The sequence below is a fragment of the Vulpes lagopus genome, chromosome 8 (genome assembly GCF_018345385.1).
Source record: "Vulpes lagopus strain Blue_001 chromosome 8, ASM1834538v1, whole genome shotgun sequence".
Classification (NCBI taxonomy): domain Eukaryota; kingdom Metazoa; phylum Chordata; class Mammalia; order Carnivora; family Canidae; genus Vulpes; species Vulpes lagopus.
The window spans coordinates 103,707,006-103,824,130 of NC_054831.1; the positions used below are offsets into that span (position 1 = coordinate 103,707,006).

General features: G+C 40.8%; 4 protein-coding genes, 1 non-coding gene and 1 pseudogene across 17 annotated transcripts; 3 read left to right on the plus strand and 3 right to left on the minus strand.

Moving 5' to 3' along the window:
- The first annotated feature begins 1,485 nt into the window (after nucleotides 1-1,485).
- CENPH (centromere protein H) lies at nucleotides 1,486-25,341 on the plus strand. The gene is made up of 9 exons (XM_041765046.1): nucleotides 1,486-1,729; nucleotides 11,370-11,425; nucleotides 15,451-15,499; nucleotides 15,879-15,953; nucleotides 17,803-17,859; nucleotides 21,051-21,114; nucleotides 21,434-21,485; nucleotides 22,136-22,299; nucleotides 25,132-25,341. The coding sequence occupies exons 1-9, from the start codon at nucleotides 1,587-1,589 to the stop codon at nucleotides 25,222-25,224; spliced, it is 753 nt and encodes a 250-aa protein (XP_041620980.1). The 5' UTR covers nucleotides 1,486-1,586; the 3' UTR covers nucleotides 25,225-25,341.
- A 3,761-nt stretch (nucleotides 25,342-29,102) lies between these two features.
- On the plus strand, nucleotides 29,103-37,445 carry MRPS36 (mitochondrial ribosomal protein S36). Its single transcript, XM_041768281.1, has 4 exons — nucleotides 29,103-29,249; nucleotides 34,647-34,710; nucleotides 36,225-36,412; nucleotides 37,183-37,445. The coding sequence occupies exons 1-4, from the start codon at nucleotides 29,208-29,210 to the stop codon at nucleotides 37,198-37,200; spliced, it is 312 nt and encodes a 103-aa protein (XP_041624215.1). The 5' UTR covers nucleotides 29,103-29,207; the 3' UTR covers nucleotides 37,201-37,445.
- Nucleotides 37,446-43,776: 6,331 nt separating this feature from the next.
- On the plus strand, nucleotides 43,777-82,515 carry CDK7 (cyclin dependent kinase 7). Of its 9 annotated transcripts, none has more exons than XM_041766134.1 (13): nucleotides 43,777-43,991; nucleotides 44,331-44,390; nucleotides 50,523-50,556; nucleotides 51,441-51,508; nucleotides 52,850-52,918; nucleotides 55,099-55,209; nucleotides 56,156-56,274; nucleotides 59,806-59,905; nucleotides 69,928-70,014; nucleotides 71,760-71,909; nucleotides 74,221-74,368; nucleotides 79,376-79,477; nucleotides 80,575-82,515. In XM_041766134.1, exons 1-13 carry the CDS (start codon nucleotides 43,926-43,928, stop codon nucleotides 80,895-80,897), a joined length of 1,437 nt encoding a protein of 478 aa, XP_041622068.1. In that variant the 5' UTR covers nucleotides 43,777-43,925; the 3' UTR covers nucleotides 80,898-82,515. The 9 variants fall into 9 exon arrangements, 8 of the variants coding, with proteins under 8 accessions (XP_041622068.1, XP_041622070.1, XP_041622073.1 ...); XR_005989400.1 differs by having other exon boundaries at nucleotides 43,780-43,991; nucleotides 79,376-79,800; nucleotides 80,492-80,717; XM_041766136.1 differs by having other exon boundaries at nucleotides 43,780-43,991; nucleotides 80,696-80,846.
- LOC121498281 lies at nucleotides 69,218-69,324 on the minus strand. The gene has a single exon (XR_005989678.1). It is a non-coding gene; the product is annotated as a U6 spliceosomal RNA (small nuclear RNA).
- On the minus strand, nucleotides 76,569-108,147 carry CCDC125 (coiled-coil domain containing 125). 5 transcript variants are annotated; one of them, XM_041766130.1, is made up of 12 exons: nucleotides 108,117-108,147; nucleotides 101,120-101,462; nucleotides 98,591-98,637; nucleotides 96,922-97,008; nucleotides 95,018-95,095; nucleotides 94,254-94,339; nucleotides 87,955-88,037; nucleotides 85,900-86,015; nucleotides 85,027-85,134; nucleotides 83,511-83,685; nucleotides 79,601-79,731; nucleotides 76,569-78,519 (listed from the first exon to the last, which is right to left on the minus strand). In XM_041766130.1, exons 2-12 carry the CDS (start codon nucleotides 101,421-101,423, stop codon nucleotides 78,217-78,219), a joined length of 1,518 nt encoding a protein of 505 aa, XP_041622064.1. In that variant the 5' UTR covers nucleotides 101,424-101,462; nucleotides 108,117-108,147; the 3' UTR covers nucleotides 76,569-78,216. The 5 variants fall into 5 exon arrangements, 4 of the variants coding, with proteins under 4 accessions (XP_041622064.1, XP_041622065.1, XP_041622066.1 ...); XM_041766131.1 differs by lacking the exon at nucleotides 108,117-108,147 and adding an exon at nucleotides 107,996-108,085; XM_041766132.1 differs by lacking the exon at nucleotides 108,117-108,147 and having other exon boundaries at nucleotides 83,511-83,670.
- Nucleotides 93,035-93,166, minus strand: LOC121498407 (annotated as a pseudogene).
- Nucleotides 108,148-117,125: the final 8,978 nt, after the last annotated feature.

Consider the following 117,125-nt stretch of genomic DNA (forward strand, 5'->3'; position numbering starts at 1 on the left):
TGAACATCACCTGGGCTTTTGTTACAAATAAAAATCACAATCAAAACTTGGGAGAGGCATGTATCAATCTTTTTTTTTTTTTTAATAAACATTTTAAACTCCAGGATAATTAAGTGTTCTATTAGTTTCAGGCGTCCAACAGTGACCCGCCAGTTCTCTACATTACCGTGCTCTTAGTCCCAGCCACCCAGCAGTCCCTTTTTGTTTTAATTTTTGTTTATTTATGATAGTCACACAGAGAGAGAGAGAGAGAGAGAGAGAGAGGCAGAGACACAGGCAGAGGGAGAAGCAGGCTCCATGCACCGGGAGCCCGACGTGGGATTCGATCCCGGGTCTCCAGGATCGCGCCCTGGGCCAAAGGCAGGCGCCAAACCGCTGCGCCACCCAGGGATCCCCCAGCAGTCCCTTTTAAGCAGCCCAGCCCATGACTGATTCCTGCCCAGATGGAGAACTACGTTGTCTCGGTACCAAATTTGGCCTTGGACACCTGACCGGCAACTGCTTAAAAGGATGAGATGGATGTGAGAGATTGGAAGACATCCAGGATAAAATTAAAAATTAGCATTGCCGTTTTTGTGCAAAACAATGAAACCCCATTTTTTCCGCAGGGGCTCGGGGATCGGAATGGCGAGCCTATCGCCTTATTTACGTCCGAGTCTTTGGAAGGGCGCGGGTTACCCTGATCCTGAAGAGGAAGGAAGGGGGGCGCGCACTCGCGAGGCGGCCGAGCAGAACTCGGGAAGCCGGCCCTGAAGGGGGAGGCGGCTCCGCGGGTCCGAGCTCTCAGTTCCCGGGCGGTGGCTGCGAAGCCGGAGCGACGGCCCTTCATGAAAACCTACAATCGGGGATTTACACGTCCTGCATTTTCTCTATGACCCGCTCACCACTCACCTAAAATAAAGCTTCACTGGGACACAGTCGACAAGCTGACGCCTGGGGCTCGGCTGCGAGTGCGAATCTCGCCGACGGCGACGTCCCACGCTGCGAACCTCGCCAATCCCGGGTCGGCGTTGCGAGCTCGGCTCCAGCGGCTGCTCCAGGCCACCCGCCGGGCACACCCGGGCCCAAGGCCACCAAGATGGCTCAAAACACCCGCCGTGGGGATCCCTGGGTGGCGCAGCGGTTTGGCGCCTGCCTTTGGCCCAGGGCGCGATCCTGGAGACCCGGAATCGAATCCCACGTCGGGCTCCCGGTGCATGGAGTCTGCTTCTCCCTCTGCCTGTGTCTCTGCCTCTCTCTCTGTCTCTGTGACTATCATAAATAAAAAAAATTTAAAAAAAAAAACACCCGCCGTCCCGCAGGGGCCCGGTCCCAGCGCCCGGCACGAACCACCATATTTGTCCGAGTTTTCCCTCCAGGCGGCTCGCGGGAGCCGCGGTGCGTCCCCAACGGCCGCAGCCGAAGCTTAAAACCTCGTCTTAACACCGGTCGTCAGGATGGGAGGAGTAACCACGGCGACCAGGGCCGGGGCGGAAGGGGCGGGCCGGAGGCCGGAAGGGGCGGGGCGAGGCGGAAAGGCTTTCCGGGCCACGACTCGGTGGCGGGAAACTCGAGCCGGCCGGCGGTTTCTCTTGGCGCCCGTCAGAATGGAGCAGCGGCCGGGAGAGCAGGCGGCTGGCGAGCCCGCGGACTGCGGCGCGGGAGGCGGGGAAGGCGGGGACGACGAGCCCCCGCAGGTCGCCGGCGCCCAGGCAGCGCGTCCCGAGGCCCGCCTGACCCTGCTGCTCAGGTGCTTCCCGCGGCCTCCGTGGCCCCGAGCGCGCCCTTTGCCCCCACCCCCGGGGCCCGAGGCCGTCGGATTCCGCCGCGGTGGCTTCGTGGCTGCGACCCTGCGTCGTCGAGGCTCCGTGGGCGCCGGCTCCATCCTCGCGGCGGAGGTTTGCTTCCCAGGACGGCCGGCGGGGCTCGGGGCTGCGCGGCGGCGAGCCTGCGGCCTAGTCCCCGCTCTGCTCGTCCACGCGCGCCGCGCGGTCCTGAGGCGCCCGTGAGAGCCCAACCGCCTGGGAGACCTCGCCCTGCCCTCGTGATTTACGGTCAACACCCTTTTCTATCCAGAAGTTTTTTTTGTTCTATTTCCTGCCAGGGGGGTGATGTTTATACTGTTCTACTAAGCCTGGTGTGGCCCCTCAAGCTCAGAAGACGTGTGTGTGTGTGTGTGTGTTTTTAAGATTTTATTTATTCATGAGACACAGGCAGTGGGAGAAGCCGGCTCCGTGCAGGGAGCCCGATGTGGGACTTGATCCCGTGACCCCGGGGTCACGCCCTGAGGCGAAGGCAGAAGCTCCACAGCTGAGCCCCCCCCCCCCCTCGCTCCGGGGCCCCAAGCTGAGAATAGTTTCTGTTTGTAAGGGTTTGGGATTGAAAAAAAAATTCCCGGGGGCATATTTACTAACGTGTGAAAACGATACAAAATTCAAATTTCAGTGCCCTTACAGAAAGGTTTTTTGAAACACAGCTTTCCTGCCACAGGGTCGGAGTTGACAGTGACCGTGTTAATCATATATTTTTGTTTTCCTCCTTTACAGAAAAAAAGGAGAGAGGAAAAAAAAAAGACTGTTCTAAATCACAGTAAGGGGATTTTTTTCCCCTCCCCGAAGCATTGTAACTGTATTTCAGCTTTACCGCTACTGTAAGAGGTCTTGGCTAATCAACCTCACAGTCTCACTTTTTTTTTTTTTTTTTTTTTTACAGTCTCACTTTAAAAGTTGTCTCCTACCTCCCGTATGATGTAAAATATTAAATATATAGGATCACCTTTCTTAAATCTCAGCTAAAAGGGAAAACTTTTTTAGAGTGTGTTTTAAAATGCCAGCCTACTTTCTTAACCTGTAAGGAATTGTTCTTTTCGTTTGTAATTTCAAACATGAGGATCTTACACCATGAAGCTTTAAAAATCCATCTCCTGCCACTTAGCTACTTACTTACATAGGTCTCAGAGTCACTGAGTAGTTTCAGAATTATGAAACTACATGCAAGCGGACAACAGCTAGTTAGCATTTTATCCATCAATTTTCTACTTGTTTTATTTATTCATGAGAGACACAGAAAGAGGCAGAGACCCAGGCAAAGGGAGAAGCAGGCTCCATGCAGGGAGCGGGATGGGGGTAACGACCTGGGCCCAAGGCAGACACTAAACCGCTGAGCCACCCAGACTGCCCATTTTCTTATTTTAATGTATGACTTTTTAATTAGGTACAATCGTAGGACAGCTAAGAAACCATATGAATGATGTATCCAAGGATTAGTATATTTGTTGTTTTTCTGTATCTCCTAAGAATGTTATAAACTTTTTAAACTTGTTACAGTTGGGATCCCTGGGTGGCGCAGCGGTTTGGCGCCTGCCTTTGGCCCAGGGCGCGATCCTGGAGACCCGGGATCGAATCCCACGTCAGGCTCCCGGTGCATGGAGCCTGCTTCTCCCTCTGCCTGTGTCTCTGCCTCTCTCTCTCTCTCTCTCTGTATGACTATCATAAATAAATAAATAATAAAAAAAAAATTAAACTTGTTACAGTTAAATGTTATAGTGTTTGCAGTTTTTACCAGTTTAATCTGTTTCTTTTTTTATGTAGCCCATATTTCTTCGTGTGTGGCATATTTTAAAAATCAGGATTTTAACTTTTCCTCATAATTGCTATTTTCCTACTGGAGTCCATGTTGCATCTTCCTCTGAGGCTTTTTTTTTTAAGAGATTTTTTTTTCTTTTTTCTTTTTTCTTTTTTTTTTTAAGATTTTATTTATTCATGAGACACAGAAAGAGGGAGGCAGGCTCCATGCAGGGAGCCGGATGTGGGACTGGGTCTCGGGTCTCCAGGATCACACCCCGGCCCGCAGGTGGCGCTAAACCGCTGAGACCCCCCAGGGTGCCCTAGAGATTTCATTTTTAAACAATCTCTACACTCACTCACTGTGAGGCCCCAACTCAGAGCCGGAACTGAGCCAGCCAGGAGCCCCATAAGTTTGGAGCATAGTTGACACAATGTTACATAAGTTTCAAGTGTACAACTTAGTGATTTGAAAAGTTTATACATTTTGCTATGTTCCTGCATCTCTCCTATTCCATCACTTTTACAACATCATGGATTGTATTCCTTATGCTCTTTTTATTCCAGTCACTTCGTTATTCCGTAACTGGAAGCCTTGTACCTCCCTCTTCCCTTACCCTGTTTTGCCTATATACCCCCCCCAACCCACCCCATCTTCTACCTCTCTGGCACCTATTAGTTCTCTGAATTTATAGTATTGATTCTACTTTTTGTTTACTTGTTTTTTAGATGCCATTTATATGTGGAATCATGGAATTTGCCTTTCTCTGATTTACTTAGCATAATACCTTCTAGGTCCATTGTGTTGTCTCAAATGACCCGACCTCATATTTTATGGTTGCATAATATTCCATGGTGTGTGTGTGTGTGTGTGTGTGTGTATACCCAACTCTCCTTATCCATTCCAACTACTGATGGGTATTTAGGTTGCTTCCATGTCTTGGTTATTGTAAATAATGCTGCAGTAAACATTAGGGTACATACATGTTTTCAAGTTAGTGTTTTTGTGTTCCTTGGTAAATGCCAAGTAGTGGAATTACTGGATCATAGAGTAGTTCTATTTTTAATTTTTCTTTTCTGTTTTTTTGTTAAAGATTTTATTTATTCATGAGAGACACAGAAAGAGAGGCAGAGACACAGGCAGAGGGAGAAGCAGGCTCCTCACAGAGAGTCTAATGCAGGACTCGATCCCAGGGCCCCAGGATCAAACTCTGAGCCAAAGGCAGATACTCAACCACTGAACCACTCAGGTGTCCCTGTTTTTACTTTTTTTTTTTTTTTTTTCTTAAAGGAAGAATTTCTTTTTTTTTTTTTTTTTTAATTTTTTATTTATTTATGATAGTCACAGAGAGAGAGAGGCAGAGACACAGGCAGAGGGAGAAGCGGGCTCCATGCACCGGGAGCCCGATGTGGGATTCGATCCCGGGTCTCCAGGATCGCGCCCTGGGCCAAAGGCAGGCGCCAAACCGCTGCGCCACCCAGGGATCCCTGTTTTTACTTTTTCAAGGAACCTCCAAACTGCTTTCCAGAATGGCTGTACTAATTTATATTCCCACCAATAGTGCAGGAGTTTTCCTTTTTACTCTGCGTCCTTGCCAATACTGTTTCTTGTCTTTTTATTTTAGCCATTCTGACAACTGTGAGTGATATCCCATTGTGGTTATAATGAGCATTTCCCTGTTCATTAGTCATGTTGAGCAGTATCTTTTCAGGTATTATTGGTCATCCATATGTTTTCTTTAGAAAAATGTCTATTCAGGGCAGCCCGGGTGGCCCAGCGGTTTAGCACCGCCTTCAGCTCGGGGTGTGATCCTGGTGACTGGGGATCCAGTCCTGCGTCGGGCTCCATGCATGGAGCCTGCTTCTCCCTCTGCCTGTGTCTCTGCTTCTCTGTCTCTGTGTCTCTCATGAATAAATCAATAAAATCCTTAAAAAAAAAAAGAAAAGAAAAATGTCTATTCAGGTCATCTGCCCATTTCTAAATCAGACTTTTTTTGATGTTGAGTTAGATAAGTTCTTTATATTTTTTGGATATTAACCTCTTATAAAGTAAATCAATTGCAAATATCTTCTCCCATTCAGTAGGTTGTCTTTTCGTTTTGTTCATGGTTCCCATTGCTGTGCTAAAACTTATTATGATGTAGTCCCAGCAGTTTATTTTTCCTTTGTTTTCCTTGTCTCAAGACACACACACACACACACACACACACACACACATACACACATATATTTTTTAAGATTTTATGTATTTATTCATGAGAGACAGAGAAAGAGGCAGACACAGGCAGAGGGAGAAGCAGGCTCCCTGTAGGAAGCCAGATGCAGGACTCGATCCCAGGACCCCAGGATCACAACCCAAGCCAAAGGCAGACACTCAATCACTGAGCCACCCAGGCATCCCCCCTATTGTATATTCTTACTTCCTTTATCATAGATTAATTGACCATATTAATGTGGGTTTATTTCTGGAGTCTCTGTTCTGTTCCGTTAATCCATTTGTCTATTTTTGTGCCTGTACCACAATGTTTTGATTTCTCCTGCTTTATAGTATATCTTGAAATACGGAATCTTGATAGTTCCAAGTTCATGCTTTGTTGTCAGGATTGCTTTGGCTATTTGGTATCTTCTGTGGTTCCATACAAATTTTATTTTGTTTTATAAGATTTTGTTTATTCCCATGAGAGAGTGCAAGAGAGCACAAGTGGGGATGAGGGGGAAGGGGAGAAGCAGAGGGAGAAGCAGACTCCTTGCTGTACAGGGAGCCCAACTTGGGGCTTCATCCCAGGACTCTGATAATGACCTGAGCCGAAGGCAGATGCTTAACTGACTGAACCACCCAGGTGCACCCCCACCCCCACCCTGCCACCGCATACAAATATTAGTGTTGATCGATGTAGTTTAGTGGAAAGTGGAAAGTGCTATTGGTATTTTGGTAGGGATTACTTTGAATCCGTAAATTGCTTTGGGTACTATGGATATTTTGGCATTATTCTTTTAATACATGAACCGGGACTATCTTCCCATTTGTGTCATCTTTATTTTCTTTCATCAGTGTTTTATAGTTTTCAGAGTACAGGTCTTTCACCTCTTTGGTCAAGTTTATTCCTAGGTATTTTATTTTATTTTATTTTATTTTATTTTATTTTATTTTATTTTATTTTATTTTATTTTTTTGGTGCAATTGTAATGGTGGTGGTTTTTAAAATTTCTCTTTCTGTGACCTTGTTAATAGATAGAAATGCTACTGATTTCTGTGTATGAATTTTGTACACTGCCACTTTACTGAATTCATTTATTACTTCTAGTATATTTTTTGGTTGAGTCGTTAGGATTTTCTGTGTATAGTATCATGCTGTCTGTAAATCATGACAGTTTAACTTCTTTACCAATATGGATGACTCTTATTTCTTGTCTTATTGCTGTGGAGAGGACTTCCAGTACTATGTTGAATAAAAGTGATGAGAGTGGAGGTGCCTAGGTGTGTCAGTCAGTTAAGCATCCAACTCTTGGTTTGGCTCAGGTCATATCAAGTCCTGTCAAGCTCTAAGCTGAGCAGGGCATCTGCTTGAGATTGTCTCTCTCTCTCCATCCACCCTCTAGCCTGTGCTTGTTCTCTCTCTCAAATTAATTCATTACTTTTTTTAAAAAAGTGGTGAGAACAGACATCTTTCTCTTGTTACTGACCTTAGAGGGAAAGCTCTCAGTTTTTCACCATTGAGTGTGATGTTAGCTGTGGGTTTTTTTTATATAAGGCCTTTATTGTGTTGAGGTATATTCCCTCTAACCCCATTTTGTTGAGAGCTTTTTTTTTTTTTTTTTACCATGAATGAATGTTGAATATTGTCAAGTGCTTTTTCTGCTCTATTGAGATGATCATATGATTTTTGTCCTTTATTTTGTAGGTGTGATATATGACATTGATTGATTGGCTAATATTGAATTACTCTTGTAGAATAAATCCCACCTGATCATGGTGAATGATTTTTTTAATGTGTTGTTGTATGTGGTTTGCTAATATTTTGTTGAGGATTTTTGCATCTTTGTTCACCAGGGATATATTGTAATTTTCTTTTTTTGTGGTGTCTTTGTCTGGTTTTGGTATCTAGGTAATGTGTCATAGAATGTATTTGGAAGTTTCCCTTTCTCTTCTTCTTTTTTTTTTTTTTTTTTTTTTGGATACTTTGAGAATAGGTATTAACTATTCTTTAAATGTCTGGTAGGATTCCTCTGTGAATCGCTGTAGTCCTAAATTTTTTGGGTTTTTTTTTTTTTTCTTCAAAGATTTATTTACGTATTTGAGAGAGAGAAAGAGAGCATGATTGGGAGGGGCAAAGGCAGAAGGAGAGAGAATCTCAGGCTGACTCCACACTGAGTGGAGAGCCCGATGTGGGGCTTGATCTCACAACCCTGAGATCAGGACTGGAGCCAAAACCAAGAGTTGGACACTTAACTGACTACACAAGCCAGGCACTCCTTTTGGTAGTTTTTGATTACCAATTCAATTTTCTTTCTTTTTTCTTTTTTTTTTTTTTTAAGATTTTCTTTATTTATTCATGAGCAACACAGAGAGAAAGAGAGGCAGAGACACAGGCAGAGGGAGAAGCAGGCTCCACACAGTGAGCCCGACATGGGACTCGATCCCCGGTCTCCAGGATCACATGCTGGGTTGCAGGCAGTGCTAAACTGCTGTGCCACTGGGGCTGCCCCCAATTCAATTTTCTTATATTGTAATTGACCTATTAAGGATTTTTAATTTCTTCCTGGTTCAGTTTTGGAAGATGTGTGTTTTGAGGAATTAGCTATTTCTTTTAGGTTGTCCATTATTTTGGCATATAATTTTTCATAGTATGCTCATAACCCTTTGTATTTCTGTGGTGTCGGTAGTTACTTCTCTTGATTCTGATTTTATTTATTTGGATCCTTTCTCTTTTTTTCTTGATGAGCCTGGCTAAGGGCTTATCAATTTTGTTTACCTTTTCAAAGAACTAGTTCTTTGGTTTCATTGATTTTTTTTTTTTTTATTGTCAATATGTCATTTACTTCTGCTCTGATCTGTATTATTTCTTTCTTCTACTCACTTTGGATTTTGTTTGTTCTTTTTCTTCTTTTGCTTTCTTTCTTTGTGATTGATGAATCTAGTGTTTTGTTTAGCTTCTTTCTCTTTATTTTTTGTGTTTCTATCATTGTGGTTACCATGAGTTTCATATATAAGATACAAATAAATAGCAGTCCATATTAATTTGGTGGTCATCCATAAGTTCAAACACATCCTAAAAAAAGCAAAAACAGTAAAAGGAAAAAAATCTCTTTTCCCCTTTTTTCCCCTTTTTACTGCCTTCTCCACAGTTTATGTATATGTTGTCTTATTTTACATCTTCTTATTCATCTTTTTTTATGTCTAATTTGGACATTTCTTTTCCACTAAAAAAGTCCCTTGTAACATTTCTTACAACACTGATTTAGTGGTGATAACTTCTTTAACTTTTGTTTGTCTAGGAAACTCAATCTCTCCTCAAATCTGAGTACCTTGTAGGTACTTGGTTGTAGTTTTTTTTTTTTTTCCTTTTAGCACTATGAATTTATCATGCCACTCCTTTCTGGCCTGCAAAGTTTCTGCTGAAAAATCAGCTGATATCTTCATGTTTTCCCTTCTAGGTACTTTATGTTTTTTCTCTTGCTGCTTTAAAAATTCTCCCTTTGGGATCCCTGGGTGGCGCAGCGGTTTGGCGCCTGCCTTTGGCCCAGAACGCAATCCTGGAGACCCGGGATCGAATCCCACATCGGGCTCCCGGGGCATGGAGCCTGCTTCTCCCTCTGCCTGTGTCTCTGCCTCTCTCTCTTTCTCTCTCTGTGACTATCATAAATAAATAAAAATTAGGGATCCCTGGGTGGCGCAGCGGTTTAGCGCCTGCCTTTGGCTCAGGGCTGATCCTGGAGGCCTGGGATCGAATCCCGCGTCGGGCTCCTGGTGCATGGAGCCTGCTTCTCCCTCTGCCTGTGTCTCTGCCTCTCTCTCTCTCTCTCTCTCTCTGTGTGTGTGTGTGTGTGACTATTGTAAATAAACAAAATTAAAAAAAATAAAATAAATAAAAATTTAAAAAAATTCTCCCTTTATTTTTAAACTTCGACATTTCAATTTTTATGTGCTATGGTCTGGAACTCCTTGGATTTACCTCGTTTGGAACTCTGTGCTTCTTGGACTTGGATATCTATTTCTTCTCCTAGGTTAGGGAAGTTTTCATCTATTATTCCTTTATATATATTCCTTTATCTATAACTTTTCTACACCTTTCTCTCTCTTCTTTTTCTGGATCCCATTAATGTAAATGTTTGCTTGATATTATCCAAAAGATTTCTTAATCTATTTACATTTTTGAAACTTTTTGAGTTCTGCTTGTATGCTGTCCATTACCCTGTCTTCCAGATCACTGATAGATTCTTCTGATCCTTTCATCTACTGTTGACTTTCGTGTGTGTGTGTGTGTGTGTGTGTATGTATGTGTGTTGGTTTCCAGTTATTGCATTCTTCAACTCTCATTGGTTTCTTTTAATATATTCTGTCTTGTTATTGAAGGTCTCACTGAGTTCTTCCACTCTTTTCTCCAGCCCAGTGAGTATCTTTAAAATCATTACTTTAAATTTTTTTTCAGGCTTACTGTTTACCTCTGACAAGATTGGGTGTGTTCAAGGTGGTATGGCCGTAGACTACTGTTTACCTCTGTTTCATTTAGTTCTTTGAGTTTTCTTGTTCTTTCTTTTGGAGCATATTCCTCTGTCTCCCCATTTTGCTTGAGTTTTTATGTTTGTTTCTATAGAGTAGGTAAACAGGTACTTCTCCTAAACTTGAAGGAGTCATCTTGTGTATGGTATCCCCTGTGCAGACTGCGTGTTTGGTGAGTTTTACTGGCTGACTAGAGCTGTGGCTGTATATGTTAGTTACTCTTTCAAAACATGGCATGTTTCCATCTCTCTCCCTGTTTTTCTGTTCTATCTTTGGTTATTCATCAGTGTTCAGTCAGCCCTTAGTTCTTCAGGAGGAATTGTGCAATTAATAGATGTAATTTGGTGTGTTCTGTGGAGAGGGACATAGTTTTCCTACATCACCATCTTCAACTGGAACACTCTATACCCACTTTAAATAAATTAGGTCGGGCAGCCAGGGTGGCTCAGCGATTTAGCACTGCCTTCAGCCCAGGGCCTGATCCTGGAGACCCAGGATTGAGTCCCATGTCGGGCTCCCTGTGTGGAGCCTGCTTCTCTCTCCCCTGTGTCTCTGCTTCCCTCTCTGTGTATCTCTCATGAATAAATAAAATTTTTTAAATAAATAAATAAATAAGGTTAAACTAGAAGACTTATTGCTGAGTTTACTTACACTCATTTTATTACACGAACTTCTGAAAAAGGTGAGTTGGTTTATCATATAGTAAAGAGTAAAACCTCTATAAATACATGACTTTTTAGGGCATCTGACTGGTTTAGTCAGTAGAGTGTGCAACTCTTGGTGTCAGGGTTTTGAGTTCAAGCCCCATGTTTGGGGTACAGTTTACTTAATTAAAAAAAAAAACGGATACCCTGGGTGGCTCAGTGGTTAAGCATCTGCCTTTGGTTCAGGGCATGATCCTGGAGTCCCTGGATCGAATCCCGCATCAGGCTCCCTCCATGGAGCCTGCTTCTCTCTCTGCCTGTGTCTCTGCCTCTGTGTGTGTGTGTCCCTCATGAATAAATAAATAAAATCTTAAAAAAAAAAAAAAAACCAACACACACACACACACACACACACACACATATATATATATGTATATATATGACTTTTCTTCTCTTTTCCAGGCTAAGAGCACAGACAAAACAACAACTCTTGGAATATAAATCAATGGTTGATGCAAGTAAGTATTTTCATTTTCAAATAAGTTTTTATGAGCGTGGTGATGAACAGTATTCTAGAGAAAAGAAAATCAACTTTACAAAAAGTTACTTATTTAGGGAATGGGAGTGTCAGCATAATGCTGTACTATACTATGTAAGAAACAAAAGACAGGCTTGCCCTGTCCCTTAGGAACTTGTTAGGAATTCAGGAAATAGAAACCCTAAATAATAATGCAAGACAGTTAGGTTCTGCTAATCAGATAATTGGGAAATTTCTGTGGGAAGGAATCCTAGAACTTGATTATGAACAGCTTGGAGATTAAATTAGATCAAATGATTGTTAAGCTAGTGATTTAAGATCTATACTTTGAGAAACACTGGAAGATAGGAATGAGAGGCAGATTAGCTTAAAGATATGAATGATAATTTTGATTTTAAACACTGAAAAAATTAAATTTTAAAAAAATTTTTACTGGGATCCCTGGGTGGCTCAGCGGTTTAGCGCCTGCCTTCCGCCCAGGGCATGATCCTGGAGTCCTGGGATCGAGTCCCATGTTGGGCTCCCTGCATGGAGCCTGCTTGTCCCTCTGCCTGTGTCTCTGCCTATCTCTCTCTCTCTCTCAATCTCTCTCCCATAAATAAATAAAATCTTTAAAAAAAATTTTTTTTTACTTATTTATTTGGGAGAAACCAAGAAAGAACAAGTATGAGGAGAGAGAGAGGGATACACAGACTCCCCACTGAGCAGGAAGTTTGATGCAGAGCTCTATCCCAAGACACTGGGATTGTGACCTGAGGTGAAAGCAGACTCTTAACTGACTGAGCCACCCCACCCCTGGAAAAATGTATATTTAACTTTTAAAATCCAGAAGCTTAGGGAGCAAGAGAGTAGTAAAATAATGGTTTAAGGCTCCTAAAGTAATAACTATTATTGTGACCTAATTTAATTTGTAAGCCCTTGGATCACAAAGAGAGGTTTTGTTGACTCTTTCTCTGTGAAATAGACTTAAAGAATAAATCCAAATAATACATTAGGTTGAAGCAAGAATTGTAGAAAACCCAAGGAGGCCACATAGATGATTTAGTCACTTCACCTGAATACATGTTTAACTTAGGAACTTTTTGGGCTCTGCTCAGATTCTTTTATAAGGCCATAGATCCAAAGGCAGTTCTAGTGTGTTGTCCATTTGATATTCCAGGCTTTCTAGTCTTTTTTATGCAAAACAACAACAAAAACCAGGACTATGAAATGGGCCTCCTGGCCTCTTTTCTTCTAGTATAACTAGTAATTTATGAAACTGGCATATGAATCAGGCCTTCCTGCCTCCATTTTTTTTTTTAAGATTATTTATTTATTTATTTATTTATTTATTTGAGAGAGAGAGAGGCAGAGACACAGGCAGAGGGAGAAGCAGGCTCCTTGCAGGGAGCCCGACAGCAGGACTCGATCCCGGGACTCCAGGATTGCGCCCTGGGCCAAAGGCAGGCGCTAAACCGCTGAGCCACCCAGGGATCCCTGCCTTCCTGCCTCCAAAGCCATGACCTTCCATTATATCAATAATGCTTTCATCAAAAATGACCAGTAGGTCACTGCCTTCACCTGGAGGAATTAATGGTTTTGTTTCCAAAATCCATGCTTTTTGTATTAAACTATGATGTTTCATCATAGATGAAAGGTAGGATATGGCCAAATTCTGTTGCTGGCATGGGAGCTCACATAATAAAAACAGGTAGAGTATCTTCTTAGAGGACAAGGTAGAGGGGGAAAGGTATTCAGAATTTGGACCATTGAGAAATTGCCTCTGTACATATTCCTGCATTCATTCAAATCATTTTTAAAGTATTCATTATGTCCTTGCTAGGGACACTTAACTAGGCATGGAGACGTAGTGTTGAATAAGCCAGAATTTGCCTTAGTGGAGCTTAAGTTCTATGTAGCAAAACAGGTAAGGAAAGAAACCTTGGAAGATCATTATTAAGTGTGGTAAATGTGATGAAGGAAGTAATGGTGTGACAAGGAGGGGTTCCTTTAAATATTTGATCACCAATGGTGTCTTTGAGATGACATGAGAGTAAAATCCAAGTGTTAAGAAATTCTCCACCTTCTCATATAGTCCTTGTTTTCCATCTTTATATCTTTTTAAAAGAATTATGACATCTGAAAACTTGAGGCTTTATAGCGCACACTGTAGAGTTTCTACAACTAAAGGAGATTATAGCTTCAGGGCAAGGAGTGAGGTTGTAGTCTTCGAAGAAAGATATCAAAAGTTTGGGCGCCCCCGTGGCGCAGAGGTTTAGCGCCTCCTGCAGCCCGGGGTGTGATCCTGGAGACCCCCGGGTTCGAGTCCCACCTCAGGGGACTGCATGGAGCCTGACATGGGACTGCTTCTCCCTCTGCCTGTGTCTCTGCCTCTGTCTCTCTCTCTCTGAATAAATAAATAAAGCTTAAAAAAATTTATTTTACCCTTAAAAGAATATGTTACTTTATTGCTTGAAGGATTTTTTTTTACAGCAAGTATATCCATTTTCAGAGTACAATTTGTTGAATTTTGACAAATGTATATATCAATGTAACCATTTCCATAATCAAGATATAGAATATTTCTGTTATACCTCCCTTGTTTGACTTCACATTCAGTCCCTACCCTTACCCCCAGCAACCACCATTATAATTTCTGTTATTATAGATTTGCTTTCTAGAGTTGTGCTATTTAGTACAGTAGCCATTAGTTACATGTGGCCTTTAACTGTAGAGTTAAATTAATTAAAATTAATATTTTAAATTCAGTTCTTTAGTTACTCTAGTTACATATCAAATACTCAATAGCCACATGTGTCTAGTGACTACCCTGTTGGCCAGCACAGATATTAAACATTTCTACCATCACAGAAATTTCTCTTGGACAACACTGTTCCAGAATTTGATGTAAATAGCATTGTATGATATGTATTTATGTGTGTGGTGTGTGTATCTGACAACTTTCTTTTAATAAGAGATTTAATTCATATAATATAAAATTCATTTTAAAATGTACAAGTTAAGGGGATCCCTGGGTGGCTCAGTGGTTTAGTGCCCACCTTTGGCCCAGGGCGCTGGAGTCCCGGGATCGAGTCCCACGTCGGGCTCCTGGCATGGAGCCTGCTTCTCCCTCCTCCTGTGTCTCTGCCTTTCTCTCTCTTTCTCTCTCTATCATAAATAAATAAAATAAGTAAATCTTTAAAAAAATTAAAAAACATAAAATGTACAAGTTAAGTAGGTTTTAGTATATTCACAGTATTGGTAATTATTACCACTATCCAATTCCAGAACAATCTCTCATGAATAAATGAAATATTTTAAAAAATAAAAGTCTTAGAGATATAGAAATTTTAAAAAATCTATCCTTAAATATTTTTGAAAGTAATTGTACATTGTAATTTTACCTTTTGATTTCCGATTGTTTCTAACATATAGACATACAGGTGATCTTTTTGACATTGCTCATGTTAATATTTTACTTCTTTTCTATTTCCATTATTCTGAAACTACCTTGTCCATATAGCAACTAGCTCCATGTGACCTTTGAACACTTGAAATGTGGTTAGTCCTTGAAAAGGACTATAAATGCAAAATACAGAAGAAAAGATTATAAAATATTTCATTAGTAATTTTAAATTAATTACATAAATAAAGATTGTATTTATTTATTCATGAGGGAGAGAGACAGAGACAGAGACACAGGCAGAGTTCGCGAAGCAAGCTCCATGCAGGGAACCCAATGTGGGACTCGACCCCAGGTCTCCAGAAATCAGGCCCTGGGCTGAAGGCGGTACTAAACCGCTAAGCCACCTAGGCTGCCCTAATTACATATTTTAGATCTATTGGTTTTATGAAATAAGTTACATTGAAATATTTTCACTTGCTTGATAATATGGAAATTAAAAATTAAAGTTTTGTTTACATTTGTAGCTTACTTATTTCCCCCTCCCTGTGGCTTACGTTATATATCTTTTGGACAGTACTTTTTTAAACTCTTACTAACTTCAAAAAATTATTTCTTTGTAGATGAAGAAAAAACTCCAGAACAACTCGTACAAGATAAGCATATTGAAGCGTATGTCATATTTTTGAATTTTGTTTTTTACTAACGTTTGATATTATTATCCATCTTATACCATTACCTTTCTTTATTTTTGCCTTTATTTTTCCAAGTAATTTTTCATGCATATACTGAGAAGTTGATATAGGGGATGTACTTAACATGTATCTGAGTGGTCACATTAGCTTCTGGCATTCCCCTTCACAAGATGACTAGTTAAGTATCTCAGAGGCATCTGTTTACCTAATCTATAAATGCATCAGGGTGGGGAGCCTGTAGAATAATTTTATCTGGATAGGGCCATTTTACTTTTTTCAAAGGTTTACTTTCTATATTTATGCTAACAGGGAATTTTTTTGATATTGCTGAAATTTTTTTGTTTATGCTTCGATAGTAAAATTGAAGACCTGGAAAAGGAAGTTGAAGAAGTGAAAACTGCTTTTGAAATGAAAAAGCTTGCATTAGACAGGTAATTATTACATTTTAGATATAAGCATTGTGAACTGAATGCAAAATGGGTATGATTTGAGGTGGAGGGAATATTTTAATTAGTCTAAATGACTCATCAAGTGAAATGATCATTAGGTAATGGGTAAATGAATTTTGTGGCCTGAGAGAAAAGTTATGTCATTCATTAATATCTTCATTTGAAGTAGTTACATAAGATTGACTTAATAAGAAAATATCAGTCAAGGAAATAGAAGGGTGAGTTTAAATTTCATCCAGTGTTTCAAAGGATTATATGGATTTGGTTATTACAGTAACTATTAATCAAGTAAAAGAATTGTCACCAAGTTTAAATATATATATTTTCCTATTTTTTTAGAAGATTTTATTTTTAAGTCCTCTCTTCACCCAACATGGAGCTTGAACTCACAACCCCAAGATCAAGAGTCTCATGCTCTACTGACGGAGCTAGCCAGGCACCCCTTAATATATTTTTAATACAGGTTTTGTATCTGTATTTTAAAATTCATTCAACAAATATTTGAGTGCTTACTATGTCTTAAGCTTTGTGGTAGGTGTTTGTATACATTCATTAATAAGACGTGATCTCTTAGATGTGTGATCTGAATTAATATCAATTAAGTGAATGACTTAAAATTACTTCCTTGTGTTTCTGGTCTTCCCAGATGAATTTCTTATACATTTAATTGAAAACTAGTTAAAGTCCTCTTTTTTTTTTTTTTTTTAAAGTGTTACTTATTTTTTTTTAAGACTTTATTTATTTATTCATGAGAGATGCAGAGAGAGAAAGAGAGGCAGAGACACAGGCAGAGGGAGAAGCAGGCCCCATGCAGGGAGCCCGACGCGGGACTCGATCCTGGGTCTCCAGGACCATGCCCTGGGCCGAAGGCTGTGCTAAACCGCTGAGCCACCCAGGCTGCCCTAGTTAAAGTCCTCTTGATTGCTTCTGGCAGTGAACATTTTTCCCTCTTCTCATAAGCTGGCTCATTATATAGATAATATGCATTTTTCATGAATTTGTTATAAGTAATCTCTGTGCCCTACCTGGGGCTTGAACTCACCACCTCTAAACCAAGTGTTGCATGCTGTAGAGACTGAGCCAGCCATGTGCCCTACATCACATTTTTAAAGATGACTTCAGAGTTATTAAGAGATCTCATTTTAATGAATTCATTTTTTGTGTGTGACAGAAAGGAAGAAGTGACTCTAACCTTTTCATTATTACTTATTAGCTATTTGGATTTAAAAGTAATTTATGCAGTTTGTTTTTATGTAGGTATCCTTTAAAGTTTACATTCAGGTATGGCTTTGTATTCCCCAACTCCATTTCAGGCCTGGGCTGATCTCTGTGGTGCCTTAATGCTTCCTCTCGGCCCTGCACAAAGGTGGATGGGTTGGAGAGCAAAGCTCAGGCTGATTTCAAGTCTAATCAGTCCCTCAGCCTAGCCGTGCACAACCACATCTTGTTATTTTTCCATTTCTGTGACTCTTACTTATCAAAGTATTTCCCATACAGTAGTGTTTAAAAACCTTCTTATGGTTTACATTACATTTAAAAAGAAATCAAAAGGGCGGCCCCGGTGGCTCAGCGGTTTAGCGCCTGCTTTCGGCCCAGGGCGTGATCCTGGAGTCCCCGGATTGAGTCCCACGTCGGGCTTCCTGCATGGAGCCTGCTTCTCCCTCTGCCTGTGTCTCTGCCTTTCTCTCTGTGTCTCTCATGAATAAATAAAGTCTTTTAAAAATAAACAAATAAATAAATCTTTAACTTGTCATGTTTACATTTTTTCTTTTCAATGAACCACAAGTGTTATCCATGTTTTATAATGCGAGCTTTTTTCCTTGCATTGTAGGATGCAGCTCTCGATTGCACTTCAAAAAAACCTGGAGAAAATTGACCCCAAGACTAGGTATGTTTTTTTTTTCTCTTTTGTCTTTTTTTCTGAATTTGTTAAAGCTGAGAATAAGATGGGAGATTTGCATAATGACTTGAGTTTTCTGGTATTTTTTTAATTTGCTGTCAGTGCTAAACACCTTTTTCTGGGGAATAAGAAAATTGACAGAATTTTAGTGGGTCATATTCAGCATTATAATTTTTACAGTCTGGCTAACCTTTTGTTTGGATTGCAACACTAAGAAGCAATGGAGATTTTTAGCCAGCTAGTTTGAGAAAAAATTTTTTTTTACTTTTTTAGTTTTATTTATTCATGAGAGACACAGAGACAGAGAGGCAGAGACACAGGCAGAGAGAGAAGCAAGCTCCATGCAGGGGGCCCGATGTGGGACTTGATCCCGGGTGTCCAGGATCAGGCCCTAGGCTGAAGGCGGTGCTAAACCGCTGAGCCACCCGGGCTGCCCTAGTTTGAAAATTTTGAAGGAAGATTTTGAAAGTTAACTTTTGTTCAGTATTTACTGTAAAACAGGAATAGGGCTGTCTCATTTATCCAATAACCCAGTGAGAGGAATGAGACAAGAAGTATATGCCTCGTTTTTCACTGGCAGAAATGAACTTGTATATGTTACAGTATTTGCCAAGGAATATAAAATTAAAACTCTGGCAGTCAAGGTTCTCTATAGTCTGGTCCTTTGTGTCTGGCCTCAGGGGTATTACCTCCTTACCTGTGCTCTTATTTCTCAAAGTTCTAAAAAAATCTTGTGATTAAAAGATTCCCTACCATTAGTATCATAAAAGTGCTAAGATGCATCTGGACACTTCCCCTTCCTGAGTATTTTAGTTCAGGCTGATAATGCATTCTGCCTATATTCCATTTAACTCCAGGATTACATAAAACCTAAAATCTGAATTTGAGACCTCTAACAATTGCTCCTCCGTAGAGGGTGAGCTTTAAACAATCTTGAGTTAAGGTCGCTGGGATAGCTCAATGGTTGAATGTCTGCCATTAGCTCGGGTCATGATCCCAGGGTCCTGGGATCAAGTCCCACATCAGGATCCCCATGGAAAGCCTGGTCTCCCTCTGCCTATGTCTCTGCCTCTCTCTCTCTCTCTCTAATGAAAAAGTAAATAAAATCTTTTTTTTTTTTTTTTAAGATTTTATTTATTTATTAGAGACACACAGAGAGAGAGGCAGAGACACAGCCAGAGGGAGAAGCAGGCCCCATGCAGGGAGCCCGACGTGGGACTCAATCCCGGGTCTCTAGGATCACACCCTGGGCTGAAGAGGGTGCTAAACCGCTGAGCCACCGGGCTGCCCAGTAAATAAAATCTTTTAAAAAATAAACAATCTTGAATTAAAGAGGTACAGGATTGACACCCAAAGAGAACAGAAAGGCCAAAAAGGCTGAGGTAGTGCCTTTAAGCAAGGTTTTTTTTTTAAGATTTTATTCGTTTATTCATGAGAGAGAAAGAGAGAGAGAGGCAGAGACATAGGCAGAGACATAGGCAGAGGGAGAAGCAGGCTCCATGCAGGGAGCCCGACGTGGGACTCGATTCCAGGATTCCAGATCACACCCTGGGCCTAAGGCAGGTGCCAAACCTCTGACCCACTCAGGGATCCCCTTTAAGCAAGTTTTTAAGTTTACAAACCAGTATAGCTGTAACTAGTAGAAAATGAGTTTAGCTTTCCCAGGTCTATGCAGAGATTCACATTTTCAGCCTCCTTAATAAACTTGTGCAGTGTTTCATGCCTGGCTGATTATCAGAAAGATTAGTATTTTTTTTTTAAAGATTTATTTATTTATTATAGACACAGAGAGAGAGAGGCAGAGACACAGGAGGAGGGAGAAGCAGGCTCCATGCAGGAGCTTGACACGGGACTCGATCCCAGGTCTCCAGGATCATGCCCTGGGCTGCAGGCAGCGCTAAACTGCTGCGCCACCGGGGCTGCCCCAGAATGATTAGTATTATCATGGTGATCACATTGCTGGTCCCATCCCAAACCTACTGACTCGGTCTCTGAAGACAAATGGGCATAGTCAGGGTCACCTGGTGATCCACATTTAACATCCTCCCAAGGGATGGTGGCACTTTGAAGTATAAGAGCCATTGTTCTTACCCAGTCTTATTTCACACTCTTTGGCTCCAGTTATACCAAACTAGTTGATGTAGGCAATCCAGGTAATTATTTCATGTGTTTAAGATCAAGGGTTTCCCTTGTTCTACTCTGTGCACAACTCTTTAAGTGGTTCATATTTATTACTGGTTATAATGAAGCCATATTATAGTTGTAGATTTATTTTTCTCTTTCATCAGATTCTTTCCTCTTGGTGTTTTACTTTGTTTTACGTTCCTGGTCCCTGGCATATGTCTAGCATGTAGTAGGTACTCAGAAATACTTGCTGAAGACGTGAGGGTAAAAAGCAGCTTGAATATTCAGTAAAACTATTATCTGTGGTGCTATAATGTTGAATACATGTCTTTATACATTTGTCAAACCCATAGAATGTACACCACCAAGAGTGAACCCTACTGTAAATTATGGGATTTGGATGATAATAATACGTTAAATGTAGATTCATCATTTGTGATGAATGGACCTTTCTGGTGGAGGATGATGATAATTGAGGCTGTGTGTGGTGGGGGTCAGGGGCATATGGGCTTACCTTCCATTCAGTTTTGGTGTGAACTTAAAATAGCTCTTAAAAATAAAGTCTTAGTAGATTTTTAGAAAGGTTCGTACGTGCCTAAATTTCAGATTTTTATTTTTCTAGGGAATTGCATCTCCTATTTTATTTTTGTTAATTTATTTTTTGCATCTAATTTAAATATTTATTTGAGAGAAAGCACGAGCACAGTGGGGAGGGGCAGAGGGAGAGAGAATCTTAAGCAGATTCTGGGCTGAGTGTAGAGCTCAATATGGGACTTGATCTCATGGTCCTGAGATCATGACCCAAGCTGAAACCAAGTCAGACACTTAACTGACTATGCCACCCAGGTGCCCCTGCATCTCTAATTTTAAACAGAAATTTACTTTACATCAAAGTTTTCTTGGTTTATTTTGTTAAAAGATAATTTTCTATTGAAGTATGTAATAAATTTCATGAAAGGAAATATATAATTGATTTGTTCATTCATGATAATATTTACTTTTTTAATTTTATAATTTTAATTAAAGTTAACAAGTCATTTTTTATTCCTTTTCAGTGTGCTCATGGATAACATGAAACATGTATTAAAACTAAACAAATTAATAATGAAATCACACCAGGTAACTGCACATTGGGTTGCTTATGCATTCTCATGATTTCAGTAACCTGTTGCTGGCAACTATATAGTATATAGTTATACGGGATTACCCAAAAGTTATTGGTATAATTGGAATTTATTGTTCTTAAGTTTTCTCTTTTTCATAACTCAAGTTGTTTGTGGCTATTGATCCACTTGTAATTTAAGCTACTGTCCTTTTTATTTTTTGGTATGGAAATAAAGAGATTAAAAATTGGAGGTTGGGAAAACATGAATTAATAGATAAAATTGAGTGATGTGTTACAGGTTTGTTCTTAGGTAATGTGCCTTCACTTTTTCAGGAATCTTGGGATTTGGAGGAAAAACTGCTTGATGTTAGAAAGAAGAGATTAGGTATGTAGAACAGTTTTGTTTTTGTTTTCTGTAGAAAACATTTTCACTTACTGTAGAGATTGATAAGGCCAGTTATCTCAGCCATTGAGAAATTTCTTAATTTTCAAATTTTCTTAAAATTTTGCACATGGCCTCTTTAAAAATAGTATATAAAATGTATTTTGCTTGATTCATTTTTATTGTTTTAGAACTTTAATTTTTTTTTTTTTTTTTAAATTTATTTATGATAGTCACACAGAGAGAGAGAGAGAGAGAGGCAGAGATACAGGCAGAGGGAGAAGCAGGCTCCATGCACCGGGAGCCTGACGTGGGATTCGATCCCGGGTCTCCAGGATCGCGCCCTGGGCCAAAGGCAGGCGCCAAACCGCTGCGCCACCCAGGGATCCCTGTTTTAGAACTTTAAATCACAAAATTAATATATTCTCAGGGGGAAAAATATCAAATAATACAGTAAAGTATAGTGTCAAAGTATTGGTATTTTTCACCAAGCAAGTCATTTTCAGATCAAAATGGAACTGCAACCTGAAATGATGCCTATTAAATATTTTCTGTTGACTGAAACAGTCAGGAGCTATTCTGCTTCACTATTTTTCCAGACTCTTGTTTGTAGGAGTTGTTATATATAGTATCTTTTTTTTTTAATCCAATAGAATTAAAACAAGCTTCAGAAAATAAACTATTAGAAATACAGACTGAAAAGAACAAACAGAAGGATGATTTGGCCAATGTGGAAAATTCAAACAAGATAAAGGCCATACAACGAAACCTGAAGATGGAGATACAAATTACTACAGTTATTCAACACGTGTTCCAGGTAACATTTAGATAAATTAGGAAAGGAGGTAAAGAACTTGTTAAAAATGATGGTTCTGGGCAGCCCCTGTGGCCCAGCGGTTTAGTGCCACCTTCAGCCCGGGGTGTGATCCTGGAGTCCCAGGATCGAGTCCCACATCGGGCTTCCTGCATGGAGCCTGCTTCTCCCTCTGCCTGTGTCTCTGCCTCTCTCTGTGTCTCTCATGAATAAATAAATAAAAATAAAATCTTAAAACTTTTTTTGTTAAAAAAAGATTGTTCTGTTACTTTCAGATTTGCTTTTAGTTAGTCTTTGATCCTGAAAAAAATCATGAATTCAATACTAGATAGTAGTCTGTTTACATATATTTAGAACTTATGTATATTTAATGTTCAAAGCTTTGACTTTTCATTCTGATTACATCTTAGGCATTTATAAGTGGGGTGATTTTTATCAGCTCTGTGGAGATAGGTGTAATGGTGGGGTGGAGAGCATTAGAACTTGAACTTGGAAGGTGAGGGAAAACATGGATGGAAGTGATGGGAATCTAGAATTATGATCCTACTGCAACTTAATAGTTGCAAATCTTGAACAAATTATTATTAAAGTTTTCTACATATCAGTTTCCCTGTTTAGAAAGAGAGCTTGTAAAAGCTAAAGAAGAGAATTCATGTTAATCTGTGTAGCATAATGTCTGGTCCAAGTAAATTCTCAATTAATGTTGGTAGTTAGTATATCACCTCTTAAACTTTATGTGTTCCTTTATTCTGAAGAATTCATTACTCTTTTGAATTATAAAATATCTCAAACTATAAAATACTTAAATTACTAGATTTCAATGATGAAGATATACAGTTAAAATTGCCTATTATCCGTGGAGCAAATACTATGTGTGAAGCATATCCTTGTAGAATATGAATTCTTATATCTGACTATAAGAAAATCTTCCTAAAGTCTTTTTTTTTTTTTTTTTAATTTAAGAGAAGTGAACATAACCGGGGGTAAGGGAGGGATAGCAGAAGTAGGGGGAAATAATCTCAAGCCAACTCCACACTGGGCATAGAGCTGTTGTGGGCTTGATCTCATGACCCTAAGATCTTGACCTGAGCCAAAACCAAGAGTTGGACACTTAACCAACTAAGCCACCCAGGTGCCCCTCTTCATCAGGTCTTAAATCTACTTTTTAATAGTAGTGGGTTACTAGGAGTAAGGAAATCTTAGACTAGCCTCCAGTGGAGGATTGCATTATAAGTACAGGATCACTTTAATTTTCTTTGGCATGTTGTTCCTACTGCTTTGGGACTTGTATTATTTTGTCTTTCTTAATTTTTATTCATATCCTCTTAGTGTTCATTTTGATTTAGTGAAATCATTACTTTGTTAAGCAGAGTATAGCTTTGGCTACATAAGGAGCTCCTGCCCCTAATGGGTTCAGTCATATTTGAATGCTTACTTCCTCTTGCTTTTGTAAATTTAATTAGATTTATATACACTAGCCCTATAGCAAGAATGTGCCATGTGTAGGCTAAAGGTTTAAATACTTTTATACATAAAAATACAATTCTAAAATCTATTTAAACAGAATTTGAATTAGTAACTTGGTATCAGGGGGATCCCTGCGTGGCCCAGCGGTTTAGCGCCTGCGTTTGGCCCAGGGCACGGTCCTGGAGTCCCGGGATCAAGTCCCACGTCAGGCTCCCGGCATGGAGGCTGCTTCTCCCTCTGCCTGTGTCTCTGCCTCCCTCTCTCTCTCTCTCTCTGTCTATCATGAATAAATAAATAAAATCTTAAAAAAAAAAAAGTAACTTGGTATCATTGAGCCATAGTTTTTTTTTTTTTAATAAATAGGGCATAACAGTATGTTTAAACCATTTTTCACTGTAGAAGGGCAAACTGACTGAACCATAGCTACAGTCTTTTTTCTTTAATCTAGAATACATTGCAAAAATCCTTACTATGTAAAAGCTATCTACAAAAACTGATGTAGCCAAAAAAAATATTTTAAACAATGTACATGTTCCCTAGCATTATGGGGATTAAGGTTAGGCCCTTATTGAAAGTGGAAATGAGGATACAAGGATGTATTTTTTATTTTTTTTTAAATAGATTTTATTTATTCATTTATTTGAGAAAAAAAGAGAGCATGCACAAGTGGGAGGAGGGGGCAGACAGAGAGGGAGAGGGAATCTAAAGCAGCAAACTCTTCACTGAGGGCGGGCTGAGGAGGGAAGGGGTGGTTCTGTCTCATACTGCAAGAATAGGACATGAGCCAAAACCAAGTCAGACCCTTAACTGAGCCGCCCACGTGCCCCAGGAATGTAAGTTTTTCATGGAGTAGATACCTACACCTAGTTTGGTAAAGATAAGTTTGATAAGATTAGTGAAAAAAGGGGCCCCTGGGTGGCTCAGTCAGTTAAGTGCCTTTGGCTCAGGTCATAATCCCAGGGTCATGGGATCATTGGGCTCTCTGCTCAGTGACGAGCCTGCTTCTCCCTCCTCTTCCCCCACGCAATGCACAGCATTGTGATTATAGGTAACAATATTATATCCTTCAAAATTGCTAAGAGACTAGATCTTAAATGCTCTCACCACAAAAAAGAAATAATTATGTGACACAATGGAGATGTGAGCTAATGCCATGGTCATCAAATCAACCCACTGTACACCTTCAACTTATATGAAGCTGTGTCAATTATATCTCTATTAAAAAAATACAGTGTGTGTGCACATGTGTGCTCTCTTGTTTTCTCAAAATCTTTTTAAAATTTTAGTGAAAGGATTTTTAAAAATCTTATTAAATTTTTAAACATACTTATAACTTTAAGATAATTTTTTTTTCTTTTTTTATTACAGAACCTCATATTAGGAAGTAAAGCCAATTGGGCAGAGGATCCTACCTTAAAGGAAACTGTTCTACAGCTTGAGAAGAATCTCGCCACAATCTAATAAGAATTGTGCTTTGACATTTTTGTTTCAGTCTTTGGTCTCATTTAAGTGGCATATTTCAAGCAAAAATCTTTTTATTGTTTTTGGAACTAGTATCATAAATCTTTTGTAGCTTAACACTATAACTTGGAATTTGTTCTTTTAAATATGATAAAGTGACTGGCATTCTCTAAAAAAATCTGAAAATCTTAGCCTTGCAAGGGTCCCAAAAGACATGAATGTGGACATTTTTTTCTACGACATTCCTGGCAGTTCCAACTCTCATTTGGAGTACTTTTTCTTTTCTTTTCTCTCCTTTTTTCTTTCTTTCCTTCTTTTTTTTTTTTTTTTTTTTGTAGTTTCAAGTTTTTATTTAAACTCCAGTTAACATACAGTGTAATATTAGTTTCAGGAGTAGAAGTCAGTGATTCATCACTATACAACACTCCAGTGCTAATCACAAGTGCTCTCCTTAATACCCATCACCCATTTAACCCGTCTCCCCATGCTCCATAATTTGGAATACTTCTGTGCGCTTTTGAAAAAAGTATCCACATCTTTGTTTTTTCCAACTATCAGTTGTATTTTATTGAAATCTCATTTTAGTTTCATCTCACCACAGATTATTTTTTCCCTCTCTTTTTTTAAAATATAGAGATATAATTGACATAGCTTCATATAAGTTGAAGGTATACAGTGGGTTGATTTGATGACCATGGCATTAGCTCACATATCCATTGTGCCACATGATTATTTTTTTGTGGTGAGAACATTCTCTTCAAAGTCTCTTAGCAACTTTGAAGTATGTAATATTGTCACAATGCTGTGCATTTGATCTTCAAAAACTTACTCATCTTCTAACTGCTGCATGTTTGTACTCTGTGGCCAACATCTCTGCAAGTCCCTCATATTCCATCCACATCTTTATTTATTTACTTTCCCATCTACATATTTTTTTAAGATTTTTATTTATTTATTCATGAGAGACACACACAGAGAGAGGCAGGTTCCATGCAGGGAGCCTGATGTGGGACTCGATTCTGGGACTCCAGGATCATGCCCTGGGCCAAAGCCAGGTGCTCCACCACTGAGCCACCCAGGTGCTCCACCACTGAGCCACCCAGGTGCCCCCCATCCACATTTTTAAACAGAAACCCAAATAAAGTACCTCAACCTTGAAAAATAAAAAAGATAAACCTATCCAAAGGGTTAATGCCTGTGGTTCTTGTAGAGTAATTGTGAATTTTTTATTTTGTATTTCTGTATTATGCTTTACTTTTAGAAGTTAAAAAGTAAATGTTACTTTGTCTTATGAAAAAAATAGAACTTGCTGGCTGGCTTAGGTGATCACGTGACTCTTGATCTTGGAGTTTTGAATTCAAGCCCCATGTTGGGTATACAGGTAACTAAAAATATATATAAGTAAATTAAAAAAAATAGAACTTGCCATCTTTTACAGCATCCCATTCCTTTTTGGAGAAAGTTCTGATTTGAGTTCTTTATTACTTTGGAACTGTTGATCTTTTTTATAGGCAACGTAGTGTTTTCAACATTGTTTTTCTTTAAGATTTTACTGATTTATTAGAGAGAGAGAGAGAGAATGAGTGGGAGGAGAGGGAGAGGGATAAGCAGACTTCTCAGTGCACATGGAGTCCAAAGCAGGGCTCTGTCCCCCCACCCATGAGATCATGACCCAAGCTGAAACCAAGAGTCCGAGGGTTAATCAACTGAGCCACCCAGGCAGGTGCCCCAACAAGTTATATATTTATTACGGAAAGGCATTCTGGAAAATACCTTCCTGATACAAAGATTCAGCATCATCTAAAAAACTGCATTTTCCTGAAATGATTTTAAAGTTTCTACTTGAGGGGTGCCTGGGTGGCTCATTAGGTTTAAGCATCTGCCTTCAGCTCAGGTAATGATCCCCGAGTCCCGGGATCAAGCCCCATATCTGCTTCTTCCTCTGCCCCTCACGTTGCTTGTGCTCTCCCTCTCTCTCAAATAAATAAAATCTTTTTTTAAAAAATAAAGTTTCTACTTGGGAAAGGTGTACATTATTTCCACGAAGGCTAATTTCACCAAGCCAAACATCACTGGGACAAGAAAGTATACTCCCACAACAGGGGAATGCTAGGTTTCAGAGTGGGGGGAAGAACATGGGTATCTGCTGAAAAGCATAAAGTCCACCACAGTATGAAGTCTTGGTCTTAAATATTAACTTCCTTTTTGCACATAGAAGACACACTTCCCAAAGGAAAGTTAACAGTCTCATTCAGTCATCACAGTTTCAAAGTTCAGGATCTCACGTTAGTCTTTCACATCAGGTCCAAATGTGGCTTTTCATGATCTGGAGATTAATGAACTGAAAAAGACAAATTCTGTTGTTTCATACAGCCAGCATACTATAGGGGGCAAGGTTAGCAATTCCGAAATACTGCTCGGCAGATGATAGGAGGCGCCCTTTCCGAGGCAGGGGGAACACTTTTTGATTCGTTCTTATACTGCTCACTGGAAGAAGGTGGGTTGTTTTTTTTAAGATTTTATTTATTCATGAGAGACAGAGAGGCAGAGACCCAGGCAGAGGGAGAAGGAGGCTCCCTGTGGGGAGTCAGATGTGGGACTCGATCCTCGATCCGGGGTCTGCAGGATCACGCCCTGGGCTGAGGGCGGCGCTAAACCGCTGAGCCACCCAGGCTGCCCTGGAAGAGGTTCTTTTGTGCTTTTTGACTCTGCGCTTTGCTAAATTCTCCCTTTCCATTATTGGCCTTGGCCATATCTGAAGAAGGCATTAGAGAGTATGTCCTGAGCAGCTTTCTCAGCTGGGCACCCAAATATTTTACATCTCAGTCCGTCTTAAATTCTGGGCCTGCGGTGCTTTTGTTAGTATATATTTTAAATGTGATTGGTGGTGAGCCTCATAGTTCCTTCGTTTGGTTGGTTCATCTATATCAGAGGCCAGCAAACTATGGCTTACCAGCTGGCTGTTTTTATAATTGAAGTTTTATTGGAACAAAGCTTTGCCCATAGATGTACATATTATCTATGGCTGCTTTCCATTAACACTAGCATATTTGAGTTGAACTGAGCATCAGAGATTATATGCACCGGCACCCTTTTTTTTTTTTTTTTTTTACAGTCACTGACTTAAACCAGATGACTTGTACAAAGTTTTTTATTAGGACTTGTCTCATTGCTTCCTAGTAGCTTATATAACTTTATATATAAAGATCTGTATTCTTTATTTTTTTACATCTGTATTCTTTATTTTTTGAAAAGCTTATTTATTCATGAGGGACTCCATTCCTGAACCCTAGGATCAAGACCCGAGCCAAAGGCAACCACTGAGCCACCTAGGCGTCTTCACACCTGTGTTCTTTAAACTAGAAGTTAGATCTGCTTTATTACATGTAATTTCAATTATTTTTTTGTAGTTCCAAATTTTTTTATCAAGAAAATTCACAAGTTGTCTTAGGTACTTTTTACTGAATCACAAGAGGCCATCATGCGTGGTGAGTTTTGCCTAAGGGTCTACAGCCAATGACAGAACAGAGGACATGGAACAAGAAGGGAGTCAAAGGCCAGGTTAATAGGGACATTAAGAACCATAATACAGGGCAGCCCCTGTGGCCTAGAGGTTTAGCGCCGCCTTCCGCCCAGGGTGTGACCCCGGGATGCCGGGATCGAGTCCCAAGTCCCTGCATGGAGCCTGCTTCTCCCTCTGCCTGTGTCTCTGCCTCTCTCTGTCTCAAAGTAAATAAATTATTTAAAAAAAAAAAAAAAAAAAAAAAAAGCTCTCCGGGGAAGGAACAGCTGACACAAAGTCAGCAGGGGCAGGTGGGGGGCAGGTAGGAGGGGCACGGGGCGGGGCCAGCTCCAGCGGAGGAGGAGCCCGCTCGCCCCGCCCCGTGACGTCACGGGAGGCCCGCCCCCCGCCGCCTGCCGCCCGGGGCTCCCGTTATCCCCGCGCGGAGCGAGCGCCCCGGAAGCCTCCCCAGCCTGGGGTCATGATGGGCAGCAAGATGGCGTCCGCCAGCCGGGTCGTTCAGGTAAGGAGACTGGGTCGCTTTTTCGCGCCGTGGGCGGTAGGGATGGTGGCGATTATAGCAATGGCGGAGGCGGAGGCTGAGCGGTGACCCCGGCCCCCCCCCCCCCGGGTTCTGTGTGGAAACTGGACCTGTGGCCGTCGGGTCGGGCAGGGAGCCGGGGCCTGGAGCTGAGGGTTCGAGCCGGGCTGCGGGAGCGCGGGGCCCGGAGCAGCCGGGGGGCCGGGACCCGTACCCGCCGGGGGGCCCGGAGCCGCCGGGGGGCCCGCAGTCTGCGGGCTGGGCCGCCCTGGCCGTGGTCCGGCCAATGGGCGCGTGACGCTGCCTGGACCGCCCCCGAGCAGCCAATGGGAAGGACGCGAACCCCGGGTCTGACCCGCGTCCCTTCAAGGTCTCGGGAATGGCCGGAGCCCTGGCCTGCCAGCCGCGTCCCCCGCGGCCTCGTCCTCAGGGATCCGAGCGTCCGGCTACCGGCTGGACGGGGGGACGGGGGGGCAGAGGTGTTACTTAAGTGCAGCTGTCACGTCTTAACGATGCAGGTGTTGGTTTCCCAAGCTTGCTTGCTTTCCCCGAGTTTACATCGGTAGCTAGACGAGCCCTTTAATCCCCACGCCGCTCACGGCCGCTCGCGGACTCCCGACCGCTTTCGTATTCGCTTCTGCAGCGGTGATTGGGCTTCAGGGGGCCAAGCGGGCGAGTAAAGGGACCCCACGTCCACATGCGCGGTGGTTTCGCACAATCTGCTTTCAGCTCTGAAAGCGTATTATTGTATGGTTTGACTTTGATGTGAGACGTGCATTTCCCTTTTGCACAAGCACATCTCTTAGGACTTGTTCTCAAAGCTGTTTGAGTCTGGAAGATAATCCCAGATCTCAGCCTTCAGCCCCTCTGCAAGGAATGATCCTCACTCATTCCAGTTGGTAGATATTGAGCCTTGACTGATTAAAGGTTCTGCGAGGACAGGGAAGACCTCTTACAAAGGGCTGGTATCCATTATGTATAACCGTACCTATCTGTAATATATAGCTCAACTTAAAAACGGGTTAAAGAGTTGAAATTGCACAACACAAGATAGACAAACGAGCGATAAGCCTGTGAAAAGACTTTCTACTTCATTACTTAAAATACAAATTAAAATCAGGAAGTACTACTGCATCTATCAAAGTTAAGCAAATTTTAAAAACTGCCCATACTAGGAGAGGACAGTGTGAAGAACCTAAAACTCTCATGCATTGCTGGTAGGAGTATAATTATCCTCTAGCCACTTTGGAAATCTGTTTTGTGAGTCTCTAGTAGTTAAACATATCTACCTTATGACCTAGGAGTTTTACTCACAGGTTTATTACCCAAGAGAAATAAATGCATATATCTACAAAAAGACTTCTATAAAAATGCCCAAATGCCAAGCATATATATTTGATATGTTTGGGTTGATCATAATCAGAAAGATGATTTATCATTTACAAAATCATTTTGGGGATCCCTGGGTGGCGCAGCGGTTTGGCGCCTGCCTTTGGCCCAGGGCGCGATCCTGGAGACCCGGGATCGAATCCCACATCAGGCTCCCGGTGCATGGAGCCTGCTTCTCCCTCCGCCTGTGTCTCTGCCTCTCTCTCTCTCTCTGTGACTATCATAAATAAATAAAAAATTAAAAAAAAAATTTAAAAAAAAATCATTTTGACTGCATGAGATATGGGAAGAAGATGGGTAGTTGGATTCATTCAGGATTTGAGATTTACAGGTAAGGTGAAGATAATCCTCCAGCAAGGAGGTTGAGAGTGCTGGTAAGAGGACATTGGGTTCAAAGCTAGGTAAGAAAGGGGGTAAAGTCAGGGTGGAACCAATTGACTGGAATAAGGAACAATCAAGGAACTGAAGGGTTTGGTGACGCTTACAATGGGAAGTAACAGAAAAGAGTTACACAGAGTTACGAGTTAAAAGGTTGTAGTTGAGGTTAGATTTTAGGTTAAGATTTTAGGAACAATGCAGCTCCGAACTTAGTGAAGAACTAAAAGAGCTTTTAAAAAGTAAATACTGGGGATCCCTGGGTGGCGCAAGGGTTTGGCGCCTGCCTTTGGCCCAGGGCGCGATCCCGGAGACCTGGGATCGAATCCCACATAGGGCTCCCGGTGCATGGAGCCTGCTTCTCCCTCTGCCTGTGTCTCTGCCTCTCTCTCTCTCTCTCTCTCTCTGTGATTATCATAAATAAATAAAAAATTAAAAAAAATACTGAAGTACAAGGAATGAAGAGGTAAATAGGCAACTCAAGTTTTGCTAAAGGAAATAGTGCATGAAAAGAGGAAAATGAAAAAAAATCACAGAACAATGAAGGAAAAGATTAAAAGGGTTCAGAGAAAGTAATAGAGGTAGAGAAAAACAGGAAGATGCAACTTTTGTATACTAAGTAGTCTCTGAAAAAGCAAATAGAACAAGTCTCAAACCCTAACCTAACCTAAAAGTTAATAAAACTTTCCTGATGTAAAAGAAGACTTAAACCTTTACCTTAAGCTTGAGAGAATTAACCAAGTGTGGTTGACCAATGGGTGTATTCTAGTAGATTCTTTAGATTTCTTTTTTAAAATTTACTTATTTATTTATTTTAAAGATTTTATTTATTCATGAGAGACAGAGAGAGAGAGAGAGAGAGAGAGAGAGAGAGAGAGAGGCAGAGACACAGGCAGAAGGAGAAGCAGGCTCCCTGTGGGCAGCCCAATGTGGAACTCGATCCCAGGACTCCAGGATCACGCCCTGAGTCAAAGGCAGTCGGTCAACTGCTGAGCCACCCAGACGTCCCTTACTTATTTATTTTAGAGAGAGAGAGAGAACACAAATGCATGGGGGTAGCAGGGCAGAAAGAGAGGGAGCCTGTCCCATGCAGGACTTGATCCCAGGGCCCTGAGGTCATGAGCTGACACCAAGAGTTAGTCGCCCAACTGACTTAGCCACCCAACGGTCCCTAGAATCTTTGGATTTTAAAGGAGAAAAATAAAAAAAAATTTCTTGGGTGATCAGGCAACAAGATCAAGCACTTAGAACAAAAGTTATCAGTTTTCAACAATAACAGCTCATAAAAGAGGACACGTGGATAACATATTTAAGGTAGTTAAGGAAAGAAAAGGTGAGGAGGGCACTTGTGTGGCTCGGTCGGTTAAGCGTCTGTCTTTGGCTTGGTCATGATCCTGGGGTCCTGGGATTGGCCTGAATTGGGCTCCCTACTCAGGAGGGAGTCTGCTTCTCCCTCTGCCCCTCCCCTCAGTCATGCTTCCACACTCATTCACACTCTCTCTCTCTGGAATAAATAAGTAAAACTTAGAAGAAGAGATAAACCACAGATATATCCAGCTACACTGACCTTCAAGTTGTAAAGGCCACAAATCCTTCTACACCTTTAATAACTCAGGGAATATTGCTCCCTGGTGCCCTTCCTACTAGATCTCCCAGAGAATGAGAGACAGCTGAGGAATACTTAGTTATACCTGGAGTTGTTTCAGTATAGGAAATGGATATGAACATTGAGAGTATGTGACTGCAACAACTAAGATTATATAATGGAGATACAGGTGAAAGGCTTGTTGGTAATATTATTCTGACTGTTTCGCTCTAATACCACTTTTAAAATGGAGGAATAAGGGGAAGAGTATACAAAAGGTAGAATATGGGACACTTGGGTAGTTCAGTGGTTGAGCATCCATCTTCGGCGTGATCCTGGATCCCAGGATCCCGAACCTGCTTCTCCCCTCCCTCTGCCTGTGTCCTGCAGTACCTGGTTTCCAAATTGCTACATTTACACAATTACCCATACCAACCTACTCAGTTAAGAAGTTAAAGATTTCTTAGTATTAGTATTATTATCATTGCTTTTAGACTGAAGTATAGAGTCTAAGCACTATGAAAGTTACTTGGATTCGCCTTTTTATTCCCTTAGTTATGTTACCAACTCATATACAGTTATAGTTGCTTCTATGTGTTTATAGAGTTTACTCTATTTTTTAAAATATTTTTTGTTTATTTATTCATGAGAGACATAGGCAGAGACACAGGCAGAGAGAGAAGCAGGCTGCATGCAGGGGGCCCGATGTGGGACTCCATCCCCAGGCCCGGGGTCATGACCTGAGCCGAAGGCAGACACCCAGCCGCTGAGCCACCCAGGCGTCCCTAGAGTTTTGTTTTTTAACATGAAAGACTTGAGTGTGCTCCTATGCTGTGGGAGACAACTCTATTCCAGCATTTTCTCACAGCAGCACAATTATGGTGGTACTTTCAGGCCAATCCCAACAAGCCTATTTACTTCTGTACTCATATAAAATACTTGTACTACGTATATCTAAATATTTTGCAGATAAACACACACTTCAATATACTAGTTACAGAGCAACTTAGAGATTACCTTAGGTGCATATAGTACTGTTTTTGAGTCTTAGCATTGTCTCAGAAAATTTCATATTTAAAGGTCCCTATAAGTTCCTCCCTATAGTTCCTCTGGAATTTTAGGGATAAAACATTAGTAGTCTGCAAATATCTGTTATAAATAGTATTCTAAAAATACATATTTCTGTGGGAATAGCCCTCAGACCAAAAGTGTTAACAAATGTTTAAATCTGTTTTACATGGGTTTGGAGATTATAGTGTTTTCTTATTTGTGCTTTTTTCCGTTTCTTCCAAATATCTGCTAGTTATTGACATAATAGGAAAACAACACTCAATACAAGTCAGGATGGGGCACCTGGGTGGCTCAGTAGTTGGGCGTCTGCTTTGGTTCAGCATATGACCCTGGGGTCATGGGATCAAGTCCCCTCAGGGAATCTACTTCTCCCTTTGCCTGTCTGTCTCTGCCTAATAAAATCTTTTTTAAAAAATACAAGTCAGGAAACTTCCAATTCTTACCAAGCAGCTCAGCAATATATGTTATATAACATAAAATGTATATCATCTTTTTAATAAGGCTGTTTTGAGGTCTGTTGGTAGTATAGTAAAATGTCTTATAATGTGTAAAGTCCAAAGTTATTATGAAGAGCAGATAAGATAAACGGATTAATAGTTCATAGACCAGTTTTCCTGGTTGGAGAAGAGTAAAATAGTAAGATTTAAAGTTGCTGTTAATGGGGCGCCTGAGTGATGGGCAGTTGAGAATCTGCCTTTGGCTCAGGGCATGATCCCAGGGTCCTGGGAACACGGGGAGTCTGCTTCTCCCTCTTCCTCTGCCCTCAACTCCCAAGCTTGTGCTCACTCTCTTGCTCTATCTCAAATAAATAAAATCTTTTAAAAAATAAGGTCGCTGTCAAATACTAAGTTTATTTTAACAAAGGTATCTATGAAGTTCAGTAGGTTGTTTCTTTTATAGTAAATGAGTCTATTTTAGTGCCTCATCTTTTTTTTCCATGTATTTTATTTTCCCTTTAGGTAGTCAAGCCACATACACCATTAATAAGGTTCCCTGACAGAAGAGACAATCCTAAACCTAATGGTAAGTTGTACTTCAGATTTAAAAATAAATAAATAAATATGTACAGGCATATTTATATATGAATATTCTATTACAGGCATTATTTCCCATTTTAAAATCAGGGAGAGACCATTGTAGCTTAGATCACAATAGTATGCTAGGTGGCATGCAAGTAGAAATTAACTTGCTACCTCCATTTAAAAAGGTGGTGACTCAACAGAACATGTCTCTGAATTTTTTATTTTTTCTTTTTTTAAGATTTTATTTATTTATTCCTGAGAGACATGGAGAGAGAGAGAGAGAGAGAGAGAGAGGCAGGCAGAGGGAGAAGCAGGCTCCATGCAGGGAGCCCAGTGCAGTACTCGATCCCAAGACTCCAGGATCATGCCCTGGGCGGAAGGCAGATGCTAAACCTCTGAGCCACCCAGGGATTCCCTTTTCTTCTGTCTTGTTTTTTCTTCTTCTTTCTTCTTTCTTCTTTCTTCTTCTTTTTTAAGATTTTATTTATTTATGAGAGAGAGAGAGAGTCAGGCAGAGGGAGAAGCAGGCTCCATGCAGGGAACTGGATACGGGACTTGATCCCAGGACTCCAGGATCACGCCCTGGGCAGAAGGCAGACGCTAAACCTCTGAGCCACCCAGGGATCCCCTTTTATTCTCTCTTTTCTTTTTTTAAGAAGATTTTATTTATGAGAGACACAGAGAGAGAGACAGAGACACAGGCAGAGGGAGAAGTAGGCTCCATGCAGGGAGCCCATCGTGGACCCGATCCTGGGTCTCCAGGATCATGCCCTGGGCCGAAGGCGGGGCTAAACTGCTGAGCCACCCAGGCTGCCCTCTTCTGTCTTTTAAAAGACTCTCCCGCGCTTAGGTTGAGAGAGAGATTGTGAGGAACAGTAGCCATTCCTGTATTTTTCTGCCAGCCGAACTTTTCTTTCATTCACTTATTTATTCATTCATTCAGTAGGTAAAGACTGCCTTAAACCTGAGCAATCCTTGCCTATAAAGTAATTGAAAATCTAAACCAGTCCTATTTTCCTCTTACCCCTCCCTTTTATCTGATCTTTTAGTTTATCCCTGTGTTTTTTTTAATTCCAGTATAGTTAGAGTGTCCAGTATAGTGATTTAACAATTCTATACATTACTCAGTGATCATTATGATTGTCCCTGTTTTTATTATAAGATATTTAATCATTAATTCAGGGAGGAGTTTAACAATTTTTTTTGAGTTTAATAATTTTTAACTGTAAATGCCACCATATGACAAAAGTTAAGTAATATAGATGACCCATATGGGTTAAACTCCATTATCTAGAAATTTTATTATTTTACAGACTTGTTCGATTTAGTAATTCATTCACTTAAAGCTACTTCGTTTTATGAAATTAAATATAGCTACCCAACTGTTACTCAGTAACACCTCTTAGAACTACACTTAGCATTTGAAGAATGACTTGCTTGTTCAATAATAGATAACTCAAAGTAGTATTTTAAGACACCTGAACAATTTATTTCTCTAATTACTTTTTTTTTCAGTATCAGAAGTTTTGAGATCAGCAGGACTACCATCTCATTCTTCTTCAATTTCACAGCATTCTAAGGGAAGTAAATCACCCGATTTGCTGATGCATCATGGTCCACCAGATACTGCAGAAATCATAAAAACATTACCTCAGAAATACAGAAGGAAACTTGTGTCTCAAGAAGAAATTGAATTTATCCAAGTACGTCATTGCTCTTTATCTTAGTACCTTGCAAAACACGTGAACATTTTTGGCTTTTGGAATTTCATAGGCTGATTTACTTGCTCTTTCCATCACCTTGTCATGGCGGGTCCATAGTTAAAACCAAGATAGTCAGGTTGGCCAAGACTATGAGAAATACACCACGTAACAAGCCCTCAGTAAAAGTGCATGAAGGAATATGTGTGTGGAAGTATAATATGGGAAGTAGCAATAGCTATAGCCACATGAAAAAAGCTCGGTAGAGTCCTTGGTAGTTTTCCAAGGCAAGGTGTGAAGGGCTGCTGAGACCAAGAAATTTGAGGACCATCAATCAGGGTCAACTTTTGAGTCCCTTCCGGATCAGAAATTGTTTTTCCTTTTTTTTTTTTTTTTAATTTTATTTATTTATTCATTAGAGACAGAGGCAGAGACACAGGCAGAGGGAGAAGGAGGCTCCATGCAGAGCCCGATGTGGGACTCGATCCTGGGACTCCAGGATCGCGCCCTGGGTGGAAGGGAGGCGCTGAACCACTGAACCACCCAGGGATCCCAGAAATTGTTTATAATATTGATAGGAGTGCTTAAGAGGAATGAAAAACTGAAATCGTTTTTTTTTTTTTATTTTTTTTATTTTTATTTTTTTTTGAAATCGTTTTTAAATACCTAAAGATCATTTGCTTAAAATTGAGTAAACTTGTATAGTGGCTGTGAAAGCATTTCTTCTGTAAAGTTAATACCTAATCTTTTTGCTTTGTTTTTTTCATTTTCAGCGTGGAGGTCCGGAATAATCACTGACAGTGTGGCTGCTGTTTGTCATCAGACAGAAGAATAGTCTTTACAATAAAGAACTTCCAAAATGGCACATGAGAAATTATACAGTAAACAACTTGAATAAATACTCTGTTAAAAAAAAAGAAAAAATATATAGAAAATTTAGATGGACACTTGAATCTCCTAATATATGTTATCTTGGTCAGTTTCTTCACAAGCTTACCTAATTGCTTATATACTTATTAAAGTATACATTTTTAAATGTTAGCCTATTAATTTACTCTCGATTATCAAGTATTACCAGTGTTGAGCTATTAAAAGCATACAATATGTAGTAAACTATCATAGGTTTCCCATAATTTCACTTTTGTTTGGGACATGGAAAGATTTACCATACAGATTGCAGCTTTGGGGGAATGATTTTTCCTGAAACTGGATAAGGATTAGTGAAAGAATGACTCCATTATTTGTTCTTTATTTTCTTAACATTTTTTCATTCACAAAGTTACTGGAGTATAACTAGTTTAAAAAGCATATCCTACACTAGATGATAAAAATACAGTTAAGGTAAAACAGGGAACTTTGTGGTATTAAAACTGGGAGTTAACACAAAAGATTATTTGTAACCTATATTCAGAAGAGAATACCAGAGTTTAAAATGGAAAATAAGAGATCAAAATGAATATAATCTAGGAAGAGATGTTTGATTAGAAATTGCAGCTTACTATGTTATTAAGGGTGTTAAGTCTTAAAAAAAAAAACAAGGGGGGGTGTTAAGTCTTACTATTTGATTTATTTTACTGTTTTGTCATGTATGCAAATTCTGAAAGCCACTCACTTTCTCAAACTTAATGTCTGAAAGCCTCTTAAAATCAACCTAAATATTTACCTTATTAAAGCTATTTATGGAACTTTAGGGGCTTACAGTGCCAAGCGTATGCATTATTGTGAAACTAAAGCATCACAAAGCTAAATAAATTTTCTTCCATACGTTGAATGATATCTAGAATATGCTTTAAAGAAGTCATCATAAATAAATAAATAAATAAATAAATAAATAAATAAATAAATAAATAAGAAGTCATCCCTAATAGTAAGGGTAGCTTGTGGGCATTAGAGTCAAATTGTTATTGAATATTACTCAGTTGCCTATGGATTAAACTTTACTTTTTTTTGTTATTTCATAGTTGATCTGCTTCTCTTATAAATTCTCTATTGTGGCCTAGTATAAATGTTGCCCAAGTCGAATACGAAATAGGTGTTTGGTGACTCAGCAAAACAATGTGACTCATTATTTTTCTGTTATTATTTTTAAAACTTATTTGGAAAATATTCTAAAAGATTAGCACTATTCTCTTTTTTCTCCTTTTTTTCACTTCACTAAAAGGAAGCCAAGGTCGATTTTTTTGCTTTCCCAAACAGAGTGGGTTCAAATAATGAAGAATGATTTGTGTGATACTGTGGGCCAGCAGTCAGAAACCCCATACTAGAACTGTCTGAAGGTCATCTTCATTACAGCTCCTACCATGAATGGTGCAATGAAAAACTATCACATTTACAGAATTTGTCAGCTTAAGTATGGCAAAAAGGCATCTTCAGTAGGAAATGAGGTGTCATAGGATGAGCTCCCAAAAAGGATAGATCAATAGCCAGTATTTTCACTTAGGAGTTAAGCACTTAAATGTACATAACCATGAGCAAATTGCTGAATTTGTTCAAGTTTCCGTTTTGCTCCCTAACAGTATATAATATAGGCAGGATCAATTATTGTGTATTATTCTGTAGCAAATCAAAACTTAATGACTGAAAACCCAAAATGTGGCTAAAACAATAATCACTTATTAGCTCATGATATCTCTGGGTCTGGAATTCTGGAGTAATTTGGCTGGACAGTTATGCTCAGTGTCTTTCAGAAGGTGCAATCGGACTCCAGCCAGGGCTGCAGTTACCGAGGGCCTGCTTGGAGCTAGATGCTCTACCTCCAGGGTGGCTCACTCACTAGACTGGCAAGTTGATATTGGCTGTTGGCAGGAGGCCCCAGTTCCTCCCCACATAGTCCTCCTCATGGGGCAGCCTGATTGAATTCATAGCTTGATGGCTGATTTCCCCCAGAGTGAGTCATCTAAGCATGCAAGGCTGAAAGAGCAGTGCCTTTTATGATATACCTAAGAGACGCACTGGGGCAGCCTGGGTGGCTCATTGGTTTAGAGCCGCCTTCAGTTCAGGGCGTGATCCTGGGGTCCTGGCATCTAGTCCCACGTCGAGCTCCCTGCGTGGAGCCTGCTTCTCCCTCTGCCTGGGTCTCTGCCTCTCTCTCTCTCTCTCTCTCTCTCTCTCTCTCATGAATAAATAAATACAATCTTAAAAAAAAAAAGTTACATGCACTCAATTCTGACATATTCCACAAGTCACACAGAACAGTCTGTTTCACTGTGGGAATAGACTACACAAGTGCCTTGACAGCAGAAGGGAAGACGCATTGGGCCATCTTGGAGGCTGGCTAGTGCTCATATGTGCAAGTGCTTTGTAAACTGGACAATGCTATACAGATGCTGAATGGCATTTTATACATACGGTGACCTAATGAACCCCGAATAACACCTAAATAACTATATTTGTTACCATACTTAAAATGTCCCCAAATAGGAACTTATTTAGCATAGTCTAATGCAGTGATTATGAGTTCATTTGCCATAATGCAGTTTGGAACCTCTAGCCATCACATTTATTTATTTAAAATTTTTTTAATTTTTATTTTTTTTTTAAAGATTTTTATTTATTTATTCATAGAGATGCAGAGAGAGAGAGAGAGGCAGAGACACAGGCAGAGGGAGAAGCAGGCTCCTTGCAGAGAGCCTGATGTGGAACTCGATCCCGGGTCTCCAGGATCACGCCCTGGGCTGCAGGCGGCGCTAAACCGCTGCGCCACTGGGGCTGCCCAAAATTTTTAATTTTAAAATAAATTTCTGTGGTTTTGTTTCGTTTAGTCTTGAGAGTCACAGAGAGAGGCAGAGACATAGGCTGAGGGGGAAGCAGGCTCCCTGTGAGGAGCTGGATGCAGGACTCGATCCCAGGACCCCAGGATCAGGCCCTGAGCCAGATTCTCAAGCACTGAATCCCCCAGGTTCCCCTAGGCATCACATTTAGCTCACTATTTAGCTTAGTAGAAATCATTTGGTAGGAATAATTACTACAAGTGAGGTTAGATTACCGTTTATAAAGTGATGCCTTTTCAGAAGGAACTTTGACCTAAGTTCTATGATAACGTGTATCATTAGGTACATCTAGGTACAGTTAAGAGAAATGAAAAAAAAAAGGAAATGATAAAGATGGTATGCTTTGTGTCATGTATGAGGATTTTGCCTATGAAAACGTCAACTCAATAAAGACCCAAGTGGTGGGCAGCCCCGGTGGCACAGCGGTTTGGCGCCGCCTGCAGCCCAGGGCGTGATCCTGGAGACTCTGGATCGAGTCCTGCGTCAGGCTCTCTGCATGGAGCCTGCTTCGTCTCTGCCTCTCATTCTCTCTCTGTGTCTCTATAAATAAATAAATAAAATCTTAAAAAGAAAAAAAAGAAAAAAAGACCCAAGTGGCAAAGAGTTGGAAGGTGACTAGTAATAGTTATGTGATAACAAACTTAGCACTGTAAACATTATTCTGGGGGTTTTGGAATTGTAAAGCAATTAAAGCCTTGTGGCAACCCAATCAGTAGTCCTATTACAAATGAGGAAACTAAAGTCAAAGATTTTGCTCAAGTAGTAAGTCCGGTGACTGAATGCTCGTGAGGCCAGTATGCAAATACAAGTAGTCTAGATACAGAGCAAGAACTTACTCTGTATTACCTTGACTAAATCATGAACCTTAATATTCTCCCTTCAACACCTCTAACAATGAATATTCTCAACTCTTAGAAACATCAGATGCCTCAGCTCAAAACCTTGCAATTATCATTTTTTCCTCCACAACCCATATCCAGTTTATCAACAAATCTTTTTTTTAAATGCCTTGCTTTGTCTTTTTTAAAATTTTTATTTATTTATGATAGTCACAGAGAGAGAGAGAGAGAGAGGGAGGGAGGCAGAGACATAGGCAGAGGGAGAAGCAGGCTCCATGCACTGGGAGCCCGACGTGGGATTCTATCCCGGGTCTCCAGGATCCCGCCCTGGGCCAAAGGCAGGCGCTAAACCGCTGCGCCACCCAGGGATCCCTTATCAGCAAATCTTATTGGCTAGAAGCCAAATTGATAAGACATATAGCCATCTGGATAACTGCAATAATTCTTTCGCTGGCCTTGCTTTTTCTTGCCTAAGTCTATATTGTGGTCTTACAAAACAGCCATAGTGAATTTTCTAAAACATTAAGTCAGATCATATCACTTTGCTAAAAAGTCTGCAGTGGCTTTTTCTTTTCTTTTTTTTTTTTTTTTTGCAGTGTCTTGTTTAGTGATGTCTTTTAACACTCAATTTTGTAAATTTAAATTTAATTAACATTTAATGTATTATTAGTTTCCGAGGTATAGGTTAGTGATTCATCAGTCTTATATATATCCAGTGCTCATTATATCATGTGCCCTCCTTAAGGTCCATCATCAGATACCTCATCTCCCCACCTCCCACCCCCTTCAGTGACCCCTCAGTTTGTGTCCTATGATTAAGAGTCTCTTATGGTTTGTCTCCCTCTCTGATTTCATCTTGTTTTATTTTTCCCTCCCTTCCCCTGTGATCATTATGTTTCTTAAATCCCACAAAAGTGAGATGATTATCTTTCTCTAATGGATTTATTTCACTTAACATAGTACCGTCTCGTTCTATCCATGTCACTGCGAATGGCAAGATTTTTTTGATGGCTGAGTAGTATTCCATGGCATATATACACCACATCTTTATCCATTCATCTGTCGATGGATAGCTGGGCTCTTTCAATAGCTCAGTTATTGTGGACATTGCTGCTATAAGCACTGGGGTGCAGGTGCTCCTTTGGATCCCTACATTTGTATCTCTGGGGTAAATACCTACTAGTGCAATGATGAGTCATAAGGTAGCTCTATTTTCAAGCTTTTGAGGACCCTCCATACTGTTTCCCAGAGTGGCTGTACCCAGTTTGTGTTCCCACCAGCAGTGTAAGAGAGTTTCCCTTTCTCTCCTCACCAACATCTGTCGCTTCCTGACTTGTTCATTTTAGTCATTCTGACTGGTGCGAGGCGGTATCTCATCAGGATTTTTATAGTTCCCTAATGCTGAGCGACATGGGGTATTTTTTCATGTGTCTGTTGGCCATCCATATGTCTTCTTTGGAGAAATGTCTGTTCGTGTCTTCTAATCTTTTTTTTTTTTTTAAGATTTTATTTATTTATTCATGAGAGACACAGAGAGAGAGGCAGACACACAGGCAGAGGGAGAAGCAGGCTCCTTGCAGGGAGCTTGATGTGAGACTTGATCCTGGGACCCCAGGATCATGCTCTGGGCCAAAGGCAGGCACCAAGCCGCTGAGCCACCCAGGCGCCCCTTCTGCTCATTTCTTGATTGGATTATTTGTTCTTTGGGTATTGGGTTTGATAAGTTCTTTACAGATTTTGGATACTAGTTGTTTATCTGATAAGACAATTGCCAATATCTTCTTCCATTCTGTGAGTTGTCTTTTGGTTTTCTCAACTGTTTTCCTTTGCTGTACAAGTTTTTCATCTTGACGAATTCCCAATAGTTCATTTTTGCCTGTTTCCCTTGCCTTTGGACACGTGTCTAGCAAGAAGTTGCTACTACCCAGGTCAAACACCCTATTTAAACTGCAAGCCCTTCCCAATCCCCTTTCCCCGCTTTCTCTCTGTAGCACTTCACTGTATCCATCATAACACATTTTATCTCCTTCCATTGGAAAGCATGGATCTTTGTCTTTTTCCCTGCTGATCTGTCAGTCTACAACAGAGCCTGGCACATAGTAAGCACTCAATACACATTCCATGAGTAAGTGCGTTAATGTGTTTAATGTGTTGATTTGCATGAAAACAGGAGAATCAAGTTTGAGTACTGCTCTTAGTTCGCACTCAATTGAGCACTTGGTATGTCTAAAGTTTCTGCGTGTCTCGAAACCAGTTATGTTCACAACCAGTTACGATGCGGCCTATTATTTCCATTTTACAGAGTGGAAAACGGATGGCCAGCAGTCTGTTCCACAGCACGAACTGCTTCGGTTGACCTGGATTTCGCTTCCTCGGGTCTGAACTGAGGTCTCCGGCCCAGCCCCTAACCACTGGTCTCTCCGTCTTCTAAGTAACTGGAGATTGTTGCAGCTCTAAGCGTCCATAGCAACCGCGGCGACGGAGGCCCCGGAGCAGGCTCCAGGAAGCCAGAGTTGGGATAGGTCAGGACTTCCGGTCTCGCACGCCTACTAAGCCCCGAGCCCAGAGCACCGTCTCACCACGCTGACCTGCCCGAGGCAGGGAGGAATCACCTGCGCTGAGAAGGTCTCAAGGTGACACAGCCACCTGCGCCAACGCTCCGCTCCCGGCACCAACCGGCTGCGACGGGACAGTGCGGCGACGGCCCCGAAAAGCCAACGGACCCTACGTCGCGCCGCTTCCGCCGGAACGCGCGGCGCGCCAGCCCAGACCGGAAGTGGGGGCGGAGCTACTAAAGCGCCGGCTCGCGCTCAGCGGAAGTGGCTGTTGGGGGCTTTAAGGTGGCTTTAAATTCCCGCTGTCTGGAAGGCTTTGCCCGGGTCGGTTGGGTTCGGCTTCGCGCGCCGGATGGCGGTGGACGTGAAGTCGCGAGCGAAGCGTTATGAGAAGCTGGACTTCCTCGGGGAGGGACAGGTGAGGCTCTCGGGCGGGGCTCGGGGGCCCTGGACCGACAGGACCCTCTGCGCGGCTTTTCGGGCGGGGGCGGGGGCGGGGGCGGGAGGCCTGGCCTGGCAGCCCCTTCGTGCGCGAGGCCGCCCCGCGGGCCCTGGAGCGGGGGCGGGCGGGGCGAGGCGAGGATCGGCCTGGGGCGCCCCGAGGGTCGGCCTCGTCCCTGCCCGCCGCCGCCGGGCCGCCCCTAGAGCCCTGCGGGGGCCGGTCCGAGCCTCCCGGTAGCTCAAAAGGCAAAAACACAGACACCCCCCCCAAAAAAAAGCCCCCAGGCGCTTAGATGAGTTCTGTTTTTCTCTCTAGTTTGCCACGGTTTACAAGGCCCGAGACAAGAACACCAACCAAATTGTCGCCATTAAGAAGGTGAGTGACCGTCTGTGGTTGGCGCTCGGGTCTCGGAAGGTCGCACGCGCCGTTGTGTGGGGCCCCGACCTCCCCAGGCGCCTGTGTCGGCCACGCTTGCGCCCGCTGCGCGCATCGGGATTTCCTTGGAAGGCCTGCGTGAGCGTTGACGTTGATGTGTGTTGTTTAAGAATGATTTCGTTTTATTTTTGAGATGTTATTTATTTATTCATGAGAGACACAGAGCGAGCGAGAGAGAGGCAGAGACCCAGGCAGAGGGAGAAGCAGGCCCCATGCGGGGAGCCCGACGTAGGACTCGATCGGTGACCCCGGGGTCACGCCCTGGCCGAATGCAGATGCTCAACCACTGAGCCACCCGGGAGTCCCTAAAAATATTAATTAAGTAGCTTTTTTTTTTTAACTTGCATTCATTCAAGAAACTTGGGTCATATGTCGCTAATGTGCCTACCTGTCAGATGCTTTCCCTTACCTGTTTTATGTTTTGTGCTTTTTTTTTTTTTCATGTAGCCCTCCACCTAGCCGTGTGACGTAGGTAAAGGGTGTTTATTTTGCACCGGAGGTAGCTGAGACTAAGAGAGAGCGAATAACTTGTCAGAATGACGCACATGCTAATTGCTCAAACTAGAATTTAAGTCCAGGCGTTCTGCTGCCAGGTTCTGGTTCTTTCCTCTGCTCCTGAAATCAGTGATCTTCTCGGAGAGAGCCGGTTTTTGTCACATCTCCAGGCCTCTTTGGTGGGTGGGGTAGGTGACTTCCGCCTCCTTATGTTTATTATTATGTTTATTATTCCACCTCTTGCTGTTTGAACCTGTTTCCCCTTCAAAATTCCTGACCCCTTTGAAGCCTATCCCCCTGATTCACCTGCACCTGACTCCTTGTTGTCCTCTCCATAATTATTCATGCTATTAATATCTTTTTACTTCTTTTTTTTTAAGATTTTATTTATTTATTCACGAGACAGAGAGGCAGAGACACAGGCAGAGGGAGAGGCAGGCTCCCTGTAGGGACCTGATGGGGACTCGCAGAACTTCAGGATCACGTCCTGAGCTGAAGGCAGTTGCTGAACCGCTGAGGCACCCGGGCTGCCCTCTTTTTACGTTTTCTGATGTCTCTCCTCTCATTTCCAACTTGAATTGTGTCATACAGCATTGTAGCTACTTCTGCGTAAAAGCCTGGTCTATTCTGACCCTTTCTGAAGTTAACTTTTCGATTCTAACTATGGTTCACTATATTAGCCACATTGACCCTTTTTGTCCCCTGACAAATTAAATTCAGTTCATTCCTGGGATCATTGGATTTGCTTGCCTTCTGGTGAGTATATATTTCTCTAAAATTTGGCAAGTTTTAGATCTCATTCGACCATCTCTCTCACATAGAGGCCTCCACTAGTTCTATAGGTGTGCCTCCCTACTTTCAGTTCCTTGTTATAGGTCTCCATTATCTTCATGACATTTATCAAAATTTGAAATTCTCTTACCTGTAAGCTTATTGTCTGTTTACTTCCACTCAAATTATACTTAGAACCATGTCCAGTACATTTGTAGATATATGTTAAAAATGTACTAACCTTGGGACGCCTGGTGGCTCAGTGGTTGAGCGTAGGCCTCGTTGGCCTTCGGCTCAGGTCATGATCCTGGGGTCTTGGGATTGAGTCCCGCACGGGGTTTCCTGCTCAGGGGGAACCTGCTTCTCCCTCTGCTGCTCTCCCTGCTTCTGCTGTCTCTGGCAAATAAATAAAACTAAAAATATGTGTTAACCTAAAAAAAAAGTGTATTAATCTGACTGATAAAATCTTTCCAGTGTTGTCATACTGAGTTCTGTAGTTGTCTGAAAGCCCTAAGGGAGTTTGTTTTATTTTGGGATTTTTTTTTTTTTGCTTGTTTTTTTTTTTTTTTTTTTTAATTTTTATTTATTTATGATAGTCACAGAGAGATAGAGAGAGAGGCAGAGACACAGGCAGAGGGAGAAGCAGGCTCCATGCACCGGGAGCCCGACGTGGGATTCGATCCCGGGTCTCCAGGATCGCGCCCTGGGCCAAAGGCAGGCGCCTAACCGCTGCGCCACCCAGGGATCCCTTTTTCGCTTGTTTTTAAAGTAAATTGGGATATAGAATTCATCTTGTTTCTTTTTGTAACATTTAAAAAAATGTTTTTATTTATTCATTTGAGGGGGGAGGGGCAGGGGGAGATGGAGAAGCAGGCTTGCCACTGAACAGGGAGCTATGCTAGGGTGATCCCAGCACCCTGGATCATGACCTGAGCCCAAGGCAGACATTTAACCAACTGAGTCACACAGGTGCCCTTCCTGTTTCTCTTTGATAGACTTTTACCCCTTGAAGGTTACTCAAAATGGAATCTTCTTTTATATTTAATTTTTATGTCAGATATGTCATCGTGGTTTTAATAAAAGTTAAAAGGCCTAGGCTTTTTAAGGTACTTGACTCTTAGCCCTGTCTTTCACTCCTTAGGGCAATCACTTACAACTCCTATAGTTTTCCTCTGGTATTTATTTATTTTTCATTAAATACTATGCTTATATCATTATTTCTTGAGTGCTCGCCTCTACTTCATTTTAGACATTATCTAGTTTTTTTTGTTGTAGTTTTATACTTGTTCATTTACTACTAACATTTAATGTTTAATTTTACAAGTAATGTATATTCTGTGTTCTTTCATCTATTGTATCTTAGGCTTTTATTTTTTTATTTTATTTTATTTTTTTTTTTGTATCTTAGGCTTTTAAAATACGTTTAGGGTAAGTGGAATATTTCATTTCTACTGAAATTAATTAATTAAAATTTTTTAAGGTTTTATTTATTTATTCATGAGAGAGACAGATCGAGAGACAGAGACACAGGCAGAGGGAGAAGCAGGTTCCATACAGAGAGCCTGATGTGGAACTCCATCCCAGGTCTCCAGGAGCACGTGCTGGGTCAAAGGCAAACGCTCAACCGCCGCCACCCAAGCGTCCCTCTACTGAAATTTATAAAAAAAATAAAATATCATTGATCTCTATCTCATCTCTTTAAAAAGATCATATGGAATTTATGCTGCCTGATTTATTTAACCAGTCTTCTATTGGTGGCCTTTTAGACTGTTTCTCTCAATAGCTAACTGACCCGCCATATATAAATATTCTTTTTCAGTTTGTTTTTCTGAATCAGTCTTATTTCTGAAATCTTCTATATGAAAACATGTAGATGTGGTTTATTTATGATCATCGGTGATTAGAATCCATCCTATAACTACGCTAAAATTTGTCCAAATTCTTGATACACCTTTAGGCTATTTTATTGTTATTTTTTATGTTTTCCCTTATTACAGTTCTACAGACATGCCTCTTCGTGTGAGTTTCTTTAGAGAATATATCCATATTTGAAACCAACTGTAAATTATTGCTGTTTTAGGGAATATTCAGCATCAGCCTCCTCATGTATTGTCAGATTGTTCTTAAAAGTGGTTGGACTAATCTCCCTCGACTTTCTTACTATGTTTGTATTGTCAGATTTTACAACATTTGTCAATTACCTGGATCAAAATTGGTATATGATTATTTCAGTTAATATTTCTCTGGATACCAGTTGGATTGATCGTCTTTTTTTAGATTTATTGGCTTATTAGATTTTTTTCTAACAGTTTTTCTGTTAGGGTGCTTGAATTTTTTCTTCCTATTTGGTGGAATTTTTTATTATATTCTGGACGTTGATCCTTTGTCAGAAATATGCACTGCAGGTATCATCTCCCAGTCTTTGGCTAGACTTTTAGTTTATTCATTCATTCATTCATTCATTCATTCATTCATTCATTCATGAGAGACACACAGAGAGGTACAGACACAGGCAGAGGGAGAAGCAGGCTCCATGCAGGGAGCCCGATGTGGGACTCAATCCCAGGACTCCAGGATCACACCCTGGGCTGAAGGCAGGTGCTAAACCGCTGAGCCACCCAGGGAATCCTGAAAATATCTACGTTTTAGAGATGCCTACTTAGGTACATGGGGATGAAATCTTAGGAAATCTGTGGTTTGTTATAAGAAAGGGAAAGATGAATAATGAAGTAAGTGTGGCAAAATACTGATATTTAATCCTAGTGGTGAAGTAGATGGCTTCATGAAACTAATATATTTTTATTGTGTTTAGAGAATTAAAAAAATTTTTAAATTGTTCTTAACCCCTTATATTTCTGTGCAAAGTTTAAAATCGATTTGTCAGGGATCCCTGGGTGGCGCAGCGGTTTGGCGCCTGCCTTTGGCCCAGGGCGCGATCCTGGAGCCCCAGGATCGAATCCCACGTCGGGTTCCCGGTGCATGGAGCCTGCTTCTCCCTCTGCCTGTGTCTCTGCCTCTCTCCCTCTCTCTCTGTGTGACTATCATAAATAAAGAAAAATTAAAAAAAAAAAATTAAAATCGATTTGTCAGTGTTCTTTAAAAAATGCTGTTGAGAGGAACGCCTGAGTGACTCCGTGGTTGAGCGTCTCAAGGCATGATCCGGGATCAAGTCCCGCTTTGGGCTCCTCACATGGAGCCTGCTTCTCTCTGTGTCTCTCGTGAATAAAAAAAAAAAAAAAGTGTTTGTAGTATATTGCTGGGAGATATCTGTAATTTATATCTTTTAATCTATTTTTATCATTACCAGGAATCTTATTTTTAAAATTTTAATTCCAGTATAGTTAACATATAGTGTTACATTAGTTCCAGGTCTACAGCACAGTGATTCAGCAATTCTGTACATTACTCAGTGCTCATCATGTGTAATCTTAATCCCCTTCACCTATTTTCCTTATCCACCTCTCCACCTGCCCTGATAGCCATCTGTTTGTTCTCTATGGTTAAGAGTCTGTTTCTTGGTTTGTCTCTTTTTTCTTTGTTGGTTTGTTTGGTTTTTTAAATTCCACATATGAATGTAATCATAGGCTATTTGTCTTTCTCTTATTTCACTTAGTGAAATAAGATCCATGTTGTTGTACCTGGTAAGATTTCATTCTTTTTTGTGACTGAGTAATATTCCTGTGTATGTGTGTGTGTATATATCTTTATCCGTTCATCTATTGATGGACACTTGTATTGCTTTCGTAGTTTGGCTTTTGTAAATAATGCTGCAATGAACATAGGGTGCATGTATCTTTTTGAGTTAGTGTTTTTATATTTTTTGGTAAATACACAGTAGGGGAATTACTGAAACCTGTGGTAATTACATTTTAATTTTTTGAGGAACCTCCATACTGTTTTTCACGGTGGCTACATCAGTTTGCATTTATCTGGGAGATATTTTTAAAGGTAGAATAGCTGTGTTTTTCCAGAAATAAATTTTGTTTTGGGTATTTTTGATTATGATTATATGTAGTCATTGTATAAAGCAGTGACTAAGAGACTGGTGTAAGCCTAAACCTATTAATGAAATTTCTTACGCTTTTTGTGTGTGTGTGTGTGTGGTTTTTATCTGTATTAATGGTGATGACAGTTTAGCCATTTTTTGTATCCATCATAATTTGCAATTTTTTTTCAATTTTTTTAAAAGATTTTATTTATTTACTTAGAGCTCAAGCAGGGAGAGTCTCAAAGAGGGAGAGGGAGAAGCAGACTTCCTGCTGAGCAGGGAGCCTGATGGGGCACTTGTTCTCAGGACCCTAGGATCATGACCTGAGCTGAAGGCAGACACTTAACCAACTAAGCCAGTCAGGTGCCCTTGTAATTTTGCTTTTTGAAAATGTGTTCCTTAGGAGCATATTATGGGGCATATTAAACATGTAATTTTATGTTTATAACATCACTTATGTCCTCCCAAGTAGGCTAACTTGAAAGGATATTGTTGTTAATGTGCCCTCAGTTACAGTTCTACATTTAATCTTGCAAAGATAAAGGAGATCTTTATTTTCTTAATTCAGTTATTTGAATGTGTAATTGAAAAAGTTAAGGGGCAAGGAATAGTAGGTACTTGGTCCTTTCTTATATTGTTAATTTTGCCTTTCAAATTCATGATTTCCACTCCCTCTTTGTTTACTGGTTACATATAAGTCGCTACATGTTTTTGCTGTGGTCACATTTCTGAAGCGTTTATATGTTTATATGTTATGCATTAAGTGTAAATAAGCTAACATATTTTTAATGTGTTGGTTCCTCCCCCCCTTTTGCCAGATTAAACTTGGACATAGATCAGAAGCTAAAGATGGTGAGTATTTAATATAATCTGACAGAGCAGGAAAAGTTTTTATTCTCACTAAGGAAATAAGCAGAGTATTGGAATTATGAGAGATTCTAGATGCGGGATGCTGGAAGAGTAAACTCAGGGTGGAGACTCAGGATAGAGACAGGATATTTGTGATACCCACCATTTGGATGTTAAGAGTATGTAAGTCATTCAAGTCATCTGAGTAAATGGAAGGCAACAAGGTTATAGTGGCTTGTCTTGCTGTTTTCATTACTCTTTAAGATGTTGTTGCAAGCAGTTTTTTATTTTTCTGGCCTTCTAATTTGAAAAATCAGGATACAACGTCATGGAAGTACAGAAAGCTCACACTGAAATAGATGATGAATGGAAGAAAACATGTTTTTACCCTTCTTCCAAAGCCTTGTGTGCTAAGTCTTGTTTAGTCATCAAGAACTAGTTTTTATAAAACAGAACCCATTGTCTCTCCATATATAATAGGCAGTACCAGAACTTATTTTTGAGTTCTATCCTTTGTATTGGGAAAGGTACTGTCTTACCACTATTTTGCTGTTAGCATCCAGGATCTGTTCCTAATATAATGCAAGAAAGAGGAAGCTATTGACTTATTCCTTTAATGTTACACACTGACACATTGTTATTCCAGCAGTCTTCTTAAGTGATATGCTACAAAATGAATAATTATCATGGTCATTGTTAAGCTATTTTCAAAATAAAGCAATATAAAAAAAAACCAAATGTCAAACAATTTGTCCAATAGTCTGTATTTTTCTATGGAGTACTCACTGCCATTTCCTGAAAGACTAACTTGTCCCAAAAAATATGCTTGTAAGGAGATTTGAGATTTCAGAATTATTTTTCACATTTTGCTTTGCTTTTTCATATAGGCATAAACAGAACAGCTTTAAGAGAGATAAAATTATTACAGGAGCTAAGCCATCCAAATATAATTGGTGTGAGTATGATATGAGTTGTTTCTGGGATCTGGGACCCTGCCATTTCTGAATGAGGTAGATATTGATTGAATGCTGAGCAAGATGAATTGTTTTAGGTGAGCCTTGCAAAAAAGCTTTACAGTTTATCAGGATAATATGTATTTCCTATTCTCTTTAGTCCTGTAGGCAGTTGTCTTAAAAGCATTAAATATTAAAACATTTAATATTGGCATATAGCCTAATTATGTCAAAAATCATTTTGAAGCCTAGAGAGCTTTAGCATGTATAAGACCTTGAGTAAGCTTCCCTATAACTCGGTGCCATAATTCTTACCTCATAGGGTTGTGACAAGACTAGTTGATTTTTTTTGTTTTGTTTTGTTTTTAAGATTTTATTTATTAGAGAGAGAGACAGAGATCACAAGCAGGGAGATAGAGGGAGAAGCAGACTCCCCACTAAGTGGGGAGCCTGATGCAGGACTGGGCATCCAGGATCATGACCTGAGCCAAAGGCGGATACTTAACCAACTGAACCACCCAGGCACCCCAGACTAGTTGATTGAATGCATATAAAGTACCTGGAAATAGAGCCTGACATAGAGAATGCATATATTGAATGATAGCTGCCATTGCTGTTTATAGGATTTTCTTAAAAACTGAGCACAGAATTGAAGATTGAAGTGAGATTTTCAATTATTTGTTTCTTAAACATAGCTCTCAAAATTTGGGGCACGAGCTTAAGTATTTAGTGACTTTTTAAAAATAGTAAAGTTGAGGCCTGCCTACGTGGCTTAATCGATTTGGTTTCTGACTTTGGCTTAGGTCATGATCTCCAACTCCCGGGATCTCCTGGGATCAAGCCTGGAGTCTGGCTCTCTGCTCAGCAGGGACTCTGCTTGTCCCTCTGCCTCTGCCCTTCCCCTTGCTGTGCTCTCTGTCTCTTAAATATTCTTCTTCTTCTTCTTCTTTTTTTTTTTTTAAGATTTTATTTATTTATTCATGAGAGACACGGAGAGAGAGGCAGAAACACAGGCAGAGGGAGAAGCAGGTTCCATGCAGGGAGCCCCTTGTGGGATTCATGGAACTTCAGGATCATGCCCTGAGCTGAAGGCAGACGCTCAACCGCTGAGCCACCCAGGCGTCCCTCTCTTAAATCTTAAAAAAAAAATAGTTTTACACCTCAAGTTACTAATTCCTAGCAAGAAAAAGGATAAATGTCAAATTTAATAAAATCAGATTTAACAGAGTATTATCAGCAGTCTTCATGCTTGTTTAAATTTTTAAAAATTAGTTGGTACAATATTTTCAAGTACTTTATAGAAAATCACATTATTTATTTATTTTTTGAATTTTGCTTTGCAGCTCCTTGATGCTTTTGGGCATAAATCTAATATTAGCCTTGTCTTTGATTTTATGGAAACTGATCTAGAGGTAAGATTAAGATTCCTAAGAGATTTTTTTTCTCTTTTTTATCAAAAGAGAACCTGTTTATTTCCTACTTTCGAAGGTACTGTTATTCAAAGGAATATTTAATTTTGTTGGAATGTGAACGTACTCCTAAGTAAAGGATCTTCTGAATCATTTAGCCGTATTCCCAGTGTTAGATACAGAGATTTGGATTTCAAAACATTTCTATCTACCAAGCTCCCTCTACCTTCTTGACATTATTTTTAGAGAAATGAGTATTAGGCCCTTGAGAATTTAGAGTTTCTTTTCCATATTATCACAGAATATCATCCTTTTGAAAGCCAAGTTTTTTGTTTTGTTTTTTTGAGAAAATGAGATCTTAGGCTTTTCCTTAATACTAATTAAGGAATCTCGAAAACTGACAACAACTGGAATTCTCATACACCGCTGGTGAGCATGCAGAATGGTACAGCCAATTTGGAAAATAGTTTGGCAGTTTCTTAAACAGTGAAATACACTGCTAAAGAATGATCTAGCAATATGACTGCTAGGTATTTAAGAGAAATAAAATATGTCTACCCAGAAATTAATTGGTACACAGATGTTCAGTTTTATTCATTATTGCCCAAACTTGAAACAATCCAAATATCTTTCATCTAGTGAATATAGAAACAAACTGTGGTACATCTTTAAAATGGAATACTGTTTGGGGATAAAAAGAAATAAATTGCTCATATATATATAACAGTAGAGAGGAATCTCATCACATAAATTGTGCTAAATGAAAGAACTCAGGCTCAGTCCAGTCTGTGTATTATATGATTCCATTTATTTGATGTTCTGGAAAAGGCAAGAACTAAAGAAACAGAAATCAGGTCAGTGGTGGTCAGAGTTGGGAGTAGAGGGAAGTATTGGGCATAGAGGGGCCTGGGGCGATTGGGGTATGGGTGAGAGTTAAAAGAACTCTATCTTGATTATGGTAATGGTTACACAACTGGATGTCTTTGTTAAAACTCATGGAACTGTGCACTAGAAAGGGCATATTTTGCCTAAATCTGATTTTTTTTTTTAGAAATGGGGTTCTCTTAATTTTTCTGTTACTTCATTATTAGTATATGGAAATGCAACAGATTTCTATGTATTGATTTGTGTCCTGCAACGTTACTGAATTCATTTATCAATTCTAGTAGTTTTTTGGTGGAGTCTTTAAGGTTTCTTATGTATAGTATCATGTCATCTGCAAATACCAAAAGTTTACTTCTTGCCAATTTGGATACCTTTTATCTAAATATTTCCTTTTTTTTTTTTTTTAAAGATTTTATTTATTTATTCATGAGAGACGCAGAGACACAAGGCAGAGGGAGAAGCAGGCTTCATGCAGGGAGTCCGATATGGGGCTCGATCCCGGGACTCCAGGATCATGCCCTAGGTCGAAGGCAGGTGCTAAATCACTGAGCCATTCGGACTGCCCCTCTAAATAGGATTTCTAAAAAAAGAAAATGATAACTTCTAGCTAACATATAAGTTTAGGAGTAAACTGGCTTTTCTTTTCTTCTTCTTCTTTTTTTTTTTTAATAAACTGGCTTTAAGCACAGTTCTCAATGCATGAGAACTCAGTTGTGCACTTTAACTCAGCTCTATTTTCTTTATCTTCCTTCATGGGCCTAATTTCTCAATATAGTGGCTTATATCCTTAGAGTTTAATAATCTGTAAGGAAAGAAGGTGCTTTGTTCCCTTGATTCTAGAAGTATTTGGCCTGTTTGATTAGCTTGGATCACATGTCCATCTCTAAAGCAGTCTTCTAGACAGCAGGCTTGAGTATGGTGGTTGGCTATACCTGGGTCATGTATCTGCCTCTAGAGGCCACAGGTAGTGGTCAGTCCTGTTTTAAACAGATGGTTTCCCAAAGGAATGTTGAATGCTATTATCAGAAGGGCTGTACATCCTGGGGCAAGCGAAACAACAGATGTTCACCATGTTAATGCGTTTTAAACAATGAAGTAGAAGAGAAAAAGCCCCAGCAGATACTTTCCCTAACTGGAAAATTCCGTATCTGGAAATTCTGACACTGCTTCCTAAGGAGAGTTAGGCAGTGTTTCTTCAGATTCTCCCATATGATGGATAAATTCATTATATGTCTGTGTGTGATTTTATATGATGTAATTTAATTGGAATAATTGTATTTTATATACTGGATTTACAGGTTATAATAAAGGATAATAGTCTTGTGCTGACCCCATCACACATCAAAGCCTACATGTTGATGACTCTTCAAGGGTTGGAATATTTACATCAACACTGGATTCTACATAGGGTAAGGTTTTTAACCAATTATGATTGATTTTTTACATTTTAGTCAAGTTTTATGTAACCAGTTATTACATAAATATTTGGTCTAAATACTTATATTATTAAAAATAAAGCCGGACCATTTTATCCCGTCTTCCTCTGGGTGTTCCCTTCAGTTATTCCACCAGGTGGTGCTAATGAGGACTGTAAAATACTATGTAAAATTTAGAAATGCAAGAGGCCCAGTTCTTCATTTTTTCCATAGATGAATAGCTAATTTGCTGTGTCACCTAACCAAGGTTATAGTTTTTTCAAGGTCAGTAGCTGATAACCAACAGAGTATTAGAATCTAGGTTTTTTGGCTTTAAGTCCAGTATTCTTTATGCTATACTGTTGTGACAGGAAAAAAAAATACAGTGAGAGACTGGGCTAAATTATACATTCCAAAAATATTTTTAGAACAGCAATATTTCAGTAACTCTAAAATTCTGTGAAGTAATGAAATAAAGTTTCTGAAATGGTTGAGTCAGTATTAGAAATATTTAGCTATTGAAACAAGGCTGACACTCTGTATAGATAGATATTTTTAGGCGCTCTATTTAGATAAATAGCTAAGAATATATAATTTATAGTCAGTAATTCTCGTACCTTAAACTTGGAATCCCTTTCAGGTTATTGCTAATATCTTTTTAGTATAGATTTTGAGGAATATGTTCCTCATTCTCTCTAAATGCATAATATTTTTATTTACTGAAGTTGATGTGTATTACTGTTACTAAATTAATAGCGGCAATTATTTATTGAATTCCTCGTTGTCATAGTAGGCTCGTTACAAAAGACACTAAATTTAATCCTCACAACAACCCTGTGAAGTAGGTAAACCCAAGGTCTCACTAAGTAATAAATGGTATATGGTATATGGTATTCTCTCCCTCCTGCTTACTTGTTTATTTAAAACCTCCATGATACAGGATCTAAAACCAAACAACTTGTTGCTAGATGAAAATGGTGTTCTAAAACTGGCAGATTTTGGCCTGGCCAAATCATTTGGGAGCCCCAATAGAGCTTATACACATCAGGTTGTAACCAGGTAAGAATCACTTAAAAAACTGAGAGTTTATATTTTGCAGGATTAGTTTTTGTTTTTTTTATTTTATTTTTATTTTTATTTTTTTTTTAGTTTTTGTTTTTTTAAAGTAAGCCCTAACATGGGGCTGAACTCAGGACCCTGAGATTTAGAGTCACATGCTCTACTCACTGAGCCAGTCAGGTGCCCCTATTGTATAGATATGAATCCCAAATGAGCATCATTTGGCTTCTCTGAAATATCCCAGTAGAGTTAGGAATTGTTGGTGGTGTTTTACTAAAAATATGACTATGTTATGTTTATTTAACCACAATGAAATAATTACAGGCATTTTTTCAGATGGAGTTGAACTAACTCAATTTTCAGGCATTTGTCTAATAACTTTTGGGACTAATTTATACTACTTCTACAGTTTAGTTAGGTAAGTTGGAACTATAGTGGCTATTCTTTTACATATTCACCTGATTTGGGAGACCTGTGTTTATTTTATAGGTCAGTCACTGATTTATTTCATTTTTTTTTTTTTTTAAATTTTTAATTTTTATTTACTTATGATAGTCACAGAGAGAGAGAGAGGCAGAGACACAGGCGGAGGGAGAAGCAGGCTCCATGCACCGGGAGCCCGATATGGGATTCGATCCCGGGTCTCCAGGATCGCGCCCTGGGCCAAAGGCAGGCGCCAAACCGCTGCGCCACCCAGGGATCCCTATTTCATGTTTTATTTCACTCTGTGTGAATGAAAATGGTCTAAATAGAGCAACCCTGTCGGGACCTCTCTCACCCCTGAGAACTTTTTCTGTATCCTCATTTAATAAAACTGTTACTGCTTTATTAAAAAAGAAGAAGAAGAAGAAAGAAAATTTTCTGAATAAAGCAGTGCATTGATATTTGGGTTTATCTTATTATTTCTACTTACGTTTTCTTTTATACTTTTTATGTATAAAAAATTAAAAAAATCACATGAAATAGATATGGACAGTAGGTTTTATAATTCTAGTCAGAATGTATTTTTTTTTTTTTTAAATTTTTTTTTTTTTTTATTTATGATAGTCACAGAGAGAGAGAGAGAGGCAGAGACACAGGCGGAGGGAGAAGCAGGCTCCATGCACCGGGAGCCCGATATGGGATTCGATCCCGGGTCTCCAGGATCGCGCCCTGGGCCAAAGGCAGGCGCCAAACCGCTGCGCCACCCAGGGATCCCGAATGTATTTTTTTTTTAAAGATTTTATTTATTTATTCATGAGAGATACACAGAGAGAGGCAGAGACATAAGCAGAGGGAGAAGCAGGCTCTGTGCAGGAAGCCCAAAGAGGGACCCAGTCCCCAGAACCCAGGATCATGCTCTGGGCCAAAGGCATGTAGGCCTCAACCACTGTGCCACCCAGGCATCCCCAAATGTCATTTATTTATTTCCAAGATTCTTTAAGGATCTGAGAAGATCTTTAAATATTCTGTTCTTTTTAATTACTTTGTCACCGGGGGCACCTAAGTGGCTCAGTCAGTTAAGTGTCTGATTCTTGATTTTGGCTCAGGTTGAGAGCTTAGGGTTGTGAGATCAAGCCCTGAGACCTGCTTTGGGCTCTATTCTCAGTGGGTAGACTGCTTAGGAGTCTCTCTCTCCCTCTGCCCTACCCCTTGAGGTCCCCCCCCTCTCTCTCTCTCTGCCCCTCTCCCTACTTGTGCATGCATGCATGTGTGCAAGCTTGCTGTCTCTCAAAAATAAATAAGTAAATCTCTCAAAAAAAAGATAAATAACTTGGCACTTTCAAAATAGATCTCATTGGGTGTCAATCACCTGAGCCTTAAGTAAGAAGTAAAGGATATAAGTGGTTATTGATGTACTTGCTGGAGAGATACAGCACATTATTTAGGAACTCTTGGAACTGAAGAAAATGGACCCACATATAAGTATTGTATACCAGTGCTTTATTTATTTTTTTCTTTTTTTAAAAGATTTTATTTATTTATTCATGAGAGAGAACAGAGAGAGAGAGGCAGAGTCACAGGCAGAGGGAGAAGCAGGCTCCATGCAGGGAGCCCAATGTGGGACTCGATCTCGGGTCTCCAGGATCATGCCCTGGGCCAAAGGCGCCGCTAAACCGCTAAGCCACCCCGGGCTGCCCTACCAGTGCTTTTCATATACCAGTTTCTGGTATATATATATATATTTTTTTTTTTATTTTTTTAATTTTTATTTATTTATGATAGTCACAGAGAGAGAGGGAGAGAGGCAGAGACACAGGCGGAGGGAGAAACAGGCTCCATGCACCGGGAGCCTGACGTGGGATTCGATCCCGGGTCTCCAGGATCGCGCCCTGGGCCAAAGGCAGGCGCCAAACCGCTGCGCCACCCAGGGATCCCTATATATATATATATATATGCTAGTAATAGGTCAAGTTAAAACTAAGACTGAAAATTGTTAAATTATGATTTGGACATCATTAATCACCTTGACAAGAGCAATTTTGGTGGAGTAGTAGGATTAAAGCCTAATTGAAAGTATTTTTTGTTCTTGTTTAAATTTAATTTTAATTTAAAAAATTTTTATCTTAAATAGACTTGCCACCCAATGTGGGGCTCGAACGCATGATGCCAAGATCAAGAGTCACATGCTCTATCAACTGAGCCAGCCACCCGCTGAAAGAGTTTAAAAAGATAATAGTAATTGGAGACAGTAAAAACAGGCAGCTTTTCAGAATAACCAGAGAATGTAGAGATAGCTGCTAGAGGAAGTTGGGCCTAAAGAAGTTTTTGTTTGCTACTTTAATTTTTTGGTTTATTTTTTAAGACTGAAGAAATAATGGTATGTTTGTACGTTAGTGGGAAAAGTCTAGTGAAGAAGCGAATTTCAGTATCTTTGGAAATAGGCAAGAGAGCATGGTACCTAGTGCCCCAAGTTGACATACTGGCATTACAACAGTCCAGGACAGTTCATCTGTAGTTACAGATGAGAAGGCAGATGGTATAAATACAAATGACCATAGGTGAGTCCATGGAATTGTTTTTAATTTTTCTTTCTTTCTATTACTTGGATTCTTTTTAGTAAAGCTGGAAATAAGGTCATTGGCTTAGAGGATGAATGGTGTTGTGAGTTTTTGGAGGAAGTAGGCATTAATCATCAAGGAATGGGAGAGTAAATGGACCAAGGATGTGTTTAATTTCTAGTATGGAATTGCTTGGTTTTATAGCTAGTTTATCTTGAGTTAATCTATCCCTAAAAGTGAAGTTGATCAGTAGGATGATGTTTTGCTTAGGAATTTTCTACAAGAAACACTTCAATAATTCCATTTTAAAATTACAGTTTTTTTGGGTGCCTAGGTGGCTGAGTCAGTTAAAGTGTCTGCCTTTGGCTCAGGTCATGATGCCAGGGTCCTGGGTTCAAGTCCCACATTGGACCCATGCTCTGTGGGGAGCCTTCTCCCTCTGCCTGCCACTCCTCCTGCTTGTGTTTTCTCTGTCAAATAAGTAAATAAAATCTTTTAAAAAAAAAATAAAAGTAAACATAAAATTACAATGTTGCTTTTTGTTCTTCAGATGGTATCGGGCCCCTGAGTTACTCTTTGGAGCTAGAATGTATGGTGTAGGTGTCGACATGTGGGCTGTTGGCTGTATATTAGCAGAGTTGCTTCTAAGGGTAAGTCTAGGACTGATGTATGTACTACAGTATTGTAATAGGTATTTGTGTAACTTGTGTAAGATTATCTTCCCATAGATAATTCTCAGAGAGGAGCACTGTTTTTCCAATAAAAAGCCAACAATAGATCAGTTTAAAAAAAAAAAAAATAAAGCTACCTCGGGGCACCTGGGTGGCTCAATTGGTTAAGTATCTGCCTTTGGCTCAGGTCATGATCCCAGGATCCTGGGATTGAGCCCTGCACTGGGCTCCCTGCTCAGCAGAGAGCCTGCTTCTCCCTCATCTGCTCTCCTTACTTGTGTGCGTGCTCTTTCTCTGTTGCTTGTGCGCGCGCGCTCTCTCACTCACTCTGTCAAATAAATTTTAAAAATATTAAAAAAAAAAAAAAAGCCACCTCCTCCATTGCAACTTTATTGGTTAATGTTAATGTGAAATGTGAAGATCTCTCATTTAGGACAGTAAAGATTTTATTATAGATCATTTCTGTAATCTGAAATATAACTATAATAAAACTCATCAGACTTACTAGCCATTGGCATTGTTGATTAAATCATTGTTAAAGTGGGGCACCTGGGTGGTTCAGTGGTTGAGCGTCTACCTTTGGCTCAGATCTTGATCCTGGGGTCCTGGGATTGAGTCCTGCATCAGGATCCCTGCAGGACTTCTCCCTCAGTGCTTCTCCCTCTGCCTGTATCTCTACCTCTCTCTGTGTGTCTCTCATGAATAAATTTAAAAAATGAAAAAAAAATCATTGTTAAAATTATGAGGAATTTGACAGGCAGCTCTAATTTTATTTTTTTTTAATTTATTTTTTAAATGTTTCCTGTTTTAAACTGTTCCTGTTTTAACAGGAAATGCTCTCCACACAATTCTGAGTCTGTGGTGAGATCTTGCCATCCAAACAGATAATAATTGAACGCAGCTTAGTTCAAAAGGTTTGCTTTTTATCAGCATTCAACCTTTTTTAAAGTGTTATTTTTCCTTCATAAATATTTTATAGCTTGAAAGACTACTTAAACTAGAAAACAGGAACAACAATAAATAAGCCAATATGAAACCAAAGTATTCAGTATAGTTTGAATCATTTTGGAAGCAAATTGATCTACATTCTTAACATCCTCTGGATTGTTAAATGAAAAGGAATACACAAATACTTATACTGGTGGATTGCATAAATCTGGTACTGTGTCCTTAAATAGCACAAATATACGTTTCAATTTATGATCTTTTTACATCCTTTTTCTTAAACATACTTAGAGGCAATGACTAACAGAAAATCTAAACTTGGGTATTGGGGATCCCTGGGTGGCTCAGTGGTTTAGCGCCTGCTTTTGGCCCAGGGTGTGAACCTGAGTTCCCGGGATCGAGTCCCACGTTGGGCTCCTTGTGTGGAGCCTGCTTCTCCCTCTGCCTATGTCTCTGCCTCCTCTCTCTCTCTCTCTCTCTCTCTCTCTCATGAATAAATAAATAAAATCTTTAAAAAAGGGCAGCCCCGGTGGCGCAGCGGTTTAGCGCCACCTGCAGCCCGGGGTTGGTTCCTGGGGACCCTGATCGAGTCCCACATCAGGCTCCCTGCATGGAGCCTGCTTCTCCCTCTGCCTCTCTCTCTCTCTCTCTCTCTCTCTCTCTCTCTCTCTCTCTCTGTGTGTGTGTGTGTGTCTATCAATAAATAATTTATATTAAAAAAAATCTTTAAAAAAATAATAAACTTGGGTATTATCTACTGAGCAACTGCCTTATATCTGGTCTACACAATTTTTTTTTAAAAGACTTTATTTATTTATTCATGAGAATACACAGAGAGGAGAGAGAGAGAGGCAGAGACACAGGCAAAGGGAGAAGCAGACTCCATGCAGGGAGCCCGACGTGGGACTCGATCCCAGGTCTCCAGGATCATGCCTTGAGCTGTAGGCAGCACTAAACTGCTGAGCCACCGGGGCTGCCCTGGTCTACACAATTTTAAAGATACCATTTTAGTTTGTAAACAAGAAGTCTATAGTTTAGGGAGGACAATTTATGCCTTAGAGTAAGGTCACCTGGGCATCTTTCAGACCCGTAGTAGAGCCTTCTTTAGAGATAATATGGTGATACAAAAGTTTGATCAACCAACATGTGCCTGCCTGCCTTTTATTTCATTTAAATGATCAGGATGCAGAACTAATGGCTTGACATATGGTTGATCTTCAGCACGCTGTCATTCCAGTACTTGATTTTGGCTGTATCAGCTCAGACTGCAGTTTCCATTATTTGGTTTGGCATAGGCTCCTTGATACACAAGGTGCTAGAGGCTAAAGTGTTCCAGTTATTTAAAAACTATATTGTTAAAAAATAAATAAATAGGGCAGCCCCGGTGGAGCAGCGGTTTAGCGCCGCCTGCAGCCCAGGGCGTGATCTGGAGACCCTGGATCGAGTCCCACGTCAGGCTCTCTGCATGGAGCCTGCTTCTCCCTCTGCCTGTGTCTCTGCCTCTCTCTCTCTCTCTGCATCTCTGTGAATAAATAAATAAAATCTTAAATAAAAATAAAAAAAAATAAATTGTTGTTATTGCCTATCGCATTAAAAAATTACTGATTTTCTAATATTTGCTTTATGATTCCTGGCTCCCTATAAAGACATGAAAAAGAAAAAATAAATTTCTATAATATCAAAATTTTTTAAAGAGATGAATCTGAACACAAAAAGATTTTATGAATGGAGTCAAATTGAAAAGAACCAGAGAGAAGTTCCTCTCGGTTTCCTTACTCATGGTACCCTTAAATTCAGTGTCTCTCTTCCTTTTAGGATTAATTTGATTCTTTTTCCTAAAACTAAAAAGATTTCATTCACACACTTAGTCACAGTTGTGTGTTGGTAAAATTTTGGTATCCTCTAGGAAGTTGTTGAAGAACAGTAAAAAAATAAACACAGGCTCTTTCTTTGGTAATGCTTCTGTTTGCAATAATATGTGGATATGTTGAACTTGAACATGATTCACTTATGTTAACTAAATATGGATGACACACTAGTCCAAATTCCATATTTAGCAAATGAAAATCAATAAGACTATTAGTTGTTACGAATGAGATTATGGGGGACGTCTGGGTGGCTCAGTGGTTGGGCATTTGCCTTTGGTTCAGGGTGTGATCCCAGAGTTCTGGGATCGAATCCTGCCTTGGGCTTCCTACAGGGAGCTTGCTTCTCCCTCTGCCCGTATCTCAGCCTCTCTCTGTGTCTCTCATGAATAAATAGATAAAATCCTTTAAAAAAATGAGATTATGGAAGAGCCCCCATTTGAACTTAAATATGTTATACAGATTATTAAATTTAACCATTCACATTACTAAATGAAAATTAAAAGTAGTTATTCATTACTAGAAAAAAAAAGTTTATCTTGGGTTACATACTATATCTAGTACTTGCTGAGACATGCAGTGGATTTCTTCATTAATATTGCTTTGGTGTGGGCAGCCTTGGTGGCCCAGTGGTTTAGCACTGCTTTTAGCCCATGGTGTGATCCTGGAGACTCAGGATCGAGTCCCATGTTGGGCTCCCTGCATGTAGCCTGCTTCTCCCTCTGCCTGTGTCTCTGCCCTTCTCTCTCTCTCTCTCTCTCTCTCTCTCTCATAAATAAATAAATAAGTAAATAAATACTTAGTGAACTTAAAACTAATTTAAAAATATTGCTTTGGTGCTTAATAGAGGGAAGACATTTTCAAAATAAAGTGATAATTGTATCTTAAAGATTTCAAGGTGGCAGGGCAAGCATCATCCCCCATAAATTATCTCTAAAAAGATAATTTAGAGATGGCTCAGCTTTGAGCACCTGCTTCAGCTCAGGGCATGATTCTGGGATCCCGCATCTAGTCCCACACTGGGCTCCTTGCAGGGAGCCTGCTTCTCCCTCTGCTGTGTCTCTGTCTCTGTGTGTGTGTGTGTGTGTCTCATGAGTAAATGGATAAAATCTTAAAAAATATATATATATATGTATATATATTTATATATATATATATAAATATGCCATCTTTGAAACTAGGAGATGCCCAAAATACTATGCCAGCAGATGTAAAACCAGAAATTAAGAAGGCTAAAATTTTACAGAAAAAGATGCCAACTAGAGGCAGTTGTGGCTTGGCACACAGAATCCTGAAGGTGCTCAGTTATTGAGAAGCACCTATGATCACTGATCACTGATAATGATAATGAAGTATAGGTCTAAAAACTTGGTCGAAAAAAAATTTTTATGGGCAATTAATACCAGGATCCCCCTACACAGCCAGGTCCCTTCCCTTTTTCCACCTTTATTGCCATCTGACTTATCCCTCTTCTAGAGATAGGTTTATTCCCTAAAGAAATTGAAACACAAATCTCCACGCATCACCGTCTTAGACACAGTGGAGAATGTGAGTAAAAACATGCAGATTATATGAAAGTCTGTATGCTGAACTGTGAAACTTTCAATTTAGTTCCCTGCCCAGCTCCCAGAACCCTTTAGCCTCGTAATACTCTGTAGTAACTCTTTAACGCAGACCAAAGAGTAGAGGATCCATTACTGGAAGAACTGAATGACCCCGAGAATAGATCCACAAATAATTGGCATTAAACTCCTCACCCGGTCTTTCTAGAGAAGGCCTGTGAGCTGTAATCGACTTTTTTAGTACCTTACACTTGAGTATGAACAGTTAGTGATTACCACATAGTTATCAAGGATTTCCAAATATTTAATGAGTGCTTCCATCCTGTTGGAATTACCAGGTAATCAGCAAGGATCATTAGATATTTGATGAAAGCATCCCACGTCAAAGACTAACTTAAAAAGAAACTTGGGAAAAATAGCAGAAGAAAATTAACTTTCCACCCCTGCCACATCTTCAGAGAACTAAGAGAGTATACTGCACCTGTAAAACAAGAACAGGATGCTCTATTACTAAAGGATCAAAGAATAAAAGATACTGAAGAATTTTCACATAGGATAACTAAAAGAAAATGAAAACTGGGGAAAGTATTCTTTTATCAGATAGGACCAAAAACTAAAACTAGCTGATTGATCCAGGATTGATCATAGAATATAACAAAAAACAGAAGAAAATGTAGGACAAGAAATTCACAGGAAAATAGCCCAGCATTGATGGATGTAAATTGACTCAAAGTGCAAAAAGACCCATCCCAATACATCTTGAGAAATTTCAGAGAACCAGAGTTTAAGAAAAATATTTCATTTCCACAGAGAGAAAAAAGAGAAGTTACATAGAAACCATAATGAAGGTTTAAAGAAGAGAATGGCATCAGGCTTCCCAAAAGCAGCACTGAAATCTGGAAGGCAGTAGAATGCATTTTGAAGGAAATAATTTCCAACCTAGAATTGCATGCCCATTTGTATTTTCAGTTAGCTCTGAGAATAAATAGAATTTATTACACTAAAAATTTTACACCTTCCTTTCTTAGGAATTTCTTGGAAGCTGTGCTCTATTACATGAGAGTAAATCAAGAGAAAGGTGTGGGATTTAGAGAACATAAGATTCAACACAAAAAGGGGATGAATAGAATTCCACACCTGCACCAGCTGTGCAACAGGCTAGAGAGCAACTAGTCAAGATTGAAGCAGGAGGGACGAGAGCTTTAGCAGGGGAGTCTTAGGGGAAAAATGATCCTCAGTGTGCCTACCAACCAGCTGCAGCAGTTTTTAACACATGACGAGCTTTATTTTATAATTCTCTCACACCACATTTTTTTTTCTGCCACAAATTCCAGACATGCCATCTTATTCATATTGCTATTTCTCTAAAAGATAATAATTTTTTATAATTATAATACCATTATCCTCTGAAGAAAAGCAAGTATATAAATCAATATCAAGTCTATGTTCAGATTTCCCACTTTTTATCAGAAATGTGTTTTATAGTTGGTTTATTTTTGTAAACTTATTTGTAGAAATCCAAGTTCACACATTAAGCAGCTCATTATAATCATGGGGTGCCTGGCTGGCGTGGTCTGAGGAGTGTGTGACTTTTATTTATTTTTTTAAAGTTTATCTCTTTTAGAGTGAATAGGAGGGACAGGGGAAGAGAGAAAGAGAATCTCAAATAGACTCCACTGAGTGCAGAGCTTGATACAGGGCTTGGTATCATGAACCTGAGATCACAACCTGAGCTGAAACCACGAGTGGGACACCTAAACTACTGCAGCGCCCAGGCACCCCAGAGTGTGTGACTCTTGATCTCAGGGTCATGTGTTTGAGCACCATGGTGGGTGTAGAGATTACTTAAATATTTGGAAAAAAATTTTTTTTGTACATCATACCAAAACACCCATTTTTTTTTTTAAGATTTTATTTATTCATGAAAGAGAGAGAGAGAGAGAGAGAGGCAGAGGGAGAAGCAGGCTCCCTACAGGAAGCCCGATGTGGGACTCGATCCCAGGACCCTGGGGTTATGACATGAGCCGAAGGCAGATGCTCAACCAGTGATCCACCCAGGCGTTCCCCAAACACCCATCCTTAAAATCTGATTAAATTGCTAGCTTGCCCGGGAAAGTAAGGTTATAATGATGAGTGTCCCATTCTTCAGATCTTACAGTATAATTTATATTAGTAGTCTGCAAAGTAGGAGATAATCTTTTGCAGTATGAGAAGGAAATGTTAGGATGCCTAAAGATATTCATGCAGTGTAACTTAGTGTAACTTCAGGTTTCTTTTTTTTGGATGTACATTTCATATACATAAATGGTCCAGTATTTTTTTTTTTTTTTTTTATTTTTTATTTTTTTTATTTATGATAGTCACAGAGAGAGAGAGAGAGAGGCAGAGACACAGGCGGAGGGAGAAGCAGGCTCCATGCACCGGGAGCCCGATATGGGACTCGATCCCGGGTCTCCAGGATCGCGCCCTGGGCCAAAGGCAGGCGCCAAACCACTGCGCCACCCAGGGATCCCGGTCCAGTATTATATATAGGGATTGTATTAAGTCTGGATCCAGTCAGAAAATAGAAACCATACATTGAAGAGAGGAAATTTTTTTTAAATTTTTATTTACTTTTTAAAAGATTTTATTTATTTATTCAGGAGAGACAGAGAGAGAGAGAGAAAGGCAGAGCACAGGCAGAGGGAGAAGCAGGCTCCATGCAGGGAGCCCAATGTGGGACTCGATCCCGGGTCTCCAGGATCAGGCCCTGGGCTGACGGTGGCTCTAAATCGCTGAGCCACCCGGGCTGCCCAAGAGAGAAGTTTAATAAAAAGAAATAGAAGTGATTGCAATAATGAAGGATTGACTAATAAAAAGTAAAAGAGAGTGGTTCCTGGGTGGTGCACGTCTGGCTCTTGGTTTCTGCATAGGCCATGATCTTTGGGTTGTGAGATCGAGCCCCCCATTGGGCTCTGTGCTTGGTGCAGCATCTGCTTAAGACCCCTCTGCCCCTCCCCTGCATACTGTTTATCTGTCGCTCTCTCAGTCTTTAAAAAAAAGAGAATTTTAATACAGGAATAGACAGAAGGAGCAGCCAACCTAAGACTGAGACAGCACCTACGGCAGAGGACTCTGGGACTGAGAGCTATTCTTTGAAGAAATAACAGCGTGGCTTGCTGGATGACAGAAAAGTTCCTGTAGAGCTGTGTTGGCAGATTGTGTTGAAAATCTGTCCTCTTGCATGCAGAGGAAAGCTCATCCGGGGCCGGGGGTTTCTGGAGGCACTCTTGTGTACAACCATCTGTAGAGGGAAGCTGCTTGGTGCATTGGGCGCTGAAAGAACTGCCCACAGGTGCGGGAACCTGTTGCTAGAGGAGCTGAGAGTGGCTCCAGGAGCCGGCTAGTTGAGCCAGCTGGACCCAGGAAGCAAAAGTCTTCTCCTGTAGTGTTTCTCCAGCAGCTTCTGTTGACAGAGCTTCAGCTGGCAAAAGAAAAACATTTAAAGCCCCAAATGTGTTTTCTCATAAAAGGCAAGAAGGGTGAGATTGGAAAAAACTGATACCTGGCAGGGCTAAATGCTTTTTAGGCAGGGGTTGTTGGGGGTGGGTGGGAGGGGTCCACAGTAATAGAAATTTTGGAGACCTCGTACTTAATCTCATCTTCTCATTGAGTTTATAAACTTTTTTTCAAGGCCTCTAATAGTGTGAAAGGCCTCTTATTCACAGTGTAAACTCTTTTTTACCCTCCTATTATTTACACAGATGTTTGAGAATGAAGTGGAAAATGATATCTGTGTGTAGCAAGGATTTTTATTTTATTTATTTATTTATATATTTTTAATTTTTTTTTTTTTTTTTTTTATGATAGTCACAGAGAGAGAGAGAGGCAGAGACACAGGCAGAGGGAGAAGCAGGCTCCATGCACCAGGAGCCCGATGTGGGATTTCGATCCCGGGTCTCCAGGATCGCGCCCTGGGCCAAAGGCAGGTGCTAAACCACTGCGCCACCCAGGAATCCCCTATAGCAAGGATTTTAATTATTAGCCTTTAATTTTTAGCTTGCGGTCACTTAGCCTTTTAAAATTTGCCATCCTACCTCTTCAAAGAAATAGAACGCCAAGATATTACTTAAATAAGATTTCTATTTATTTTTTTATTTTTTTATTTTTTTATTTTTATGATAGTCACAGAGAGAGAGAGAGAGAGAGAGGCAGAGACACAGGCGGAGGGAGAAGCAGGCTCCATGCACCGGGAGCCCGGCGTGGGATTCAATCCTGGGTCTCCAGGATTGCGCCCTGGGCCAAAGGGAGGCGCCAAACCGCTGCGCCACCCAGGGATCCCCGTTAAATAAGATTTCTAATATAGTGTTCTGCCTTCTAGCCTTTGCTCCTGTACTTCAACTAGAATAGTCTTCCTCCACCTTACACATTGCCTCTGGCTAACTCTTCTTCATCTTTCAATTTTCACTGCTGTTCCCCTAGGAAGCCTTCCTTGACCTGTCTGGAGTACGTTAGATGCTGTTCTGTGTGTGCTAGGACCCTGTGCTCTCAGTGAAAACGTCTGGTAAATGTCCCTTTTATGGTATTACCAGCATTCTCACATCCACCCTTGGGGAGAGCCAGGATGGTCTTGTTACCTTCTTTTTTTTTTTTTTTTTTTTTTTAAAGCTCATGAAAGTCATTTAATTTCTTTGTGAAAAATAAGACATCAAAGAACAGATTACAGAAATGATGAGGTGGAAGGCTGAACCTATTTTAGCTGTTCTCCGGGGGCACAGGGGTGCTGGATGTGATTTTCATCTGTCATCCGCCTCCCTGAGCCCCAGCAGGCCTGAGCTTGTATGAAATGGAACCATTTCCTTGGGTCTGCCCGGCTGAGGGGTTCCCTCCCCTAGGTGCCTGACTCTCCCCCCTCACCACCCTCCGGTTCCACATGGCATAAAAACATGGAACGCTTCGCGAATTTGTGTGTCATCCTTGCCCAGGGGCCATGCTAATCTCTTTTGTATTGTTCCAATTTTAATATATGTGCTGCCGAAGTGAGCACATTTTTTTTTTTTTGTAAATGTGCTCCACGCCCAGCGTGGAGCCCAATGTGGTGCTTAAACTCTCCACCCTGAGCTCAAGACCTGAGCTGAGATCAAGATACTCAAGCGACTGAACCATCCAAGTGCCCCTTTCTTGTTCCCTTCTTTAAATGCTTAGGGTTTAATTAATTAGCACAGTGCCTATTACCTGGTGTTTTTTTTTGTTTGTTTGTTGTTTTGTTTTGTTTTTTAACGGTTTTCCTTACTTATTCATAAGAGACACAGAGAGAGGCAGAGACACAGGCTGAGGGAGAAGCAGGCTCCCTGTAGGGAGCCTGACGTGGGACTTGATCCTGGATCCCGGGGTCACGCCCTGAGCCAAAGGCAGAGGCTCAACCACTGAGGCATCCCTGCCTGGTGTTTACTAACGATTTGAGGAGTGAATAAAATGGGAAGCATGGTGCTCTTTATTTGGTTAGTAGTGGTAGGAGCTAATGCCACATCTAGTATGCTTCAGAGTACATTTTGATTTTTGTTAGTTTAGTTTTTTTGTTAAATTTATAATACTACTTGTATAACTATTACATACTACATTGAAATAACTGCATCTTACTCTGTTTCAGGTTCCTTTTTTGCCAGGAGATTCAGACCTTGATCAACTAACAAGAATATTTGAAACTTTGGGCACACCAACTGAGGAACAGTGGCCTGTAAGCCTTCATGTTCTTTGAAAGTTAGTTAGGATTTTGTATGTTTCTGTCATGTAGGTATTAGTATTACTTAAATGTATTCTTTGTCTTAATTTACTAGTAATATATTTTCTGAAAAATTTATATCAAGTAGAAAGTTAAAACTGGTATACTGTCCAGCCTCCTTTGTAATGTTGCCTTTTCTCTATCCCAGTAATTCCCATTCCAGGGTTAATCACTGTCAGTTTGCTGAAAAGTCTTGCAGTGAGGATACGTACACAAACCACATACACAGAGAGTTGCATCTTTTGTCTTTTCTTTAATAAAAATGGGACCATACCATATAATTTTTTTGCACCCAACTTGCTCTTTTTACTTAGTATTTATTACTGATTTTTTTAAACAGCCTCATGATACTTCATTTGATGGGTATTTGGTGTTTGATTATCAACATCTTGGTGGATTTAGAGTATATTTCTAGAATTTTCACTAACAATTAACATGTCTCAGTACTATAAATATATTTAACCCATTACATTGTCTACAAAAAAAGAAATCTTAAATCTTGGTTAAAACTTACACCAATTTAAGTTGCTAAATTTTATGTATTGTAGTTCAGTAAGATAATCCCACTTGTTTATTCGTAAATAAAAATTGTAAATTTTTAGATTTACATTTAATATACATTTAGAATAATGTGTCTAATAATTTTGTCAGAATTTTGGTAGGAATTGTATTACAGAGTTGAATCTTCAAATCCTTGAAGAAACCGGTCTCATCATTTATGTAGAACTTTGATTTACTTTACATAGTTGTATAGTTGTGGAGGTTTTTTTTGTTTTGTTTTGTTTTTTTTTTTGTTTTTTAAGATTATGTTTTTAAGTAGTCTCTACACCCAGCACGGGGCACAAACTTAAAACCCTGAGATCAGGAGTTGCACACCTCACTGCCTACACCAGCCAAGTGCCCCAGTTGTGTAGCTTTTAGTATATGTGTCCTGCATGTTTTGTTAGATTTTCACATATTTCATTGTTCAGTTACTCTTTTTTTTTTTTTTTCTTAAAGAAAGAGTGGGAGAGAGAGAGAAAGAGCACATGTGTGCAGGAGAGGGGCAGGGCAGAGGGAGAGAGAGAATTCTAAGCAGGCTCCACACTGTGTGGAACTTGATGCAAGGCTCGGGCTCCCAACCCTGAGATCATGACCCGAACCAAAAACAAAAGTTGGTTGCTTAACCAACTGGGCTGCCCAGGTGCCCACCCCCCTTTTTTTCTTTTGAGTTATTCTGAATGGCATTTTTAATTTCAGTATTCACTTTTGTTGGGCAACCTGGGTGGCTCAGCGGTTTAGCACCGCCTTCAGCCCAGGGCCTGATCCTCGAGACCCAGGATTGAGTCCCACATCGGGCTCCCTGCATGGATGGAGCCTGCTTCTCCCTTTGCCTGTGTCTCTGTCTCTCTCTCTGTGTGTGTCTCCCATGAATAAATAAATAAAATCTTAAAAAAAAAAAAAAAGTATTCACTTTTGTTATAGTATATAGAACAAGTTGTTTTTTTGTATGTTTATCCTACACCCTGTAACTGTGTTCTACTTAGTACTTTTAGGAGTTTTTAAATAGATTTCTTGAAATTTTCTATATGGTTCATCATAGCCTCCATTTGACAGTTTTAGGTTTTTTTGTTTTTGTTTTTGTTTTTTTAGTTTTAGTTCTTCATTTGAGAACTATATGCCTTTTAATCTTTAAGTTTGAATTATAAATATTTTTACAGGACATGTGTAGTCTTCCAGATTTCGTGACATTTAAAAGTTTTCCTGGAATCCCGTTACAACACATCTTCATTGCAGCAGGAGACGACTTGCTAGATCTCATACAAGGCTTATTCTTATTTAACCCATGTACTCGAATTACGGCCACACAGGTATTTTAGCATGTATTTCTTATATTAGGACATAAGAGGATAATCTTAATTCTGGCATTGATAAAATAAAAATGGAATTTAGTAAGATTTTCTAATATTCTTTAAATACTGTAAAGATGTGTTTTTGTTTTAAGGAATAACAAATTTTATCTTGTCCTTAAGCTTACAAACACTATTCAGACTGGTATTTTTTTTTTCAGACTGGTATTAAATTATATCATGCACACACGATAATGGGAGAATTTACTTTTGTTAAAATATGTAATATAAATACATATTTATTTCATAATTAATTGGCTTTTCAGGTAGTTTACCTAGAGAATAAAAAATAAGAAGTATTCTGTACTTGTTGAGATAATGGTATTTCAATTAGGTTTGTGCTAATCCTAATGCCCAAAGTGTTTTGTTTTTTTTCCCCATGAAACGCAATCCCAATATGCTTGCTGATCATTTTCATAGTCAAAAAGTGATAATGGAGAAGAAAATAATGTAGTTCTTTTTTTTGCTTTTCTTTTTTAAAGATTTTATTTTTAAGTAATCTCTACACCCAGTATGGGGCTTGAACTTAAAACCCTGAGATCAGAAGCCACATGCTCTTCTAACTAACTGAGCAAGGGACCCTAAACATCGTATAGTTCTTTTTTTTTTTTTCCCATCGTATAGCTCAATACAACTATATGCTTACAAGAGATTGAAAGATAGTCTAAATAGAACAAACATTGATACTGACCCTTGTTTAAGGGACATAAAAATCAAACTCAAAAAAAAATTAGGACGATCAAGATTATCTGCTCTTCAAAAAGAAGAAATGTTACCAAACGCAAAAATAAAAGACCTATAGATTGTGGGGGGAAACCCATTTTCTTTGTTTTAAAAACAAGTACAAAACAAAAAAAGAATAATGTCACAAACACTTAAAATTAAGGCAGGGCAAAGCAGAAACGCAACACAGTACAATGATTTGGCTTCATAAAGTAAGACCCTGATTCAAATGAAATTTCACAAGCCTTCATATCTAAGAAACCATGTTAATGTACAATAAATATACCAAGGATACAATAAGTGGAGTTTTTTTCACTTAAGTTTATTACAGACTACCAAATGATTGTCTAATGAATTCACTTTTATAGACCATCTCTTTTTGGCAGTACATGATGCTGCATTAATACAGCAATTGCACTGATACTTTACCATTAGAATGACTTTTTCTCATTTCAAACAAGTACCTCATTGTTCTCTTTCCACCCATACACATATACTTCTTACTTCTATCATAAGAAATTTGAGACTATTTCAGATTACCTAGAAAGTTGTTTTCATTAATAGTAAAAACTCAAAATTTATAGAAAAATACTAGTGACAACTTGAGTTGTATTTTGATAGAATGCATTTTAAAAAATGGGTTCTGGCTCATGGATATCTGTCTTAAAGTTGGAATGAGATAATCTTCCATTCATAGATCTCTGATAGCTCAGAATAAGCTTAATTTAGTTATAGAACTATTATGATTCAGAAGCAGTATTTTAGAAATAGAACTCTTGAAGTCAGGAATCTCTTAAATAATGTGGGAGGAAATGCTTAAAAAATTTATATGGGTTTAAGTTCCTAAAAGGAGTATCCAAAAGGAATATTGTAGTTACTGAACTATACTATGATGCAGATAAAGTAGAACTTGACAAGTTTGTCATTTGAAACTATTTTTATTGGAATTTTGGACCAAAGTAAAGGAAATATCTCATTGAACACTGAGCAGGTAATATATAGAAATAACTTTGTGCAGTTCCTTCCAAGTAAAATTTTTGTTAATTTGCAGTGGATTGTTAAATTTTAAAACATCGTTTTCAACCTTTTACATTTTTTATAAAACTATTTTAAAGAATTTTTATTTACATGATTTGGCATTCGAATGCATACGGATGTGACAAACTTTTTTTTTAAACATGTTGTTTAAACAAAGTTTTTTTTTAAACATGTTGTTCTCTTTACATGTTGAACCATAGAGCCCCAAAGTGTAGAGTGCTGAATTATACAGTATCTTACTAAGGATATTTCATATAGTAAAGGCTGTTTTAATGTAGAAAAGTTAGAAAGTAGTGTGTTTTTCTTAAGGTAGTGAAATTATTAGCCGATCTTAAGCTGTTACGTATTTATTTGTATAATTGGCTCATCGAAATTCTTGAAATTTCATTTTGGAAGTGGGTATTCACATAGTGTTTTTTTAATGTTCCCAACAATTCTGGAGGTTAGATTTTCTTAAACACAGTTCACATATGTAAAACCCTACTTTCCTTGGTATCTTTCCTTTTTCAAGGCATTGAAAACTAAATATTTCAGTAATCGGCCAGGTCCAACACCTGGATGTCAGCTGCCAAGACCAAACTGTCCCCTGGAAACTTTAAAGGAGCAGTCAAATCCAGCTGTAGCAACAAAACGGAAGCGAACACAGGCCTTGGAACAAGGTAAAACTTTCATTTTCATAAAAAATGAAATAAATTCAGAAAAATCCCAAGTAGGTAATGTATAGCTAATGACCAAGGGGCAGCTAAGAAATGTAGGTTGTGAGCTATTTACTTTTCTCAGTGTGGTAGAGAATGTGTTATTTTAGCAATATTAGTTTCCATTGAAAATAATTAAATCAAGCTTTTTGAAAGGACGTGGGCACTTTTGGGTACACCTCAGAGCTGTGAGAACTTACCGTGTATACCTTATTTTCTTCATAAATTTTTACTGGTATACCGTATGCTTAATGTTTAATAAATTTTATTAGTAAATCAAAGCAAGTGAAATGAATGTAGTTGGAATGCATTGATTGGTTAGAATTGCCATAAGATTAAATGTGAACCACCTCATTTTTTTTTCACCTAGGAGGATTACCCAAGAAGCTAATTTTTTAGTTACAGAGATCACTGGACAGTATTTTACTACTGAAGGAAATAGTCAAAAAGGCCAATAATGGAAAAATAGTAAACATTAAGTAAATGTTATAGAAGGAATTTGTAAATATTCCACCCATGTAAAATATGTAAAACTGGATTATTTTTATTAAATGTATTTTAAAACAAACAATTCTGATTTTTCTGATGAGAGTGCAAAAGTAAAATTAAAAGTTCAATTCTCTGAAATGTAGAATTGAAAATGGTTGAGGAAACCTTAATAAAAATAATCATCAGTTACTTTGGTGATCTGGCCCATTTAGCATCACAGATTAAAAATAGAAGCAGCAGTAGTAATGTAGCATCTACCTACTACCCAGAGTTAACAAATGTTAATATATACTAAATAGGAAAAAAAAAAAATTAAAAATGAAATTGAGGTCCCTTTAACATGTCATGCCATTCTTTTCCTTTTCACCTTCCCGAAGGGAGAGTGACTCTCAGGAAATGAGTGTGTCCTTCCATGATACTATACTGCTATTTTATAAAAATACATTTGGTAATACACAGTATTGTTTGGGGTCTTAAAATTTTGTAGGAGTCATAGACGACTGTATATCTCACACTTTTTTACTCAGAACTTTTTAAATTCCTTCCATGTTAATACATATAAGTGTAATAAGTTTATCTAACAGCCATTTAGTGTGTATATATATATATGTTTTTTAAATTTATATAACACTACATATTCATGCTTTATTTATGGACTGTTATTTTTCTTTTGCTGCATAAAAGTTATAAATGTAGCAGCTTGAAATAACATAAATTTACTACCTCACAGATGTGTAAGTCAGATGTCTGACTTGGCCTCTCTATTTTTTTGCATAGCTCAAAATCAAGTTGTCAGCTGAACTGAGCTCTTATCTGAGTTTCTAGGGAAGGATATTCTTCCAAACTCATTCATTTCATGTAATTTTAATGCACATGCTTCCTGTCCTTCTTAGCTGTCAGCCTGGGGCCTTTCCCAGCTTCTTAAGACAGCCCACAGGCCTGGTCACATGGCGTCTTCCATCTACAAGCCAACAGCTGTGCTTAGAATCTGTTTGGTTTCCTTGTCTGCTACCAAGAGAGAAACTTAATGAACTTGCTTTCATTAAAAAGACAAAATAGACACCAAGATTTAAAACTTGTATGTATCAAAGGAGTGTGATAAGCACAGGGTGAAAACAACAGGAGAAATTATTTGCAAATCATATATCTGATAAAAGATAGCTCAACAATAAAAAAAATGATAGTAAAAAAATGGCAAAGGACTTTTTTTTTTTTTTTTGGCAAAGGACTTTAGAATAAACATTTCACCAGTCATTAGGGAAATGCAAGTCAAAACCACAGTGAGATACCACTTCATACCTGTTAGGATCACTACTATCAAAAAAAAAAAAAATCGCAGAAAATACCAAGTGTTGGTTAGGATGTGGAGAAATTGGGATCATTGTGCACTATTGGTTGGAATGTAAAAGTGTCACTGCTTTGGAAAACTGCAGCCTTTCCTTAAACTTTTATTTTTTTTTTTTATTTTTTTTTCCTTAAACTTTTAAAGAGCATCTTCATATGATCTGGCAATTTCACTTCTGAGTATATATCCCCCAAGATACAGCCATCACCAGTCTATGAAAGGATGTTTCACCCCATCATCTCTGTCATTCACATATTTTGTGATCTTTGCTAATTTGGTATCTCATTCTAATTTACATTTTTGAAATTTCTGTATGATTGAATAGTTCCTCACATTTGCTAAACCATATATAATCTAACTTGTGAACATGCTGACTTAGATTCTTTTGGAGTGTTCCAAATTTTATCAGTTTATATGAATTTGCATTGTACACGTACATATTATATACACACACATTAAAAAAGAACCTTTTATTTTTTTTCTTAAAGATTTTATTTATTCATGAAAGAGAGGCACAGACACAGGCAGAGGGAGAAGCAGGCTCCATGCAGGGAGCCTGATATGGGACTCGATCCTGGGTCTCCAGGATCACACCCTGGGCTGCAGGGAGGCGCTAAACTGCTGAGCCACCTGGGCAGCCCTATTTGATTTTTTTACACTTCCTATTGTGGAACATTGCCAAATCTTTCCCTTTTCTTACCTATTATTTCACATTAAGTTGTCATATGTATGTGTGGTCTTTATCCTATTCCATTGACCCGCTGGTTACCACATTGTTCTAAATAACGTAGCTTTATATTACTGTCAAGACAGTGCATTCTTAACATCTAGTAACAGTAGTTCCTCATCATTACTTCTTTTTTCAAAATGTACTTGCCAGGTTTTCATATTTTATTAGTATTTATTAATGCCAGTGGTGTTGCTTTAACACAACTAGAAACAGTTTATATTTTCTATTCCCTCATTTTGCCCTGTTGTTACCTCATCTACTTAAGTAATATTCAACACAGCCAAGCCGTGCATATTCTTTTACTAGAGATCCTAACTAGATAAAAGTTTCTGATAATGTAATCCATTTCCTTTGACATGACAGTGATGTTATTAATGTAGTAGCATTCCCAGAAGGTTTTTTTTTTCCAAAGATTTTATTTATTTATTCATGATAGTCACAGAGAGAGAGAGAGAGAGGTAGAGACACAGGCAGAGGGAGAAGCAGGCTCCATGCAGGGAGCCCGACGTGGGATTCGATCCTGAGTCTCCAGGATTGCGCCCTGGGCCGAAGGCAGGCGCTAAACCGCTGCGCCACCCAGGGATCCCCCCAGAAGGTATTAAAGATCTTTACTATGTAACATTTATAGAAAGCAAGAAAAAATTAAATGGCTTAAAATTTAGCATTACAACAAGAAGTTAATTCATAATGGTGCGAGTGCTAGAATTCTGTGTAGTTCTAGCTACAAAGTGCCACTGCACCAACAAAAAAAGAAGTTATAGAGGTAACTAACGGGGCTTGGAATATACTTCTGCCAAAGTCCCACCATAATAACTTTATTATTAGTTTTAAACTTCCTGTGACAATGAACAATCCTGAAAAATACAATAAAAGATACACATATTTCAAAAATTAAGTCACTCCTAGGCATTATTTGCTCTAAGAAATAAATTTATATTGTTGCTTATGACAGAGATCCCTTTAAGTTAATCTAAATAACTTTTTCTTAAAAATCATTTTTGTTGTTTTTAAGATGTTGGCAAACACTGAAAATTTCCTAAACTATAGTAATGTAATTTATAAAATACGTCAACATGATACTAGTAAGTTTCTTGTAGAAAATGAGTATCTAAGTATTAAGCTGCCTTCTAAAACTTAAAAATACCCAGAAAATACAAAATTTCTGAAGATATTGCAACATTTGTACAGTCCTTTTTTAAAGTCTCTCGATAGAAATAGCTCTTGGTTCTGATTTCAACTGGTTTATCTTCAAAATATATTTGATGGCAAAGAACAGGATCTCTTGAGAGTACTTGTGCAGTTTTGAACTCTGTGAGGGTGCTGGATTGAACAAATGCAGCCCACGGAATTTAAAATTTGAACACTTGAATATACAGGATCATGCAGTACAGGGAATTCTGAAGATTTCCCCCAGGACTTTAATGCAAAATTGTCTTTCATGGGATTTTTTTCCTTATTCACATTTGAGGTGGTGTTTTTCTCTTCCAGTGCCCGAGCAAGCATGTAACTAACTTTTCTTTGATGAGCCAGAGCTTCTTCTTTATCATTCAACTGCACATACAGAAAATAAAATTATGTCAGTTAGGGGTGTCTGGGGGGGCTAAGTCCTGTAAGTGTCTGACTCTTGGTTTCAGCTTGGGTCATAAGATTGAGCCCTGAGCCCCATGTTAAGCTCTCACTGAGGAGTCTGCTAGAGATTTTCTCTCCCTCTGCCCCTCCCCCAACTTGCACACACAGGGTCTCTAAAACAGTCTTTTAAAAAAATAAAAATATACCAGTTAATAAATCAAAATCACAGATTGTAGAGCTATAGTCAGAAGAATTTTTCTCAAAAAAATTCTATCTTCAACCTGTCGAGTCCATCAATGAAAATACATTAATTAGGTGTCTACTGATCCCAAATAACATGCTACACATTCTAAGGACTTTTTTTTAAAGGAACAGAAAGCTTTCCTTATGCTCAAACTTTTGTAGGTCATCCGAAGACGGGGACAATATATGTACATGGGGCGTGTGTGTATATGTGTATATAATATTAACATGTACTTATGTCTGTAAGAGAATGAAGTTATTTATATGTGAAATTGTTTTTGTATATTTATATGAGAATAAACAACTTGAACACTTCTATAGATAAGTATGTTCATATAGCATGAGTCTTTTTAGTCATTCACGAAATGGGGATAACAGGACTGATTTTTAGGGTTGTAGTGATGATTAAAGAATATAATGTGTAGTGATGATTAAAGAATATAATGTGTAAGTTGCCTTGTACACTTTAAAAGTTCCTAAGTAAATAGAAGGTCTTGTCGCGGATTGTATGTATAAGTGCAGATGACAGAGGTGCCTGCAGTTAATTACAGGGAGCCCCCTCTTTTCAGAGGTGAAGCTTTAAACTTGTGTGCAGGAAGAACATGGATGGGAGAAGTGGGAAGAGCATGCAGGGAATTTAAGGAGATGAAGATCAAAACTGGAGGATGGTACCTCAGCTGGGAAAAGGGCATAAAAGGCAAGTATAGAGTGCTAAAGAATTAAATTTTTAAAAAGTTGAATTGATAGGAAGCAAAAAGACTAGTTTAACCACAACTAGCTTAACCACAACCTCTAACAAAAGGAAAGCAAAGATACTAACCAACTCTGTTAGCATCCTAAAGACTTCCTCGGGGTTATTCTGGTCATCCACCTTCTTAGAACTGTTTTCTGAAGGGAGCATCCCCAACAGTTTCTGCCCTAAGGTCTTCTTACTTCCTTGTGATGATAATCCTAAAATTGAACATGCAAATCCAACTGAGACATGAAAAGATACTTACTAATGTACTTCCAGGAAGAGAGGTAAGTATGAAGCAGGGATAATTCACTCGTAAATCAGCCAGAAGGTGGTTCTCTTCGTGAGTACAGCATTACAGTGTAATGGGAGAGGAACGCAGACCTTAGAGCCAGGATGGCAAACGGAGACTGAGAGGGTGGGTGCACAGTGTGAGGACCCAGGGCAGTGCCCTGCCGGCCGCTCTGTCTCATCGAGCAGCTGCTCCCCAGAACAGCACGCAGCCCACGTTATCATTTCAGTCTTCAGAGGAGGCAGCAATCCAGTTACGTATGGGAAGTCTCCCAATGTTGAATATCATTTGTTATTTGAGAGCACAGTGCACAGCCAATAAAACATGGCCTCAGAACTATGCAAATTCTGCCTTAGAGCAGAGAGACCTGGACTTGAATCCTCATTTAACTGTACTAAATGATGTTGGATAAGGTCTCTGAGCTTTGTTTCCTTCCCTCTAGAATGAGAATAATAGCACCTATGCTTCAGGATTGCTGTGTCATTAAATAACAAGAGCACGGCGGTGGGCGTGGGGAGGAGTTGCTGGGAGAAGGGAATTTACCCATTAAACAGTCTGGGAAGATGAAAAGAAATGTTCTAGAGATGAAGGGTCATGATGGTTAGAAAACAATGTGGATGTAGTTAATGTTATTTAAAAATAGTTAAGATGGTAAATTTTATTTGTATTTTGTTACAAAAACCTAGCACAGTTGTGAAAACTAGCCCAGGTACCGACACGTTTAAAAATCCGTATCCTGAAATGTATACACTGACGATGTTCTTCATAGAAAAACTGCAGATTCAAACAAACATCAAGAATGCCTTTGGAATGCTCCACAAATGGTCTTATGGAAAACTGAGAACAGATAAGAGACCTCTCCCTTTCTCCCTAATTCTCATAAACCACAGGGACTGGCGCTCACTCGTGACCTCCTCCAGCAACTGTGGCAAAAGGAGAAAAGCCAGACAAGCTATGCTCATCAGCTTTGATGAGTGGATGAATCTGTGTCTCTGTGTGCAGTCTAGAAAAAGAAATATGCTTATAACCTCTCTCAGAACTCCTCTAGGCTGCGTATCAGTGAGAAAAGTTGATGCCGCCTTCACATATTAACCACATAGAAGAAAATGACCTGTGACAGTCCTCCTGTTCCTCTTCAGATCATTGAACCACATGAATATCAGTCTCATCACTAGGAAACTGACCAAAGAGCCGTTGACGCTTGTATGGACTTGGGAAAGGCCTTTCCCAGAGGAATCAGTTACTAGGACTTCTGCTTCCAGTTTCTTCAGGGCCGTAATGGAAAACAGATCGAGAGCTTTACATATCAAAGCATATTTTTTATGGAAAAGTTCTTAGGAGTTCTGGAATATGAAATGAATACATACTTAGGCACTGAAATGTCTATGAATCTACATGAATCCACCTCTTAGGGAAAACCCAGCTATTTTTCTACCAACCACTACCCTTGTGGTCAACTTCCATGCACAGGGGGTGAGGGTGGGGGGTCCTTCTGTGCAGGTGACAATGCAGCAGACTCCCTGAGATTAAGCATGCCTTTTCCTTCCTTTTCATTCTCCCATAATGCTTTTCCTTAACTTCTTCTGTCAAAACAAGCAGTTAAGATCAGATTTCCAAAGGGATTTGACTTCACTTTCTATCACAGAACACCAAGGCTAGCCTCAAAACGATACCTTTGAAAATTTAGCAGTCCAGCTCCTACTAGTTTAGAAGAGGTGCCCACAGGCGCCTGGGCAGCTAAGTTGGTTAAGTGTCTGCCTTCAGTTCAGGTCACGATCCTGGAGTCCTGGGATCGAGCCCCACACTGGGCTCCCTGCTCAGAGGGAGCTCTCGCTCTCAAATCAATAAATCTTTAAAAAAAAAAAAAAAAGTGCCCGAAGATGACCTACACATTTGTTATCCTTAACAGGACTAGATACTCTTCCATCGATTCCAAAAAGCTTAAGTATATGGACTGTGTGTGCTTATTTCTCTGGCCGACTCGCCCACCTTGAGCTGGACATTGAGGCCATGCATTCAGCTTTGACCAAGGCGTTAATTATTATAAGTATCAGCCATATAAAGAACTGATTTTGTATTTACCATAAATGACTGTTGGGGGTGAGATGTTATGTTAGCCAGCACAGTGATTTCTTTTGTAAGTCTCATGTCAGAAAAACTCTTACAGAAACTAATTTCAGGACGTGGACTGTCTCTTTAAGAAGGAATGTTCAGAAATAGGTTTTCCTGTGTTGCTCTGACTTCTATCTCGTGAAAAGTCTGTCCATAGCTCCTAAAGATCTCCTACTTTCACAGTTCTTGTTTACTGCTTCTAATTTATTATCCCTGTAAGCTTAGCACTTTTTACCATTTCAACAAAGAGAAGGTAAAGTTTAGTTATACTAAAATTTCAAACGCTTAACCAGTATACTGTAAGAAATACGTACTACTTGGAAAAGAGGCATCTATTATGAAAAGTTTAATTTAATATTATAAGATTCTTATTCCCCAAATTCATCTAAAAATGAGAGATACTGGAATTAAGATAATGGATTTTGACATATTAAAAAAATATTTAGAAATAGTCATCTCAGAATTTTAATACTAAAACATTTAGGGCAGCCCGGGTGGCTCAGCAGTTTAGTACCGCCTTCAGCCCAGGACGTGATTCTGGAGCCCTGGGATCAAGTCCCATGTCGGGCTCCCAGCATGGAGCCTGCTTCTCTCTCTGCCTGTGTCTCTGCCTTTCTCTCTGTGTTCATGAATAAATAAAATCTTTAAAAAAAAATTTTATTTTTTTTTTAATTTTTTAATTTTTATTTATTTATGATAGTCGCAGAGACATAGGCAGAGGGAGAAGCAGGCTCCATTCCCCGGGAGCCCGATGTGGGATTCGATCCCGGTTCTCCAGGATCACGCCCTGGGCCAAAGGCAGGCACCAAACCGCTGCGCCACCCAGGGATCCCTAAAAAAATTTTTAAACTTACAAGCTTCACTGTAATTTTCTTGACTAATAAGTCTGAAATTGAGAGTTTTAAGTTGAAGCAATAGGAGCTGCAGTGAATAATATAAAAACTGGTACTGACCATTTAGAAAAACATTTCTAAAAAGTAACAGCTGCTTTGATTATATTGAGTGATTTACTTCAACTGTAATTTTATTCTTTTATGCCATTTTTATAGATTTTGTTTACAATACTCAAAGATGACAATGAGCTTTTGATAGGTTTGTGAACCTAAACCTTAACTTCTCTTTCATTTTTATTTTATGAGCATTTTATTAGTATTTCCAACTTAAGATTTTTTCCTCAACCCCTCAGTCTCTCTTCAGAATCACACATTTCAACAAAGTTTAGTTAGATATATTTAATGTTGGGTCTATTTTCATTATTGCCTCCTGGGCAGTTTCCCTTTAGTCACCTGGCACTCTTTAGAAACTTTTCCCACGAAATACAGTCTGGTTTAAATGAGACAAATGAGTAGTAAAAAAGAGATTCTACTGTTAATTTAAGGTTTTGGTGATCCTAATACCTCATCTGCATGTGTTACATTTAGTGACCCCATTCTTCCCACAGTTGCCAAATTCTGTAATAAATCACAACTATCTTGCAATATTAAATTATATTCTCCATTGCATTAACTGTGTTTAATCAACTTTGATTATATCGAAAACAAAATTACACCCGATTATTGCCATTATAATTCATATTTAATAATTCATATTTACCATCCTCTTTAAGGTGCTTCCAATTTATCCATTTTGTTGGTTTTTTACACATTTTATCCATTTGTGTCAATCTTAGTGCCTGGTCATTTTTCCTCATTAATTGTTGCTCAAATGCAATTCTGAATGCATCTGCCATTATGTAAGCTTCGTCTTTACTCTTCTGTAAAAGTCCCAACTAGTTTAGAAAGAAAGTTTGAGAGGTTTCAGAAGCAAAACGTTAACAGTTCTTGCCTGAATGGGGAGTCAGACTAGCAAATGTAATCTCCCCACCCGACATGGGTCTGGTGCTGTCTGACCTCTTTCATCTGCTTAAACTAATTAGTACTCGCTGATTCCCCTCCGTCTACAGTAGCCACCCACTCTGAACTAGATTACCAGAACTTTCCCGTGTGGTGCCTGACCAGTCCTTGTTATCCATTTCTTGGACTTCACCACATTACCTAGCCAGGCCCCGTGCGTGTCCTGCCCCAAGAGGGCTGGCATGTCAGTTCCACCCTGGGCCATTCCAGACAACATCACTGAAAATAATTACATGTATCACCTTTAGATACCTGCCATAACTGACCCGGACTGTGATCCATGTAGTCAATGCTTTTCTTAATGAATTGCTAATGTTTAACTGTTATTTTTCCTATATCTAAAGACTAAATCCCATACTTAAATAAAGGGAAAAATATTATTAAAATTATGGTCCATATGCTGTATTTATTATTATTATTATTATTTTAATTTTTATTTATTTATGATAGTCACACAGAGAGAGAGAGGCAGAGACATAGGCAGAAGGAGAAGCAGGCTCCATGCACCAGGAGCCCGACGTGGGTTTCGATCCTGGGTCTCCAGGATCACGCCCCAGGCCAAAGGCAGGCGCTAAACCGCTGCGCCACCCAGGGATCCCTGCTGTATTTATTATTATAACTAAAGATAATGGCAAAGGTTGTTTGTTTAAATGCCAAAGGTTGTTTGTTTAAAGGCATCTGCATGGCACTGCTAAACATTAAATGTCTGCTTCCTCTATTTTCACAACAACCTAATAAGTAGTTATTAGTTTCTGTTTAACATGTGTCCATAGCTACACAGCTGGAAAATTCTAGAGCTAAGACTCAAAACCTAGGTACTAAGGTTCCTTCCACTGTACTTTGCTGCTTTTCTAATAAACTTTATGTTCATCTCCCCATTTATCAGTGTTGTGGGTCTTAGTGGCTTTAAGCATGAGTGTGATTTTTCTTCTCAAAAAGTAATTTTTACAGCCATTTATAGAGAAAAATATAAATTTAGGAAATATTAACTACAAACTTAGGCAAACAACTTCACATTGCCACCTTACTGTACCAAGTGCTATTTGTATTTTGCAACCGTGTGAATAAAATCCAGTTTATAAGTTAATTCTAGGACATAAAACTAAGTATAACATCCAAAGCTAATGCCTCCTAAAATGAAGCTAATTATTGCAGATATTTTCCTTTATTACTAGAGAAACAAAACCAAAGCTTTTAGTGTTTTGATAATACGATACCTCCTGTTTGAGTTTAAGAAGCATTTTCCGAGCAGATGCCGCCATTTGGGCACAGGCACAGGGACTCCCTCCGAGACCATGGCAGAGGCAGGATCCCAGAACAGCAAGCTGTAAATGCAAAAGTGTTACTCCTGTTACCAAGTGCCATACAGGGCCTTGGCTGCACACAAACACCAGGATGCATGCACACATGCGCATTTCCATTCAAGCATCTAATTCAAAGAAACTGGAAAGAAAAATACAGCTAGAAGAAAGTGGAGACAAGGATTTCAGGAAGCAAGTGGAAAGTAACTACAAATGAATAAAGAACATTATTACTTGCAATAAAACCTTAAAGGAATTGTGTCTTGCTGCTTTTCCTTCTCCAAAACCTTAAGTTGGCACCAGTTTTCTACAGTTCTGTGTCCCTGGCAGTATTGTGACCTAATGAAGTAATATTAACACCGGGTGTTAGTTCTTGGGACTGAGCGTGGTCCTGCTGCCCAGCACGTACTCCTACCAGCTCCCACCAGGGGTGCGTGCTCAGAGATGATGAATGACTTAGAATATATCAGGAGAATAATCATCCTTCCACTTGTAAAAAAATACCTGTGATCATGTAATGTGAGACACGGCTACCACAGCTTCTGCTAAAACTATGAAAATAAGTAAGAGGGGCAGGAGGTGGTCCACACATCCTGTGTCCCAGAATATAATGCATGCACAGGTATGGTGCCAGTAAGGCTGAAGAACGGCCCTGGGGAAACATGGGCCTCTTACCCTTAGTCTCAAATTGCTAAGTATAATGCTATTCTAGAACATGTAGCAGATGGTGATGGGGAAAAGGAAAGTAGAAAATTTCCCTCTTTTCAAGTTTCATACAGGCTTACCTACCTCAAGACTTGAAACCTCGGTAAAACCACTTTTATCATGGCATATGTTTTCCTGAGCCACCACCTGCTTTTTGACCTCAAGCATGGCAAGGGCCTCCAAATACTGTTGATTTAAAACTAGGAAAGGCCAAAGAGAGCGTTAGTTATGAAATTACAGCAACAACATACACTCACTTCTAAGCAGTGCGTATACACAGACATTGACTATTAAGACGGGCCCCATCAAAAAAATCTGATGGAGGGCAGCCCGGGTGGCTCAGCGGTTTAGTGCCACCTTTGGCCTAGGGTGTGATCCTGGAGACCCGGGATCGAGTCCCATGTTGGGCTCCCTGCGTGGAGCCTGCTTCTCCCTCTGCCTGTGTCTCTCATGAATAAATAAATAAAATCTTAAAAAAAAAAAAAATCTGATGGAATAGTGGGTATCAAGGGAGATAACGTACATGAAACACTGGATTAAACATTACTATTTTTAACATTGAAGTATCTTAATTTTTGCAACTAAAGTCTGGTCTTCGTTTGCGCAAAGAAAATTTGTAAGATTTTCAAAGAGAAGAAAAAAATGCAAATTATTTGCCCTTGCTGGATAGGAAGACAACCAGATGCCGAGATCCCATACATCAACATCAGATGTACCAGTTACATAATTTTAGCTGACTTCACAAGAGGCTCTCAACCAAACATTTAGAACAAGAAGGGTACTGCTGTCTACTGAGCAGAAAATAACTTTACCCCCTCTTACTGCAGGATGAGTTGGTAGAGGGGGAGGGGATGTGGTCATGGGCACCTTCTGTCCTGAGCTCACCCAACACAGGAGAAGCCCCCCCATCTGCTCAGTCACTGCTGTTGAGAAGCATCATCTTCTGTGCGCAGTTCTCACCCATGGGCTCTACCATAGTTCACTTACTGAACTACAGAAAGTGCCCATGACCTGATTTAGAACCTTGTCCCCTTCAAGCCACTACTTTAAAAGTTTCTGCTAAGAAAAGCAAGAATCAACATTTAAAATTTTATAAAAGGAAAAAAATAAAAATAATATTTTATAAAAGGGATCCCTGGGGGGCTCAGCAGTTTGGCGCCACCTTCAGCCCAGGGCGTGATCCTGGAGACCCGGGATCGAGTCCCACATCGGGCTCCGTACGTGGAGCCTGCTTCTCCCTCTGCCTGTGTCTCTGCCTCTCTGTGTGTCTCTCATGAATAAATAAGATCTTTAAAAAAATAAAATTTTATAAAAAGTTGATGCCATCTTAATATTAAAATACCTTAACTTTTGACATATGGTGCCTCATAACAAGGGATGTATATATATATATACACACATATGTAAAAAATTTCAAGTTTTCAGAGAAGTCATCTTAAAAATTTCTTAGTAATAAAGTCACAAGACATTTTTGAAAATACTGAATAATTATACAATTACATACTTTTTCTGCTAGTGTTCCAATAAAACATACACCTACTCAGATTCCTCAAACATCAGGTGCTCTACCGTTTTACGAGTATAAAAACTAAAGGGTAAAGGGAAGATGGGGGGAAATAATGGATACAGGGTTTTGTTTTGGAGTGACGGAAATCTTTTTGGAACTACACGGTTGCAAACATTGTGAATGTTATGAATTACTTTTGAATGGTTTTGTTATTTGAATTTCACCTAAAAAATTTTCTTTTAATTACAAAAACCCCAAATGATGCATTTCTTCTATTATCCTTACAGTCTATTACTTCAAAATAAGAGCACCTTGTCTATCAATATGTATGTTCTTAACAAGGGGCACTCTATTTAAAACTGATCTTTTATTTTTTATTTTTTAAAGATTTTATTTATTCATGAGAGACACACGAGAGAGAGAGAGAGAGAGAGAGAGAGAGAGGCAGAGACACAGGCAGAGGGAGAAGCAAGCTCCATGCAGGGAGCCTGATGTGGGACTTTATCCCGGGTCTTCGGGATCACACCCTGGGCTGCAGGCGGCGCCAAACTGCTGCGCCACCGGGGCTGCCCTAAAATTGATCTTTTAACATACTATTTTAAACAATCATCAAAGTATCACTCTCCACTTACGTGCATTTTCTGACTTGAGCATTTTAATTTCTTCTGTTTTCATGTTCAAAGCTTCTTGGAGGACTGCATTTTCACAGTTTAGCCTGGAAAACAGTACCCTCCAAATAACTAAAACATTAACATTTCATGGTTGAATGGCAATATTTTTATCCTATAATTAAAACACAAAAACCCAAATAAAATTTTTCCTACTTCAAAACAGTGCAGAACTTACGTGAGTCACAAAACAAAAACAATTTAAAGGAGTGTGGTAAGATTTTGAACACACTTTTAATTCTCCTATATATTTAGCTGAGAAAGAATCAGAGGTATCTCAAATTAAAAAAAATAATAAAAACAGGAGGGGGCAGGTCCCTAGCTGGCTCAGTTGGTAGAGCATAGGACTCTTGATCTCAGGGTTCCTGAGTTAAAGCTCCACAATGAGTGTGGAGCCTACTTAAAATAAAAATTAATAGGGGAGCCTGGGTGGCTCAGCAGGTTAAGCATCTGTGTGACTCCTGATTTTTAGCTCAGGTCATGATCTCAGGGTTGTGAGATCAAGCTCCATGTCAGGGTCCATGCTGGGCATGGAGCCTGCTTAAGATTATCTCTCTCCCTCTCCCCCTTAATTAATTAAAAATAATCAGGGGCACCTGGGTGGTTCAGTTAAGCATCTGACTTGAGGTCATGATCTCAGGGTCGTGAGATAGAGCTCTGCGTCAGGCTCTGTGCCTAATGCGGAGTCAGCTTGGAATACTTCCTCACCCTCTGCCCTTTTCCTCTGCTCGTTCTCTCTCTCAAATAAATCTTAAAAAAAAAAAGTTACTAAGAAAATAGATCTTAAAAGTTCTCATCACAAGAACTTTTTGTTCGCTATGTGTAGTGACAAATGTTATCTAGACTGATCATTTTGCAATATAAACAAATACTGAATTCATTATGTTGTATACCTGATACAAATATACCTCAATTATATCTCAGTTTTAAAATCAAGAAAAAAAAACAAGAAAGGAAAAGATATGTGGGGGAAAATATACTGAATAAAAATTGGGGGGGCAACTGGGTGGTTCAGTCGGTTAAGTGGCCAATTCTTGATGTTGGCTCAGGTCACGATCTTAGGGTCTCAGGATCCTGACATAGAGCCCGGTATCTGGCTTCCTGCTGAGCAGAGTTTGCTTGAGATTCTCTCTCCCTCTGCCCCCCCATCCCAATAAATAAAATCTTTAAAAAAAAAAAAAATTGGGAGTTACTTACAAGAGTTCTAAATTGCCCAGTATTAGAGGCTTAATGTTTTTGTAATTGAAAACAACAGTCAGATTGGTCATTTTAAAACTTGATAGGTAAAAGTATCAGGATACTTTGTAGTGATGTTTGTGGGGCATGTTATATGTGCTGCTCATAACTAGCCTTAGATCTTTTTTTTTTTTAATAACAATGGGATTTTGCTCACTAACTGCACTTTATTTTTTTTAAGCCTTATTTTTTTTTTAATTTTTATTTATTTATTTATGATAGTCACACACACAGAGAGAGAGAGAGGCAGAGACACAGGCAGAGGGAGAAGCAGGCTCCACGTACCGGGAGCCCGACATGGGATTCAATCCTGGGTCTCCAGGATCGCGCCCTGGGCCAAAGGCAGGCACTAAACCGCTGCGCCACCCAGGGATCCCGCCTTAGATCTTTAAAACAGTGGTTGATCATGAAATTAAAGCTTTTCAATTAAAAGTGAAATGTAGATCTAAGGCATTCATTTTCCATGAATTACTTAACCAATTGATAAAATGTGAAATAGGTTTCTCAAGCAAGGTCTGCAGCACCTTTGTTAGTACAAATTCTAAAACTCTGAAAATTAAAGACCGAGTGTCTTTAATTTTCAAACTGAATTCTAGTAGTTGTAAGGCTATGAGAAAATTCTTCAGATGCTCACAAACATTTTATTAGATCCTCTTTAGCTATCTTATATATTATAGTTTTTAAATACCCACTTAGTCAAAAGTAAATAAATAGATAAAATTTAAAAAAAATCCTACTCAATCAATTGCATTAATTTTTCTGTCTGGTTCACTGTCTTCTTGTGCAGACTTCATCATAAAGTATCTGTTGTCCTCTCTGCTTATTGGAGAATATACTAGAAGACAATTACTGACAAGTACAAATATGTGTGTCTGAATCAAGATTTTTCTGGGTTCTGTGCAGCCAAAACAAAATACGAAAACCAAGACAAAACTAGCAAATTGACAAAAATTAATATTTATGATGCATTCTCTTGATGAGGCGCTTTTCATAGATTGCTGGTAGGCAAGTGGAGTGGTACAAGCCTCATAGAGCATGTGATAACATCTCATAAATATACATATGAATTTACGTTTTGACCCAGCAATTCTGCTTCTAAGAATTTACCCTAAAAGTATGTCTCACAAAAGTATATATGTCAAGGCTGTTTATTGGAGCACTGTTTATAATTGCAAAATACTGGAAACAATCTAAGTGCCTATACATTGGAGAATGGTTGAGTACACATGGCCCACCCACACAGTGGGGTGGTTTCCAGGATAAACTCTACTGTTAAGTAGAAAACACAGTGCAAAAGAGTATCTACAGCCAACCAACCATTCTTTGGTGTAAGAAAGACGTTGTTAGAGAACAGACACATACACACATATCTACAGATGGTGAGAAAAGGAAGGATGGCAGGACATCGGGAATGCGGGGAGTAGGCATGCAGGGAGAAGGACATTCCTGAGTATACCTCTCAGAATACTTCTGACTTTTGGAAGCATGTCAGTGATTTACAAAGTCAAAAATAAAAAATATGAGTAAGTAAATCAACAAGAATGGCGGAGAAAGGGCAGTCCCGGTGGCGCAGCGGTTTGGCGCCGCCTGCAGCCTGGAGTGTGATCCTGGAGACCGGGGATCGAGTCCCACATCGGGCTCCCTGCATGGAGCCTGCTTCTCCCTCTGCCTCTCTCTCTCTCTCTCTCTCTCTCTGTCTCTATGAATAAATAAATAAAATATTTTTTTAAAAAAAGAATGGTGGACAAAAGCCCAGAACACAGATAGAAACAAATAAATTTAAATGAACAGTGTAACCATACTGAAGAGAAAAAAGAAATTAAATTAATTTTAATTTTTAATTTTTTTAAAGAGTTATTTATTTGAGAGAGAAAGTGCAAGCAAGTGGGGGTGGGAGGGTAGGGGCAGATTCAGACGGGGAGAGAAGCTCAAGCCAATGACTCCTTGCAGAGTGCAGAGCCTGACGTAGGGCTCGATCTCGCAACTCTTGAGATCATGACCGGAGCCAAAAACCAAGAGTCAGACCATCAACCAACAGTGCCTCCCATGTGCCCCCCACTTTTTTTTTTTAAGGGAGAAAGAGTCTTAAGCAGACTCCACATTGAGCATGGAGCTAGACACAGGGCTCGATCTCATGACCCTGAGATCGTGACCTGAGCCAAAACCAAGAGTCAGACTGTAACCCACTGCACCCTACCCAAGTGTCCCCCAAATTGGAAATTTTAAGCAACAAGAGAAATTATGATAGTAATGGCTTTTAACCAGCTGAATAATGCAAGAATTCATGAATCCATTTTGGTATAAATAAATGGGAGGAAAAAAAAGCCCTTTCTTGGAGTAAAATGCCAGCAAGTAAATGCAGAAGGACTAACAGAATTAGCAAATTACCTTTTGGTAACTATCATAGTAATGACTGCTTCAGGCAGAAAAATCTGTGGATATAAAGACTAGTGGATGAAAATCTGATAAATCACAATCTCAGAGCATCTCCCCACAGATGCTGATTAATCACAAAGGGAATAAATAGTGACTTTATAGTGGAGAGTGAGGGTACACACCACACCTTAACCAAGTAGTCAAGATTCACAGGCTAGGAATGGGATAGATCAGCTTCACCGGCCTTCTGAGAACACAACATTGCTTCACTGGTAATACTGCCCAAAATGCATGACCTGAATTAAATTCAGAAACATCAGAAATCTCCAATGTGGGATATGTAACCAGCCTGTCCTCAAGTAATGGCGAGGACAAAGAAACACCGAATAACTACTTCAGATTTTTTTCTCCTGCCCCTCACTGTGGCCTCCCTCCCTCCTAATTGTTTCAGATTAAAGGGGACTCAAGTATAGATGGGACAACCAAACGCAGTGCTTGGTTCTGGACTGCCTCCCAGAACACAGGAATGTTTTTTTTCTCTTTTGCTACAGGGGTATTTTTTTTTTAAGATTTTATTTATTTATAATAAATCTTTTTTTTTTTATTTTTTTATTTATAATAAATCTTAATGCCGAGAGACACAGAGAGAAACAGAGACACAGGCAGAGGGAGAAGCAGGCTCTATTCAGGGAGCCTGACATGGGACTCGATCCAGGGTCTCCAGGATCACGCCCTGGGCTCAAGATGGCACTAAACCGCTGAGCCACCCGGGCTGCCCAGCTACAGGGGTATTTTTTTTTTAATTTTTTTTTTTAATTTATTTATGATAGTCAGAGAGAGAGAGAGGCAGAGACACAGGCAGAGGGAGAAGCAGGCTCCATGCACCGGGAGCCCGATGTGGGATTCAATCCCGGGTCTCCAGGATCGTGCCCTGGGCCAAAGGCAGGCACCAAACCGCTGTGCCACCCAGGGATCCCTACAGGGGTATTTTAATAGGATAATTAGTGAATCTAAATAAGGGCTAGAGATTAAATAAGTATTGGATTAATATAGTATGATCATAAAAGTCCCCTTTTGTAACACAAAGTAAATAGAGTAAGGAGACCTTATATGCAACTTAGTCTTAAATGGCTCAGATATCTTTATATATTTAACTACAAAGAAAGAGGGAATGATAAATGTGGTAAAGAGTTCTACTTTGAAGAATCTTGGAGAAAGATATACAGGAAATCTTTGTACTATTCTTGCAACTTTTCTGTACGTGTTCAGTTCTCTTGTATTAAAAGATAGTAATGAGTTAAAAATTAGGTACTAAAGTTATTTATAATAACCCCCAGTTATCAAATTAATTTCTCAATTTATAATGTGTATCTTATAATTTAAAAATACCTAATAAATCCACACTAATAAAAACTGCCAAAAAAAAAAAAAAAAAAACTGCCCAAAAAATTTGGTTTGTAAAATGCCAGCACTACAGTAACTTGGAAAACATGGCTCTTAGACTGCTTCTTACTGAGAAGAACAGATACTACACTTTATCTTAGCCAAAAGGCCGAGAAGCTATTATAATGCTTTTTATTTTTTTTTTTTTTATTTTTTTACAATGCTTTTTAAAATAAAGTTTATAAGGGGGGACGCCTGGTGCCTAGTCTGTTAAGCACCTGCCTTGGGTTCAGGTGCTGCATCAGGCTCTCTGCTCGGCGGGGAGCCTGCTTCTCCCTCTGCCTGCTGCTCTACCTACTTGTACACACACATGCTCTCTCTCTCTCCCTAATACATAAAACCTTTAAAAAATATATAATATACACAATAAATGCATAATTTATAGAGGTGCCTGGCTGGCTCAGTTGGTATGCACACAACTCTTGATTTCGGGGTTGTCAGTGCAAGCCTCATGGTGAGCATAAAGCCTACTTAAAAAATATATAGTTTAGGGACACCTGGGTGGCTCAGCGGTTAAGTGCCTGCCTTCGGCCCAGGACGTGATTCTAGGGTCCCAGGACTGAGTCCCACATCGGGCTCCCTGCATGGAGCCTGCTTCTCCCTCTGTCTATGTCTCTGCCTCTCTTATGTGTCTCTCTCTCTGAGACACATAAAATTAAAGAGACAAAAAAAAAAAAAAAATAAAGAGACATATAAAATTAAAATATATATATATGTTTTTTTTTTTTTGTTGTTTTTTTTTTTTATGATAGAGAGAGAGAGAGAGGCAGAGACACAGGCAGAGGGAGAAGCAGGCTCCATGCACCGGGAGCCTGACGTGGGATTCGATCCCGGGTCTCCAGGATCGCGCCCTGGGCCAAAGGCAGGCGCCAAACCGCTGCGCCACCCAGGGATCCCTATATATGGTTTATACTATATTAAAAAAAATACTAACAAAAATACGAAACCGGTATGGGTGGAAAAGAAGACTTTCATAATATTCACAGCTCACAAAAGAACAGCTGAACTATATTTGAATTCTACATACTTCACGGGGGGCCTGGCTGGCTCAGTCAGAAGAGTGATTCTTGACCTCGGGGTTAAGAGTTTGAGCCCCATGAGGGGAATAGAGATTACTCAAATAAACAAATATTAAAAATAATAAAAATATAAATTATACACACTTTAAAGATTTCCAAAGAAAAACTATAGAATAAGAATATACAAACCTGTCATATTTTTGGGTCCATGATTCCTCTATACTTTTAAATCTATTCTGATCAAATTCTATTTCCCACTGCAAGGCATTTACTTCCTATAGAAAGAAAATAGCACTTTTCAAAAAAAATTACTACAAATCACTTTAGGACATTGTGAATAGCTGAAATAAATCACTTAACAGGAACAGGTTAAAGAGAAACTATTCAAAAAGAGTCTATGACATCTATAAACACCTCACAGGCCACACATACAGCAGTCAAGAAAAGCTTGCTTCCTATAAGAAACTGCTCCAAATGTTGCTGCACAGAGCCTGGATTTCTCACCGCCGCCACCTCCAACCCATTTCAGACCCACAAGCAAAACACGCCTTGGAGTTTGAGGCCAGGACACTACCATCAAGGGAAGGTACAAGAGGCAAAGGTACAAGCCCTTCCACGGGGATTCCTTACGACCATCTTCGTGATGATGCGATGGTCAGAAAGAGGCAGGCTCTGACAGGCAAGCAGAGAACAAAAAGAAGGAAAAAGAAGAAAAAGTGACGACCTGGCAAGCCTCCTACTGCCTTAGAATGAGGAAGTAAAAAATCTTAATTCTTGGCCTGTGTAACAACAGGTTTGGATCGGCTCCAAAAGGGAAGGGACTGTGTAAAACAGAAGCACAACCAACAGAGGGAATACACGAATAACATACCCTGTAGTGTGGTGACTTCTAAAGAAAATCCTATTTGAGATCTTAGTGGATCAGTTTACACTACACTAGAAGTGGCAAATACCTTCTCCAAGGATCTCTTTTGTTCCATAGTTTTTTGAAGCACCACTTGAGTGTGACTTGTGGCTTTGCCAAATATTGCCTAGGAAAAAATAAAAATCATTACCCGTATAAATTAAATTTCTCATTACTCCTTTTGCACAGTAAGGGTCACATTTTTATTTTAAGACCATAGAAAACACAGAATTTCCACAGAGACCACCTTTTATGGAAAATTTGATAGTTCCAGGGTCAGAAGATCTTGGTTTAAAAAAAAAAAAAGATCTTGGTTTGACTCTGATGAATAGAAGAATGAATGAATGAACGTTCCACACAAAGACTGGTGCATGAACAAATACAGCAGTGTTATTCATAAGAGCGAAAAAGAGGAAACAGTGTAAGTGCCCATCAAATGGTGAATGGATAAACAAGATGTGGTCTATCCATACAACGGAATATTGAACAATAAAAAAGAAGAAAACACTGACACATGCTACAGTATGCATGAGCCTCAAAAACATGTTAATTAAAGGAATCCAGATGCATATTAAAGCATTCCATTTATATGAAATAGAAAACACAAATCCGGGCAGCCTGGGTGGCTCAGCGGTTTAGTGCCACGTTCAGTCCGGGGCGTGATCCTGGAGACCCGGGATCGAGTCCCACGTCCGGCTCCCTGCTTGGAGCTGACTTCTCCCTCTGCCTGTGTCTCTGCCTCTCAATCTCTGTGTCTCTCATGAATAAATAAATAAAATCTTTAAAAAAAAAAAAAAAAAAAAAAGAAAAGAAAACACAAATCCAAAAGACAGGAAGGAGATTAGTGTTTGCCTGGGGCCGGGGATGGGAATAGGGAATGACTGCTAATAGGTTAGAGATTCCTTTGGGGAAATATTGAAAATACTCTAAAATTAGATCATGGGGATGGATCCCTGGGTGGCTCAGCGGTTTGGCGCTTGCCTTTGGCCCAGGGCCTGATCCTGGAGTCCCAGGGTCAAGTCCCACATCAGGCTCCCTGCATGGAGCCTGCTTCTCCCTCTCCCTCTGTGTCTTTCATGAATAAATAAAATCTTTTAAAAAAATAAAATAAAAATAATAAAATAAAATAAGATCATGATGATGGTTATGCAACTCCAAGTTTAGCAAAAATATACTGAAAACAATAGAAATTCATGGCATATAAATTTCATCTCAATAGAAACTTTAAAATCTACACCTCAATAAAAAACAACTACATTAAGCACTGATGCTTTTATTGTTTTTTTTTTTTGTTTTGTTTTGTTTTTTTAATTTATGATAGTCACAGAGAGAGAGAGAGAGAGAGGCAGAGACATAGGCAGAGGGAGAAGCAGGCTCCATGCACCGGGAGCCCAATGTGGGACTTGATCCCGGGTCTCCAGGATCGCACCCTGGGCCAAAGGCAGGCGCCAAACCGCTGCGCCACCCAGGGATCCCTTTATTGGTTTTTTTAAAGATTTTATTTATTGGAGGGCAGGCCGGGTGGCTCAGCAATTTAGCGCCACCTTCAGCCCAGGGTGTGATCCTGGGGACCCAGGATGGAGTCCCGCGTTGGGCTCCCTGCATGGAGCCTGCTTATCTCTTTGCCTATGTCTCTGCCTCTCTCTCTCTCTCTCTCTCCCCCCCTCTCTCTCATGAATAAATAAATAAAATCTTAAAAAAAAAAAAAAAAAAGATTTTATTTATTTGAGAACAGGAGCAAAGGGGGGTGTGGCAGAGGGAGAAGCTGACTCTGCTGAGCCGGGAGCCTGATGCAGGCCTGGATCCCAGGACCCTGGGATTGTGACCTGAGCAGAAGTAGACGCTAAGCAAACTGAACCACCCAGGTGCCCCGATGCTTTTGTTTTAAAACATAAAACCCTGTTACCTATGATTCGAATGTGTAAGTGACCAAATTTAAAAACAATTTCTTACCATGCTCTGAAGAATTTTCAGTGCTTCCTCTTTACCTTCAAGCTGTCTTTGCGATGCCTCAAGTTCAGTTTTTAAAATTTCTACCTCCTGAGGAGAGAAGTAAAAGTAGTCTACATATCTGTAAGATATGCAAGCCCAAAATGATCCGTTTGGATAGTTTACATGTAAGCTCAACGTGCACTCTGACTCTAGGCACTCTAGCCTTACAAAAGAGGCTGGAAATTACTCCCGGCTTCCTAAGCAGCCCAGGCAGGCTTTAGACTGAGACTCACTGTCCGGCACCAGTTGTGACTGAAAGCCCAGATCATTTGCTTTTGCCCTTCTAGACCACACAGCTAATAATCTGAAAATAACCTTTAGAGCACCTAAAATAAGCTCATAATCATCCACAGAGCTACAATAGCTACTATCAGTTGGATTATGTCCTCCCCACCAAGTAAAAAGAAGTCCAAATCCTGACTCCTGGATTTGCAGACAGGGTCTTTGCAGACACAGCCAGATTACGGTTGGGTCACACTGGATTAGGGCAGGCCCCAATCCAATGACCGGTGTCCTGAGACAGAAAAATTTGGTCACAGACACACAAGGCGGCCACATGACAACAGAGGCAGAGACTGGAGTGATGCACCTGTAGACCAAGGAATGCCAAGATCTGCAGGGCAAACACCAGAGGCTTTGAGCTGTCAGAGGGCACATGGCCAACTGACACCCGGATTTCAGGTTCCTGGCTTCCAGAACAGAGAAAGGATACATCTCTGTAATTTAAACTGCCTGTTTGTGGTGCTTTGCTACAGCAGCCCTAAGAAACAACTACAGTAGCTTACTGGCTTTCACCGGAAGAGTTACACATTAAGATGGGCTTCCCGTTTCCCAGAAGACAGAGACCTCTGCACACAAACTCCTAACCCGGCAAGCTGGACTGCGGGTGCCTGGGATACCTGCTGGTCTCCTAACTTCAAAGAGGTTAAATTAAGTCCGTTTATTGCAAGCCACACACCCAGGGAAGAACGATGGAAGGAAGTGTGTAACCCTTTTCTCCAGGAGCAGATTAGAGAAGTGGTAAAAGATGAGGGGCGAAAGGTAAGCTGGAGGGCGTGCTTCCCTGAATGGCTCTCTTGAGAGATGAGAAGAATGAAAAATGGAGGAGGCCAGTTGAAAGTTAAGAGCTTGATATTGTGGCTCATCGAGAAATATCTGGAAAGCCACAACTGCCTTCCAGACAATTTTAGTATTACTTAAAGTATCAGTGGGCTTTGTTCACTGGAGAATTTTTTTTTTAAAGATGTCATTTAGGGCAGCCCCAGTGGCTCAGCAGTTTAGCACTGCCTTCAGCCCAGGGTGGGATCCTGGAGAACCAGGATCAAGTCCCACGTCAGGCTCCCTGCATGGAGCCTGCTTCTCCCTCTGCCTGTGTCTGTGTCTCTGCCTCTCTCTCTCTCTCATGAATAAATAAAATCTTAAAAAAAAAAAAAAAAAGATTTTATTTATTTGAAAGAGCACAAGTGAGGGGAAGGGCAGAGGGAGAAGCAGATTCTCCACTGAGCAGGGAGCCTGATGTGGGGCTCAATCCCAGGCCCCAGATCATGACCTGAGCCGAAGTCAGATGCTTAACCAACTGAGCCACCCAGGCACCCCCACATGAAAATTTTTATTTAGCCAGGGTACTTACCTCTAAAGTATCATGAAGACGTTGCTTTAATTCAGCATTTGACAATTCTGAATTTGAATTAGGGAAAAACAAACAAAAAAAATATTTTTTTAACTAGTTGAACACAGGACATCTGTTTACAAAATATCAAATACGATTTTTTGTCAGGAGGGAAGAATTGGAATAAACCAAATACTGATAAAAAAAATAGGTTAAAACACTGCACTAATGAAAAGACACAAACTTTTGAAGAAAAATACTCTTTAAAAAAGGACGGTAATAAAACTGTTAATGAACTGGTTAATTACATGCCAAACAGTAATTAACGTTGGTGAGTGAAGTAAATTTTGGTGTTTGGCTTAAGTACGATCAATACAGTGATATGAATATCTAAGAAATAACCTGAATTTAGTTTCTTTCCAAGGAGAATGACTAGAAGTCTCCTGTAACTTCAATTATTCTCTCCTTAATGTGATCAATTGAGACATTACATTGAGCTTCCCAGGAGCTTCATTTTCATTGTGGTCTCACTGGCAACAGAAAAACATGAAAGTGATAAATTACAAGCAAGATTAAGAAGAAGTGAAAGGAAGAAAAGATTTTTTTTAGAAAGAGTATGTTGAGGGACATTAAAAAGTTTCAAAACAGTTTTTTCTTTGCTGTTCTGAACTCTCCATATGATGGTATCAAGGCAAAAACTAAATCTTGTTTTTACTCTGATGACACAAGGTTCCAGAGGGACATGTGACACTGGGTTGGCAGTGACCAGTTCCACTGTCGTAACACATGTGGTAGGTAGAATAATGGCCCTAACCATGAGCACATCTTAATCCCCAGAACCTGTGAATACATGGCAAAAGGGACTTTGTCCGTGTGATTAAGCTAAGGACTAGGGGTTTATCCTGGATTAACCAGGTGACCCCACTGTTCTAACAAGAGTCCTTCTAAATGAAAGAGGCAGGAAAGTCAGCGTCATGGTGAAACAGCATGAGAAAGACTTGACCAGCCATGGCGGGCGTCGGAGATGGAGGAGGTTGGCCACAGACAAGGAGTGCACCCAGGCTCTAGCAGAAGCTGGAAAAGGCATGGGACTCTGGAGTCTCCAAAGGAACTCCAGGGGAGTTCCTCCAGGCGCAGTAAAACGTGTAAGATAATAAGTTATCTTATTATTATTTACATTTGTGGTAATTGGGAAATTACCTATTAGCCATAAGAAACCAATAACAATATCCTTATGTAGGATGACGCTAAGTTGAGATAAAAGACCCAACAAGACAGGAACTCGTATCTCTACTGTTACATCTTGTTTATACCCCAGTGGTTTCCTCAGTTCTCATAAAGGTATCTTAGCATCATGTGCCATTTTCAACATCTTGCTTGCAAAACTGAGCCCATCCTCTATGCATGATAAGGAACTGCAAGAAAAACAAGTAAATAATCCCATCATAATTTCAAGAAGGATTTTGAAAGGTGGAGAAGAACCTCATGAACAACATGTTTTTTTTTGTGAATCTGAAAACCATGTTTCTTAAATTATTCTCATGTTGTTCTAATTTGCGCTTGTTCCCCTTTGATGGGGGAACTTTTACAACATGGATTATAAAAGATTCAGCCAGACAAGAGCTGTGCCACCAAGGAGGCATGGAGTCACCCCGGGTTCCCAACCATTTTGGAGTTGTAACATTCTCTCACAATGATTCTGAATTTTATTCTTTCCTTAATATGTAACATAATTTAAAAAAAAAAATATGTAACATAATTTTATATTTGGTTATGATAATCTTTTGAGGGCATCTGGCTGGCCCACTCAGTGGAACGTATCTCGATCTCGGGGGTTGCATTACCCCCGTTGGGTGTAGAGATTACGTTTGAACAAGATTAATCTTTAGGTGGAGGATTTCATGACATTCCTAAAAAAAAAACCCCAGAGGTACACATTTGCCTGGAGCACACCTTCCCCAGATAAGTATCAGGTTTGGACATCAGTTCATTCTGGGGCTCAGAAGCCACCTCTTTAGATAGGTACGCCTGGCCCTTGCCTGAAAGAGCATGCTCCCACCCCTCCAAATACTCTGTGTCCCAGCACTTAGGACTGCCTGCTGTTACACAGCTGTTGACTGGTAGATTAATTTTTTCTCTCCTCCACTAGAATGTCAATTTCATGACACAGAGACTCTGTGGTTCATTCATGTTCCCAGAGCCTCCAACAGCCTCTGGCATCTAACAGGTACCCAATAAATATATGAATTTAAAAAAAAAAAAAAAAGGTTGAGGCATACCGCTGAGTCATACACACACCAAGAGCAAGGTAGGTAATTGCTGGTATCACCAACATCCGTGTTAATATGGAGTAATCACTATACTTTAGCATTTGTACAACACTTGGAAATAGAAGCAAGGGCTACTTTTATGCTGTCACCAATCCCGAGAGGTGAATAGAGATGAATTTCCAAACTCCACTGCAGTCACCTTTACCTTATGCTGGAAGGGTGGAAGGACAGGGGATTCACAGGACAGGAGGGTCAAGGAGAGGGCACGAGGCATTCTTACCACTGCTACTCTGGCGTCCGTAGTGGGAAGGCCTGGATTCTTTAGGGCAAGTATCCTGCAAGCTCTTAGGCCTGGAAGACTGAAAACTGGCCCTTCTTTCTTCCCCCTTTCCTGGAAGCAGGAGAGGGCTAAAGTTCTTTCCATCAGATCTTTTTCTAGATGTCGACAACTGAGAAACTTGCGCTTGGAAAACCGCGCCAGGCCTCCTCCCGAGGCCATACCCTAAATCGCCGTCTGCCAGGTCGTCCTCAGTTTCCCAGGGCTGCACCTCTGCCTCACTCGGCGGCCTCACCAGCCTGCTCATCGGCCAGATGCCTTAGTCACATAAGGCAGAACAGGTCACCTGCGGTTCAGAAGAGCACTTGTTTAGAACCATCAGTATGACAGGCTGGCCCTGGGGAGGGCGGGGAGGGTGTGCCAACTAGGCGGGCAGGCCTGTCCGTTTCAGGGTCTCTAACAGGTAAGGGCCTTGCAGGGAGGAAGAGACCCAGCCCTCTGATTTCAGAGGCTGCAGGGCACTGCAAGGAGGCAGGGAAGGCCTTGACTGAACTGCCGCTGATCAGGGGAAAGCGGCTCAGCCTTGGCCCAGGAAAAAGGAGGGCCGTGGTCTTGATAAGCCTGGTGGCAGGAAGAAACTGAGAGCGGCCCCAGAAACCAGACATGCAGCCACTACAGAGCCCAGCCAGCCACGGTTCCCTCGTGGCCCTTGTGCAGGCTGGGGGCGTGTGACTCTCAGAGCCTCTCCTCCAGCTCTGCCCTGCTCATCCTGTTTCCGTGGCGGGGGAGGGGGGGGGGTGGCTCAGCGGTGGAGCATCCGCCTTCGGCTCAGGCCATGACCCCAGGGTCCTGGGATCGAGTCCCATGTCAGGCTCCCCACAGGGGGCCTGCTTCTCCCTCTGCCTGGGTCTCTGTGTCTCATGAATACATAAAATCTTTAAAAAACAGGGGGATCCCCGGGTGGCTCAGCAGTTTGGCGCCTGCCTTTGGCCCAGGGCGCGATCCTGGAGTTCCGGGATCGAGTCCCACGTCGGGCTCCCGACATGGAGCCTGCTTCTCCCTCCTCCTGTGTCTCTGCTTCTCTCTCTATATATATATATATATGTCTATCATAAATAAAATAATAAATAAATAAATAAATCTAAAAAAAAATCTTTAAAAAACAAACCCTTCCATAGTTTTCTAAATCAGACCACTTAAAGGGGGAAAGGTAGTGGGAAAGTGGGAGCTGAGTAAAATAGGAGTGGGTTCTGACCGGCCTATGATGCCTCCCCAAAGGTAGGGCAACCTGAAACTTCTCCCATGCTGGCACCCAGGCCTGTCCAGTGGGCCAGCGTAGAAAGTCGGCTCTGTAAGAATAGAGAATTTTGTCTGTTTGCATCATCACTGCATTCCCAGTGCCGAAAACAGGATCTAAGACATCACTGGTGCTCAGTTAATACTTCATAAATAAGTGAATGAAGGAAGGAATAAACAAATTGAAATCCTCGCCTACGGGGCAGAAAAACAGTCACCCCAGCAAGACTCCACTCTGAACACTGTGCGGCTAACTGCCTCCTCTCTTCCCAGAGGAAAATATTCCAGATCAAAATGCCATACAAGGGATCCCTGGGTGGCACAGCGGTTTAGCACCTGCCTTTGGCCCAGAGCGCGATCCTGGAGACCCGGGATCAAGTCCCATGTCAGGCTCCCGGTGCATGGAGCCTGCTTCTCCCTCTGCCTATGTCTCTGCCTCTCTCTCTGTGTGACTATCATAAAAAAAAAAAAAAAAAAAAAAAAATGCCATACAGTACGCTGAGCCCTCCCTGTGTGCAGATCCCCGGCCCCTGCGGGCACCTGCCTGGTAGCTGGAGAGCATCTTAATGCTCAGCCTTGTTCCTCTCGTACCGACTATAGTTGAGAAGGACTTTCACCACCAGCCCTTTCAAAATAGCTGTTTTGATGTAGTTGTTTAGAAACATCTCATCCTTTTCTCAAGACTCAGTAAAAAAAAAAAAAAAAAAAATCTCTTCTAAATACCCTGCTGTTTAAATAATTGTTCACCAGGACTTTCAAAAATAATTAAGTCTTAGTCTTGCATTTTTTAGTGAGATGTTTCTTTTAATCTTCCACTATTATAACCACACAAAGATGCCAGATAAATTTGATCATATTTGAAGGGATTTCTGTTGTTTTTAGGGTTAAAGTACCATATATTTCTATTTTTTTTTTTTTAAGATTTTATTTACTTGAGAGAGAGAGAGACAGCATGTGCAGGGGGAGGCTCAGAGGGAGAAGCAGGAGCCCCACTGAGCAAGGAGCCTGACGTGGGGCTCCATCCCAGGACCCCGGGATCATGACCTGAGCCGAAGGCAGATGCCTAACCAGCTGAGCCATCAGGCACCTCAGTACCATATATTTTCAATATTTGAAAGCAAAGACCCTTAAAGATTTGAAAAGATAACATCATAAAAGAAGGTACACCGATGGAAAGATGGTCAGTGTCATTAGCTGTCAGGGAATTGTACATTTAAACTACAGTGAGATTCTGATGCATACCACTGTCAACTCTAAGTGCTGCTGCGGATGTGGGCACACACAACTGGCAGAGGTGTAAGACGGTATGGCTACTGTGGGAAAGTGTGACAGTTTCTTTGAAACAGGTGATCCAGCAATTGCAGTTCTGATATTTACCCAACAGAAATGGAAACATGTTCACACAAGGATGTATGCACAACTGGTCACAGCATTCCTCAAATTGGAAACAAACCTGAATGTCCATCAACAGAAAAACTGTATGGTGAGTCCATACAACAGAATATCTTCAGCAATAAATAACGAATGCCTAATGTATGTAACAATGTAAATGAATCTTAGAGCCATTATACAAACAGAGGAAGCACATGCCATGCAAAATCCTGGCCAAACTAATATACCTAACAGACAACAGATCCTGGTTGCCTAGGGTGGGTGACAGGCTGACCTCAGGGAGCATGAGCAAACTCTCCGGGGATGATAGAAAAGTCTTCTATCTTGACTGCATGAGATGGTTTGTCAAAACTCATCATCCTCACAATGGTACATTTACTGTATGTAAATTATATCTCAATAATATGAAAAAAAAATTTTAACAAATAAGGGACCTTTATCTGGATTAGGGGACAAGAAGAGAAATGTGTTAATCAGTTATAAGAATATAACTCCTAAATAGGAAAATTATTGGGATCCCTGGGTGGCTTAGCGGTTTAGTGCCCCCTTTGGCCCAGGGCATGATCCTGGAGTCCAGGGATCAAGTCCCACATCGGGCTCCCTGCGTGGAGCCTGCTTCTTCCTCTGCCTATGTCTCTGCCTCTCTCTCTCTCTCTTTCTGTGACTCTCATGAATAAATAAAATCTTTAAAAAAATTATTAAACTAGATGCTTTATTTTTTTAATATATTTTCCTTTTTTAAAAATTTTTATTTATTTATGATAGTCACAGAGAGAAAGAGAAAGAGGCAGAGACATAGGCAGAGGGAGAAGCAGGCTCCATGCACCAGGAGCCCGACATGGGATTCGATCCCGGGTCTCCAGGATCGCACCCTGGGCCAAAGGCAGGCACTAAACCACTGTGCCACCCAGGGATCCCCAAAACTAGATGCTTTAAATCAGCACCGGTTCTTTTCCAATGATGTAATAATAGCACGTGTTGCTTATTTTCTGTGTGCTAGGCACTATTTAAGTGTTTTATTTAGATCACCCTATTTAATCTTGACTTTGCAAGATAATACTGTTACTGTTCGGGGCAGCCCCGGTGGCGCAGCGGTTTAGTGCCGCCTGCAGCCTGGGGTGTGATCCTGGAGACCTGGGATCGAGTCCCACATCGGGCTTACCGCATGGAGCCTACTTCTTCCTCTGCCTGTGTCTCTGCCTCTCTCTCTTTGAATAAATAAATCTTTAAAAAAAAATCCTGTTACTGTTCAAGTCTAGACAATTACACTTAAGCACAGAGAAGTTAAGTAATATAGCTAACAAGAGAGAGAACCAGATTCTGAATCCTGATCCCTAATGTCAGAGACTGTGACATTCTTAGCTGTCATTTGAGGAATGTGAGCTTAATATCAGAATAAGCCACATTCCTATTACTTATGATATCATACAGAACTGAAAATCATTTTTTTCCCCAAATTTTTTACAAAACCATCTTGGCTCCTTCACAAGTTCATTTCCAAAATAAGTCAGTCTATTTTTATTTGTCAAGATAGACAGGAAATTATTTCCTGACTCAAAGGATAATCCCTAAGCAGCTGTGCTCTACCTCTGGCAGATTCCTGCTCATCAGTGCACTCACACGCCAGTTAAGGAGGTGCAAGCAGGGCTAGGCAGCCGGCAGTGGAGAAAATGGAATTGGTCAACTCAAAGGGAAAAAGCAAGAGGAAAGAGTAAGCAATCGCAGGATGAGCTAAGAACCTTTCGTGATGTGTCACATAAATTCAGGTATCTGGGTTCACGTGGCACACAGTGAACCTCCCATGACCCCAGTACTCTGCCGCTTTGAAAACTGTGACTTTGGAAACACTGGCTGTGTACTCTTCCCACGTTTTACGTGCTAATATTCATATGTAATACAGTCAGACGGACTGACTTTTAGAACACATGCCTTCTAAGAAAGGGAAAACGTCTGAAATTACTGCTGTTCCATTCCGTCCGTTTTAAACGTACTGAACGTTGACCACCAGGGGGGCAGCAGGATGTGTGACAGAGAAGGTCTGAGTTCAAATTTCACTCCACCACCCACTGCTCTGATCTTAGGCAGGTCCCTTAACTTCTTGGAGCATGTTTTCCAATCCCCAAAATGACTTTAAGCATTACTACTTTATAGGGTTATTCTGGGTGCCATCGATTTATTTGAAGCTAATGTTCAGTGAATCAGAGTATCAGTTTGTTAAAGGGGAGGCTTGGATAGGATGATGCTTTGGTGCTCCGGGGCTCCAAGATTCTAGATGGATACCGGCATTTCCCAGTGTGCCCCAGAACACTAGTTCGCACTGTTAGCTGTTGCCAGGAATGAGAGCGCCTGTCAGTTTTACTCTCCGTGCTGGACGAGCTATCCACGACTTCCCCAAGTCACGCGGGCAGGTGGTCACCTGGGAAAGGCTAGAGGAGGAACGGCCTGCAGCCAGCCGTCCTACTTCTGCGCCGCACAGCTCTCTGAGAAGTGACGGAGTCCAAGGCCCAGTCTGGCTCCTCAGCCCGTCCACCCCGCAGGACTGACCGACGGCCTCACGCCTGCCTGTCAGGCTCCTCCTCCTCCCTGCCTGCTGGCCATGCTTGGCTACCACTGTCAACACAACTGCATTCACGCTTCCAGCTGGATATCCTACCAGCAACTCAAACACGGACTTCAAAACAAACGCACTAAAAAAAAAAAAAAAAGAAGAAGAACGCACTGCCCACCACCCCCCATCCCGAGTCCTCCGTCTCTGCAGGTGCCCGACCAGGCCAGAACGTTGGGATTTCCCTTTTCCTTGATCCCTTCAGCTGCCCTGCTCCAGGCCCACAGAATATCTCCAAACCAGATCCTTCTTTGGATATGAACTTTGCAGTCCCCGCTGAGATTCTTGTCTCTCCTGGATCTAGCCTGCTGCCCCAGGCACAGGTCCAGTGGTGCCCCCTCTCTCACCCTAAGACACCCCGTGGATCCCACGGCATAAAAGTGTCACCCTGAGACTCCAGTTCTGACTTCCCATTTCAGCTGTCACTGCTTCCTGCACAGGCCCTGTGCTGCCTTGAGGACAGCACCTGCACCCAGGCCTCGCCAGGGCAGCCCCGCTCACGCTTGCGCTGCTGCCCTTCACCCTGGGAATGCTCTGTCCTCAAGTCCCCCTCAGCTCGTGACAGCCACTCCCTACAGCAGCTCTCCTGACACCCCTGGGCCAGACGTGGCTTCTCCTACCCCTGCAGTATCCCTTTTTATTTAATTTTATTTTTAAGATTTAGAGAGAACGTGCAAGTGGGAGGAGGAGCAGAGGGAGAGAATGTTCGGGGAGACTCGGGGCTCATCTCCCGGTCCATGAGTTCATGATCTGAACAGAAACCAAGAGTCAGGCACTTGGCCACCCAGGCGCCCCATTTAAAAAAAATTTTTTTAATTGTTATTTAGGTCAACTCTACCCCCAACATAGGTCTCGAACTCACGACCCCAGGATCAACAGTTGCATGCTCTTCTAAGAGACAGCCAGTCAGGCAACCCTGTACCTTTCCATTTTCTTATAGATTGTATTTACTCCTGAGACACAGAGCGGCCGAGGCCCAGGCAGAGGGAGCAAGAGACGCCCGCGGGGACCCGAGGCGGGACTCGATCCCGGGCCCCCAGGTCACGCCCTGGGCGAGGCAGACGCCCAACCGCGGAGCCACCCGGCTCCCTGCACCTTTCTAACAGTCCTGCCTGGTATTTTTACTGCACTGGCCCTTCTGCAAGGAGTATCCTGGTCTCACCCGCCCAGAGACAGGCGACGGGCGGAGCGGACAGGAAGCCGGCTCCTGCCCAGGGCGCTGGCGCTGGGAGCGTCCACACCCACCGGTGCTCACACGCCCGTTCCTGTCGGGCTCGGCAGGGGCGGCCCCTCGAACCCCCGCTGCCCGGCGAGGACCCGCCGCACCACCCGGCCCGGCCTTTGTTTTTCAACTTTTTGAGAACCATGGCCGTAGCTGGCCGTGGAGCTGCAGAGACGGCGCCGGCGCGCCCGCGCTGACAGGAGGGCCCGCTGACCCCAGCCACCCGCACGGCCGCCACGGGCGTTAGCCGGGCTGCCCTGCGGCCCTCGGGGCGCGAAGGCTCCGCACTAACAGGAGGCGGCGGCACGGCGGGAACAGCACCGCTCCCCCCCACTCCTGCCTTCCATTCCTCACAGCGCCTCACCTGGGGAAGGCGGCCCGAGCACCAGGACTCCGCTCGGGCCCGCGCCCCCAGAGCGCCCGCCGCGGGGACCAGGTACCCCGCGCCGCCCGCTCGCCCCGAGCCCCCGGCGCGCCCCGCTTACCTGGCGTCCAGCCGCTCGCCCCGCGCCCCGCCCTCCTCCAGCCACGTGACGCTCGCCCCGCCCATCCAGCCACGAGACCGCACCCACCCCCCCCGCGCCTCAAGTCACGTGACCGTGGACAACCCACCCTCCAGCCGCTTGCCCCGCCCCCTCTGGCCACGTGACCGCGCGCCGCCCGGATGGGAAGGAAGGGTGGGGCCGCCTGGGACGCCGCCGCCCGCCCGGCCCGGGGTTCGCCCACCACGAGGGGCCGAGTTAGGGACGGGCACGCGGCTTAGAGAGCGAGCGAGAGCCTGTGTGCCTCGACAAGGTAAAATGAGGCGGTTTAAACCAGAAGCGTCTAGGGGGCCCGTAGGAGGAAGCCGCAGGCGAGCGGAGGGTGAGCGGCGCCCGTGGCCCGGGAGCGCGGGCTTGCTTCCCGCCGCGGGGCGTGAGGGGTGCGAGGGGGGCGGGGGGCGGGCCCTCGGGAGCTGCCCCCGGGAGCGGTGCCCACGGCCCTCAGGACGCGCGCCCTCGCGCCCCACCGGCCGCCGCCGCGGAGAGGATTTCCACGGTTATTTCCGAATATCCAACGTTCACGCAGTAACTGACGGGACGTGGCGGTGTCCGACCCTTGGCAGGACTTGAAATGAACTCGGCGTTGGAATAAACGAACGAGCCCCTTCTCCCCAGGAGCGGACGCCGTTCATCCCGCCTCGCGTACGGACGCAGCCCGCGGGGCCCCGAGCGCGCGCCCAGCCCCTTGCGGCCGGCGGAGCGCACGTGGGGGCGGCCCTTGCGAACCGGAAGTGGCGTCGCTCCCCTAGACCGGTTGCCTGGTCGCGGCCGCCGCCTTCCCGCTGAGGGGTCTCAGAACCGCACCCCCGGACGGACGCTGGCAGTGTTCTGTCAGACCCAGCGGGCGGAGCTTGGGACGCAGCCACACGGAACGTTTACTTAAAAAATACCCGACTTCGTTTGCAAAACTGCGCGATGCTGCTGAGCCGTCGCATAACAAATGTGTGCTGAACGCCTTTAAAAACTCGTATCTGGGGACGCCCGGGGGCTCAGTGGGTGTGCGCCTGCCCTCGGCCTGGGGCGTGACCCGTGATCCCGTGTGACGGGATCGAGTCCCGCGTCGGGCTCCCCGCATGGAGCCTGCTTCTCCCTCTGCCTGGGTCTCTTCCCCTCTCTTTCCCCCTCTCTTTCTCCCCCTCTCTCATGGATAAATAAATAAGATCTTGCATCTGCCCCTTTGAGTGCACTTCGAACCTAATATGTATTTTTTTATTTCCTAAAGATACTTATTTACTTGACAGAGAAGGGCAAGAGAGCAGGCGAGGAAGAACCACCCCAGGACCATGACTTGATCCAAAGGGGCCCCTGATATCTGTTATTTAACAGCTTTATTTAGCTATTATCCACGTAGCATGCAATTCAAAGTATAGGACTCTGTGATTGTGGGCAGCCCTGGTGGCGCAGTGGTTTAGTGCCACCTGCAGCCCGGGGCGTGATCCTGGAGACCTGGGATCGAGTCCCACGTCGGGCTCCCTGCATGGAGCCTGCTTCTCCCTCTGCCTGTGTCTCTGCCTCTCTCTTTCTGTCTCTATGAATAAATAAAATAAAAAATCTTAAAAAAAAAAAAAGGGACTCTGTGATTGTTACTGGTTCACAGAGATGTGTAAGCATCAGCACAACCAATTTTAGAATATTTCCATCACCCCAGAAAGAAACCCCTTATCCATTAGTAATCACTCGTCACTCTCCTTCAACTGGACCGAGCCCTGGAAGAACCACTACCCTCCTGTCTGCTTCTAAATAGCTGCCTGTTTTGGACATTTCCTTTTTTTTTTTTTTCCCCAAATATTTTATTTATTCATAGTGACACAGAGAGAGAGGCAGAGACACAGGCAGAGGGAGAAGCAGGCTCTGTGCAGGGAGCCCGATGTGGGACTCGATTCCGGGTCTCCAGGACCACCCTGGGCCAAAGGTGGCGCTGAGCCGCCCGGGCGGCCCTGTTTTGGACATTCCTTAAGTGGAGTCAAACAATTTAAAGTGTTTTGTGACTGGCTTCTTTCGCCTAGCATTATGTTTTCAAGGTTTACCTATGCCGGAGCATGTATTAATTCTTTCTTTCTTTCTTTCTTTTTTTTTTTTTTTAAGATTTCATTTATTCTTGAGAGAGAAAGAGGCAGAGACACAGGCAGAAGGAGAAGCAGGCACCATTCAGGGAGCCCGATGTGGGACTCGATCCTGGGCCTCGGGGATCACGACCTGAGCCACAGGCAGATACTCAACTGCTAACCCACCCAGGCGTCGCAATACTTCATTCTTTTTATGGCCAAATAATATTCCATTTTATGGATATACCACTTTTATTGGCCATTCATCAGTTGATGGACATTGGATTTTTTTTCCAGTTTATGGCTATTATGAATCACGCTGCTGTGAACATTCAACACGTTTTTGTGTGGGGCCCTTTGGGAGGCTCAGTGGTTGAGCATCTGCCTTTGACTCAGAGTGTGACCTCGGGGTCCTGGGATGAGTCCTGCATCTGGCTCCCTGAAGGGAGCCTGCTTCTCCCTCTGCCTGTGTCTCTGCCCCCCCCCCTTTCTCTCATGAATAAATAAATAAAATTAAAAAAAAAACTTTTTGTGTGGACAGATGTGTGTTTTCATTTCTCTTGGGTATATTCCTAGGAATAGAATTGCTGTATCATATAATACTTTATTTTTAACATTTTGAGGAACTGCCAAAAGGATTTTTAAGGCAGTTGCACCATTTCATGTTAACACTAGCTATAAGAGAGAGTTCTAACTTCTCCACATCCTCACCAACACTTCCTGTTTTCTAGAGGTTTTTTGTTGTTGTTTTGTTCTTGTGTTTTGTGGGTGTTTGTTTGGTTTTGATAATAGCTATTCTAATGGGTATGAGGTGGTATCTCATGGTGGTTTTTGTTTTGTTTTGTTTTTTTTTTTAAAGATTTTATTTGTTCATGAGAAGCACAGAGAGGAGAGAGAGAGAGGCAGAGACACAGGCAGAGGGAGAAGCAGGCTCCACGTGGAGCCTGATGTGGGACTCCATCCCAGGTCTCCAGGGTAACGCCCTGCACTGAAGGCTGAGCGACCTGGGCTGCCCTCATGGTTTTAATTTGCATTTTCCTAATGACTAATGGTCTTGAGCATCTTTTCATGTGTTTACTGGCCATTTTATATATTTTGAAGAAATATCTATTCAAATCTGTCCATTTTCAGTAGAGTTCTATATATTTTCGAGATTGAGGTGTGAGAATTCTGTTTTGGATACTTGACCCTTATCAGGTTTATGATGTGCAAATATTTTGCACCATTCTGTGGATTACCTTCTCACTTTCTTTATGCTGCCTTTTTTTTTTTTTTTTTTTTTAATGTAAACTACACCTAATGTGAGGCTTGAACTAACGACTCTGAGGCCAGGAGTTGCATGGTCTACTGACTTAGCCATCCAGGTGCCCCCCATGGTGTCTTTTTTTTTTTTTTTTTTTAAGGCAGATACTTAACCTAACTGACAGAGCCACCCAGGTACCCCTGTCATTTCTTTTAAATAGATACAGTTATTTTTTGTGTATAGATTTTGAATCTTGCTGGTTTGTTTAGTAGTGTAATAGCTTTTGAAAAAGAAAAAAAAAAAAAAAGAAAAAGATTCCAGGGGCGCCTTGGTGGCTTAGTTGGTTAAGCCTCTGCCTTTGGCCCAGGTCATGATTCCGGGGTCCTGGGATTGAGCCCAACGTGAGGCTCCCTGCTTGGAATGGAGTCTGCTTCTCCCTCTGCCCCTGTCCCTGCTTGTGCACACACACTCTCTTTCTCTTTTTCTCTCTCTCTCCCCACCCCTTCCAAATAAATAAAATCTTGAAAAAGAAATAGGTAGATTTCAGGAGCACCTGGGTGGCACAGTCAGTTAAGCCTAAGACTCTTGGTTTCACCTCCATCAAAAATTGTCTATATTGGCATGGATTTCTTTCTAGACTCTCTGATCTGTTCCATTGATCTGTGTGTCCATCCTTTCGGTTTGCACATTGTCTTATTTTAGTCATTAATACAGATCTTGAAATCAGTTACAGTAAGTTTTTTTTCTTTTTCTTTTTTAACTTTGCTCTTCTGTGTCAGCATTGTTTGGCTACTCTAGTTCCTACATGTCTCCATATGAATTCTAGAATCAGCTTTTGTGTGGGTTCTCTTTGGAATTTCTACATAGATAATTTTTGTTAACTGAGAGTAGTTTATTTTTTCCTTTCAGCTCAGTATGTCTTTTATTTCTTCTCTGGCTTAATGCACTGGTGAGGGCCTTCCCCGCCCCCAGATGACCAAATGACCAATTGGCTTTTTATTCACCAGCCTTGTTAATAACAGCAAAGTTTTTTGAATCCTCTCTGGCATAAAAATAAACCCCTTAGACAATAAATCTCTGAATGGATTTCAGGAATCTGTGAGTCTTTGAAAAACAAAATATTTTATAGTAATATATGTATTTGTATTCCTTAGAGGAAGTGTGTTCATAGTTATATCAGACTGTCAGAGGAATTTATGTCATCAAAGGAACTAAATTTTAAATAAAAGCCTACATAGGTATAAAAAACTTTCAGGACATTGTTTCTCACATATACAACAGTTAAAGTTACTGAGAACTGTGATCTACGTATGTATCATATACATATGTTTTTTGTTTTTTCTTACCTTCGACTCTCCCCACTCCATGGGAGAGGATACATGCTTCTTAGCTTTGACCCCATCACTTTTTTTTTTTAACCTTCTTTTTTAAGATTTTGTTTTTATTTATTCATGAGAGAGAGAGGCAGAGACACAGACAGAGGGAGAAGCAGGCTCCATGCAGGGAGCCCGACGTGGGACTCCATCGTCTCCAGGATCACATCCCAGGCTGCAGGCGGCGCCAAACCGTTGTGCCACCAGGGCTGCCCTAGTCTTTTTAATAAAAAAGTTAAGTAGGTTTGAATAAAACCAAGCAGTAAATGAGGTTATTTCTAAGACCTTCTTCAAATAACTGTAAGATGTTTAAAGAATTATCAATAGTTTCACCTAGGATTGAAATAGTATATTTACAAAATTCCCAAAAGGTGTTGTATAGGTCCACATTAGACTCTCTATTAGATCATAATCTCCCTTCTCCCCAGTTAAGTCGTTAGTTCAAGCGTCACATTAGGTGTAGTTTACATTTAAAAAAAAAAAAAAAGGCAGCATAAAGAAAGTGAGAAGGAAAACTTAAGATGAGTCAATTTCAGTGTTAAAATAATCAGCAATTGGGTGATTGGATGGCTCAGCGGTTTGGCGCCTGCCTTTGGCCCAGGGTGCAGCCCTGGAGTCCCGGGATCGAGTTCCACATTGGGCTCCCGGCATGGAGCCTGCTTCTCCCTCTGCCTGTGTCTCTGCTTCTCTCTCTCTCTCTCTCTGTGTCTATCATAAATAAATAAATTTTAAAAAAAGATAAATCAGCAATCATTTAATAATTCATTGAATCCCAGTAACGAATACTGTCTTTTCAAAACAGCCATTAGTTTCACTAAAAATAGTAACAAACACATATATGGTGCTAAGTATGTGCCAAACACCATTTAATCCTTACAAGAGTCCTATGAAGTAATTATCCTCATTTTTTGTGATTTGACTCCAGGTACTACTGGATAGCACCTTTGTAATATTATCCTAATCCGAGTTCTCTTTCTTCTCTACCTCCATACTCATTCTTTTTTTTTTTTTAAAAGATTTTATTTATTTATTCATTATAGACAGAGAGAGAGGCAGAGACACAGACAGAGGGAGAAGCAGGCTCCATGCAGGGAGCCTGACGTGAGACTCGATCTGGGGTCTCCAGGATCATACCCTGGGCTGCAGGTGATGCTAAACTGCTGCGCCACCGGGGCTACCCCTATACCCATTCTTCAAAGCCCTGCATCCTACATCATTTGTTCTTTTCTGATATTCATAGTAGGGAAGAGTTCTGTCTTTTGTCCTCTCCTGCTGTTAGAATCTCCAGTAAGGCACTTGCCACCATCTACCCGATTTGTTGAAAGTGTCCATTTGCTTGTATATCTTCCTTGTATACTAGGTTACAATGGTCTGGAGGTCAAGAACTTACCCTGGGAGGCACTGCCCTTCAGTCACTTTTGTCCCCAAAAGTGCACATATATAAGACAACCTATGGTTATTAAAATGAATCTGCTAAATGTTACGTTCCTATGAATTTTATCCAGAAATTGACTTGACAGATAGAATCGCTCATATGCAGAGTTCCATGTACATTAAGCAGCATAACTAAATGGGGTAGAGCCTGCTAAGGTAGAGTCCTGACTCTTGATACTTTCTAGCTGTGATCTTGGCTAAGTCACTGAAGTGACCTGGTTCCATCACATGTACTGGAAATAATAATACCTGCTTCAAATGTGTACTGAGAGTTCACTTTTTTTAAAGATTTTATTTGAATGAGAGAGAGAGCATGGGGGAGAGGCAGAGGGAGAAGCAGACTCCCCCCCTCCCCCTGCAATGATGCGGGATGTGGGGCTCAATCCCAGGATCCTGGGATCATGACCTGAGCAGAAGGCAGATGCTTAACCGACTGAGCCACCCAGGTTCCCTGAGAGTTTACTTTTGAAATGTGAGTGTTGGACAGCCCGGATGGCTCAGCAGTTTAGTGCTGCCTTCGGCCCAGGGCATGATACTGGAGACCCCAGGGTCAAGTCCCAGGTCGGGCTCCCTGCGCGCAGCCTGCTTCTCCCTCTGCCTGTCTCTCTCTCTGTATCTCTCATGAATAAATAAAATCTTTTAAAAAATGAAATTAAAAAAATGTGGAGTGCTTGTTATATGATAATATATATACATGCTATTCTCTTACCATTCTTGGCAACATTGTAATAGTAAAAAGCTGGAAACAATCATCAGTAGGAAACTGATTTAACCGATTATAGCCATCCTAAATGGACTTCTGTGCAAATATTAAAGATATTAGGGATCCAGGGGCACCTAGCTGGCTCAATTGGAAGATCATGGGACTCTTAATCTCAGGGTTCAGTGTGAGCCCCATATTGGGTGTAAAGATTGGTTAAATAAATAAAAAAAAAAAAGAAAAGAAAAAAGAAAAGATAAGGGATCCAAAGATGTAGGAATGACTAATAGGTGTATGAAAACAGGCTCAAGTGGCGCAGCGGTTTGGCGCCTGCCTTTGGCCCAGGGCGCGATCCTGGAGACCCTGGGATCGAATCCCACGTCGGGCTCCCGGTGCATGGAGCCTGCTTCTCCCTCTGCCTGTGTCTCCTCTGCCTCTCTCTCTCTCTCTCTCTGTGACTATCATAAATTAAAAAAAAAAATAAAATAAAACCTTGTTAAAAAAAAAAAAAAAGAAACCCGCTGATTGTTTTAAAAAAAAAAAAAAAAAAAGAAAACAGGCTCAAGGTGTATGGTGGTTAAGTAACTTAAACCTCTGACTTTTGATTTTGCCTCAGTTCATGTTCTCAGGGTCAAGCTGACTTAGGATTCTCTCTCTCTGCTTCTGCCCCTTGACCCTCCCAGCCTGCCCCCAAATGAACCAAAATGAAAAGCACTGAAGACGGAAATGAAATATGACTATTTTGTCCATAGGATGGCTACTAGACAAACAGTAGCATGTGTTGGCAAGGATGTGAAAAAAATGAAATCCCTATTGCATAGATGGTGGGAGTTAAATAATGCAACCACTTTGCAGAAACAGTTTGGTATTTCTTCAAAACGTTCAACTCAGTTGCAATATGACGCAGCAATTTCACTGTATACCCAAGAGAATTGAAAACCTACATACACAAAAAAACCTGTACACATATATCCATAGCATAATTCATAATACCCAGAATGTATACAACCCAATTGTACAGCTGATGGAATGCGTAAACAAAATGTGGTACATACAGTGGAATATTATTTTTTTAAGACTTATTTATTCATGAGAGGCAGAGGGCGAAGTAGGCCCCCCGCAGGGAGCCCAATGCAGGACCTGATCCCGGATCCCAGGATCACGCCCTGAGCCAAAGGCTCAACCGCTGAACCACCCAGGAGTCCCAAGTGGAATATTATTTGATCATAAAAAGGAATGAGGTGCTGATCCAGCCTACAACATGGATGACCTTGAAAACATCATGCTAAGTTAGAGAAGCCAGACACATATTGTATGATTCCTTTTATATGAAATTCCCAGATATGCAAATCCATATAAACAAAGTAAATTCATGATTCCAAGGGTCTAGGAGAAGGGAAAAATGGGAAGTAATTGCTAATAGGACGGGACTACTTTTGGGTGTGGTAATAAAACTGTCATATGGAGTTAGGTAGTGACAGTTGATATGTGATGGCTGTACAATCTTTTTCTTTTTTCTTTTTTTTGTTAAACATTTATTTATTCATGAGAGACAGACAGGCAGAGACACAGGCAGAGGGAGAAGCAGACTCCCTGCAGGGAGCCCAATGCAAGACTCGATCCTGGGACTCTGGGATCACGCCCTGAGCTGAAGGCAGACGCCCAACCACTGAGACAACTAGACGTCCCATGGCTGTACAGTCTTATGAGCAGAATAGAAGCCAGTCAACTGTGCACTGTTAGATGGTGAATTCTATCTTAATTTAAAAGAACAGTATATCTGGGATGATATACTCTAAAATACATTAAATGAAAAAAGAAAATACGCAACAGTGCACACGGTGTACTACCACATGCTTAAAGAAACTAATGTACACACAGTTCGCAGGCATAAAATCTCTGACATGGGAGACATGGGAAAACCAGTAACATTACTCCGAAAGGGAGGGGATCTGGGTGGCCGAAGAATAGGGGTGGCCTGGAAGGGAAACGAACTTTCCCAGAATACCCTTTTGTATCTTTCGATTTTTTTATTTTAATTTTATTTATTTTTATTATTCATGAGACAGAGAGGCAGAGGCAGAGGAGGAAGCAGCAGGCTCCCTGAGGAGCAGGGAGCCCGATGCGGGACTCAATCCCAGAATCCTGGGATCACAA

Excerpts from the sequence above, each read along its gene's own strand:
- CENPH (XM_041765046.1), top strand. The coding sequence starts at position 1,587 with ATGGAGCAGCGGCCGGGAGAGCAGGCGGCTGGCGAGCCCGCGGACTGC. Across the intron at positions 1,730-11,369 it reads CGCCTGACCCTGCTGCTCAG|GCTAAGAGCACAGACAAAAC; the intron begins GTGCTTCCCGCG and ends TCTCTTTTCCAG. Across the intron at positions 11,426-15,450 it reads TAAATCAATGGTTGATGCAA|ATGAAGAAAAAACTCCAGAA; the intron begins GTAAGTATTTTC and ends ATTTCTTTGTAG.
- MRPS36 (XM_041768281.1), top strand. The coding sequence starts at position 29,208 with ATGATGGGCAGCAAGATGGCGTCCGCCAGCCGGGTCGTTCAG. Across the intron at positions 29,250-34,646 it reads CCGCCAGCCGGGTCGTTCAG|GTAGTCAAGCCACATACACC; the intron begins GTAAGGAGACTG and ends TTTTCCCTTTAG. Across the intron at positions 34,711-36,224 it reads AGACAATCCTAAACCTAATG|TATCAGAAGTTTTGAGATCA; the intron begins GTAAGTTGTACT and ends TTTTTTTTTCAG.
- CDK7 (XM_041766134.1), top strand. The coding sequence starts at position 43,926 with ATGGCGGTGGACGTGAAGTCGCGAGCGAAGCGTTATGAGAAGCTGGAC. Across the intron at positions 43,992-44,330 it reads ACTTCCTCGGGGAGGGACAG|TTTGCCACGGTTTACAAGGC; the intron begins GTGAGGCTCTCG and ends TTTTCTCTCTAG. Across the intron at positions 55,210-56,155 it reads AACACTGGATTCTACATAGG|GATCTAAAACCAAACAACTT; the intron begins GTAAGGTTTTTA and ends TCCATGATACAG.
- CCDC125 (XM_041766130.1), bottom strand. The coding sequence starts at position 101,423 with ATGAGCAGGCTGGTGAGGCCGCCGAGTGAGGCAGAGGTGCAGCCCTGG. Across the intron at positions 98,638-101,119 it reads CGGACGCCAGAGTAGCAGTG|AATTGTCAAATGCTGAATTA; the intron begins GTAAGAATGCCT and ends ATTCAAATTCAG. Across the intron at positions 85,135-85,899 it reads CCGAGGTTTCAAGTCTTGAG|CTTGCTGTTCTGGGATCCTG; the intron begins GTAGGTAAGCCT and ends TTGCATTTACAG.